At 48.8% G+C, this 119,850-nt stretch overlaps 9 protein-coding genes and 1 long non-coding RNA gene across 26 annotated transcripts; 3 read left to right on the forward strand and 7 right to left on the reverse strand.

Annotated features, from left to right (window-relative positions):
- Positions 1–25,783: 25,783 nt before the first annotated feature.
- Acap3 (ArfGAP with coiled-coil, ankyrin repeat and PH domains 3) lies at positions 25,784–40,023 on the reverse strand. Its single transcript, XM_021161630.3, has 24 exons — positions 39,860–40,023; positions 36,139–36,196; positions 35,606–35,725; positions 35,356–35,409; positions 34,233–34,291; positions 33,555–33,738; positions 33,310–33,354; positions 33,129–33,224; positions 32,951–33,025; positions 32,298–32,309; positions 31,536–31,648; positions 31,396–31,447; positions 31,090–31,190; positions 30,906–31,017; positions 30,456–30,664; positions 30,293–30,362; positions 30,090–30,184; positions 29,810–30,012; positions 29,467–29,574; positions 28,129–28,227; positions 27,807–28,042; positions 27,521–27,630; positions 27,322–27,432; positions 25,784–27,227 (listed from the first exon to the last, which is right to left on the reverse strand). Exons 1-24 carry the CDS (start codon positions 39,904–39,906, stop codon positions 27,080–27,082), a joined length of 2,517 nt encoding a protein of 838 aa, XP_021017289.1. The 5' UTR covers positions 39,907–40,023; the 3' UTR covers positions 25,784–27,079.
- Positions 40,024–40,570: 547 nt separating this feature from the next.
- Pusl1 (pseudouridine synthase like 1) lies at positions 40,571–43,384 on the forward strand. Of its 4 annotated transcripts, none has more exons than XM_021161634.3 (8): positions 40,571–40,709; positions 40,939–40,996; positions 41,115–41,302; positions 41,481–41,630; positions 41,711–41,881; positions 42,655–42,709; positions 42,780–42,942; positions 43,214–43,384. In XM_021161634.3, exons 1-8 carry the CDS (start codon positions 40,633–40,635, stop codon positions 43,225–43,227), a joined length of 876 nt encoding a protein of 291 aa, XP_021017293.1. In that variant the 5' UTR covers positions 40,571–40,632; the 3' UTR covers positions 43,228–43,384. The 4 variants fall into 4 exon arrangements, with proteins under 4 accessions (XP_021017293.1, XP_029331844.1, XP_085694635.1 ...); XM_029475984.2 differs by having other exon boundaries at positions 42,780–42,873; positions 43,214–43,300; XM_085838509.1 differs by lacking the exon at positions 43,214–43,384 and having other exon boundaries at positions 42,780–43,165.
- Positions 43,289–62,330, reverse strand: Ints11 (integrator complex subunit 11). 2 transcript variants are annotated; one of them, XM_021161631.3, is made up of 17 exons: positions 62,155–62,330; positions 59,690–59,787; positions 59,007–59,080; positions 56,685–56,913; positions 47,155–47,253; positions 47,040–47,074; positions 46,646–46,784; positions 46,163–46,227; positions 45,334–45,523; positions 45,122–45,205; positions 44,800–44,889; positions 44,554–44,716; positions 44,359–44,466; positions 44,212–44,273; positions 43,995–44,137; positions 43,796–43,925; positions 43,289–43,696 (listed from the first exon to the last, which is right to left on the reverse strand). In XM_021161631.3, exons 1-17 carry the CDS (start codon positions 62,180–62,182, stop codon positions 43,631–43,633), a joined length of 1,803 nt encoding a protein of 600 aa, XP_021017290.1. In that variant the 5' UTR covers positions 62,183–62,330; the 3' UTR covers positions 43,289–43,630. The 2 variants fall into 2 exon arrangements, with proteins under 2 accessions (XP_021017290.1, XP_021017292.1); XM_021161633.1 differs by lacking the exon at positions 62,155–62,330 and adding an exon at positions 60,665–60,695.
- Positions 62,331–62,412: 82 nt separating this feature from the next.
- On the forward strand, positions 62,413–66,773 carry Cptp (ceramide-1-phosphate transfer protein). The gene is made up of 3 exons (XM_021161491.3): positions 62,413–62,702; positions 64,688–64,912; positions 65,146–66,773. The coding sequence occupies exons 2-3, from the start codon at positions 64,791–64,793 to the stop codon at positions 65,672–65,674; spliced, it is 651 nt and encodes a 216-aa protein (XP_021017150.1). The 5' UTR covers positions 62,413–62,702; positions 64,688–64,790; the 3' UTR covers positions 65,675–66,773.
- A 1,924-nt stretch (positions 66,774–68,697) lies between these two features.
- Positions 68,698–71,865, forward strand: Tas1r3 (taste 1 receptor member 3). The gene is made up of 6 exons (XM_021161109.2): positions 68,698–68,888; positions 69,004–69,304; positions 69,387–70,190; positions 70,313–70,510; positions 70,608–70,728; positions 70,904–71,865. The coding sequence occupies exons 1-6, from the start codon at positions 68,698–68,700 to the stop codon at positions 71,863–71,865; spliced, it is 2,577 nt and encodes an 858-aa protein (XP_021016768.1).
- A 513-nt stretch (positions 71,866–72,378) lies between these two features.
- On the reverse strand, positions 72,379–84,746 carry Dvl1 (dishevelled segment polarity protein 1). 6 transcript variants are annotated; one of them, XM_021159476.3, is made up of 16 exons: positions 84,264–84,745; positions 78,579–78,648; positions 78,308–78,429; positions 77,979–78,082; positions 77,594–77,732; positions 77,389–77,482; positions 77,248–77,317; positions 77,022–77,161; positions 76,867–76,943; positions 76,706–76,773; positions 76,424–76,576; positions 75,780–75,953; positions 75,514–75,681; positions 75,227–75,433; positions 73,743–74,051; positions 72,379–72,705 (listed from the first exon to the last, which is right to left on the reverse strand). In XM_021159476.3, exons 1-16 carry the CDS (start codon positions 84,431–84,433, stop codon positions 72,650–72,652), a joined length of 2,121 nt encoding a protein of 706 aa, XP_021015135.1. In that variant the 5' UTR covers positions 84,434–84,745; the 3' UTR covers positions 72,379–72,649. The 6 variants fall into 6 exon arrangements, with proteins under 6 accessions (XP_021015135.1, XP_029332035.1, XP_021015134.1 ...); XM_029476176.2 differs by lacking the exon at positions 72,379–72,705 and adding an exon at positions 74,505–74,543 and having other exon boundaries at positions 73,954–74,051; positions 84,264–84,746; XM_029476175.2 differs by lacking the exon at positions 72,379–72,705 and having other exon boundaries at positions 72,737–74,051; positions 76,499–76,576.
- Positions 84,747–88,177: 3,431 nt separating this feature from the next.
- Positions 88,178–92,580, reverse strand: Mxra8 (matrix remodeling associated 8). 2 transcript variants are annotated; one of them, XM_021160632.3, is made up of 10 exons: positions 92,362–92,580; positions 91,464–91,484; positions 91,057–91,359; positions 90,719–90,820; positions 90,133–90,603; positions 89,617–89,775; positions 89,500–89,539; positions 89,351–89,427; positions 89,189–89,269; positions 88,178–89,024 (listed from the first exon to the last, which is right to left on the reverse strand). In XM_021160632.3, exons 1-10 carry the CDS (start codon positions 92,408–92,410, stop codon positions 88,999–89,001), a joined length of 1,329 nt encoding a protein of 442 aa, XP_021016291.1. In that variant the 5' UTR covers positions 92,411–92,580; the 3' UTR covers positions 88,178–88,998. The 2 variants fall into 2 exon arrangements, with proteins under 2 accessions (XP_021016291.1, XP_029331669.1); XM_029475809.2 differs by having other exon boundaries at positions 91,057–91,350; positions 92,362–92,563.
- A 7,105-nt stretch (positions 92,581–99,685) lies between these two features.
- Aurkaip1 (aurora kinase A interacting protein 1) lies at positions 99,686–101,156 on the reverse strand. 2 transcript variants are annotated; one of them, XM_021160721.2, is made up of 4 exons: positions 101,093–101,156; positions 100,675–100,762; positions 99,948–100,393; positions 99,686–99,857 (listed from the first exon to the last, which is right to left on the reverse strand). In XM_021160721.2, exons 2-4 carry the CDS (start codon positions 100,727–100,729, stop codon positions 99,756–99,758), a joined length of 603 nt encoding a protein of 200 aa, XP_021016380.1. In that variant the 5' UTR covers positions 100,730–100,762; positions 101,093–101,156; the 3' UTR covers positions 99,686–99,755. The 2 variants fall into 2 exon arrangements, with proteins under 2 accessions (XP_021016380.1, XP_021016379.1); XM_021160720.3 differs by having other exon boundaries at positions 101,029–101,137.
- Positions 101,157–107,351: 6,195 nt separating this feature from the next.
- On the reverse strand, positions 107,352–119,506 carry Ccnl2 (cyclin L2). Of its 6 annotated transcripts, none has more exons than XM_021159708.3 (11): positions 119,107–119,504; positions 118,636–118,710; positions 118,311–118,420; positions 116,786–116,906; positions 113,704–113,768; positions 111,242–111,341; positions 110,792–110,896; positions 110,565–110,706; positions 109,774–109,882; positions 109,596–109,688; positions 107,352–108,353 (listed from the first exon to the last, which is right to left on the reverse strand). In XM_021159708.3, exons 1-11 carry the CDS (start codon positions 119,386–119,388, stop codon positions 107,999–108,001), a joined length of 1,557 nt encoding a protein of 518 aa, XP_021015367.1. In that variant the 5' UTR covers positions 119,389–119,504; the 3' UTR covers positions 107,352–107,998. The 6 variants fall into 6 exon arrangements, 5 of the variants coding, with proteins under 5 accessions (XP_021015367.1, XP_021015366.1, XP_029332172.1 ...); XM_021159707.3 differs by having other exon boundaries at positions 109,774–109,885; XM_029476312.2 differs by lacking the exons at positions 116,786–116,906; positions 118,311–118,420; positions 118,636–118,710; positions 119,107–119,504 and adding an exon at positions 113,020–113,145 and having other exon boundaries at positions 109,774–109,885; positions 113,704–113,770.
- On the reverse strand, positions 114,654–116,779 carry LOC147004046 (uncharacterized). Its single transcript, XR_015047274.1, has 2 exons — positions 116,111–116,779; positions 114,654–116,037 (listed from the first exon to the last, which is right to left on the reverse strand). It is a non-coding gene; the product is annotated as an uncharacterized LOC147004046 (long non-coding RNA).
- Positions 119,507–119,850: the final 344 nt, after the last annotated feature.

A 119,850-nucleotide genomic window follows, 5' to 3' on the forward strand; every position in this document is an offset into this window, starting at 1 on the left:
ATCAGTTCTTGAATACCATCTTTATGCTCGAGGACATTGCTCTAAGACGTGTTTTCCCTCTCCCTCGGCCTCCTTCCTGGCCCTGGGGAGGAGAAGCGGTACAGCGGTCTTTTGGCCAGACTATCTGGCTGGTTCTGAGACAGGAGGCTGCCAGTAGGGATGTTCTGAATACTAGTTTGGGCCCTGACAGCTGGAGAATCTGGGCTGAGGAGGCTGATAGATATCCAGACTTCTCCAGCTCTCCCTGCACACACTCCTGCCTCACTGTTGCATTCCTAGAATTGAATGCTAAAGTTTGTTCTTATGTTGGTGAGATACATCACACACACACACACACCCTATGTCCTTGACCCAGCACCTTCCCTTCATTTGCCTGTGAACTCTGTGTACAGTTCCAGAAAGCCAAGTCAGATGTGGCAGGTGTCAGTGTTCTGGGTTACAACACACTGGAAGAGAGACACTGCAGGGAGAGAGACACTGCAGGGAGAGAGACACTGCAGGGAGAGAGACACTGCAGGAAGAGAGACACTGCAGGGAGAGAGACACTGCAGGGAGAGAGACACTGCAGGGAGAGAGACACTGCAGGGAGAGAGACACTGCAGGAAGAGGAGAGACACTGCAGGAAGAGGAGAGACACTGCAGGAAGAGGAGAGACACTGCAGGAAGAAGAGAGACACTGCAGGGAGAGAGACACTGCAGGGAGAGAGACACTGCAGGAAGAGGAGAGACACTGCAGGGAGAGAGACACTGCAGGGAGAGAGACACTGCAGGAAGAGGAGAGACACTGCAGGGAGAGAGACACTGCAGGGAGAGAGACACTGCAGGGAGAGAGACACTGCAGGGAGAGAGACACTGCAGGATGAATTAAGGTTTCTTAGCAGCAGGGGGCTTAGCCTCTGCACGACTGAACCCAGAATCCACATTGCAAAGCCTATATATTGTTACACAACAGGCATTTTTAGAGCCGGGCCGGTGGTGGCGCAAGCCTTTAATCCCAAGCAGAGGCAGAGGCCGGCGGATTTCTGAGTTCGAGGCCAGCCTGGTCTACAAGTGCTGGTAGCATGTCAATTTGTGCATACAGATTGAAGTAGTCTAAAGGAACTATAGAGAGAATCTCTTGTGAACTTCATGGAAGCATCATCTGTCAATAAAAAAAGCCTATGAAAATGACCTATTTTCTGCGACCTCATCCCACATGAAGAGGACGATCACATGAAACTGAAGGAATGGTTAACTAGCCACATGGCAGGACTTAGACTATTCTAAACAGGATAATTGAATTATGAGCTAGCGGAAACTAGCCAAAGCTATTGGCCTATGCATATATTCATATATAAGAGTCTCAGAGCCCATTATTTGGACTTGGACAGGGGTGGAAAGGCTATGGTCATGAGGAACCATTGCCTAAACAATTCCCAGCCATAAGACATTTCCTGGTTTGCCAGGTATGTCTCCGCACTATGTTATGCAAAGGCTCTGAGCCTTTGGAAGAGCTACCCCATAAACCTCATATAAAAACCACTGACTATTTACAAAAGACTAATTCAAAGCCTAAGTATTCATGCCAGATACAATGGCTCTGCTAAAATTCTGCTACAAGTGGTACTTGGAGTATGCCAGGCTGCTCCAAGGATGCAAGTTTGGGCTGCAAAGCAGAGGCAGTTACAGGGCTGTTTCAGAGACATTACAGTGCCTGGCCAACCAGTATGTAGGGTAGAACTTATGGTCAACTTTAAGTCCTCAACCTTCACCAGGACCCTGACTGCCTTTGAGTATCAGTAGTGGGCTCACTAACTGATCACTGAAAACTGATGACTGAGAGTCAGAAATGACTTCAGCAGTGGTGATTGATTCACAGAGCAGGGGGTAAGCCAGACAGTATCCAGTCCTGGAAGCATTCTGGGGTAGTCAAGCAACCCATCTTAGTTGATCTGAGCTGCTGTAACAGGGCTGGCCTCTGAGCCCTGGGGAGTGAGTATCCTGTCTGTCAGCCCACCATGGCAAATTAGCTCTAGAAGACCAATGGTATCTCTTTCCATTGTCAAACTCAGAAAACAAATCAGCACAGACCTTTTGCCTTCTAATCAGGGTAAATTAAGCTACTTTTAAAGAATGGAAAGTTAGAAGGTGAGGCCACTCTACATAGGAAAATAATTACACTCTCTGGAATATATCTTGTTAGCTAGTTTAATATCAATTTGACAAAAGCTAGTCATTTAAGAGGAGAGAGACTCAATTAAGAAAATGCCTCCATTAATTAGGACTGTAGGCAAAACCTGTAGAATATTTTCTTAATTTGTGATTGATTTGGGAGGGCCCAGCTCATTGTAGGTGGGGTCACCCCTGAGCTGATAGCCCTGGGTTCTATAAGGAAGGAAGCTGATGCAGAACGTGATGGTGCTCACCTTTCATCCCAGAACTCCTTGGCAGGTGGATCTCTGAGTTCCAAGCCAGCCTGGTCTACAGAGTGATGTCCAAGACAGCCAGAATTACACAGAGAACCCTTGTCTCAACAAACAAACAAAGCAGGCTGAGCATGCCATAAGGAACAAACCAGTAACCAGCGCTCCTCCATGGCTTCTACATCAGCTCCTACCTCCAGGTTCCTGTCCTGCTTGAGTTCTTTGACTTCCTTCAATGATAAACAGTGGCGTGGAAGTGTATACCAAATAAACCCTTTTATGGTTGTTAAGGAATAGGTAACTGTTACTTGGCTAGCCTGCCATTTTGTGCTGTTACTGATACTATAAGGAAATTTTCTCATATATTGTTTCTGCTGTTACTAGGTAACTTTCTCATGCCCAAGTTGATTACATATTGTTAGGTTCTGTGTCCTTGGAAACCAGTCACTATAAAAGTCAGTAGAACTGCTTTGTGTAGTTACCCACAATAAGCTTGGGCCCAGCATAAGAGAAACACCTGCACAGATACAAGAAACTATTTAGAATAAGACTCCCATTTTGAGTAGGGGTTGAGCAGTGTTTAAGTTCCCAAGATCTCCCTGGGAACAGACATCCTATTTGGCAGAAAGAGACATGTGTGTGGATGAGTGACATCTTGGTTGGCAAGTTAAGACACTAATGTTAGATAAGGCAAGTTCCCTGCCACAGTTGAATACCCCAACCAATGGGAGCTGGATAAGTGTACAACAAAGACATTTTCCTAAGGAAGTCCCTTACCCCAAAATCCTGATTGGTGGAATAACTTGGCACAGATGTTTGTGGATTTTAGGCTTAAAATCTCTATAGGATCTTAACTCAGTGTCATGGTTCAGCTCCCGAGTCTGGACTGTGGCCTTGATTGATCACTCCTGGAACACATGCTCAATAACCTATCCCTGTCTGACTGAGATCCCTGCTCCTGTGGTTTGTGGGGCGACTCCCAGACCCTAACAATGGTGGTTTAAGTAAGAATAGCCCCATAGGCTCAGGTGTGTCCTTGTTGGGGATGGGGTGGGTGTGGCTTTGTTGGAGGAAGTGTGTTACTGAGGTTTGGGTTTTCAAATGCTCAGGCCAGGCCCAGTGTCTTTCTCTCTCCCTGCTGCCTGCCACCATGTCTGCTTACATACCACCATTGCTATGGTCATGATGTCTCATCACAGCAATAAAAACCTTAAGTAAGATACTTCCCCACCAAATTGCTTTTGGTCACGATGTTTCGTCATAATAATAGTAACCCCAAGAGAATACAAATGCAAACAGCAGCCAACACTTGGGCCACAACCATTCTCTGAACTGCTCGTTCTTGTGTAAAATGAAGCACTACCATACCCAGCAGGGTAGCATGAGCACCTAAACCATCATGATGGAGAAGATGCAGAGAGGTGCCAGCTTAGAGTCCCCCAGACCCTGAGCATACCTGCACCATACCCGAAGGGACAAGATTTGGGGATATATAGGGATAGATATAGCCAGCACAGTCTGCCAGAACCAGAGACTTCACCTTACCATACACATCTTCAACTTATGGTTAACAGGACTCAGGCTGCCCTGCTCTTTCTATACAAAGCTGATGACCTTAAGAGTTAAGAAGGAGGGCCGGGCAGTGGTGGTGCATGCCTTTAATCCCAGCACTTGGGAGGCAGAGGCAGGTAGATTTCTGAGTTCGAGGCCAGCCTGGTCTACAGAGTGAGTTCCAGGACAGCCAGGGCTATACAGAGAAACCCTGTTTTGAAAAACCAAAAAAAAAAAAAAAAAGTTAAGAAGGGGTGCCTAGGTAGACTAGCAGCTGGAGGGTGACTGGAACCTCCTGAACTCCAGTAACAACCAGTAACAAACTCCTCTAAGAGTAGGCTTCATCTTTCTGCAATGGGAGCACCTAGGGATTGCCTCCAGGATGTATCTACAACCAGCCAGTTATATGGGTTGCTGAGTTGTAGGGAAGAAACAGCTGACCACTACTCAGTATTTTGAGTACTTTCATCAGTGTCTTATAACAGCTTCCAAAAGACCAGAATAGGATGGAATTTAAAACAAACAAACAAACCAAACTCTCCAAGAGCTAGCAAGATGGTACATGCCACAAAGCCTGATGACCCAAGTTCAAGCACCAGGATCCACATGCTAAAAGAACTTTGAGCCCCCACCATTGTCCTCTGATTGCAGCATCTGTGCTGTGACACCCCCCCCCCCACAGAAATACATGTAAATGTTTACAAAATATTTTTAGTTGTGTGTGTTCTCACATAGGTATGTGCACATGAGTATGATACAGAGTCCAGAGGAATCAGATCCTGAAAGACTCCAAAACTCCCAAAGGGAGGCACTTACTCAAGCCTCGGGTCAGCCGCGCACCCAAGAAGACACTGAGACCGGTCTTAAGATGTATAGAGAGTAAGATTTAATACAGCAACAGCAACGACAAGAAAGCATACAAAAAGCACATATACCAGATATCTGGGGTCGGATCTCATGCAGCCTGCAAGGTGCAGAGGAGATTCGGCAATTAGCCCAAACTTTTCACAAGCTTTTATAGGAAATAGCCAGGTAAAAAGTACAAGTTTTACGTCACCAAGGTGTTCTGCCAAGGGGCTTTACATAACCAAGGGGTCGTGTCCTATATTTTGGCAATGTACTCGATCTATTGGAACATTACCAGGAGGCCCCTATCTCAAAAATGTTCTTGGCATAGTCTTCAGTTGGGAGGGGTAGGACTAGGTTTTTTCCAGGAGACCCCTTATCTAAAAAATGTTCCTGGAGCAGTTTCCAATTGGGAGGGGGTACCTTGGGGTAAAAAGTTCAGGAGTGCTCCGGGAACTATCTCTGGATGGGAGGGGTAAGAGAACTCTGAGCTGAAGAGTTCATGGAGAGTTCAGGTGTCCAGTAATTAACTCTTTCATTCCCCCCTTCTTTTAGGGACAAGCTCTAATCTTAGAGCTGGGTACCGGCTTCCTGAAAGACCCGATATTGTTGCCTTAATACCATAACCTGCACTGCATTTATTCTTTCTCTGATAAAAGCCACTAACTTATTAAGAATGCAGGGGCCAAAAATAAGCAAAAGCATAAGTATAATTAAGGGTCCTGCTATGGAGGAGAGGAGAGTGGTAAGCCAAGGGGACTTATTAAACCAGCTTTCGAACCATCCTTGTTGGCTTTCTCTCTCTCTTTTACGCATATCTAGGCGTTCTCTAAGTCTGGCCATAGAGTCTTTGATTACTCCTGAATGATCAACATAAAAACAACATTCTTCTTTTAGGGCAGCACAAAGTCCTCCTTCTTTAAGGAACAATAAGTCTAATCCCCTCCTATTTTGCAGCACTACTTCAGACAGGGAAGTTAAAGATTCTTCTAATTTAGTTATAGACTGTTCTATAGTTCTAATATCAATGTCCATAGCTGTACGTAATTCTTCATAGTATTGGGGGGTCTGAATTAAGGCAGCGGTCCCTGTACCTACTCCCGCTGCTACTCCCAATCCCAAAAGTACTGCCAGGGTTAAGGTAATGGGCTCTCTTCTCCAACGGACCCGATGATCAAACTTATTTAAAAAGGAGTTATCATCATGATACAGGAGTCTAGGAATAAGCTGAACTAAAATGCAGAAGTCTTTGGAACTATTAAAAACAGATAGAGATACACAAGGAGTGAGACCGGTATTGCAAGCCCATACTGTGTCTATGGGAGGCACCAGATACTGACCACTTTTGCTAGGCTGGATGTTCTGGGTCTGATTACAAAGGTGCCGTTTATCCTGAGGTGCCTGGCCTAAACAGAGTCCACTTCCTGAAACTGCTTCCAGAGTCAGCTTTCTGTTTTCTCCCCAAAGGCATTGAGAATGATCTGAAGTAGTATTATAAGTCCTGATCTGAGCAATTCCTTCATAATAAGGGGGCCTAGAGTCATAGCATAACCAACATGATTGAGTCATATTAGGATTAGTCCTATTCAACACTAAAAAAGCTCCTTGAACTAGGCTGACCAGACGGCTTTTTGTATCTAGGGGCGGTGGGGAAACTAAGGTCGATAGGGAAGGTCTCACTGTTCTGGGCTGTGGAGTTGGTGGAGCTGGTACGGCCGGGACTTGTGGGGGAGCTGGTACTATTGGGGGACCCTGTTCTGTCACAGTCAGCCTGATTGTAAAAATGAACCCAGGGTCTCTCGGTGGACTGGATACACGCCAACCCCACTTATTTCCTTTAAGCCAACTTAAACGATTTTGTTTTCCTTTTTCAGTGAATTTTATAAGTAGGGGGTTGCAGTATTTACCTTTGCATGGTCCTGGGGGGCTGTTTTCAGTAGCACACCCATAAGCTCCTATGGCGGCCTCATCTGGATGGAGGTCGCCATAGTTTGGATATTTATGGGGATCTCTTTCTCCTTGATATGGCTTATCATAACCACTACCTCGTTTTACCGTGATTAGATCCCAGTCAGAGGAAGGCTTCCAGTAGGCATCCCCTGTCGTTTCACATGTCCATTTGCCACAGAAATAATCTGATGCCCCCCCACATTTTTGTTGAAGCTCTTTGTTTTGACCCTGACCAGGGCAAACATAAAACTGTGCAGCTCTAAGATTAGCTCGGTAGAACTGCCCTGAACACCCATACATGTTCCCTATTCCACCTGGAACACACCGCTGTTCAGGGGGTGGGTTACTAAGATCAGTATGGTCAGGGAGGTCCCAATTGGGAGATCCTGCTACTAACTTACAAATGTCAGGTGTGAGGTCAGGCCACCAAGTCCAAGGGGGATGTGCTGCAGTGATTGCCCATACAATGTTTCCCTCCCCATTAAGCACTTCCCATGACTGTTGAATCGGGGCAAGAGGGTTGTCGTTCCCTAGGCTTAGGGTGGCCCCCACGACACAAACGAAGTTTAAGAGGATTGTCAGTAGTTGCCACCGTCCAGTTGTCTTCATGGTTGCCTCTACCCTGGCTAGGAGCCTTCTTGACGTGGGAGGCGTGGAGTTGTTAACAGTATCAGATATGGTCCTTTCCACCGAGGCTCAAGAGTGCCGGTGCGATGTCATCTGACAAGGACCGAACTGCTGTAGTCTCAGGTGCATGAGCTTCTTTGATCTGGTCCCAGATCTGTGTTCTGACAACCTCCAAGGCCTTTAAATGGGTAAACAGAGCAGAGGGTGAGAAAGAGTCAACACAGGGATCCAATATCCTGCCAGACTCAGTCAAAGAAGTAAAACGTCCAGGTGTGTTTCGGACTCTGAGAAGCACAAAGGGAAGGAGGGTCACCCAGTCTTTACCGCCAGTCTCAATAACTAATTTAGTTAGGGTCTGGGCATGACGCAGGTGCACGTAGATCAGATCTCTGGCTGGAACTGGTGAGATGTCTTTGGGATATCCAGCTCGTTCACTGTAACCAGTTGTGACCAGACTTTTTTTCTGTACCACCTGCAAGCCCTTTTAACTTAGCATACAGAGCATTATTAACAACATAGGTTTAAACACATCATTTGAGACTATGATGGGCATAGGAGTTTCATAAAGGATCTTAAACAGAGTAAAACTGAATCAAGAGATAGGACATAGGGAAGGAACACCAAGTCCATGCCAGTCTCCACGATTAATTTTGTCAAGGTCCGTCTTAGAGTTTTAAACTAATTTTTATCTATCCTGAGCTCTGAGGTCTATACACACAATGTAATTTTTTATTTGACCTCTAAATGCTTGGCCACACCCTGACTTACCTGGGCAACTATTGCTTTTGGCACTCTGAACCTTGGAAAAAAATTTTCTTTAATAGTCTTCTTGATGACTATGTGAGCAGTATCATTTATCCATATTGAGAACGTCTTTTTCTGCAGATGTCAACAGCTTTCTTTGTCTGCATATTGTTCCATACAGTGGCAAAAGCATACCCGCTGTCAGTGTCATTTATAAAGCTTGTATCAAAACCACAAGTTCAGCTTTTTGGGCTGAAGTCTCTTTAGGGAAGCTGCTGGCCTAGATCACCTGCTTTTTGTCCACTGCTGCACTGCTGTCCCCGTCTTCCGCTTACCTTTAACCATGAGGCTACTGCCATCCGTGTAGGGTAAAAGGCTTAGTCAGATCTGGCAAAGCCAGAGCGGGGGCTGCAAGCAAGGCTGCCTTTATGCTGTCAAAGGCTTTTTGGTGTTCCTCAGTCCAGGTGAATGGGACTTTTTCTTTAGTCCAGAATCTGCAAAAGCCCACCGTTCCCAGAAACTCACGTGGCGCGGGGTGGTGGGGGTTGGGATCAGCATCACAGCCTTTTCCTTGGCTTCGGTGAGCCACCGCTTTCCGTCGTCGGCACCTCGGTACGACATAGCTGAGCTTTCTTAGCCGATACCCGATATCCCAACTCACCCAGTTCATTCAGGAGCTTCTAGGAGGGCCAGAATTTTTTCTTTGTCTTTGATGTCTCTGCCTTCAGCCAACCGCAGGGCTTGGGTTAGCGCCAGGAGTTCAGCCTTCTGAGCCAAAGTTCCTTCTGCCAGAATGTCAGAGTGATGAGTAGGTCTTATTCTGTCAACAAAAAGCTCTAATAATGTGTCCATCAGCCAGGGAAACAATTGAATCATGTGTCTCTGACCAGAAGCCACTATGTACAGACAAGCAGGCCATCCCTCAGTCACCAGGTCTAATTTTTCAAGTGCCACTGGTCTTTTTCAGGGTCCCAACTTCTGAGTAAGAACCTCTTTGGCAATACTTTTGTTCTCAGTCACATTTAGGAGTCCCAAAGTTGGGGACAACATTAGGGCAGTCTCAATAGCATCTAAGGCCATCCAAGGTTGTTCTTTATTTCTTATACGAGGGGCTGTTTATCTTTTTAATGCAGCAAAACCTGGAATCCACAGTTCGCAAAGACCTGTAGCGTCCAGGAACCTTTTAAACTTGCTTTGCATTGGTTAGTGGAGGAATATGAAAACACAGTCTCTTTTTAGTTGCATCAACAGGTAGACCACCGGTCTCTTTTAAGGACTCAGCTTCTGTGTTAGCACCCCTTCTTCTATCTCTTTATTTTTAGCCACGAACAGGTGAAGGGTTTTGTCTTGAGGAGGGGGGGGGCTCCTCTTCTTTTTGTTAGGACAGTCTCTCACCCAGTGTTCTTCTTTTTCAACAGCAAACACTCTGATCTTTAGCCAAAAGCTTTCTTTTTTTGTTGCCAGGTACTAAGTTTTCTAGTCTCCCTGACTTTTGTGACCAGCAGTTCATTTCTCTTATCTTTTTTGAAAATTTTCTGGCTCCCTATTTCTTACAGATCATCTCTAAGTGCTAGTATTATTAGCAGGTATCACTGTGCTAAGTTCTAATCTTTGTCATTTATCTCTCTTTGCTCCTGTTTCTTAACTGCAATGGATCTAATTATTACATCTATATTCTGTCACTTAACTTTTTCATAGTTTACCTCTTTTTACTGTTAACCTATTTCTTTTGAGTCTGCTGAAGCTTTGCTCTCAATTCTTCTTTGCAGACCTCTATCTTTCTCTTAACTTTTGTAACTTTTCATAACCTAGGTCAGATTGATGGGACATTTTCTAGTCCCACAGACATGAGACCCTCATCAGAGCCTGGCAGTCAGGTGCTCCTTACCTTGTATGTCTCCCTCACCGGAGCTTAGAACAAACTCACACAGCTCAGGGCAGTGCCTGAGAAGAGAAAACACATGGGGCAGAGAAGGGAGTGTAGCTCTTACATCTGGCTGCACACTGATATCTCAAAATGAACACAATTTTTTCTGTTTACAAGGGACAGGATACAGGGGGCAGGAGAATGAGCCTTTCTCCCACCCAAGAGGCAGGCAAAGGCTGAAAACAAACCCTTTGATGCGAAGAGCCCAGAGCAGAGTCTCCGCTGCGCGCCGGAATGCGGTGTAAACTCCTGGGAGTGGCAAACAAACGCTGGCAGGCAGGCAGAGGCAGCAATTTAACTATTTAACTACCTGATAGACGCCCTGTGCTCTCTGCACTGTCTTTGGGGAGGGAGCACGCAGCCAGGCAGGCACAAGGGAGTGCGGGCAGACTCTGGGGGGGCCAAAGGAGGGACGGCGGCTGTAGTCGGCCCCTCCCCAGCTGTGGCAGGCTTCACGGCCACTCCGGGACCGGCAGGCGGGGGCCGGCAGGCCACTGCACTCACTATCAGCATTTCACAACTCGGGGCACAGACAGCCTCTGCTTCTGCCGTGCCTGCAGAAGCCAGAACCTCAGCACCACTGCTGCTATCAAAGCCCTAACTGCGCCACCAAAGCCGGAAATCTTTAGCCCAGCTCTGCATTTCAGAGCTCTTTTGAGCAGCCTGGGGCTCCCCAGCCGAGTGCGGACCGTGTGCTGCCCCTGTCGGCCGGTGGCAGCTGGTCTTGCCCCACGATGGCCCCGCAGCCAGGCTGGCCGGCGCTGCCCACCCGCTGCGAGCCGCTGGCACTGCCTCGCCGAGAGCGCGGTGGGCAAGACCGGCCTGATGGTTCTTTTTTCTCTTTTTTTCCTTTTTTAAAACCATTGCTGACAAATTTTGTCCTGACGTCAGTCCAAGTCTACAGTCGACAAAGGGTTAACACACACACACACACAGTCTTGTCATGTGGCCACAAACAAGCACACTCGTCCACGCCTGGACTTACACAACCAGCCAAACACTTTTTTCTGACGGGGTCGGATTTCACATTGACTCTTTTTCCTGATAGGGGTGGGATTCTACATCCACTCCTGCTCTGGCAGAGAGAACATTCTCTCTCTTTTTCACTCTGCCAGGCAACAGCCAGGTCTTTTTGACTGTTCTGTACCCTGGGCACTCCTTCCAGGGTCTCCCTTGGAACATCTCTTTTGGGGTGCGGACCTTGAGGCCATAGACAGTCGTCCTCTCACAGCCACTGCCAGAATAAACCCACAATCTCAGAATACACAAATGCAGCAGTTCCACACCTACACACCCAGCAGATTGTCCCATTTCTAGAATAATAGCAGACACGAGAGCAGACACGAGACTCAGACAAAAAGAAACCAAAAACAGCGGCGACTTCCCGTCGCCCACAGGCAACTCACAGATTCAGATGGCCTTTCCAAGGCCGGCCGGCTTAGACCTTCCACCAAAGTGATGGTCTCTCGGCCTTCAGAGGGGTCCGCCAAGCGTCCTTGACCCTCCCCTTGTCTTCCTGGGGCGTCCCCCAGGGCGATCGGACGGTGGGCACCAGACACGTCTATCCTACCCACCCCGTGCTCTCTATTGAGACCTGCTTGGTCTCCAGTCAGATGGCCTCTCCCAGGCCCACAGTCCCGGAGCACGGTCTCTGGTGCTCGTACTGAGCACAGAGCGTCACGCAAACCCAAAACAGCGATCGCACCAGATACAGATTCAGATGGCCTCTCCCAGGCCCACAGTAAACAGAACACAGACACTAGACCAAAGCAGAACAGTAAATCCTACTTCTGAGCGGGTCCAGGACTTCTGGGTAAACGCGCTGATTCCCGGCCAACGCACCAAATGAAAGACTCCAAAACTCCCAAAGGGAGGCACTTACTCAAGCCTCGGGTCAGCCGCGCACCCAAGAAGACACTGAGACCGGTCTTAAGATGTATAGAGAGTAAGATTTAATACAGCAACAGCAACGACAAGAAAGCATACAAAAAGCACATATACCAGATATCTGGGGTCGGATCTCATGCAGCCTGCAAGGTGCAGAGGAGATTCGGCAATTAGCCCAAACTTTTCACAAGCTTTTATAGGAAATAGCCAGGTAAAAAGTACAAGTTTTACGTCACCAAGGTGTTCTGCCAAGGGGCTTTACATAACCAAGGGGTCGTGTCCTATATTTTGGCAATGTACTCGATCTATTGGAACATTACCAGGAGGCCCCTATCTCAAAAATGTTCTTGGCATAGTCTTCAGTTGGGAGGGGTAGGACTAGGTTTTTTCCAGGAGACCCCTTATCTAAAAAATGTTCCTGGAGCAGTTTCCAATTGGGAGGGGGTACCTTGGGGTAAAAAGTTCAGGAGTGCTCCGGGAACTATCTCTGGATGGGAGGGGTAAGAGAACTCTGAGCTGAAGAGTTCATGGAGAGTTCAGGTGTCCAGTAATTAACTCTTTCAATCCCTTGGAGCTAAAATTACAGATGATTGTAAGCTACATTAAGTGGTGCTATGCGAATAAAACCGGGTACTCTGGAAAAGCAGCAAGTGCTTTTAACCACTGAACCTTCTACAGTCTGCCAGACTTATAAGTGCATTTTTTTTCTTTCAGACAGTATCACAGGATATTTGAAACTATTTCTAGTCAGGGTGTGGCTCAGCCCTTAGCACACACCTTTAATTCCTCTAGCTGGCATACAGACCCGACCTTAGTACTCACCTCTAATCCCAAACAATGAAGGTGAAGTTAGTTTGTGGAAGGAAGCACCCATGTTTAAAATCGATGTCTAATGGAGTGGCAGAAAAAGTGATGAATCAGACAAAGATTTGAAATTTAAAAAAGATTGCTAGAGTTAGTTTGAGGCCAAGCAGAGAAATTCAGGAGAAATCAAGAAGGAGAAGCAAGCTGGAACCAATTAGTGTGGTGAGAAGTTTTGAGTCATGACAACAATTACTACAGGCAAACATATATATATTTATATATGTGTGTGAGGGCTGAACTGGAATGCACAGTGTAGACCAAGCTGACTTCAAACTCAAGGATTCTCCTTCTTTGACTCTGTCTTCCATGTCCTGGGATTAAAGCTGTGCTCAGCCATGCCTGTCTAATAAACTTAAAAATAAGTTATTAAAAATAATCTTATTACAGGGTAGACTACAAGGCCTTGGTCCCATGTGACCAGTAGAGACAGTCTGGCCAGAGCTTGAAGGAGAGCCCCAAAGAGCTGGAGGTGACCCAGAAGAACATCCTTAACCCCCCGACTTCCAGTAGGTAGTGCATCAGACTAGCAGGTGTATCCCATGTCAGTGTATAAGGCACCTGTTCTGTGGTGGCCCAATATCCTGGTCTTGCCATTGCAGCCAATGCATAGTCTCTCTGCAGAAACACCAAAAAAGATCCCTCAGTCTAGGTCCAGGAACCTCAAATAAGCCAGCCCTCAGCCCAGAGAGGGTGCCTCAACCTCCCCTACTAGGAATCGTGTGTGTTTCACATGAGTTGCATAAGACTTTCACAGTGTGCCCTCTGAGTTGCACCCAGGTATGAAGAACCCCAGGGGAAGAACTGAACCTGGAGTCCTATGAAATGCCAGGTCTCTATAGTACCAAGGCAACTCTGTCTTTGGTGCACACTGCCTATTCCTGGTTCCTGGTTATTCTTGTGTCTAGATACCCATAAGACCCAGGGTGGAAGTAAGTGCTCTAATGTCCTTTCTGGAAGGGCAGAGGGCCTGTACTAAGAGGGGCCAGGAACATCTATTTGTCCTTCATCCCCCTCCCATTCACCACAATTAAAAACCAATCGTATATGCATATTTTACCTGAAACACCCATATATCTTAATGTCTGTGTACCACATGCATGCCCTGTGTCCATGGGGCTAGAAAAGGGCACTGCATAGCCTGGAACTGGAGCTGCAAATGCTTGTGAAACACTGTGTAGATGCCGGGTCCTATTATTAAAGAATAACCAGTGCTCTTAGTACCAAATCATCTCTCCAGCTCCTTTTCCTTATCTTTCAACATGTAGTGAATAATGACCACAGGGGACTCTCATGGATCGATAACTGGGGACAGCCTTATGTTACTACAGCTTGCCTCCTCTTCACAGAACCAGGGCAGCTGGGGAAGCAGGTGTGAGACAGACCAGGAAGAGGAGATACTTCCTCTGGGGCCCAGATGAAGTGTAAGACATGAAGCTGAACCTCACTGTGCCTTCCCTGCACCTTAGTTGTCTCTTCGGGGTTTCCCAGAAAGAAGTGAGGAGGGCTGAATTATGGGCCAATGTTGTGCCTTTTCTCTTTCTTGTTCTCTCTCTCTCTCTCTCTCTCTCCCTCTCCTCTCCTCTCCTCTTCTTTCTTCCTTCCTTCCTTCCCCCCCCCCATCCTTTTCCAGCCCCAGCAGTACTGGGAGTGTTGAGTTGTCCTAATGCACACAACTTAGCCCAGGCTCTTCCTCTTCTGCTGCTGGATGTCAACAAGTCCATTCCCATCCTCCAAAGGACCAGAGCTTACATGTGAAAGAAAAGACACCGTAGGCCCTGTGCTGAGTCTGGGAGTCCCTCACCAGTCATATTAACTAGTACCCCTTCTGAACCTCAGGGTTGAAGAGTGCCTTAGTCACATTTTACACTTCAGGAAATGGGCTCAGAGAGGTTGAATAATCTGGACAAATCTAAAAAGCTAGTCAGTGACAAGCTGTGATTCCCAACTAACCAGCTAAGTCCCGAACTTCCCTCTCCTGGGAGGTCATCTTGGCTGCTGCCTGCTTCCGGAACTAAGAGGCTGACCACTTTTGTCAGTCAAATTAAATCGATGCAATGGGAGTAGACACTCGCCCCTTTAGTCCAACCTAGGTCCTTAAAAGTGATTAGTCAAGAAGGCAGAATCTGTCCCTAGGTGAAGGATGGTAAGACTTGTGCTTATAACTGGTCTTTTGGCTACTTTATGGGTTTCTTTTTCTGAGGGGAATTGCAGGCTGGTCTCCAGTCAAGCTGAAATCTAAACCCCGATGGTGATAATTCACCTACACGACACTGTAGGTGTTCCCTCATGCTCCTGGAACTCTGGCCCCTGCCTAAGGTACCACCTCCCACAGTCCCCACAAGAGAAGCATGGTCAGTAGTCACATAAGCAATGGCCCAAGCTTCTGACCTTCAGGCTAAACTCCTCCCCAGTTATCTAGCAACAGTGAAGACCATAAAAGGGGCTGTTAGGCCCCCATCTTGCTCTCTCACTCCTTTATCCTCTTACTTCTCTCTCCTCTTCCCTTTCTCTTTGTCTCCCCCCTTTCTCTTTCTCTCTCTTCTACCATCTCTCTTTCCCCCTGCATTTCTATAATAAAGCTCTTAAACCATTGACCCGCTGCACACTCTGGTCAGTGTTGGGAACTTCTTCCCCTATTCCCTCTCTCCTATAACCCCGGGGCTACAGGGTGTGGCCTCGGGGTCCCAGGTCGGGGGCTGCCCCTTCTCCACACACACCCCCCGACGCGAGTGGGGTCAGCCTTAGATGCTCACCCGGAGTCAGAGCCGCGTGGAAAGCGCTGGCAGCTCTGCCTGCGTCCACCTGCCCAGAGCACAGGAACTCTGGCCAGATGTGGGGCCCTTTTCCTTCCCTTCTTCCCCAGGGTCTCCTCAGGGCCCCCCTTATTTTTGTTCCCTACATTTTTCTACTACCCTTCTCCACTCCCATTCCACCCTTCCCAGGAGAGGAAGAAAGCTAGTGAGGAAGGGGGGTGCTGACATCATCAGGCTACTTCCTACTGACTAGCAGCATCGAGTTCCTTGGGGCAAGTTTGGTCTTCACCATCAGGATATCTAATTTCTACTTCTCATCTCTTAACAACAACTTGACAAAACACAACCACCAGCCAGTAGCAGCAGCAGGAACAGCATCCCCTCTTGGGGCTCTAGCATTTATGTACCCTTTCAAGAATCCCCAGAATTCCAAATATCAAACACTTGCAGAAACTATCTGCAGCTGGCAAAATCATCGCCAGCTGCTGTGGACAATCTAAAGCGGCCCCATATCCCGCATCTGAGATTAAAACAAAAAGATATTCCTATAACATTTCTGTGGTTTAAAAGAAAACCCAGAATTCTCAATACATGCGCTCAACCCACAACCAGGCTGGGAAGTATGGTAAGACCAGTGGGTCATTCTGAGACCTGTAAGGTTCCTCAGATGAGACAGGAATAGTTAAAAGCTCCTGGGGTTGTGGCATCTGACTAGCCTGCCTTTAGTTTCACACACCTACTATATGATTTGGTCTCTAAGTGTGAAGTGGGGTCTTGTATGTGTGGCTTTCATGTGTGTTGTTAGCATGTCCCACTGGATAATATGGCTGAGGCATTGGAGAGGGTGAATCTCCACCCACTCAGGACACCTGGTACCATGTGCACAGCCAGGCCCAAGGTTGTTCCTACAAATAGTTCCCATCCCAGTAACTAGTCTCAAGGAATACCTGTGTGCTGGGAGTGGTGGGCTCCAGTCAGAGTCATTCAACCACAAACACCTGCGGTTAGTGCTGGAAACTCTTAGAGTCAAGCAGATTCCCTTTTAGCCTGGTGGGAACCCAACTCTGGGCTCCAGGAGTCTTTCCTATAGCCACAAGCTTTTCTACCCAGCTGTTTTGTTCCCAGAATAATGACTCTGATAATCATTTATGAATAAATGCCTAGACCTTAAGCTTTGGCTCATTCTCTGAACAGCTCGTAACTTATATAACCCGTTTATTTTAGTGTATATCTGCAACGTGGATGGTTACCTCTCTTCAGTTTCATAAGTCCGTCTCTTCCAAGTCTGGGTTGAAATCATCTTGCCTCTCACTAACTCCCAGAGTTCCTATCTCTCTACCAGAACTCCCACTTATTTTCTGCCTTTTTGTAGAAGGCCATCTGCTTTTTATTAACAAGCAATGCTTCCATACAGTACACAAGAGATTCTTTCTGGGGGGCTGGTGAGATGGCTCAGTGGGTAAGAGCACCCGACTGCTCTTCCGAAGGTCCAGAGTTCAAATCCCAGCAACCACATGGTGGCTCACAACCATCCGCAACGAGATCTGGCGCCCTCTTCTGGAGTGTCTGAAGACAGCTACAGTGTACTTACATATAATAAATAAATAAATCTTTAAAAAAAAAAAAAAAGAGATTCTTTCTGTACTTTCCCATCCAGAACCTGCTGCCCTATCACCAAAACTAGGGTAAGGAGCCTAAGTCTCTTCTGCCAGGCTCAGGGTGAAAAAGATTCAACTGGCAGAGAACCCTGCATCTATGCCTCCCCAAGAATTCCCCTTCTAAGCCCAAAGCAGGTGTGGCTCTGGGTCCCTCCCTTGACACCCAGCCTGTCCCAGTGGCCTCTTATAAAGAAAAGGTTTTCAGCCAGCCTCAGGCCACCTCTTGCTTTATGACCTGCTGGAACTGTCCATCTCAGTTGTCTACCACACTCTCAGGGCAAGACTGGAGGCACCTGAACAAGAGCCCATCTTCAAAGTACTAAGAGTGCACGACCTCTGCTTTCTGTGCTGACTCCTGGGGTTGAATGGGGATCCTTTCTTGATAATCAGGGCAGGTCATTTTTTAGATCTGTTGTACCAAGGTGGTAACTAGCCTGTCTCCCCTTGTGGTGGTTTGAATATGCTTGTCCAAGGGAGTGGCACTGCTTGGGTGTGTGGCACTGCTTGAGGGTGTGGCCTTGTAGGAGTGGGTGTGGTCTTGTTGGAATAGTTGTGTCATTTTGTGTGTGAGCTTTAAGCCTCCTACTAGCTACCTAGAAGTCAGTCTTCTGCTAGCTGCCTTAGGAACAAGAAGTGGAACTCTCAGCTCCTCCAGCCCCACCTCTGTAGACTGACCTTGAACTCAGAGAGCTGCACCGCTGTCTCCTTAAAGCTGGGATTAAAAGTGTGTACTACCATGCCTGAACTTAAGCTTTTCTTCACCTAGAACTTGCTTTATCCCAAGATGGCCTTGAACTCAGAGATCTACGCAGCTTTGTCCTCTGGAATTAAATAAAGGTGTGTACCATCAGGCCTGCATCAGGCCTGGGCCTAAGTTTTTCATGGCCACTCTACCTCAAGAGCTGAATCAAAAGCCTGTGTCTCCCAGCCTCAAGATCTGGATCACAAGTGTGCCCTCCATTTCTGGATTGTAGTCATTCCAGATTAAAAGTCTGAACTATTCCTTGTTTTCAACTGCAAACACAAACAGTAGGTTTAGCGGTGTGTGTGTGTGTGTGTGTGTGTGTGTGTGTGTGTGTGTGTGAGGGGTGAGGGGTGGTGGGGGTGATCTTGTCCTGAGATCACCACTCCCTTCATCCCTTTATCTCCTTGAACACAAGATTCAGCTCTATTTCATTTCCTGGTGTTCCTTTATTGCTTGAATCATACATTTTATATTTTTCCTTTCTAAGCTTGGTATGCTTGTTCAAAATGCTCTTCATGAGACTTAACCAGAGAACAAAGTCTCTTTTGGGCTTTTTTTTTTTTTGAGACTTCCTTTGTCAATAAAATTAATATAAATCTCTTTAGTTTTGGTAGACTCAGGTAAACTCTTCTTCAGACCAAAAGCAGCCACATTCTTCACCAAAATACCACAAGGACAGTCTCTCGGCCACATATTAAAATTCTTCTCCTCCAAAACCCCTAGAACCAGGCTTCCACAGTTCAAGTAATCCTCACCAACAAGGCCTTTCATATTTCATATTTCATATTCCTACTAGGATGACCTGTTAAGCCCCACTTAAAGCACTCTACTGCTTTTCAAATCCACATTTTTCCAAACAAAGGCATGGTCAGGCCTATCACAGCAATACCCCAGTCCCCAGTACCGGCTTCTGTTTTAGTTAGGGTTTTACTGCTGCTGTGAACAGAAACCATGACCAAGGCAACTCTTATAAGGATGACATTTAATTGGGGCTGGCTTACAGGTTCAGAGGTTCAGTTCATTATCATCAAGGCAGGAGCATGGCAGCATCCAGGCAGAGGTGGGGCTGGAGGAGCTGAGAGTTCCACCTCTTGTTCCTAAGGCAGCTAGCAGAAGATTGGCTTCAAGGCAGCTAGGAGGAGGGGTTTAAAGCTCACACCCAAAGTGACACACCTATACCAACAAGACCACACCCACTCCAACAAGGCCACACCCCCAGATAGTGCCACTCACTTGGCCAAGTATATTTAAACCACTACACCCTTACTGGGATACAGTATATGTTGAATTGAACCTCAAAAACTATTTCAGATGAGCTGGAGATACATCTCAGTGGTTAAGAATATGTATCATTCTTGCAGAAGACTCAGGTTCAACTCCTAACACCCACATCAGGCAACTTGTAACTGCTTGTATAGTCCAGCTTCAAGGGATGCCCCTAATCTTAGGCACATGTACATATACAGACATACACACATGTACATGTAAATAAATAATAATAAAATATTTTTAAAAAAAAAATCAGGCCGGGCGTGGTGGCGCACGCCTTTAATCCTAGCACTCGGGAGGCAGAGGCAGGCGGATTTCTGAGTTCGAGGCCAGCCTGGTCTACAAAGTGAGCTCCAGGACAGCCAGAGCTATAAAGAGAAACCCTGTCTCGAAAAACCAAAAAAAAAAAAAAAAATCAGGCCATCCCAGGGAGACTTCCATTCTCTCACTGCCTCTCCTGAACCATATAGACAGGACCATGTTGTCCTCTGAGAGGCTCTACCTAGCAGCTGACTCAGACAGATATAGATACCCACAGCCAAACAGTGGATGGAGCTTGGGGACCTTTATGGAAGAATAGGAGGAAGAGTTATGGGCTCCAAAGGGGACAGGAACTCCTCAGAAAGACCAAGAGAGTCAACTAACCTGGACCCTTAGGGCTCTCAGAGTCTGAACCATCAACCAAAGAACATACAGAGGCTGAACCTAGGCCTCTCAGGTCCATATGTAGCAGAAGTGCTTGACCTTCATGTGTGTCCTGAACAACTGGAACAGGGGCTATCTCAAAAGCTGTTGCCTATATGTGAATTATGTTCTACTAGCTGGGCTGCCTCAGTGGGAGAGCAAGCACCTAGCATCACAGAGACTTTACATGCCGGGGGGGGCGGATATCCAGGGGAGGCCCCACCCGCTCAGAGGAAAAGGGAAGGGAGAAGGATCTGTGGGAGGGGTGACCAGGAGGAGGGCAATGAGCAAAATGTAAAGTGAATAAGTAAAAAATTAATATTAAATAAAATAAGAAAAAAGAAAGAAAGAAGGTGTGAAAAGAATCTATTTCTAATGAATGAAACTACACGTGGGATTTATGTTCTTCATTACTGTTTAGGTAGTTAGGTTATTAATTGATTGTACTGGCTGGTTTTGTGTGTTAATTTGACACAGGCTGGAGTTATCACAGAGAAATGAGCCTCCCTTGAGGAAATGCTTCCATGAGATCCAGCTGTAATGTATTTTCTCAATTAGTGATCAAACAGGGAGGGCCCATTGTGGGTGGTGCCATCCCTGGGATGGTGGTCCTGGGTTCTATAAGAAAGCAGGTTAAGCAAGCCATGGGAAGCAAGCCGGTAAGCAGCACCCCTCCGTGGCTGCTGCATCAGCTCCTGCCTCCTGACCTGTTTGAGTTCCAGTCCTGACTTCCTTTGATTATGAACAGCAGTGTGGAAGTGTAAGCTGAATAAACCCTTGCATCTTGGTTATGATGTTTTGTGCAGGAATAGAAACCCTGATTAAGACAGTAATAAATGCTTATTTTTCTACAATAAAAATGTTTTTATTTTCATGAAAAAAAAACCATTCCAGATAATGTGTGGGGTACTCCCCAGGGTGGGTTGACACCAGTATTCCTCAGGTGCCACTAACCATGCAGGATGTCCACATGTGAACTATGCATATTGACCACACCACAAACACAAGGAACTAGGCAAGAAAGAAGCCAGCACAAACATGCCGCTCACATGGAACAGGATTCTGGCTTCGCTTCTTTTCTATTCTATACTTATTGACTATAGAAAGAATGAATCTCCTATGCACGGTGCAGAAGCATTCACTATCAACAAAAATCTGAAGGTCAGTGAGCTGAGGCAGGACTGGAAGGTGGGACATCTGGCAGAGAGGTAGGAATTCTGGGAAGGAGTCCAGAGTGGGACATTCACCCCAAATTCTGAAAACATTGGATGCATAAACTGAGGAGAGGTAACCAGTCATGTGGCAAACATAGACTCGAATAGGTTATATAAGTTACAAACTAGTCGAGGAAATAAAGCTTATGGCCTAGGCATTTATTCATAAATAAGAGTCTCAGAATCGCTACTCTGGGAACAAAGAGGCTGGGTAGCAAAGCTTGTGGCTACAGTTGACTGAGAGATAAGTATACATTGGACATGCCTCTCAGTGTGTGTGAGCGCACACATGTATATGCATAGTTGTGTATAACTTCACATGCATGCCAGGCATTTCAGCTCCTGCCATGTCTAGAAACTCAAATCTATATTCAGATCTGCCCCATGGCTCTCAAGATTGTACTTCTTCATTTTCTTCTGTGCAAATGCCACCATCCACAGCACTATCTGCCTTGTCTGCTGCCATTAGAACCAGTTTAAGACAGAGTCCCCGGGGGTGGGGGGTGCTGCTCCTGGATGCCTCAGGGGTGCTGTACTGGCAGCTTGTGCTTCTATTAAAGCAGTGTTGGGGCTACCCATTCATCATGGCATTATCCCCACACTCTGAGTGCAAATCCTTCCCATCTATCATTCCATGTGATGTAAACCCACATCAGTAAGGATCTGAGAGTTGTCAGCCTTGGGTATGGGTTCCCCAACACGTATATCAGCCTGGAATATATCCCCGGGTGTGGTCTCAGATGAGACCTCGTGATCCTATTTCTCCCAACTCCTGTACCTAATTGGGACTTCTCAGATCTTTGTGTCACTCCTAAAGGAACTCCTAGACACTGCTAGGACCCCAGGGTTATTAGGTAAAGGGGAACTTTATAGGTCAGTCTGAACTGGGTTGCAATTGTAAGGCACCTCAGGAAGAAAGACCAAGTAGGACTCCAGGTAAAGAGTGTATATTCGCCTGCCAAGAGGGCATGTGGCCCTGGAAATGGCCAGGCTGGAGACCTGATCTCAACTCTGAAATCATGAGTGTATAGGCCCAGCTCCTAATCCAAAGCTCTCTTGGCTTGAGAGAGGGATGGACTGCTTGTTTTCATTGGACACACAGGGACACTGAAGCCACATAGTGCTGGATCACCCTGCTCTGTACCATAGGGAAACCCACAAGACTCTCCACAGGAACACTGGCCATGCCTACAGGCCAGACCTCATTTGCCAACATCTGGAAGTACTTGATTCTTTTGCCTGGGAAAACATCAATGCTCTCTACAAGTTCAACTTTAGTGAAAGATGGGACACCCCCTTTGCTGAAGTCCCCAGCCATAAACTCCACTTTCGGCTGGACCATGGGATTCATCTGCAGCATCTGAGTTGTCTGGGCAGTCAGTACAAAGTGGGCTTCAGACTGATGAGCTCTGGGACTCAAGGAGGTAAGCATGTTATATGCTGCTGTCCCTAAGAAGGCTTTTCTGGCAGGGACAGATGATGGTCTGTGGTTGACCTAACCCTGCCTCTTCTCTGTGTAATAGAAAGGTGGCAACTGTTTCTACTGTGCCTACTCCTCAGGTATGCCATCTGCTCAGGAATTATATTGCTTCTGTTACATGGACATTTTGCCCCCCCTGCCTGGGAAGACAGTCACCAAAGTCATGGTGATCTTGTCCTGTCACTATGACAGGATTGCCAGAACGGGTAGTAAATAGGGCAATATTGTTGGGCTGCTCCCTTCTATCTCACTAGCAGAGTTGTTTTATCATGGAGTCCAGCTAGTAAAAGCTAGGAGTTAGCTGCCCAAGGCTGGCTATGAATAACTCCCTGCACAACAGATAGGCCATGGCCCCTCAGGGCATACATGATGGGGTTGAGGGTGACAAGTACCTAAGCATTGCCTTAGGTTTCAGGCACTTCCCGAAGTTCCACCACCAGATCTATGGTAACTACTATACCTTTAAGGGTGACTGAGCTGCACAATTCTCTGGCATCATGGATGGTTAGTGTTAATCCCTGTCAGGCATGACTGTAAAGGGGTTGGGCAGGAGTCTTCATATCTCTTTCTTGATTTCCCCAGAGATCAGCCCGGTCCTCAAGGCTCCCTCTTTTGTCCTTGGAGGCTGGAATCAAGGTCATGGTTCGTAGCTACAACAGCACGCTGTTCTGGGGCACAGTGGCTTCATACTCACATTGGAGTCATACTACCATTGGAGTTCAAGAGGTAAGCAGGGTTATTGGACTTCCTGACAAACTGAGGTAGGGCAGGTCCTCAAGATGGAGTGAACAAAGTTGAAGCACCTTTCCCCCATGACAAGGTGCATTGGCTTGGAAGTCCCTGTTGCCTCTGCACTGGTGGTGCTAAGATCATGGATGTGGGACTGCTGTATAATACCTCAAACACTATGCAGGTGAGTGGGTGGCAAGGAGGCTCCCTGAATCAAGTGTAGGCAGGACCCTCAGCTTAAGTCCTTGCTGTCTCCTCAGGCCTGGTGTCCTGCTTCCAGCAGCTGACGGTGGAGATCTGCTCCAGCAAGATCGCAGTTCTACAGCCATAAACAACATCTAGCCTAGGGTAAACCTGTCATCTCCTTTGAGGTTGCTGGGGGTCTCCAAGTCAGTCACTCCTAATGGGCTCCCTCAACAACTCCTCAAGTCATTGCTTCTACCGACTCTACCAGGATCTGGAACCCCTGCAGCTTCCTAGTATCTCCCGCTGCCCCAGACCTTGAAGGCAAGAGGGGACAATGATGTTGGGAGTCTGGTATCAGTTCCTCGGAGAGCACTGCAGGATGACTGATGGTGCTGTCTCTCCCATAATTTCTTTGTATAAAATCTTTGCAGGGACTTCCAGGTGGCTTTCAGCCAAACCTACTGTGAGTTTTACAGGGTATGGTGGGAGTGAGCCAGCCAATGTCCCTTGTGCTCCTCATATCCCATTGTGGTATTGGAGTGGTGAGCGTGTGGCCATGCAAGCCTTCTCCATGCAGGACTGGATCCTAACTGTGCTTAGAGCAAGACTAGTGGAGCTCAACCTGGAGCAAGAACCAGAGGTGGGTATTATCTCCAGGGACCCATCCTGTCTTTCCTCTGTCCCATCCAAGAGGCAGTGTGACCAAGGTGAACATTCTCTGTCAGGGGCTTAAATACCATGTTGTGGATGAGGCAACGATAGATACACTCTGTGAATGGTTGGAGAGATCCAGGGCTAGGGTTGGGAACAAGGCCTGTGTGGTTAACCACTCTCACCTTTCCTGAGGTGGTTGAATAGAAGAGGCAGTTCCACACAGTCCTGCTCATAGGTGGCGTCGAGTAGGCCCCGATGGACTAACTACCTGTCGTTCCACAGGAGCACTACGCCATGGGCAGCCTCTGGAAACTAGTTTGGCTCATCTGTCCTCTGTGCTGGAGTTGGGTGTCACCGTCCTGGCCCTTTGTTTCCACTGGCTCTGCTGTGAGGAAATTGTCCTGGCTGGGAGTCAGTACGGCTTCAGGGAAGCCCACGTTTCCATCTAGGCCAGCCCAAGACCTCCACCCCAAGGTTCAGTGGGAGACGTTGAAGGTCATCAGGAGATAAGCTTACACAGACGCTCCCAGGATCCTTGGAGGACCTGTTTCAGTGTAAGAACTGAACTAAACTCCAGGCTCTTGAGATTTTTGTTCATTTTTTGAGATGGTTTCTCTGTGTGGTGCGGGAACCAGACTGGCTCCAACCTTAGATATTCTTATTCCTATGCCTCCCAAGTACTGGGATTAAAGGTTTATACCACCATCCCCAGAGCTAACAACTGAACTAACCCAGTAGTGCCATCCATTCCCTCAGCATAATTTTGGGAGCTGTAGCAGCAGTGGGCTCCCTAGTTTCCCTGAGTGAGCCGGACTAGCAATTTGAGGGCCCAGAAAGCAGTAACATCTGACCCATGCAGAAACTAAGTATATCCAACATGCCAGGGACGCTATTTACCCACCTGTCCTACCAGGTGATGGTCCCTAGGGTTGAGGGGAATCCCAAGAAAGGGCTGTGAAGTTTCCCGTCTCTATACTTGAAATTTCTGGATATGAGCATGTATCCATTCATGTTCATTTGTGTGAAGAGGTACTTCTACACAGGGGAGTCTGTTTGATATCACATTTGTCTGTATATGTTGCACACACACACACACAATCAAACAGAGCCTGAATTGGTTTTGAGGCAGGAATAAAAAAGTAAAGCCAGGCCAAGACATCTGCTGACCTTGGGCTGCTCTGCGATATAATCAGTCATTTTCGACTGATGTCTCGCACATACAGCCACCTATATCAGGGTAAGCTACAAACCTCAGAATGTACCTCAGTGACACCTTGGATCAGAGCTCAGCAGATACACTGCCGGTAAGGGACAGTGGGTCAGAGCAGGGAATGTGAGCCCCAGCTATTCTTGCTGAGTGCGTTCCTCCTGATCCCTTTCAGCGGATAGAGTCGAATTCAGGGAAAGGCAGAGAGAGAGGAGAAAACAGAGAACAGGAGCGGAGAATGTCAGTTGTCAGTTTTTCTCAAAGGGCCAGGCCCCTGTTCGCTTGTCTGGGTTTTATCCTCTTGGGAAGGGACAACGTCGGGACTCTGCTTCAGGCTGTGCCCAGACAAACATTCAGCTGAGACAGAGCCAAGCGAGGCTTGGTACGGCAATGAGCAGGCAGCGGGCGCAAGCGGCAGAGATTTATTAAGTGAGTGTGATCAGAGCAGGAAGGAGTGGGGTCCTGCCAGCCCAAAGGTGGCAGGGTAGGTGGTGGGCAGAGCTCAAGCAGGAGGAAGAAGCTGATTCTGCTCTTTAGGGCCACAGCCATCAAGCAAGGGAGTCAGAGGCCCTGATCCAGTGCCTACATTACTGTCCATGGATGCTCCCAGGGCAGTGTTTGCATAGTGACCAGCTGAGTGCCCTTGACCTAGCCAAGGGCCCCATAGTATGCAGAGGGGCCCAGCCTCTGTCCTGGGACTCCTCCAGAAAGAAAGAAATTGAAGGCATTGGTGGGCCCCCCACATAAGGGACCACTGGACCTATCAGAGGCCCAGCCCAAGGAGTGAAGCTTGGGGGCAGGGCAGGGGGGAAATCTATGTGGGCCTCCCCAGCAGCAGGCAGAGCTGGGATCAGGATGGTCCTTGAGCGTCCACAGAAAAAAGACGCAGACAAAGTCAGAATGAGGTTGTTGTAGAAAATCCTCTCAGTCAGTAACAAAGAACACTGGGCACAGGGTGGAGAGTACCAGCTGCTTTAGGCATGGGCGCTGGCCCAGGTAAACCAGACAGTGCCTCTGGAGGAGGCAGGGGTGGACTTGAGCCCTCAGGCACAAGGACCCAAGTGGCCAGCCACGTGGCTTTGGGACGCCTGCGTCCAGGCTGGGTGGAAGACCTGGGCCAAAGCTCCACCTCCCAGCACCATCAAAGCCCAACCCAGATGCTGGGGTCACTGAGCAAGGTACTCAGGGTGAGTCCCTGGGTGGGCTGCCAATCCTGCCAGGGAAGGTGCTGGTGGCCAGCCACCAGCCCTAGGCTGGAGGAAGGACCTAGCTAGCAGGCCAGGGTTTGGGGGCAGTAAACATAGGGGCACAAGTTGAAACAGGCCCTGAGGGCAGTGGGGCACAGGGTGACATCATGGACAGCCCAGGCCCCCGAAGGAAGGACCACCTGAAGACAGGTTCCCCCAGGTGAAATGAGGGGCACCAGACGAGATGCAGCACCCACAAGTGTGAGGCTTCAAAAGATGTAGTGCTTGGGTTCCTGTCTTCTGGCTGAGCATCAGAGCAGCCGGAAGGAGGGAAAAGCAGGAGAGTGAGGACTCCAGGAAGACCAGGGTCCTGGGCTGTTGGGATGAGCCCACAGTTGTCACAGGCAGGGCTGTGGCTAGATGAGGGGCTAGGGTCTTCAGGGACATGCAAGATTTCTGGGCCGGGTAGGCTGGGGTCAGGGTAGGGATCCCGCAGCTGCCCGGCCTTTCAGGTCCTAGCTTTCCTCCAAGTGGAGGCCAATGAACTCCTGGATGCACCGGCGGTACTGCAGCTCTGTAGGACTGCTGCCTGGCAGGGGTCCTGGCTGACCAGGGGGCGCCTCAGCTTCTCTCATCTCCTCAGCCATGCGGGCCAGGCGAAGCCTGGGGTTGGGGAACAGTGTAAGGTGATTCTATCCCCACACAGTCTCTGTCTCTTTTCAAGCGACTGTGCCCCCCAGGACCCTGCCAGACTCACAATGTGACAATGTCAGCATTCGCTGCTTGAACTGCGATGGTCAGTGGGTCCTGCTGCTCCTGGTCCAGGGCATGCTGGTCAGCCCCCCGCTTCAGGAACAGACAGACCTGGCTGGGGTGGGGTGGGGTGGGGTAGAGGAGCTTATTGGAATGGGTTGGAGGTGAGGGACAGTAACACAAGAGAGACCCAAAAAACTCACCCAGTACGGCCCAAGAGTGTAGCATGGTGCAAGGGGGCCCGGCCAAGGCTGTCTCTTTGGTTCACATCAGCTCCGTTTTGCAGAAGGAACTCACAGACAATCAAGGAGCCCTGGAGAGCCAGGGAAATTAGACTGAACTAAGAAAGGACACTGGTAGGGCCTATGAACCCTGACCTCCTGCCATGAGCACCCCCAAACAGGAACAATCCTGATCTCTATCTAGAACAATAAAATGCACACGTAGGTATGCAGTCTTGTTCTTCATACAAGCCCTGCCTGTGCTCACCCCTAGCACAGCCTGCACCAATGGGGTCTTGCCCTCATCTGCTGCATCAGCCCAGTTGACTTCAGCTCCATGGGCCAGCGCTGCAGCCAGTGCTGGGAGGTCACGGGTACGAGCTGCTTGATGTGCCAGCAGCCCAGGATGCAGCAGCCCAGGATGCAGCTCACGCACATCTGCCAAGCTCCAGGCCTCTGCTTCTCCATCGACCTCACTGCTGGACTCCTCGGACTCGGCACCCTCTGTGGGAGGGTGAAGGACAGGGAACTGAAACCCTCAAGGGTGTTGGCATGGTGGGCTATATGGAGGCAGAGAGGCACACACCCACCTTCCTCGGTGACACTGTCCACCACTGAGCCTGTGCCGAAGGCAAGAACATCTGAACTGCCATCAGAGCTGCCTCCTAGACCACTGTCACTGCTTAGACCTGTAGGACCACAAGAAAGGGAACCCTTAGCGTTGGGGGTGGTGGTGTCCCAGAACAGTGGAGAAAAAGCTGAAGCCCCACCCACCCTTTACTGGAATCTCCCCTTCAGGGACTAGCCCTTACTGCAAATACCTGCCTAGGCTGAAAGGAAAGTAGAGAAAACCAAGCAATAACTCAGAGGGGCAGGAGAAGCCCACCCTGCCCAGTGTAACCCAGAATGTGGCCTCCCAGCCCTCTGGGTTTTTTTTTTGTTTTTTTTTGTTTTTTTTTTTTTTTTGTGGTTTTTCGAGACAGGGTTTCTCTGTGTAGCTCTGGTCCTGGAACTCACTTTATAGACCAGGCTGGCCTCGAACTCAGAAATCCGCCTGCCTCTGCCTCCCGAGTGCTGGGATTAAAGGTGTGCGCCACCACGCCCGGCTGCCCTCTGGGTTTTAAAGCCAGGTCTACACTCAGGCAGCAGGAGAAGCTATAGGGCCTGACTTAGGGTTGGTACTACAGCGCCCTCTGCTGCCAATCCCATTAGTGCAGGCACATGCAATTGCTCCTTACACACAAACACACACACACACACACACACACACACATACACACACACACACACACACACACACACACGTCACACTTCACACTTTTTTTTTTCCTGAGAGATGACCTTACAAATGTACCCAGGATGGCCTCAGATTCACTATTTAGCACAGGACGGCCTTGAATCCATTACAATCCCCCTGTCTCAGCCTCTGAGTGTTGAGTTATAGGTGTAAATGCATCATGCCTGGCTTCCACAAATTATTGACAATTGTGTGCTCAACCCCAAATTGGTGATCAAGGTAACTCTACCCCAGTGATTCTCAACATTCCTAATGCTGAAGCCCTTTAATACAGTTCCTCGTGTTGTGGTGACTGACCTCTCCTACCTATAAAATTATTTCATTGCTATTTTATAACTATAATTTTGCTAGTTATGAATCATGATGTAAATATCTGATACTCAAGATATCTGATGTGTGAACCCAAAGGAGTAGAGACCCAAAAGGTGAGAACTTTTTCTTTTTCCCTTTGGGTGTTTTTCCAGTCTTGACCCTCTGTGGCATCACCACCCTGTCCTGTCTCATCAAGTTCTTGAATGTCATCTACAGTTGTAGAGGAGCCCGGTCATTTCTCTCATGTTACTTGGCTGAGGGTGGGATATGGCCCTTGGGGGACACAGAGCATGGGAAGGGACTCGCTCACAGCACTCACTGCGTGGACCAGCCCCAGCAGCCCCTGCATCAAAGTAGGAGAAGAGGGAGTCCAGCTCATCAGGGCAGAAGAGGGAGTCTCGGCGGAACTTGCGCTCCATAGTAGCAGCTGCAGGGATAGGGCACACGTTCAGATGGAGAAACTGAGGCTAGGATTGGGGAAATACCTCAGGTTGTGCTGAGACAGGCAGAGCTCCAAGGTGCCCCTGTGAAGCCCTGCTTCCAGCCTACCCAGCCCCACCGTAACATTGAGGGTTGGTGGCTCTTTCCAGGGCTGCACTGAGCCTATCCCCAAACCTGCCCAGGTACATGAGCTCAGGTGCAGCTTCTGGCAGCCCTCCCACCTGAGGACAAAGCAGCGACGGAGGGCAGGACGGGCTCAAGCCGGACCTTGCGGCGGGTAGTGGGGGCGTGGGGGGAGCTGTGAGGGCGCTGGCACTTCTGTGCCCTCCAGCGTCTTGGAGGTTCCCGGGCTGGTGCAGAAGTCAACTTCCGTAGAAACTTCTTTTCAACATATTTGTCCTTGATCCATGCCTCTTTGTCCTGCCTGGACCAGAGGTGAACATGAGACTGCATCCACAGGCTTGGGACTCCCAAAGCCAAGCTGGCTGCCCTCAACCTCACCTGGAACTACTGGCTGTGGGTTTCCTAACGCCTGGGCCCTCACACTGGGCTTCATAGATCTGGTTCATGGTGCTGTTTCCAAGCTCACACATCAGCTGTGGGGCACAGTGTATGTGGATGTTAGTCCAAGTTCAAAGACCTAAATCCTACCCATGACTCCTTGGGGCTCCAGCAGGCTTCATCTTCAAGAGCCTTTCACACACCTTTAGTAGCTCTGGCTCCCAGGAATCCAGTGTCAGGGATCGTACCTTAGAGCAGTGGACACCCAAGCTCCTAGACAGAAAGAGGAGAGAAATGGACCAAAGTGTGGCTCTATCCAGAACCTCAGCCAGCCCTGTCCAGTCAGAGTCAAGAAGGACTGACTACCTGTGGATGCCTGAGCACTCAATACAGAGCAGCACACCCAAGTTGATGCTGGCCCAGCGGGGATCTGGCTGGCCACAGTCGCCACACTGGCTGTTGCCAGCCACACTCTGCACACGCTGCAGCACGCTCTCGCCCTTGACTCCACGCTCCCGAGAGTCCGTGGTGGAATCAATGCTACTTGTTGATGGCGATGCTGTACGGTCCAGCCTCTGGTGGATGGTGTGAAGAGCCACTCAGCCCTTCAGGAGCTTGTCTCAACTCCCCAGAAGACCCCCAGTTAGAAGGGTCAGCACAGGCTAGGGCCCCTCAAACACAAATCTGCATGCATGTATACACATGCAAACACTGCACATACACACATGCACAAATTGCCTGCACAAGCATGAATGTAGCCTACAAGAGCTGTCTCTGAGGTACATATACACATGTGGAAGCAGAGAAGCAGTGCACCTCACTGTAGCAGCTATCTGGACTTTCCCGGTAGGCAGAGGCGATGCTAGCCTGCACAGCTTGAACCCAAGCCTGTCGCAGCTTCTCGGAGTCAGCCTGCAGCATACAGCTCCTGTAGGGAGGAGCTGGTCAGCCTGGGTAAGCAAGGCTTTCCCCAACCCTTCCTGGGGCTGGGCCTCCTCACTTGGTAGGTGACACAACTTCAAAGCAGAACCTCCGTTCAATGTCCTCACATGGTTTCACAGAGCATAGGCGTAGGTCATCTACCACCACAGTCAGTGCATCCTGTGGGCAGTACAAGCTTGTCACTCTCATACCCATTTTTTCCTTTATCTTAGACTCAAGCAATGTGTCTCAAACTCCCTGCCCCCCTGACCTTTTGGACTCAGTGCCTGTTTGTATCCTCAGCCCTGTGCCAATTATCTACTAAGCAGCCTGGCCCATAGTCTGGATGGGGTCTGCCCAAAAGTGACCCTGTCCCCCAGAATACCTTGAGTTTCTTCTGGTAGACCAGCTGGCTGTTTTGAATGGAGAACCACCGTCTGAGTGAGGAGGATGGGAGACGGGAGGTCAGGCAGAGCTGGCTCCACATCCAGTCTGCCCTCAGCCCTGTCTGAGGAAGGCCCTTACCGGTTCCATGTCTTGAAGGCATTGCTGGCTCTCTTGAAGAGATAGCCCTCCATTACCACACCACTTGGTGCATCCACATCAAACTCCACTTTGGGTTCATCATAGGAAAAATCCTAAGGAAGACAGAGCTGGCCCTTGGGGAGCGCCCATCCTTGAGGACCCATCTCCTCCCAAGCCCACCCCAAACAAAAAGCTAAAGTGAGGCACATGCTCAGGGAAGCTCTGTCCACCACAACAATTTCCTGACCAAGCAAGGCCCTTTGTCCAAAGACACTATGGGAAGATCCCTTGTGTTCACAGCTGGTCCTGAGTACTCCATCCCCCACTACTAAGCTTGTAGGAACAAGCAGGCTATGATCAGGAAGGAAGCTGCATTCCCTGCCCCCCGCCCGCCATTCTAAGTGTTTCATGCATTTTGCCAGCTGGACCTTCTCCAGCTGCCTGACAGAGCTCCATTCAGAAGCCAGAGAGCCTTGGGTGTCCTGTGTGTCCTGTTGTCTGGCAGGCCAGGCCAGTAGAAGGAAGACCTTATCACCTGCTCTCAGCCCGAGCAGGGGAAGGAAGACACAGCTGCCACCATTTCTGTAGGGGGACTGGCTAGATTTATCTTGCTGGTGCCAGCAAGGAGCTGGACTACAGGTTCCTCCCAAAATGCAGCAGGAACACTGAGGTAGGGAGGTGTCCTCGGTGCTGAAACACCCCAGAAAGGGGGGGGAGGGCTGAATAGCCCCATGTGTATAACCCAGAGTTCAGTTCTCTTACCTGCAGGAGTGTCTGAAACCCAAGCAAGCGGGAGGAAAAAGAGAAAGAGAGAATCAGTGAATGATGACCCTACTTCCAAACACTGTTAGGTTCTTTTATCCCACTGCAGCCAATCTCTGCTCTGTGGGGAGGGTAGTTGGGACCACTGTCCAGCAGTTGAGCAAAGGCCCCAGAAAAAGCCAACAACTAATCTCAACCTGTGGGTCATGACCTCTTTGGGAGTCACATATCAGATATCTTGTATATCAGATGTCTATATTATAATTTACATTACATTTAAATTACAATCCATAACAAAATTACAGTAGCAATGAAATAATGTTATGGCTGGGGGTCACCACAACATGAGGAACTGTATTAAAGGATTACAGCATTAGGAAGGCTAAGAACCACTGCTCTAAGGAGTGAGGTTCCAGGTCCCAGCTCCAGCCCCTCCATCTATCAGGCTCACTATATTGATGCCCTTAAAGACAGAGCCCCTCCCTCTGCTGCAGTAGAGCAGATTCAGCTGGCAGTTGCTACAAGGCCTAATAGGTAGCAAGTGGCTAGTCTTGGGAATAAGGGTAGAGTTTGTGGGCCTGTCTCCTGGTGCCCCAGATCAGAGGTGTGAAGTAATGGCCTTTAATGACGTTCTCCCATAGTTAGGGCCTCACCCGTTGCTGGATGGCAGCATGCTTGCGCTCCATCTCTCGCTTTTCCACTGCAGAGTCGATCACAAGCTGGTCCAACTGTGGGGAGAGCATCACAGGGGGGCAGTAGACCCCTTCCTAAGACCTCAACCAGGAGCCCCCCACCAAAGGCTCAGTCACTGAGCCACTCCTGTAGACTCACCTCAGTTGCCAGCTTCTTCATGTAGGGGTCCAGCTGATGTAGAAGGCTATATCCCTGCTGGAAGAAGCTGTACTGGGCATGCATGAAAGACAGCATCTGCGAGTGAGAGTAGAGCCCAAGTAAGACCGAGCTTCCACTGCTCAAACAATGCCCATGGGCATCCCCCAACACAAGCACTCACAGAATCTAAGATTTCAAACTTCTTCTTGGCCTGGAGGACATTGATCTGCCAGAGGAAGAGCAAACATAGCAGGTGTCAGGGCCCAGAAGCCTATGGCCTGTACATTTCCAGAACCCACCTGGACCGCTTATAGTTCTAAAACCCTCAAAGCCTCTGCCCCCTACTGACTACCCTACCTCCAGGCTTTGCTGGGTTATCATCCCTACCCATTGGACAAGTCACATCTCTGCTGCCCCACAGCTAACCTGGAGCACATAGTCCAGTGCCAAGTGGCGGAAGCACTTCCGGGTGAGAGTGAGGGCACCTGTGGCCTCCTCTACTTCATGGGGCCGGTGCCTTGGGGCTTGGGCATTCCTCACCAAGGACAACTCCATGTCCTCTCGCACTTTGTCAAACTGCTTCTTTGTCTCTTTGAACTTCCGCACATCCCTGGGTGCCAGCCAATATAGATGCCAAGAATCAGAGGTCAGAAAAGGAGTGCATAGTATGTTTTAGATATTCTGGGCTCTCTCTCTTTCTCTCTTACCACATATCCCCCAGTGGCTCCTGAGCAGGGTCATTTTCCTTATCCCCCTCTCCTGGATTCTACCAAACATTTTCTTCCCTCTTCCCTGCTCTAGGATTCGCCAGCCCCCTCACCAGCCTGTCTACTCTAGACTCCAGTTCATGTGCCAAATGTCAGTCAACCTGCATCTCCTCTAGGGTATGGGGATAAACTACAATTCCACCCTCGCCTGTCCATCCCATCTCCCTGTCTTTGCCCCTGTTGGTTGAACCTCCTGTCAGAGGGCAAAGGCCCCTGACAGCTTGAATCCTTGGCCAAGGACCTGCTGCCCTTCTTATCCTGAAGATGGAATATGGAATTCAACTTTCACCATGGCACTTGGCTATGGGGCTGGGGGCTTCTGATTCTGGTCACTTACTCTTTGACAAAGTTGTGGAGCTGCTGCCGCACCGATCTCTGTGCCTGGTCAAACAGGATCTGGGATAAAGGCAGAGTGAAGGTTAGTAGGGTCACTACCAACAGGGCCCCGAAGACAAAGTCCCATCACCTACCAGGTGAGAATTGGGATCCCTGCCCATCTCTTCCTGGGCCCCAGCTCTCTACAGAAAACACTAGGTAGAGCCTGCCATGTACCAGGGTGGCCTCTTGGGGGCCAGAGGTAACAGCTGTAGCCACTTGCTCATCTTCCCACCTGGCTCTTAGCCAGTCTGGAGACCAATGTGATGGCAGGCAGGCTTCTAAACTCCACCTTCGATATCTGCATGGGTGGCCTCAAGGCTGATTACCAGCAACAAGAAGAACTCAGAGCAGAGAGTTCCCATAGGGCCTAGCTTGGGGAAGGTAGTAGTTGACTGGAACCACTGATGAACTAACATGATTTCCTATCAGCCCACACACATATTCCTGACCCACAATGACACATGGAGGAAGGCTGAGCCAGATCAGGGGTAGAAAGACAGACTGGTAGCTGCCAGGATGAACTATCCCAAGCTGTTTAATTTCTGAGATTCCCCTGGTCTGGCCAAATGAAGACTCCTTGTTTAGTCTGGGATGCTAGTTCCCAGGCCATGGTCTACCCCTACTGCACTGAGACTTGGCATGTTGTATGTGTCTACTCACATCAACACTGGGGCCTTATGAGGTTACCACACCCTGCCTGGATAGCAGTGAGGCTGACATGCAGAAATAAGTTGTCCTGGGATGGAAAGCTCTGCCCAACTTGGGGTAAAGAAGAAACTTCCAAGGCTCTACCACACCCCGCTAATTTCAGGTCAAAGTTGTGTACTGCCTCTTCTGCCTTAGGACATAGTCTGGTCACAGCTGGGGACATGGTAGTCCCCCTGCAAAACATCCCTCACACTGATTTATAGACTTGGGGTTGCTACCATGACTATAGGTTAAAGAGCAGAACATGGCTTTTCTCACTCATGGCCATGCTACCTAAGAACCAGTCAGCTTTACTCTTGTCTAGGCAGAGCCTTTGAGATACATAGCATATTTTCAGATAGAAGTGGAAACCTCACGTTCCCCATGGGGCTCACCGTGTGATAGTTGACCATCTCCTGTAGGCTGTCTCCAAACCTCTGCAGACATTCCTTAAGAAAAGTAAGGGGAAGTTCACAATGGGGTGACCATGTAGGTAGTATCTCCTTCAAGTCCCTAAAGACTTTCTCTGCCCACAGGTTAGGGTTAGATGTACTGAAGAAGAGCGCAGACCACCCAATGCTCATGATCTAGACACCCCTTAGGGGGCTTTCTCCCTTCCCCCACCACACCATACTGGTGCCTCACCGAGATGACGGTGTCACCCTGGCACTGCTGAGACAGGTCTCGGACGCCGCTCACAAAGAGCCTGTTGGTGGTGACATAGGCTTTGCCGGCTTCGATCATGCCACTGCACAGTTTGACCAGCTACAAGTGGGACAGAATGGGCAAAATGAGGGCCTGACAGTTTCTCCAAGCTGGTAACTCAGATCTGCCACAAGGCCAGGCCAGAGAGGATACACTTTCAGCCAGGAACAGCCAGAATTTAACTCAGGCCCATTAACATCCAGACATAGCTGCCCCTCTTCAGTTCAGGGCTAGGGACAGACTCTATCATCTACATGGTATTCAGAGGATCATCTAGAAGGAGAGATTGGTGTTCCCCTCCCCATCACACTAGGCACAGCAAACACAGCAGCTGTTTTCCAACCAATAGGCATCTCAGACACAGGCAGCTATACCTGGAGTCATCCCATAGTCATCCCATAGTCATCCAGGCTGGGCTTGGAGTGTGCACAGTAGTGTTGGGCACTCTATGTACCACCAGCTCTGTCTCTTACCTTGTCCAGTTTAGCCTCAATCTCAACCACATCTGTTTCTACCTCATCGATAGTTGCCCTGCAACAAGAATTGGGTGGTTAGATCAGTTGGAGTTTAATTTTCTGTTGCATCCCCCCAGGGGTTTTGTTGCCAGAATGGGGCTCCAGGAAACTGAGGCTGAGAGCGGTAAACACCTTTCCTGCCCGATGGACATAACTGGGACCCAGGTCCAGCACTTTGGAGCTACCCAGAGCAGGCTGAAGCCACCCGCTCTTGCCACATGGGCTACCACATGATATCACATACACACACACTACAGTATAACTATGCCCCATGAGCCAAGGGTTAACATGTCCATATTTCCTAAGCACAATAATGCTGAAGTCTCATGATGTGGTGTTGGTGCCCATGATAGTCCTCTCTGGGGCTCAGAGTTGAGCTTTGACTCCATCTGGACAGCCCCTTCTCACTGAAAAGAGCCTGGTCCCTTACTTCTTTGCTTCAACTGCAGGCCAATTTGGCCTGCAGCTAGATGACCCTAAAACAGTTGGTTATGAACCATCAGCCAAGAGACCTCAAACTCCATCTCTCTCAACCTCAAGACTCCATACAGCTCAGCTCAGTCTAGTCAGAAGAAGAGATGGATCATCAGGTCTCCTTAGAGCTCATTCTCACCAATCCAGCCTGATAAAGAAGATGCCCTGGGGAGGGAGGAGTTAATGATGACATCACCAAGAGAAGCCTGGGAGAATCCCCGGAAGCCAAAGGCAGATGGATCAGGCACGTGACTGCACCCCCCCCTAACTCCAACTTGGGAACAGGAAATAAGGAAATAAGGGCAGGCTCCCAGCAGTCCCCCACCTCATACAACCAGCTCAGCTGGTGAGCTAGGCCCATCTGGCCTGCAAGGGAAGAGGTACCTTGGGAACAAAATAGGCCGAAGGTTTAGACAGACCTCTAGGAACAAGACTTCCACGGGCTGGGGGTTGGGTGTCAGAGGGGAAACCAATTAGTTCTAGCAGCTCCTTACCCCTTTCTGCCCGACTCTTTAGAAAGGAAAGGAGAAAGACCTGTTCTAGAGTTTCTCCTGGGTAAAGGGCGTGAGAAGCATAGTGGCTGAAACACAGTTTCATTTAGAACCTGGGGCTGAAATGGCCAGGCTGCCCTAGCCACGAACCCTCGAAGGTCCTGGCCATCGGCCTCATCCCTTCTTAAGGGCTTAGGCACCGTGAATCCTAAAGCACAGAAGGGACAGGAACAGAGCTGCAGCATCGGAGTGAACCGTGCTGCACAGCCTGTCCGGCTTGGGGGGGGGGGGGGGGAGAGGGAACGTCCTTTATCTAAGCCTAACACAGGCTACCACAGGAGGCTCTGTTCCAGGATTCTGGCTACTATGAGAGCCAGAAGTTCCAGAACACAGATGTAACTATCTGCCTAGGAGAGACCAATTCAGGGCTTCCCCAAGCAGGCCTGACAGCCCAGACAGCTGCATGGAGAGCTGCAGCTGGCCAGGGAGCCAGAAACTGGGAGGGGCTGCAGCAGGAGCTGGCATTTGTATTCACAGGGACAGGGGAACATAGTGGGCAGTTAGTACAAGCTCAAGGGGGACAGCATTCTGTCCTAGGAGTCTCTCAGCACTCCCTTCCTCAGCCAAGGACCTGAGGCATCCCCTCCTGCCCTATGCCTATTTTTTGCCAGCCAGGGACTTCCTCAGCAGCTTGAAGGTTGGGGAGGAGCCCCCTCACCAAAGCCATGACTCAGCGCTTGAAGCCCCACCCAGGGAAGGGCTTGCAGCCAAGGCTGGGCTGGCTTCTCTTCCGGGGCTCCCCTGCACCCCCACCCACAGCTTCAGGGACTATGAGACATTCCTAAGGCTGTCACAAGCCCTTATTCTAGGCCAAGAGTCCCAAAGCAAAACTACCAACGTTTCCAGGTTTGGGTCTAGGCTCCACCTCACTTCCACATCCTTCAGACAGCCCCACCCTGCCTCACCTAAAGGTTCTTGGCCAGAAAGATCAAGTTATAACTTCAGTAACAGCTTAGAGTAGACAAGGTACCCTTCAAACTCATCCAATCACAGCCCACCCCAAACCACCAAGCCAGGTTCCATCACCCCAAGACCAATGTCCAGAGAATCATCCCCAGCATTCCCCTCCTCCACCAGAAGAAATGATGTTAAGCCTAGGCAGCTAGCTGCCACACCTACTGCAGCCCCACAAGTCCAACTGGCTGGCTGTGGCAAAGAAGGGCTAGAGGTGAGTGGATTTCTGCTTAGGCCCAAACCCCTGTACAATGCAGGGTAGAGCCAAGGCTTTGCAGAAAGGGGTAAGGGCAAAAATGAGAGTGCTTCAACTGGGGCCCAGTTCCATGCACTGAGACCTTGGCTAAGATTCCTACCAAGCATGGATGCAGAACTGTGGGGTATCAGAGGCTCTCAGACTACTCCTCTCAATAGAAAACAGGAAAGCATAGTCGACTGCTTTAAGCCCCCTATAGTCAGTGGACACTCTTGGCAAACTCTAACGCTCCAAGGTGTTTCTGGCTGACTATCTTGCAAGGTGGTTTTGCAAAGAGCTGGACTGCTGAGGTAGGCCTTCAGAAGCCCAGCACTCATGTACATATTCGGTCAAGCTCACACGTGCAAAGGCATGAAACATGCTTATACATAAACATGCATACATGTATTAGCACAGGGCATGCAGACATGTGTTCCAGGGATACAGTGCACACTAAAACACACACCTTCATACATTAACATGTGTCTAGTAGTAGCATGGCAAACACGGCTCATGAATCCACAGAGATGTACACACGTGTCCATCCACACTAGGCTATGTGCATGCATCAAGCACACCAACTCCGTATCACAGCTCACCCACACATTCATGTGCACCAAAGGAGGAGCAGAGTGGCAGAACATGCTCCCCCCCCCCGTGTGTGTGTGTGTGTGTGTGTGTGTATGCACATACAGAGGTGGGACACCTCATGAAGGTCTGCAATTTCAAATGACACATAGGATGTACACCATTACTGTCTGCCAAATGCCACTCAATGAAACAGATGTATATCTGTGTGGCCATGTGGTTCACACAGATGTGCATGAGTGTATTCCAGGAAAAATAAAAGAAACAAACCCATAGGTGAATAAGGCCCATACCTAAAGGCCTGGAAACCTAAACACGACTTCCTCATCCCTACAGCCTCTACCCCTTCAGGCTCCTGGGTCACTCATACATCCGTTAACTCTCCCCAAGGTGTCTATCTCAGGCCTTGATGGCTCCAGCTGGTTGCACCCATACACTTCTCTGGACATACGGATCAAGATAGAGACCAAGCAGGGTGCCAGACAATCCTAGCCAGAACTGGACTACAGGGCCAAGGAGGAGCCCAGTACTTGTGGCACACCAGAGCATACACACAAAGAAGGGTGGACAGTTCTAGAGATGGCACTGGACGCAAATGCCCAGTGACACACAGCTGCCCAAGGCAGTCTGAACACTCACCCCCGCGCGCGAGGTGATCAGTACAGGGGAGTCTTTTGTTCCGGTCCCCCGAGGCCGGAGGCGGAGCTGCGCAGCTAGGGGACCGCGACTCCGGCTCCCGCCGGTTTGTTCGTGCCAGGTCTTCTGCTCCGTCCAGGTGGACTTGGAGCGGTCACCATGCTGGACACCCCTTGCCCGCCTCCGGCACAAAGGCGGCTCCCCATCCCCGCCCGCGCCCTACCCCAGGCCCGCAGCACACCTGAAGCGCGGCGAGTCCTTGATGCATTCCTCGAACTCTACCGTCATGGCTGCGGTGAGCGGTGCTCACTGTACCGAGGACCAAGGCGCGTCGAGCGGCATCCCCGGCCCGTAGACCGTACGTTGCGCCCGCGCTGAGCTGCGCTCCGCGCCCGCCCGCCTGCCCGCCTCGGTATGAGGCCGGCGCGCCGCGGCCCCGCCCCGCCTGTCACCGCTGGGGAGCGTCGCCAAAGTCAGCCTCTGCCTGCACCACCCGCTGTCACCTCCGGGGAGCGTCGCTAAAAGCGCCGCTGCATCCCCTTGCATGTCACTGCCCTCTGTCCTCAGCCACCGGGGTCTGGGAGCTGGGCCGGCCTCGGCAGTTGGGCTTCGGAGTGGTTTGGCTCGGTCGCGGGAAAGGGAAGGGCACGGCTCTCCCACTTCAGGCATCACTGCGGTGGTGAACCTCAGAGAGTTTACAAAAACTACATTTGGGAACACTCGGCTGGAATGCTGCAGACGGACACATTCCGGGACGGCGGCGGGGAGATCAGGAGTGAACGAATTAAGGTCACTTGTGCGGAAGCAACCCATCATCTCGCCCCTGTGAGGCCTGAGGACAGTAAATATAGTCGGGTCTAGAGGACAGCACTTCGCATCCGCTCCCTAAGCTTGGTTCCGCCTCCGTTTCTCCATTCAGGCGGGGTGGACCGAGTAAGTGCGCAGGCGCCGTCACAGCTGGGCAGGGTCGACCGCCGGCCACGTGCAACCGCCCCGCCCGCCAGCCGCTCAAATATGGGCTCCTGCGGGGCGGTGGGCTCTGTGCGTGCGCGCTACCTTGTGTTCTTCCAGTACTTGGGCACTGACTTCAAGTACGTTTTCCCGCTGTTACCCCCGCTTTCTCCACTCAGCCTCGCGGGAAATCCGCGAGGTGACCAGGAGGGGTATGATCGGCAGCCTGGGCGTTCGGTCTCGGGATGCGGAATTTTAGGAGCCTAGGAACACTGGCCTGCACCGAACGAACGCGCCTGGGGGCCGAGATCCCTGGCGGGACAGCTTCCACAGACACTACAGATAATTCCTTCCTGTTTCTCTCCGCAGTGGAGTTGCGGCCTTGAGGGGTAATCCACGCGCTGTTGGGGTGCTGAACTTCCTGGAGGTAAGGACCGGTTTGGGGAGGAAGAAGCAGTGGCAGCTCCAACCCCTACCCACACTCCTTCTTCTATTCCACGGGCTTTGGCCATTGGTGTGGCAGCCCGCCTGTACGGTTCCCGCAGGAGGCTGCCAAGCGGCTGAACTCTGTCGACCCGGTCAGGTTCACCATCTCTAGCCGCACTGATGCCGGAGTGCATGCCCTGAGCAACGCGGCGCACCTGGACATCCAGCGCCGCCCAGGTCAGTCGCCTTTCTCCCCGGAGGTCGTGACCAAGGCCCTCAACACCCACCTGAAGCACCCGGCCATTCGGTGAGCCCGGGGTTTTTGTATGGTTCTGGGTTTTTTGTTTTTGTCTTTTACCATTGCACCCCACTGTGGTGGGAGGCTGAGATTTCCATAGTGCCAGTGGGAGGCTGAGATTTCCATAGTGCTATGTGGACAGTTGGGCATACTCATTCCTGGGATGAGCCAGATCTACTTGCCACAGTGTACTGAAGGCCTTCCGAGTGCCCAACGACTTCCACGCTCGACACGCAGCCACCTCCAGGACCTACCTATATCGTCTGGCCACAGGCTGCTCCTGGCCTAATCAACTGCCTGTGTTTGAACAAAATGTATGCTGGGCTCTGCAGACAGAGTGAGTGAGCTAAGAATGGGAAGAAAATAGCTCACCATCCATCTGGCTGGGCCTTCCTCAATGCTCGTTTGGCTCTGCAGGTACCTGGATACGGCAGCCATGCAGGAGGCTGCCCAGCACCTCCTCGGGACACATGACTTTAGTGCCTTCCAGTCTGCTGGCAGCCCAGTCACAAATACTGTACGCACACTTCAAAGAGTCTCAGTGTCACCTGGTCCAGCCAGCCCATTTGTCCTCCCCCAGGGGAGCAGGTGAGAAGACTAGCCTTTCACTATGCCAGGACTAGAGGCCACCAGGGTAAATTACTCATAATACCTCAATAAAAATGAGATGATGCTAAATAGTATATAGCACATCCATTGGGCCTAGAGGGTGTAAGAAGGTGAGCCAGAAACTTGTGTCTTCTTCCTGTTGGGTGGGGTCTCTGCCAGCTGGGGAGCACAGGGTGGAAAATGTTGCCTTTCTGAGGGCCCTGCCAGATCCATAGCTCTTTATAGCAGGTAAGTTCTGGCAGTCTCTGAAAAGATTCCACTGGAGCTAATAGTTCCATTCCACTTTGACAGACTATGTTAAGTTCTCTGCTTCAAACACCAGGAATCAGCCGCTCACCTTGAGAACATAACATCTGGAACCAGCTCCAAGGGGTAAAGTGGCTTTGGTGTGACCAGGCACAAGAGCACATGGCCTAGGTTCCATCTTGATAGGTGGGCTGGCTATATCTTGCTTCAGCACAAATACTGTAGCCCCAAAACATGAAGGCTCAAAGCAATCGATATTTCCTGTGCACAAACTAACCAATGCTCTGTTATATAATTGTTTCCTTTTATGGTATATGTAGAGTCCAGTAAGTCATGCAAAACTCGCTCACCCTCTGGAACTGGTGGTCAACTAGGCAAGAACCCACCCTGGATGGATAAGCCTTTAAACCAGCATATAAATCGTTGTCTTGTCTGAAGCCACATGGTGAGCTAGGTTGGCTGAAGCTGCCCTGTAGCTTGGACCTCAAAGCTGTCTGTGTTCCTAGGAGGCTGCAGTTCTGGACCTTGGAGTTTGAAAGCCAGTCTTTCCTTTATAGACAGGTAGGCTGCCTTAACCCTTACAGGATGGGCTCAGGTAGACACACCTGTGACAATGAGCTCTCTGCTGCAGGTGCGGAGGATGACAGCTGTGTTGGTGGCTGTGGGGCTAGGGATCCTGGCACCCACACAAGTGAAAGTGATTTTGGAGAGTCAAGATCCCTTGGGCAAGTATCAGGCTCGAGTTGCTCCAGCCCGTGGCCTGTTCTTGAAGTCAGTGCTATATAACAACTTTGGTAAGAGGGGATGGGATTGGAAAGAGTCTTTCCCAAAGCTGGGTCCTCACTCAAGGGAGGGGACTTTTGGATCCAGTCAAACCCCACATTGTACTAGATGAGTATCCAAGCACCTTGCGGGGAAGCCAATGACAGTGGGAGGGAGGACTTCAGTTAGGGATCGAATCAGTGATTCCTCAGGGTGCATGGAGTAAGTGGTCCACTGGGTCAGATTTTAGGGATAAGTGGGGTCTCTGTAAGAGTTCTATTTTGACCTAGAGTCTATCCATAGGTCCTACATCCTGAACCCTATGGTGTCCACAGTGTGGAAACCAGATGACGGTACACAGTGGAGATGAAGCCACAATAATTGTCCAACATTTATTGTGCTCGGCAGAGATTAATCTACAGCTATGTAGGGCTCTGACAGTCCTGCCTACCTTCCAGCAGCTACCACTTCCCCAGGCTCTCTGTTTTCCCAGGAACCCTGTTTTCTTGGGGCAGAGAGTAGGAATAAAAGACACAGAGAACAAAATGGCTAGTTTATTACTTTAGCCAGCCTATGATTCTGATCTTATCCCTAGGACAGGGTCTGTGATCCAGTCATGGTCTCCATTTACTCAGGGCACCTGCCTCTCAGCCGAAGCCCTGGTCCTCCTGCTGGGAGAACAGCAAGAGACAAGAGCAGTGGATTACTGGTGGATACGTGTCAGCTGGGAGCCTGGGGAAGGCCATTTTTGAGCAATGTTGTGAGAAAGCTTCCCAGCTCTTCATCCTGTAAGAAAGGGAACCACAGTTAAACACTACAAACAACACAACACAATACCAAGGAAGTGAGGTCTCCAGGAATAATAGTGATGCCTGTACTCCTTACCTGATAAGTCCAGGAGACCAATAGCACCTTGGTACCAGGGTCCTCTGAATGGGCGGCAGCCTGGATTAGAATGGACTCCACAGTCACAGAGCCATCGGGGAGATGCTGTACACAGTGGTCCTTGAGGGTGCTAAGGAGAGGCATAGTTAGACCCCTGCCTCACCCTGCTTGTTGAGGGTAGGAAAAGGCCAGGACGCACCTCTTGAGATGGCTGTACACACGTAAAGCTGTTTCTTGTTCTTTGCGTGTGTCCTGCAGGTGCACACGGCAGGTAAAGCGCAGTTGGTGCTCTGCCAGGCCCAACTCCTTGAGGGCTTGCTCTGAGGATACCAGCCGGAAATTCTGTGGGGCAAAGGCAAACAGGTCACAGAAAGTAATGAACACAATACCCACCCTACCACTGTTTGTACACTTACACTGTCTTTCATAATTAGGGTGCCATGTAAAAGCCTAGGTTTTTTGGCTTCAGGCAACAGTCCTGTGAGGAACAGAATAATGCAATCAACACAAGCCACCAGTTACCTGCCTCCCTCGGCCCATGCCCCAGAGTTTGCCCTTCATACCCTGCACCATCTCCCGCTTCAGCAATCCCAGGGAGATGCCCACAGGGATGCTAGGGCTTGTGGGCAGCGTCACTGTCTCACCATTGGCTGGCATGTAGCAGCTGACCCCTGAGGAAAGCAGTACAGAGCCTCAGTCTCAGCCACCAGCTGTGTCTGCACCGCCCCACCGGACTTCCCTGCCCACCAGCTGCCTACGGAATTCCTGCTCAATCTTCTGCCTCAGGAACTCCATCTTCTTGGCTTCGCCATGCACCAACAGCACACTCTCCGGCTCTGCTTGTCCTACCAGTTGCATGATGCCCTTGGCATCAGCATGGGCACTGAATGACATGTATTCCACTTGCATCTTTACCTCCAGCTGTGGCATCACAAGATGTAGGCAGAGTTAGCAGCAGCAAGAGCCTGAAAGGCCTGCTGAACCCAGGACAGGGAGGCACTCACCATCTGGCGCCCTTCCATTTCCAGTTTACGTTGCCCACTAAGGATCTTGTGGCCCACAGTGCCTTGCACACAATAACCAGGCATGATGACCTGCAAGCAGAGGTGAGGTTCAACTGTTTAGCATGATAGACACTGCCTCCTGGAACAACCCCTGGAGTGAATTCTCAGGGAACCAACCACTGTGGCAGTTGCTCAGTCTGGGCTGCTGGCGGCATCATAGGGTCAGGATACAAAGTTCAAGGGCCAGTTCTTCTGTACTCCAGGTTCCCTAAAGCTATAAGGAGCCCCCTAGCCACCCTGGGAACTGGTCCCAAACCCTCACCATGTTCTTCTCATTTCCTGCCCATTTTCGGAAGATTTGCAGGGATTGGCCAGCATGCAGCATCCCAGGTGTGGCAAACACAACCTGCAGGGTTGACAAGGGTCAGAAGAGTAGACCTTACCTAGGGCTATAATAAGCACCAGACCTTTGATCAGCAGTCTTTCCCAGAGCCCCACTGGGAGATGTGGAGAAGCTGATTGCCAGGGTCTTACCATGGGACCTGGGTTGTCAGCAAATGTCCGGTCAAAGGCTTTGATGTGCTTAAACTCAAACATGTTCCTCTGGACAAATGTCTTCCGGATCTTCTGGTTGGTCCAGGTGATGAAGAGCTTGTAGTAGTGGTTGGCTTTCTCTGTCAGGCCCGTAGAGAAGTATATGGGCACCTTCAGGTTCATGCGCTCCCTGTGTGTCCACCAACCCAGTCAGTATGTGGAGGCCAGAGTTAGCTTGCAACATGTACCCTATGTGTCCTCTACTGCACAGCTTAGTAGCTATGGCCAAGGCTGAGCCCAATGTACCTTGAACTGAACCCTGTGTTGTCTCTACCCTGATGACCACCAGGCCAGACCTTTTAGCGTGTGACCCATGAAACATGGGAGTGATAGGGGTATGTGAGGAGGCTCAGTATTCATGTGGTGAGCCACATGAACCATATGTTGGTCAATACAGCCAACAGACGATGGCTCAAGTGAGATGTCCCAACAGATGCATAGCTCCATCCAAGACAGCAGGGCCAGTGGTACTGTATCCTAGACATAGAGTATTTCTTTGTTTTGTTTTTGTTTTTTTACAGACAGGGTTTCTCTGTATAGCCCTGGCTATCCTGGAACTCACTTTGTAGACCAGGCTGGCCTTGAACTCAGAAATCCGCCTGCCTCTGCCTCCCGAGTGCTAGGATTAAAGGCATGCGCCACCATGCCCGGCTATAGAGTACTTCTTAACAGTTCTATTGTGCCTGGTAGTATGAGAGACTTACTCTCCTACATGGAGGCTGTTCCATCCTTTTCTGCCTACCAGTGGAATTTTCCTGTTTGCACCTACCAGAACGTCTCCAGCAGGATGCAGAGTTCTTGTGCTCGGCCCAGCGCAAACACAGGGATCAGCACCTGGGAGTAGGTGAAGCTGGTTCAGGTAGGAGCTACTGGCCACACTACTGTTCCCTGATCACATCAGATAGCAAGATACTCATTGCACTCTAGGTAATAAGTTAAATGATGACTTAGTGCAGAGGAATAACCAGACATCTGGGAACCACAGATTTGGATGTACCCCAGCTACATGTAGAGACAGCAGGAACTGTGGGAGTCTCACGATCAGCCCTTCATCGGATGCAAGAATGAGGGAATGGAAGATTCTCTGGAATCTATCTTCTTAGTGCCAAACAAACAATAACCCCCCCCCCCCACACACACACACACACACACCCGGGGACCCTGACCAAAGGTACAACAGCAAAGCCCGCTAGGAGGCCTATAGAATGTAGCCAAAGTGGACACACACCCAAAGCCTGCCTACAGTCAATACCTTTCCTCCACGCTCCACAGTTTCATGAACTTTCTTTAGGAAATCTCGCTCTCTGCAGCGTTTGGAATCTCGGATGGTTGTAGCATATGTGGATTCTGTGATGAGCAAGTTGGGGCGACACTTGTCAATCCATGCAGCCCTAGAACAGAGGTAGGAATGGGGATGATGGGTGACTCATGACTACAGAATTAGCCCCCAGCATAAGCTCCTCTATATGGCCTGTCAAACATCATGGGAGCATACTAGGAGGAGACTACAGGGACGATGAGCCTGTAGCCCAGACTTCCAAAAGTACTTCCACACTGCATGGGAATACTTAGGTGACCACCATGATGCCTCTCAGAGCTACCAAGTCCCAGGAAGCCTCCACAGAGCGAGATACAGCCCTACTTACCCCAAATGCCGGTCTGGGGTCATGTTATAATCACCCTGGCAAAAAAAAAAAATTCCAATAAGGAAGTTGTCTTTCTACCCCTAGCAATTCACTCAAACCAAATATTTCCACTGACCGTGTAGACCACAGACTCCGAGCCCACTTTAATCTGGAACATGGCTGCCCCCAGCACATGGCCTGCATAGTATGCCTTGATTTCCAGCTCATCATCCACCTGCAGAAGAAAGAATGCTCTTAGGCCTGCAGGGCAGGAAGGCAGCAGGAAGTAGGTGATTACCTTAACCCTGTCCAGCCAATTCCTGTTTCTCAGAAGAAGTCTAGGGCTTAAGGGTTGTCAGCATAGTAAAAACAAAACCGGGTTAAGGATCTAAGGATCTAGAAGAGTACAGATAAACCCCACACACTACAAAAAAAGAAATTTTAGAACTAGGAGCTACAGGAACCCAATTTAAGAATTCAATAGATGGTGGTGGTGCACGCCTTTAATCCCAGCACTTGGGAGGCAGAGGCAGGCGGATTTCTGAGTTCAAGGCCAGCCTGGTCTACAAAGTGAGTGCCAGTGACAGCCAGGGCTACACAGAGAAACCCTATCTCAAAAAAACAAAACAAAAAAAAGAATTCAATAGATGAAGCTGGGTATGGTTGTACAAGCCTGTAATCCCAGTACTCTGGAAGCTAGGCAGGGGGATCACTATGAGTTCAAGGCCAGCCTGAGGTACATGGTAAAGTCCTATCTCAAAAAAGAAAGAAAGAAAAAAAAATGAGTAGAATTGACCATAGTGAATTAAGTCAAGAGAAGGAATGCAGGATTAAAATGCTGAAGCAGGGCTGGTGAGATGGCTCAGTGGGTAAGAGCACCCGACTGCTCTTCCAAAGGTCCAGAGTTCAAATCCCAGCAACCACATGGTGGCTCACAACCATCTGTAACGAGATCTGGCGCCCTCTTCTGGAGTGTCTGAAGACAGCTACAGTGTACTTACACATAATAAATAAATCTTAAAAAAATAAAAATAAATAAAATAAAATGCTGAAGCACTGCACATGTCAACATTTAACTATTATCTCAGTTCTTGAATTCTTGGAATGTTGAAGCAGGACCAGAGTGTTTGAGGTCAACCTGGGCTGTGCTACCTCAAGAGAAAAAAAAAAAAAAAGATCCAGTATGAACTATAACAAAATGGAAGGCCTATAGTGAAAAGATCTAATGTTAAGCCACTCAGAGCCCCAGGAACATAGGCAGGAAGAATTAAAGATCTCAAACTCTAAAGGGAAAGCAGCCTAAATAAAAGGAGCAGACAGTATTCCAAATGCTATGGATAAGATAACTATCATTCTGGAATTGTGCCTCTCATGATAAGTGACCATGGAAGAGCTTCAAGGAAGACAAGTCCACAGGAAGCAAAGGAAGGGGCCATGTTGTAGGCATGTTTTTTGGAATTGAGAAATTGCCTCCAAATTGAAACATCTGCCCCAAGAAGGATAGGGAGGCCCAGAGCCTTGTGGGTAAATAGGAGGTAAATGAAAGAGCATACACTGGAAGTCCTGAGAGTCCCCACAGACAGTATAAAAGGTAATAGTTGCCGGTTAGGTACTCTATAACCAGCCAAATTGTGGGAAGAAATCAGAGGTAAGAAATGATCTGGCTGGAGTGTTGAGAGCCAGACAGATTCAAGGCTTTATCAGAGGCCCTGATGAGAAAAACAAAAGAGACTAGTTCTGTGTCCTTGCATAGGGACAGACTGGGTAAGGCCCAGTCTGAGGCTGGGATGTGAGGCCTCAAAGAAGTTCTTGGGAACTTGGTTTTTCCCCCTTGAAGAGAGGATGCAGTGTGTTTAGTCTACAATGCTTTTGTGTTCTTTGGTCAGAGTACTGGATTAGCTTCCTGCTGACTTCCTGCACTTGTATGATAATTTCTGCTAACTCTATCCTGGAAATAGTATAAGATGCTATTCTTCTGGATAAGTTTGGTTGGCATAAAACAGCTTATGGAAGACCTCCACAGCCCAAACTTTCCTATCTCCTTATCTTCTGATTTCCTGATAATCTCGCCCAGGATCTTGTCACTGAAGAATGGCCTGCTGGTCCAAATTGGTGGAGCTGCCTCCAAGCCAGATAGAAATCTCCAAGGAAGTTTCACATGTGTTCTGGTGATGTTGCTATTTTTGAGTTTTCCCTGTTCCTTGCAAGTAACCCCTCACCCATACCCTGTTAGTAACCACAATAAAAAATTCTCATTGGATCAATAAATTGGACATTTGTGCATTGTTGTTTTATTGTGGCCTCTTTTCTAGGGTGTGTTAGATGTAGTAGGAATTTTAATAGAATTATCATAGTTAGGGTAAACATTAGAATGAACAGTTAGTTTCTAGAAGTACTCAGACCTTGAAGAAATCTCCGTGGAAAACACTGACTTTTTTTCTGAAGGAGCTTTACAGCCTTTGCATGACTTTGGTCGCAAGGCCATCCTGGCACACCAGGAACACCACACGTTATTGGGTCCTGCAAACAGTGACAAGGACTAGGGTTGCAGGGTGTGAGGTTTTCCTTCAAGAGCTTTGATATGAGGACCTTGTTTTACTCAAAAAAACGACTTTTGTTTAACAATCAATAAATATGCTTTTGTGTGGTGGTTTGAACATTTAGGCCACAGGCTGGCTCTCCCTGAATTTAGGCTAGCAAGTCCTAAATTCATTCTTGAGTGGCCCTCTTTCTTTGATCATGCTGAGCAACTCAGAACACTGAATCAGACCTGTGTGTTGTATTTCTCCAGGAATGTCTGCCACACAAAGACTGGTAAGAGGAATGTCTCCCAGAGCCTGTGAGATTCCTGCACATTGTAACATGGAGTCTTCTATAGGCAAAGCACATGGGTATAACTAGTCTTTGCAACTTTGTGGGTTCTTCTTTTTCCTACCCTTTATCTTCCTGATTTCACCCCCATCATTAGATAGAGAAAGAAGGAGAAGAGTGGGAGAGAAGTAGAGAGAGAGGGAAAGGGGGGAAAAGAAGGGGAGGAATATAAGTTCTTTCTTCTTGTTTCGTCTTTGAGCACAACTACTAACAAACCACAACCAACCCCCTTGAATGACCACTAACCACCAACACTGCCTCTGAACTTAACTCCTTGAACTTCTGAGAAATTCCCAGAATTACAAATGTCATTACGGGGCTGGCGAGATGGCTCAGCAGGTAAGGGCACTGACTGCTCTTCCAAAGGTCCTGAGTTCAAATCCCAGCAACCACAAAACTTTCATTAGCTTCCATTCTGTTGTCAACACATCCTTATAGTATACAGCATGATTTATTTCTAGTTATTTTTATAGCCTAGTGTCTCTCAGCTGCTGTTGTTCCTTTCTCAGTAACATTCAGAATATTTAAGGTTACCGGAGCACGATTTAGTCTATCCTGAAGGACTTTATTGTTCTTTTTTGTTTTATAAGCATTTAAGGTGTGATTAGATTGTTCTACAAGTGCTTGTCCTGTAGGATTGTGTGATATACTTGTAATGGGCACACAAAGAATTGTTTCATCTTACTGATGACATAGTTGCAGGCACTGTACTGGTATCTCCATAATTGCCATTACTTCTAGGAAATGTGTAATTAAAGAAGCAGCCTTTTCAGATTCAAAGCAGCTGCCCACTGAAACCCTGAATACGGATCAATGGTATGGTGTATAAACTTTAGTTTTTCCAATTATGCAAAATGAAACACATCCATCTGCCAGATTTCATTTCTTTTGGTACCCCTAGGTACCAAAGTACCAAGTGCCAAAGTAACTTCCTGTAGGTAATGGAATTTTGTTGTTCAAAGAACAAGTAAGACATTTTCTTATAAGTTTTTTGACTTGTTTCTAGGTGATAATTTTTTTTTTCTTTAAACCTTTACTGGGACTGGAGAGATGGCTCAGCAGTTAAGAGCACTGAGTGCTCTCCTGAAGGTCCTGAGTTCAAATCCCAGCAACCACATGGTGGCTTACAATCATCTGTAATGAGATCTGACGCCCTCTTCTGGTGTCTCCGAGGAGACAGCTTAGATATATTAATAAATCTTTAGGATGGAGAGAGCAGGGCTAACCGGAGAGAGCAACCTTCATTCCCAGCAACCACATAATGGTTCACAACTATCAGTACAGCTACAGTGTACTCATATACATAAAAACAAACAAACAAACAAACAAACAAAGCTTAAAAACAACAACAACAACAAAAACTTTACTGTTAACTGTTGGGGTAAATTGTGTGAAAGTACACCTCTGTATATTCAGTTGTTAATTCTTTACTGGCAGAGAGCTAAATACCAGAAGGATCAGACATTGTTACTTCTATGGCCCATCGCCTGTCTCATATTGTGCAAATAATTGTTCCTTCCTCACCTGCATAAGGCAATCTAGAGTTGTATCTGACTGGCTTTAATAAAGAGCTGACAGTCAATAGCTGGGCAGGAAGTAGAAGGCAGAACTTTGAGACAGAGGGGCTCAGGGAGAAACACTGAAACACAGATTTGCCAGAAGACTTGGAGGTGGACAGATGGACCAGAGTGGGGCAGAGAGGTACACCTGGCCACATGGTGGGACATAGGCCAGGATTTGTAGGAAAAGAGTAGTCAGGAGACTGCTCAACTAAGCCTAAGCTTTAGAACAATAAGGCTCTGTGTCATTATTTATATTGCCAGTGGGTCTGAGAAAGTCCCATTATAGTTAACATGGTATTTTTCATAAAATTTTGAGGCGTCTAACACATTTCCTATTAAAAACTGGTCATTTCTTCATTTTCTTATGCCCATGGACCTGGAGAGCCTGTATGAGACCAAATATGGGCAATAAATACTGGGTAGCTTCTATTTCTGATAGTCTGTTGCCAATAACAAACTTAGTTCTGAATTATCTGGAATCAATTCAGCAGTTTCTATATGCAGAACAACTCTTTCTGCATACTGAGAGTTAGTAATTATATTAAAAGAATCAGAAAATCTAATACCATAAGAACTGCACACGGCTCTGATTTTTAAGTAAAGTATATGGGCTTTGAATTACTTTGCTCATTTTGTCTGACTTATAGCCTGCCATTCCTTACATACTTATTTGGATCAGCATAGAATGTAGGTGCTTTAGGAATTGGTATTCCTTTTACAATATGTGGGAGAACTGAATTAGTTCCTTCTAGAAACTGAAGGTTCTTTTAGAATATCTGCCATTAATTTTTCCCAAATAGTTGCTACGAGCTCTTTGCCAGTCTTCAATGATCACCCATAATGACATAATCTCAACATTAGTAAAAGGTACTACGATTTCTGCCAGGTATATTCCTGACAACTGATGTAGCCTTATTCTACCATTTATGATTAAATCAGAAACTTTTTTTTTCTATGTAACACTTTAATTTTTTTACTTTGTCTATATACTAAGAAAATCCATTCCATAATACCATCTTTCCTATGGATAATGATCCCAGAAGAAGACGAGTTGAAGACAAAATAACCAAAAATATAATCCACATATGCACCTTATAATCTCTGTTCTACTAGATTTAACTCTCTCTGCTTCAGCTGTTAACCATCTTGGTCTACAAATCTCCGTGTAACGTTTGAAACGAATTACGTAGTCTAGAGTAGTTAATCCAATGGTAGGCCACAGCCAATTAACATCTACCATTTTTGGAAATCATTAAGAGTTTATATATGATTTCTTCTGATCTATATCTTTCATTATTGAATTTTTGTTTACTTATTTTATAACCCAAATGGAATCTCCTCTCTAATTTTTCAGGAGCAGTCTATAACCCCGACCCCCAACGTGGCAAAATTCTTTGTGTTTCTTTAAGTTTATTTTCTCTAAAGTATCTATGTCAGAATTAGCCAATAAAATACCATCCACATAATGATAAATAATGGATTGAGGAAATTGCCTACAAATTACTTCTAATGTTACACAAAAAGGCTGAAATGGACAAATTGAATTACTCTATTCACTGCCATTAAATGTTAGTTAGCACATTAAATGAGCTGGGGATTAAAGGCATGCGTAGATCCAGGGATTGTTTTTGATGACACACATCAATACCTTCTTCCCCAGGGGCATCACCATTTTACCCCTTATTTCATCGTGGGCGGTCTCTGAGATTACACTGCCTCTTGGGGACCTAAAAGTTCCCAGAATTCTAAATGTCACACAATCACAAAAACTATCTGCAGCTTGCAAGCTGACAAAACCATGCCTCTGCAAATCATAGTCAGCTGCTTCAGACAGTTCAGAGCAGCCCCAGATCCCCACCCTGGGATTAAAATGAAAACATTTTACTTCTGTGCTTTTTAAAGAAACCAAAATTCCAGAATTCTCACTACACACAGGTATCCCCCAATACCTGACCAGGCCTCACTTTCCGCATTTAAAATGGACTCTTCAGAATATAGATATTTCCCCCCCAAGACTCAAAAAAGAAACCCCAGATGCATGAAAGAACAGAATCCAGTTTCTAAAATCCCAGCTGGCCAGCCTTTCCAAACGTAAAACTCCCTGATCCTTAGCACCGTGCAGATAGCTAACTTCCAAACCGTCTTAGCTCTCATAAGGTCAGCAACAGGGACCTAGGCATCACCAGGAGGTCAAGACTTGGGGCAGTGGTTAGACTATATGCTTCTGGAAGGGATAACTCTAAAGAATGATGGGATTGGGACCAGTTCCTGGTCTGTGCACCCCAGTAAAATCTCTGTCCTTACCAGACTCCCAGGAAAACATCCTGGCAGTAGATCAGAAAATCAATGTATGTACCTTTGGTCACTTTCTCTAGGACTGTCAGAGGAATCTTTAGGTAATAAGGTAACATAGACCACAGTGTTTCAGTAGGCAGATTAGAATTAGAGTCAACCTGGCATGACAGACACCTGCAGTACTAATGCCCATGAGACTATAATGCAGGAAACAACATCACACATTTGAGACTAAACTCAACAACATGTCTGAAAAAGCCAATATGACTTGTGCACGTGGGCACACACACACACACACATGCACAAACCCACCCTCTCTTCCCCTACCTTCCTTCCCTCTCCCCATAAACAGAATCAACATACATACATGTGCAACATACATGCACAGAGAAATAATAAAGAGTAAAGAGCCAGGCATGGTGGTCTATGCCTTTAATCCCAGCACAAGGGAGATGGAGGCAGGAAGATCATTATGAGGTCAAAGCCAACCTGCTCTACATAGCAAGTTCTATGCTAGCCAGGCTACATAAATAAGACCCTGTCTCAAAAATAAATAATTAGCCAGGAAAGCTGTAAATTTTAAGATGCTCTAAGATTTTTGTGTTGTCCTGGAAAAAAAAGTTCCAAGTAATTTTAATTGTAAGAGTATATAGTCGTCACTAAGGAAAGGAAAAGAAAGGAATTTTAAGGAACAATGAAAAAAAAAGGCAAGACAAATAATACAAGAGTATATACAAATACACAGTGATCTTAGTTAACCAAGTTAAGTTCAAAACAAACAAAATAAAGCCATATACTTCCTAAGACCCATATTTCAAAATACTATGTGTGGCTGAGCAGGGTGGCACATGCCTTCAATCTCGGCACGCAGGAGGCAGAGGCAGGCAGATCTGAGTGTGAGGCCAGCCTGGTCTACAAAGCTAGCTCCAGGTCACCCAGAGCTATCGCACAGAGAAACCCAGTACCGGAAAAACAAGCAAACAAAGGCATGTGTGGGCTGAAGAGAGGGTTCAGCAGTTAAGAGCACTTACTGCTCTTCCAAAGGATCCAGGTTCAGTTCCCAGCACCCTGTGGCAGCTCAAAAATGTCTGTAACTCCACTTCCAAAGGATTCAACAGCCTTTCACACACTCACACTCTCACACACACATACACACACACACACACACACACACACACACACATACATTCAGGCCCACACACATACACATAAGTAATTTTTTTTTGAGACAGGACCCCATCTATGTAAATGCCTCAAGTCATCCAAGTGCTAGGATTAATGGCCTATACCACCATGCCTAACAATTAAAAAAAAAAAAAAAAGTACTATGTGGGCTGAGTAAGAGAGTCGGCTAGGAGTAAGTGATTATGAATGCTCATGCTTAAATGAGACAGCTGTATCACATTCCCTCCTCAAGGCTCAGAGAATACTGAAGAAGGGAAGAGCATAAGAGCCACGGACGGGGAAGAACACCGTGAAATGTGTTTCTGAGATGCCATGGTTGCTGCACTCATGAACTCACAGCAACACTGATAAACTGCACAGGATGTGGACTTGACAACCAAAATTCCAACATGGGTTAGGGAAAGGCTCACAGGCCTCACTGTAAGCCGAGGATCTATAGTTGCTGGGGGAAAGAGGGTCAATTTTTCTTTGAAGGTGTGGCTACTAGTAAGTTATCATGTTCTAGTTAATGGCTCCAACTCCATGGACATACTAATTGAACTCACTGGGGGTTTTAACATAAAGTTGGAATTGGGGTGTATTTAGGAGGGCTTGGGAAAAAGTATAATCAAACACATTGTAAACATGTATGAAATTCTCTAATAATAATAATAAATACACACACATATGTGTACATATAAATATAGTTAAGGTCAACTTAAAACATAAAAGTAGGCCAGGCGTGGTGGTGCATGCCTTTAATCCCAGCACTTGGGAGGCAGAGGTAGGCAGATTTCTGATTTCGAAGCCAGCCTGGTCTACAAAGTGAGTTCCAGGACAGCCAAAGCTATACAGAGAAACCCTGTTTTGAAAAGAAAAAACAAACAAACAAACAAAAACCCCATAAAAGTAATAGTATCAAGTAAAAAAGGTTTGAAATTAAAAAAAAAAAAAAAGGACACACCATTACAATTTTGTGGTTGGAGAGAGGGCTCAATCTTCCAAAGGTCTTGAGTTCAATTCCCAGCACTCACAGGGCAGGTTACAATTGTCTGCTGGTGTGTAGATGTACATGCAAAGTACCCATATATATAAAATACATACATAAATAAATCTTTTTTTAAAGTTTAAAACTTAGCCAGATAGTGCACACCTTTAGTCCCAGCACTTGGGATGCAGAGGCAGGTGGATCTATGTGATATGTGAGTTCAAGGCTAGTCTACAGAGAGAGTCCCAGGACAGCCAGAGTTACACTGGGAATCTGTCTCAAAATCAAACAAAATGGATGTGGATGGTGGTGGTAACATATGAAGCACAACGAAGACTCTAATGGGAAACAGACAATTTCTGGGGAACTCTGTTAAATTTAACCAGTCACTTGGCTATTTAAAATCCTTCATTCCTCTCTTGACCCATATATTATCACAGCCTGGTACTAGGTACTCACCCAGACTGGTCCATCCTGTTGTCTGGTCTCTGCCTCCTTACCAAATAACAGACCCAGCAAGTTGCATATACCTCAGATCTCTCCCTTGGGAGGGAAGAAGGTGGCCTGGATTATGGAATACTGCTTGGGCAGAGCCAGTTGGAAAACAGCCTTGATTGCATACAGACATACCACATATATTCTCCCAAGTTAAATGCCAAATGTGACTGGACACTATTGTTTTTTGTGACTCCACAGTGCTAGACATGAGAGTAAAATGAGGTGCCTAAGACCAAGACACTCCCAGGGACTCCCAGACTACGTGTAGAGTCGGGCAGGGATCCTGACCTGAACTGTCTGGTGCAGGTGAACAGCCACCACCTTCTTCATACAGTCTTTGATCATCTGAGAAGTGAAGAAATTGGCCTCGCCCTTCTTGTCCACTGCAATCTTGCGGTAGTCTTCCAACAGGATGGGGCAGATGGCCTGGGTAGGATGGGTCATATAGATGGGTCCATCGTAGCCCACCATTTCACTGAAGTAGGGGAGTGCCCCACAATGGTCCAGGTGGAAGTGGCTGGGGGAATGTGACACTAGTCAGCCTGGGACCACCCTCTTCCAGCCACCCCACTCAGCCCCGTGCTCAGGGTCCACTCATTTACCGAGGCCTATGTGGGTCACTGTCATAGGTACTACAGAATCAAAAGTCTTCCCAAATGAACAGCCTAGATGCCTAACAATATGCAATTAATAATTAAACCTGAATTAGAACAGACAATGGTGGCACATACATGTAATTCAAACACCTGGGAGGTAGAGACAGAAGGATGAGGAGTTTAAGCCAGCCAGTACTACATGAGACTCTATCTACAAAAAAGGAAGAAGGAAACAGGGGGTAGAGAGCACTCATTCTCTTGGGTAGAGGGTCCTGCTTCAGTTCACGAGTTCAGTTCCCATCACCTACATGATGATCTATGGGGATCCAAAGCCTTGGGCCTCCATGGGCACATACCCACACACAAACACACATACATTAATTAAAAAAAAAAAAAAGGGCTAGAGAGATGGCTCAGAAGTTTGTAACACTGACTGCTCTTCAAGAGGACCTTGGTTCAATTGTCAGTACCCACATGGCCCCTCACAATCATTTTACTCTTGCTCCAAACAGATCTGATGCCCTCTCTTCTGGCCTCTGGGGCACTGAATGCAAGTGGTGCACAGAAATACATGCAGGCAAAACACCCATACACATAAAATAAAAATAAATAAATAAATCTTTTTAAAAATCTTCAATAGCTTAGGCATAGTGAAGCAGACCTTTAATCCCAGCACTTGGGAGGCAGAAGCAAGGTAGATCTCTGTGAGTTGGAGACCAGCCTGGTCTACAGAGTGAGTTCCAAGACAGGACAGACAAGGTTATATAAAGAAATCCTGTCTTAGAGGAAAACAAACAAACAAACAAACAAACAAACCATAAGCCACAAAGGGAATGATGACTAAAGAGGAATAGCCCTGAGGTTGTCTATGGTCTCCTACAAATACATACAATCACACACCATCTGAGTCAGCTCTGAATCAGACAGTGACAAGTCAGTGAGGAAATCTAAGGCAGGCCACGGAACACACCATACCAGGTAGTCATTAAGTCTTTCTGGTAGAGCCAAGAGAGAACTGAGACAGCTCAATCAAGGCATGGGAAAATACCCTCAGCAGAAAGAATGGGAACAGTGAAACCACAGCAGGCAGGGAGTGGGAGATCCATGTCCAGAATGGACCAAAATTCCAAAGCCTGAGCTACTAGTACAGCGCTTATCCAGATAAGCTTCAGGCCCCCAGGACCACTCTAGATGACAGCAGCAGGGGAGGTGCTGAAGGGAAGTGCTACAGACAGAGTGGGTGTCAGCAGGGACTATGGAAGGGTTTGGGCAGCCTGTCTGGATAGGACATAAGAATGGGAGCCGAGCCGGGTGTGGTGGCGTATGCCTTTAATCCCAGCACTTGGGAGGCAGAGGCAGGTGAATTTCTGAGTTCAAGACCAGCCTGGTCTACAGAGTGAGTTCCAGCACAGAGAAACCCTGTCTCGAAAAAAACAAACAACCAAGAAAACAACAACAACAAAAAGAGAATGGGAGCTGAAGAAAAAACAAAATGTTTCCCCTCACTCAGCTCTACCAATCCGTAGTGGTAGCAGTTGGAGGCTAGACCATGAACTGACTCAAGTATCAGCAATGGCCAATGTGAGCGGCAGGGCTTAGCACTCTTGAGACAGCAAAGGAATAGGAAAACTGAGGCTTGGTTAGAAGAGGAAGTACAAGCAGAGAGACCCAGACATACTTAGCTAGTAAAATGGGAAGAACTGGTGAGGGTGCAGTCACAGTTGCTAGGTGCTAGTGGGAAAGGGTCTCAGGGAGTCATCTAGGCTGGAGAGGGACCCACACTTGGAACATCTTGGTACTAGGTACCTTGGCCAGGTCTCTACTTCCTGGGGTACCTGTTAAGCATGAGACTTGAGAGCATAGTCAATAGGTATAGCCATCTTCCTGGCTCTGAGTGGATAATGACCATCCTTAAGAGTGACCCACAATGTAGCTTGGGTAGCACACATGGCCTTTGGCATCCATAATAGGGTATGGGTACAAGGAAGGACCACCAAAAACATGACAAACCTACCTGATGATTACACAGTCCAGAAAGTCAGTCAGGCGGCCACTCTGGGTGATGTAAGAAAAGTCAGGAAAGCGCCTCTGATGAGAAGACAAGAGAAAAGTTGGACTGCTTCAGGCTACCCAGGGTCTCCTGAAAGCAAGACTGGTGTACCCCAGGGAGTGGCCCCAGCAAAGGATCAGAGGACCCCTACATTGGTGGGTGGCATCTAGGCCACCTCATGGAAAGGTCATGTTACTAACTGACCTCACAAACTACGATCTGAGCAAGTCCCTAAGCTGAAAGGGTCCAATCATGACCAAACTCAAGAATCCTTACGAGAGCTGGACATTGGTGGTGCACACCTTTAATCCCAGAACTTGGGAAGCAGAGGTAGGCAGATTTTGAGTTCAAGGCCAGTCTGGTCTACAGAATAAGTTCTAGGACAGCCAGGGCTACACAGAGAAACCCTGTCTGGACCCCCTGCCCCCCCAAAAAAAAAATCCTTAAGAGGCCTATCTATCTTTAAGTTCTGTGTTCAGGGCCACCCACCCCATGCTGCAAGGGTATAACTGTCCATGCTTCTGCTGCCCACTTGCCCCATTTATCCCCTAAGGCCCCAGGACTCACATGGCTAGATAGAAAGAACATGATTAGAAAGTAAGTTGTGGCCCTTGCTGCGCTCTGGACCGCTCATGCACAGTACTCACGTCATCATTGTAGCCCATGTGCATCCCACAGTCCAACATGACATTCTTCCCCGAAATGGAGACCAAGATGCAGCTTCGGCCTACATCCTGGCCAGCCCCTACTCAAAGAGAAGGACAAGTGAAAGATAAGGCCATGGTTCCTCCCTCTTTCCCCCAAGTTTCCTTCCCTCACTACTGCACGGGCTGACCGACACTGAACCACTTACTACCTTCACACGAAGGTTAAGGAAATGCACAACAGTGAGACAAGGTGCTGTGCTAGGGGCTCCTGCCCTCCCTCACCATGCTTTCCCGCACATCTCAAAGGTGTAACGAATTGTTAGCAGAGCACTGAACAAACACAAGCCAGTGCTCTGTAAACATCACTGCTGTTCCCCAAACCTAACTCAAATTATCTACCCTTGACCCTCTATGGGGCTGCAAACCAGTGAGGCTTTCTTCCCTGAAATGTCTTCCTGAAGAGGCTGAGGCCTGGATCCTGAGTTCTAGTGTTGAATGGTGCCATATGGCCTTAGGCTAACTACAAATAAACATGACTGACTGCAAAACTTTGGTCAGTGGGCAGCACAGGCCCCATACCCCTAGCTCAGCCTCAATGGGAGTTCCTCTGATGCTCCGGATGACTAAGCAGTCATCCCAGCCCAAGATACTGACCACATAGGACACATTTAACTAACTGTTACCTCTCCTGGGATCTGGATCCATAAGGAGAGAGATGTGGTCCAAGTCTCAACAGCAACCTGAAAACAACCAACAGCCCTGCTGCCATCTTGGATCCTATGGTTTCCACTGCCAACTGGAGGCATCAACAACTATCAGCATCACAAATATCATGGTGACCAGCCATGGCTTTCCTTACGTAGCCATCCACAATGACGCTGAGGAGTCGTCAAGCTCAGATTTTTCTGCAGGCCTGCTGCTGTCCCCTCTAGATGTGTGTTCCCTGAAAGCTTTTAGCATCCTTCCCCATAGTACCTTTAGCCCTGAAGCTGTGCCAGGCCTTGCTGCCCTTAAAGCACTTATAGAAGGGGAATGGCTGCAAGTTTACAAGAGTTACCTGACATCACAGGTACCTATTATTACATGACTACCAAGAAAGGTGCCAAAGTATACATTTTTAAATTACAAAGCCCAGTTCTTGGGCACTGGCAAACGTTCTTCCCAAAGAGATTTACAATTCCAGGGGAAAAGGATGAGAAAACAAAACTGACAAAAAAGTAAGGAATACTACCTTGACCACACATCCCTGAATAGAGCAAAATTACACGGTAGGGGGATGAGGCAGTGAGTCACTGAGTACATTACATGGAGATTAAATAGCTGTTCCAAAAATTTCAGAACTGTGGCAGAAAACAAAACTTTCCCAGTGGTGGTAGGGGGCGTTGGGGAGCCAGGTCAATGAATATGCTTCATCGTGTAAGCTAATTAGTATTTAGTCAGTATGAGATGTTTCAGGCTGGGCGGTGGTGGCACGCGCCTTTAATTCCAGCACTCGGGAGGCAGAGGCAGGTGGATTTATGAGTTCGAGGCCAGCCTGGTCTACAGAGTGAGTTCCAGGACAGCTAGGGCTACACAGAGAAACCCTGTCTCAAAAAACAAAACAAACAAACAAGACAAAAAAAAAACAAAAAAAACCAAAAACCAAAACCAAAACCAAAAAGCAGTATGAGAAGTTGCTTCTGCTAAGGCCCTTGAAACCCCAGTTTTTTGTTTTTTGGGTTTTTTATTTTGTTTTGTTTTTTCGAGACAGGGTTTCTCTGTATAGCCCTGGCTGTCCTGGAACTCACTTTGTAGACCAGGCTGGCCTCGAACTCAGAAATCCGCCTGCCTCTGCCTCCCAAGTGCTGGGATTAAAGGCGTGTGCCACCACCGCCCGGCGAAACCCCAGATTTCAAACGGTTGTTTTCTCTTTCACAACCATACTATGCTATTGGTGATCTTAGAGGTCTAGATTTATGTTTTCTACGATGAACAAATACACTTTTAAAAATTCGGGATAGACCAGACACAACGACTGATTACTGATCTGAAGGATAGCAAGCAACCTGAACATGAGAAGCGCTGGGGGGGCGGGGGGAAGAAGAATGGTGAGCAGAAGTGAGAAAGAAGGGGTTTTGAAACAACCGTCCAAATACAAGACCGGAAAGTCGCCAGGACGATCTCTGCTGGATTCAACACCACTGACAGGCGACACCTGCCCCAAGACTCATTTCACCTCACAACGATCTTAAGCAGCCCAGGTACAGAAGCTGGCCCTCCGTAACTCATATCGAGCTCTAGGACCAGGAATCAAACCCAAATCTCTTCGACCCCCCGTGCCAGACAGAGAAAAGGAAGCACTCGCTCTGAAATTTTCTACTCCGGCTTCCGCCCCTTGGGACGAACAGATGATAAACGGCTATGGAGATGAAGGGACCCGCCCGACTCTCCGGACGCCGCATTAGATGCTTAGGACTCGGACTCACCCAAGGGAGTGACCCTAATCTCCGGCATCGTCAGGGAGGTAGTCTCGAACCACGGTTCCACAGCTCGCGTGCACCGCCCGCAGGAGAGCCTTAGTCAGACCTCGCGCGCGGTTAGATCAGACGCCCAGCCATCACGACTCCTACACGCTGCGCGCAGGCGCAACCGCCAAGACGCCCCCTTCCTGTCCTCGCGCCGGAAACGCAGGCGGATATATCGAGTTCTAATTGGATGACCAGCAACCAATTGGGGATGGCGTGGCAGCGGAGGGCGGGGCAGAGGCTGGACTTTGGGTTGCAGCTCAAGGTTTCTGCTCAACCGCAGGCTCCGAGCTTGAGGGAAAGCATGGGGATGGGGACCCTTACCTGACGTGAACCAGGCAGCAGAGCCACGTCTCTGTAGACCACCGGAGCGGACTGGCAAAGAATCGTCTCTCACAGCAGCCTAATTGTAGCTTTGATCAACCCTCCCCATCGCTGGCCTCTGCTGCACCCTTTGCCCTCCGCCGGAGTAGAGACCACCACTCCCCCACCATCGGAACCCGTCTCAGGTGAGATTTGTAGACTTCTCTGCACCACCCTGGCTCACTGCTACGCCTAAGTGTATACTGGGTGCCAGCTTGTGGGCCTTTGGCCGGCTGTCCATCCTGTTTAGCTTGATCTTCAGAAGGAGCTTGATCACCTTCCGGGAGCTGGTGAGCTGCTCTCCCTTCCTGTTCTTTCCGGTTTACCGCGGACAGTTCTAAGAGGCTACTTGGCTCAGGCTCTGGGCGGGAAGGCCTGGCCGCAGGATTGTTAGGTGGCCAAAAAAGAACTGGGGGGTGGGGCGGCATAGAAACTATTGACCCACGGGACAGCAAACAGGCCGAGGGTGTATCGCAAGATTCTGGGCGTCGCCAACTTTGAGGCCCAGGCAGGGCTGTCCCTGACACCTAAACACAAGGTGAGCTCATCTCCTAAGTCTGGAACTTGCGACAGGCATACAGTCCAACCCATGGGGCCCTGTCACCATTTACATGGACCGGGGAGACATGCAGACCACATTCCCAGAGCTGAAGGACTTGAGACCTAGGACTGTGTAAAGGAAAGAAAAAACTTGCACACAGATGTGTTGCACACTGGATAGGGGTGGGTTTTTGAAGGCCTGATGGTATAGAGGTTAAGGCAGGAATCCACAAGAATCTCCAGGATTGGTGGTAATGTAATGCAGCCACATCCCACAGACTTGGTCCTGGACATCAAGGCAAGGCTGTTAAGATAGCAGGAAAGGTAGGGACTGGATGCTTAGAGTGATCCATCCAACATGTGAACACAAAAGGAGCCTAGTGGCACAAACTTGTAGTTCTAGCTACTCAGGAAGCAGAAAGATTGAAAGTAAAAGGCCTAGTTTGACATGGTGGCACACACCTTTAATCCCAGCACTTTAATCCCAGGCAGGCTGATCTGAGTTCAAGGCCAGCCTGATTTACAGAGTAAGCTCCAGGACAGCCAGGGTTACACAGAGAAATCTTGTCTTGAAAAACCAAATTAAAAAAGAAAGTGAAAGGCCTGCCTAGGTTATTACCTGTCCAGCATACAAGAGGTCCTTAGGTTCAGTCCCCATAACTGTAAATAAATAAATAAGCAAATAAGTGTGGAGACTAAGTTTGTGGAGTGACTGTAAAAATGCTTACAGAAGCCGGGCGTGGTGGCACACGCCTTTAGTCCCAGCACTCGGGAGGCAGAGGCAGGCGGATTTCTGAGTTCGAGGCCAGCCTGGTCTACAAAGTGAGTGCCAGGACAGCCAGGGCTACACAGAGAAACCCTGTCTCGAAAAAACCAAAAAAAAAAAAAAAAAAAAAAAAATGCTTACAGAATATAGAGCCCAGCCTTACCTTAAGGCCTTTATCCTAGACCACTTCCAGAATGTTCTCTAGAGCTAGTGGGAGAACTTGTAGCAATCCTTTGTATGTGGTATGACCTTTGGTCCAGCTACCCTGGTTTTGGGGGATACATACCATTTCAACAACAGGAGTATCCATCTGTCTGTCTAGCAGATGCCAACCCACAGCCTCTGCTTTAGTTTGGGGGGATACACCCCAGATAAAGGAAGGGAAAGCCTCACATCTTCTCCTTGTGTGAGGACCACTTATTTTATTTAAAGTCCCTGTTTTTGTTTTAGTGCAACTTCCCATCAGAATGCTGGCCTAATACAGTGAGGTCCAGGTATGGCTAGGATCCAGGGCTATGCCTACCTTTTAGGAAAATTTCCCTAATGCACGAAACATGCTCTAAGGAAGAGGAAAAAATGAAACTGTAAGAAGCAACAGCAGATGCCATCAGTGCAGCCGTGGAGTCTCAGGTCAGGAACAGATTACTAGCCTGAAGGACAAGGAGCAGCTATGGCAAGGTCTGTGGGTACAGGATTAAAGGGCACAGCAGGGTCAAACTGGCTTGTGGAAAAGCTTGTGGTTCCTGGTGAAGGTACTCAGGTAAAGGGATAGAACTTCACCATGATTCTCAGAAAACAGTTTTAGCACTGCACTATTTCTTTCAGATCTTCTTCCCAATCTCTTCCTGAGAAAATGAACCACAGAATGAGCTAATCCACCATGATGACTACACGTTCTGTGTGAAACTATTTCAGCTTGTGTTGGAAGATGGATGACTCAGAGAAAGATTTCAACCTTAAAGTCGTCCTGGTCAGCTTCAAGCAGTGTCTCACTGACAAGGGAGAGGTGCTGCTGGACCACTATATTGCCAGCTGGAAGGGACTTGTCAGGTGCGTTTATTGGGGTTGCTCAAGGTAGCAGCTTTGCCAGCCAGAGTCCACATGGGACATCTGCATCCCACATGGCATAGGAGGATGGGACCAGCTAGCAGACTGTTTCCATCTGTCTTTCCTGCCCTTGCCACCAGACAGACAAGTGCTCCAGCAGGCTCAAGGTATCTTCCCTGTACTACAGGATTGCTGCCAGTATGAGTAGAGCTTCAAATTTATACTTCCTTTCACAGGTTTCTGAACAGCCTGGGGGCTGTCTTCTCATTCATTTCCAAGGATGTGGTCTCAAAACTGCAGATAATGGAGCGTCTGAGAAGCAGCCCACAGTCTGAACACTACACTAGCTTGCAGTCCATGGTAGCCTACGAAGTGAGCAACAAGTTGGTGGACATGGATCACCGTTCCCATCCCCGACACCCTCACTCAGGCTGCCGGACTGTGCTGCGCCTACATCGTGCTCTGCACTGGCTACAGCTGTTCCTGGATGGCCTGCGCACCAGCTCTGAGGATGCTCGTACCTCCACACTCTGCAGTGAGGCCTACAATGCCACGCTGGCTAACTATCACTCCTGGATAGTACGTCAAGCTGTCACTGTGGCCTTCTGTGCCTTACCCTCACGCAAGGTCTTCCTTGAGGCCATGAATATGGAGTCCTCTGAGCAAGCAGTGGAGATGCTGGGGGAGGCCCTGCCCTTCATTGAGCATGTGTATGACATCTCCCAGAAGCTCTATGCTGAGCATTCCCTGCTAGACCTGCCCTAGGAGTGGACTTACCCTGCTCAGAACTGGGTTTAGGCAACCTGGGACTACTTCCACAGCAGTGCTTTCTGGATACTACTATCACCCCTGAAAGCTGAGCTTGTTGAGAGCCACAGTCTGTGATAGGAAAGGTGTTAGGCAGCTGAACCAAGAAAGGTGGGTGCTGGTCATCCTCTCAGTCCGGGATGAGACAATTGTACTCCAGTTTTGCCCTCCACTTCAGTTTATGTGTATGTTCAGTCAGTCTTGATGGAAGTGCAGATGGCAAATGGAGAAGATGGGGGCTGGGGGTGTCATGTATCTGCAACAACCCAAGGTTGCTCTACCTCTTGTGTAGAATCTGAAATGGTCTAAGGACACAGGACCCTGGAGCTGTCTTCCCCACAGCCAACATGCCCAGCCAATATGTATCCTCCTGAGCTCATCTTGAGCCTCAGACACGGCACTGGTGCCAGGCAAACAGTCCTGGGCCTACGTGCCTGGGGCCTCTTCATATTCCACAAGCTGTCTTTGGGTAAGATGAAGTTCCTCTGGCAGTGGAATGAGTACTGAAGGCTCTTTTCCTGCCCTTTACCTGCTTTCTTGATAGTCTTTCTGCATACCAAACAGGCCCTTGTCTCCTTGGAAATGGAAACTATGAAATCAATAGCTGAGGCTTCTCTAGGAAAGCCTGCCCTGGTCAGGACAACCTGTTTCACAGCTTCTGTAGTATAGTTCCATCAGCCTTTTGAAGATGGCCTCTTAGAGCACATGCACCCCCCAAATTCTAAGATGTCAATACTAACTGGCCAAACCATACCTCTCTCTAGCCAGCCCTGCTGCTCCTGTTGTCTTGGTACCCAGGTGACTTAGGACATGACTGGTGGAAGGAAACTAGGCCCCTTTGTCTGACAGATGGCTATACCCAGCATGGCTGATGCCCAGTGTATAAGACCGTATGCTTTTCCACTGGTCTTAATGTTAAACCCTAGGACAGTGTCCTCAGCATAGCTGGTGTGTGTAAATGCAAACTTTGGGGCATATCTCTTTCCTTAAGAACTGTGATATATGTAGTATTTCCAACAAATAAATTATACCTACATGATTGGGTATAGCATTCTGGGATGGGTCACAGGTGTGTCAGGTGCCTAATTATGTGGGGGAAGAACATAGAAATATATAGGTGGGGAGGGAGCTAACCCTAGGGATAAGGCATGTGTCTCCAATCCTGAAGACTCAAAGGGCAATGTGAATCATGAAACATGTTCAGGACTGAAGGAGTTGCCATGTATCTGTCCTTGATGTATCTTAATCATACATACACTATGAGATCTGTGTTACCTCCATTTTGCAGGTGAGAAAAGAAACACCTGAATGACCGACCTATCTTAAAGGGCTAAGTGGGAAAATAGGTCTGAAGATAACCCAGGCACTGTGTGACAAAGTGGGAAGAAAACTAGAGATGCTTTCTTCATGGCAACAACCTAGAGGGTACATTATGAGTGGTTTCTTCTTGGTACTCCATTGTATACACCCCATCTGCTTGGGCTGTACATTGTCTGGCCATGCTTATACCAAAGGTCACATACTACTAGCCAAGACAGAACTTCGAGCGACTGGCCAGAAAGTAAGGATACAATAGCTGATATGTGTGCCACACACAGATCCATGTATACATGTGTATTAATTATGTGAACGTGCTTTGTGGACATCCTCACAAAGCAGCAGGGAAATGCAAAGGTCATTTCCATAACACCTGCTGGACACCACATGACATTGAGATTACCGAGGTGCCCATTCCAACAAGAGTTAATAGCTCCCCCGTGTTTGGGTGCCAGAAACCTGTTTTGTTAGCAATAGCTCCTTCACATCCAGATTAAGAGGGGGATGGCTTAGCTAGGGTTACTATGATGAAACTATGACAAAAGCAACTTGGGGGTAAAAGGGTATATTTGGCTTACACTTCCATATCACTTCATCAAAGTGAGGACAGGAACTCAAATAGAGTAGGAATTTGGTGACAAGAGCTGATGTAGAGGTAATGTAGTGGTGCTGCTTAGTGGCTTGCTCAGTCTGCTTCCTTTCTTAATAGAATGCAAGACCACCAGCCCATGGATGGCACCACAATGGGACTGGGCCCTTCCCCATCAATCACTAAGAAAATGCCCTACAGCCAGATCTTATGGAGGCATTTTCTCAATTGAGGCTCACTCCTTTCAGATAACTCTAGATTATATCAAATTGACATAAACCAGACCAGAGGAAGAGGCTAAGAAGGAAACTGCCAATTGCATACATGCACACACCTGGCCCTAACAGCTGCAGGAAGCTATTTGTTTATGACCTTTTCTCATTTTCATGGACCAGCATGAGCACTCTGCAGAGATGCCTGCATGTCTGCCAAGGCAGGAGTGCTTACACTGAAGATCAACAGGATGGCAGAAGGGCTGCAGAGCTTCCAGCTGTTAGAACCCCAGCAGAAGAGCTGAAACCCTTGCCCAAGGACTCAGGCGGGTTGGGAAGGCCAGGAAATTCAGCCAGAGCTCTTCTTTAGATGGGGTACCATATGAAGGTTAGGCCTGGCTAGCCAGCTGTTATTGAGGGACCACCTCTGCAGCCCCTACCTTTGGAAGATAAAAAGTGTCTCTGTGACAAGTATGGCCCTTGTGCCCCCTTACTCCACAGTCAAGAGAAACCCTGGAATCCTGAACACTTCTACAGCTTCTTTTTTACAGTCTGCCAGGTTGCTCTAGGAATGAAGGGTGCCGAGAGGCTTGGGCATAGGCAGATGACAAGACCACAGTCAGTGGTCACAGCTGGCTTACTGGATCACTCTTGGACAGAGTTTGTTAGATATGGAGTGGAGTATACACAAGGCATCAGGCCTGGGATATTGAATGTATCACCGGAGGTCCTTGGGGCTTGGCAGCCAAGCACAGTAGTGGTTTTGCTAAACAAATCCAATGTTCCCTCCCCTTGACTCAGTACATCTGTGGCTCCAGCCTCACACACCCATCTATTGTCAGTGCTGGAAACTTCTAACTACCATGCCAGGTTTGGCTATCATAGGTCTCAGCCTGGCTGCTTTCGTGGAGCTTGGGATGGGAGCCTCTTTGTGTCTGTCACAGCAATTCAAGGCACAAGGGGACTACATACTGGGTGGGCTATTTCCCCTGGGCTCAACTGAGGAGGCCACTCTCAACCAGAGAACACAACCCAACGGCATCCTGTGTAACAGGTATGGAGGCTAGTAGCTGGGGTGGGAGTGAACCGAAGGTTGGCAGCTTTGGCTCTGTGGTACTACCAATCTGGGGAAGAGGTGGTGATCACCTGCAGTTTCCATGTGGCCTCAGGTTCTCATCCCTTGGTTTGTTCCTGGCCATGGCTATGAAAATGGCTGTGGAGGAGATCAACAATGGATCTGCCTTGCTCCCTGGGCTGCGGCTAGGCTATGACTTATTTGACACATGCTCCGAGCCAGTGGTCACCATGAAATCCAGTCTCATGTTCCTGGCCAAGGTGGGCAGTCAAAGCATTGCTGCCTACTGCAACTACACACAGTACCAACCCCGTGTGCTGGCTGTCATTGGCCCCCACTCATCAGAGCTTGCCCTCATTACAGGCAAGTTCTTCAGCTTCTTCCTCATGCCACAGGTGAGCCGACTTCCTTTGTGTTCTCTCAACCAATTGCACCCATTGAGCTCTCATATCAGAAAGTGCTTCTTGATCACCACAGGTCAGCTATAGTGCCAGCATGGATCGGCTAAGTGACCGGGAAACATTTCCATCCTTCTTCCGCACAGTGCCCAGTGACCGGGTGCAGCTGCAGGCAGTTGTGACTCTGTTGCAGAATTTCAGCTGGAACTGGGTGGCTGCCTTAGGTAGTGATGATGACTATGGCCGGGAAGGTCTGAGCATCTTTTCTAGTCTGGCCAATGCACGAGGTATCTGCATCGCACATGAGGGCCTGGTGCCACAACATGACACTAGTGGCCAACAGTTGGGCAAGGTGCTGGATGTGCTACGCCAAGTGAACCAAAGTAAAGTACAAGTGGTGGTGCTGTTTGCCTCTGCCCGTGCTGTCTACTCCCTTTTTAGTTACAGCATCCATCATGGCCTCTCACCCAAGGTATGGGTGGCCAGTGAGTCTTGGCTGACATCTGACCTGGTCATGACACTTCCCAATATTGCCCGTGTGGGCACCGTGCTTGGGTTTTTGCAGCGGGGTGCCCTACTGCCTGAATTTTCCCATTATGTGGAGACTCACCTTGCCCTGGCCGCTGACCCAGCATTCTGTGCCTCACTGAATGCGGAGTTGGATCTGGAGGAACATGTGATGGGGCAACGCTGTCCACAGTGTGACTACATCATGCTGCAGAACCTATCATCTGGGCTGTTGCAGAACCTATCAGCTGGGCAGTTGCACCACCAAATATTTGCAACCTATGCAGCTGTGTACAGTGTGGCTCAAGCCCTTCACAACACCCTACAGTGCAATGTCTCACATTGCCACACATCAGAACATGTTCTACCCTGGCAGGTAAGGGTAGGGTTTTTGCTGGGTTTTGCCTGCTCCTGCAGGAACACTGAACCAGGCAGAGCCAAATCTTGTTTTGATTGGAGAGGCTCATGGGTCAGCCTTACCCTGACTCCACTCCACAGCTCCTGGAGAACATGTACAATATGAGTTTCCATGCCCGAGACTTGACACTACAGTTTGATGCTGAAGGGAATGTAGACATGGAATATGACCTGAAGATGTGGGTGTGGCAGAGCCCTACACCTGTATTACATACTGTGGGCACCTTCAACGGCACCCTTCAGCTGCAGCAGTCTAAAATGTATTGGCCAGGCAACCAGGTAAGGACAAGATAGGCAAAAAGGATGGTGAGTAGAAGCTTGTAGGTCTTGGGCCAGTGCTAGCCAAGGGGAGCCTAACCCAAGGCTCCATGTCCAGGTGCCAGTCTCCCAGTGTTCCCGCCAGTGCAAAGATGGCCAGGTACGTCGAGTAAAGGGCTTTCATTCCTGCTGCTATGACTGTGTGGACTGCAAGGCGGGCAGCTACCGGAAGCATCCAGGTGAACCATTTTCCCTAGATAGTCTGCACAGCTGGGCTAGGGGACAGAAGCATACAAGTCTGGCAAGCCCCCTCCCCCAGGGCTAATGTGGAGACAATTACTGTGGGGGCTGGCTGGGGAGGTCTGTCTCCCATCACCAGACCCCACATTACTTTTCTTTCTTTCACCACTACAGATGACTTCACCTGTACTCCATGTAACCAGGACCAATGGTCCCCAGAGAAAAGCACAGCCTGCTTACCTCGCAGGCCCAAGTTTCTGGCTTGGGGGGAGCCAGTTGTGCTGTCACTACTCCTGCTGCTTTGCCTGGTGCTGGGTCTAGCACTGGCTGCTCTGGGGCTCTTTGTCCACCACTGGGACAGCCCTCTTGTCCAGGCCTCAGGTGGGTCACTGTTCTGCTTTGGCCTGATCTGCCTAGGCCTCTTCTGCCTCAGTGTCCTTCTGTTCCCAGGACGGCCAAGCTCTGCCAGCTGCCTTGCACAACAACCAATGGCTCACCTCCCTCTCACAGGCTGCCTGAGCACACTCTTCCTGCAAGCAGCTGAGACCTTTGTGGAGTCTGAGCTGCCACTGAGTTGGGCAAACTGGCTATGCAGCTACCTTCGGGGACTCTGGGCCTGGCTGGTGGTACTGTTGGCCACTTTTGTGGAGGCAGCACTATGTGCCTGGTATTTGATAGCTTTCCCACCAGAGGTGGTGACAGATTGGTCAGTGCTGCCCACAGAGGTACTGGAGCACTGCCGCATGCGTTCCTGGGTCAGCCTGGGCTTGGTGCACATCACCAATGCAATGTTGGCTTTCCTCTGCTTTCTGGGCACTTTCCTGGTACAGAGCCAGCCTGGCCGCTACAACCGTGCCCGTGGTCTCACCTTCGCCATGCTAGCTTATTTCATCACCTGGGTTTCTTTTGTGCCCCTCCTGGCCAATGTGCAGGTGACCTACCAGCCAGCTGTGCAGATGGGTGCTATCCTATTATGTGCCCTGGGCATCCTGGTCACTTTCCACCTGCCCAAGTGCTATGTGCTTCTGTGGCTGCCCAAGCTCAACAACCAGGAGTTCTTCCTGGGAAGGAACCCCAAGAAAGCAGCAGATGAGAACAGTGGTAGTGGTGAGGCAACTCAGGAACAGAATGAATGACCACTGACCCATGACCTTACCTTTAGTGAACCTAGCCCTACCAGAAATCTCCTAAGCCAACAAACCCCAAATAGTACCTCAACCTGAGACTCGAGACACTTAACTATAGACTCGGACTCCACTGACCTTAGCCTCACAGTTGACCCCTTCCCCCCACCCCCAAGGCCTGCAGTGTACAAGATGGACCCTATGAACCCACCTATCCTTCCAAAGCAAGATTATCCTTGATCCTATTATGCCCACCTAAGGCCTGCCCAGGTGACCAGGCTCTCTTATCTTAGAAAATGACCCACAAAAGGTTCTTTGGGACTCCAAAGCCATACTTCGAATTCAGGAATTCCCCAGTCAGACCATGGGAGACCAGAAGGTACTGCTTGCCTGAACATGTCCAGCCTTGGGCCCTCACTCAGCACCCTGTCCAGGCATCCCAGGAATAGAAGGCTGGGCATGTATGTATGTATGTGTGTATGTATGTATCAGGACAGAACAAGAAAGACATCAGGCAGAGAACACTCAGGAGGTAGGCAACATCCAGCCTTCTCCATTCCTAGCTGAGCCCTAGGCTGTAGGAGAGAACCAGGTCACCACCAGCACCTTGGACAGAGCATACACAGGGGTACAGGTCAGCACCACGGCCAGCGCCAGCCACGCGGGACCCCTGGAATCAGCTTCTAGTACCAAGGACAGAAAAGTTGCCTGCAAGGCCCCTTACTGGCCAGCACCAGGGACAGAGCCACATGACTAAGCGGCAAGGGACAAGAGCATCTTCCATCTCCAGGCAGGATCAGACCTGGGTCAGTTCTGGACTGGCCCCCACACCTGAATCCGGAAGCAGCTTAGCTGGAGAAAAGAGAAACAAGCCACACATCAGTCCCATAAAATTAAACGCTTTTTTAGTGTTTAAAATAGCATTTACACAGAAGCAGCATTTACACAGAAGCAGCTCTATGTCAACTACCCAGTCGCTCAGACTTTGACACAGTGTCTAGTGTAGATGTGTGGGGCTGCTGTGCCGGGATGGCAGTGGCACATGATGATGGGCAGCCACCAGAACAGTGACAGGACAGGGGCCCACCTCTGCAGCTCTTGTATTCACTATCACCCACCATTGAGACTGAGACAGTGGCTAGGTGCCGGGTCTCTCTCCTGTCTCTCCTACTAGCCACCCTTCACATACCTTCAGTACAAACTGTGTTGTCATGTGCCAAGTAGCAGGTGGGAAGAGGGGCATGCAAACTGCCCCCACTGGGTAACCAGCTGCCACCCTTAGAGCAGGCAGGCTAGCAATAAATAAATAAGTTAGACCCCACCTGGGCAGCCAGAGAGGTTTGAGGGCTCTGTCTAACCCCTCAAGAATCCCACCTTGGCCTGACAGGTGAGGCCCATGAACTTAGCGACAGTCAGCCTGTGCCCCTGTGCACAGTTCTGTGAGACTTTGGGGCAAGGGGTACCAAGAGCCCAAGAGAGCCTTTCTTGTTCTAAATGGAGGTCACTTCCAAAAAAGGGAACCAGGAGGTGGTCCCTGAGACTTGTGCTGAGGACTTAAAGTCAGAGATGTCTCCTTACAAGACTCTATAGATACTTGAGCTGTACCACCATCAGCAGCCCCAAGAGCAGACAAAATGTCAAGCCAATATCCTGGTGGTATGGCTGCCCTCAGCCCCTCCTCTGTAGCCTGCTCCCTCTGCCCTGGCCCAGACCCCACAGCTGATCTATCCTGGCTGGCCACCACTACGGCAAGCCCATAGAGCTCCTGGCACAGCAGGAGCACAGACTCTTGCCACAGGCAGCACTGAAGACATTGGTTGATCATCACATGATGTCCACAAAGAACTCACAGGGGTTTCCCATGGCCTTTTGGAAGGATTGGCGGCTACCTGTAAGTTCTGGAGGAACAGCAGCCAGCTCCCGGACAGGTGGCCCTCCAGGTGGCCCACCCACTACTGCATAGGCCTTTGTAAGGGGGTGCAGTGGAGGGAGCCCTGGGGCAACAGCTGAAGCCTGACTTCGAGGACTACTGCCACGGCTAAGCTGGCTGACAGGCCGCTCCCACCAGCCGGTGCTACCAGACCCACTTGGTACTGTGTGGTCTGATTCACTGCCACTACCCCCAGTTCCAGTTGCCCGGCGCTCCTCTCGGCCTGGGGTCCGATGGCTGCTCCTTGTGGACCCACTGCTCTTGCTCCCTAGGAGAAGGGAAGGGGCAACAAAGTCAGCACTAGGCCTGGCCACTTCCAGGGCCACCAGCTGCTCCCAGACAGCCAGGGCAGGACCTGGTGAGCCTGGAGATGGTAGGGGAATGGCAGCCATGCAGATACCAGGAACAGCTGAGAGGCGAGAAGCTAGGGGCAGTGGCAGACAGCAGGGACAACAGGGACCAGCCTGGCACCCCACACCTAACCCCAATGCTTGACCAAGGGCTAATGTTACAGCTGAGAAACTAAGAAACCAGCGAAGGCCCTGTGTGCCCAGCATTCCCATTAGCCATCCTGGGTTCACCACCCAAAGACCCACTGTCCACCCAACCCCAGGACCCTGGTCAGCTAATTTGCTTAGCCCCTGTCCTGAAAGTAGTGGGAACCTGAAAACACGTGCTGGCTGGGGACATGCTGAGAGGGACACAGGGGGACCTGGCTTACCGGCCCGAGAGTCCACTCTGCTAGTCCTTCAGTCTAAGGCTTGCTCAGCACAAAGCAAGGGATAGCACAAGTCACACACCAGTCCAGTGCTCACCAATGGCTAATAGGACGATTTTGGGCCAAGCTGAGCCTGGGTACATGCAAGGGCCTGTCCATGGTCAGTATTCACTTGATAGCTTCCCCTTGGGCTTTGCCACCCTCTGGCCTAACCTCTCCTGAGTCTTTCTCTGGACCTTGTAGCATAACTGTGCCCCACTCTGCCTAAGACCTCCACATCAGTCCATCTCCTCCTCAGGGACACCCACCCTTCAAGGTCTTCAATATCCCTGGGATATGCTTTAACGGTGTTCTTATCTGGCACTCTGTTGGGATGCAGGCACCATAACTGATAAAACCCATTCTTCCCCTAACTTGGGGCCTAGAGAGTGCCCCTACTTGATATCAGTGGTTACTTTCATAATCATAGTGGGGCCATATCATCTCCTGGTCTCTGCCACCTAGCACACCAGGCCTGTTCCCACCAGGCTGTCTTCCTATTCTCTAAAGGCTTCTACCCAAAGAACCACACTGAGTACCCACATCAGCCCCTCCCTGTCCCACACACTGACTCTTGAGATGGGACCCACCAGGACTCAAACACACAGCAGGAGCACAGAGGGAAGCATCAGGGCCAGGCAGAGCCAAGGAGTGGGAGTGGGAGGAGGGGTTGGCATGCCTCTCACCTTCACTCTGCTGGCTCCCAGCACTGCCACTGCCATAGCTGAAGCCAGGGTCCTGGTAAGCAGGTGGGAAGCAGGGTGGGGGTCCTGGGTACTGGTAGGGGTAGCCTTGACCCAAGGGCCAGGGTACTGATGGGTGGGGCAGTGGGGCCAGTGTGTCCTGATCTGAGGCTCCACTGGAGCCACTGTTGAGGTTCAGGGATGCGAGGTCTGGCAGGAAGGGAGGGGAGGGTAAGTGAAGGCAAATGGATGAGCCCCACAACAATCCCTACCCAATAACCCCTACTCACTACTGCACAGGTCACCAAAGACATAGTAGCATTGCTCAGAGAAGGTGATCTTGTTCACGGTGTGCCTCAGGAAACCATGCTTCAGCATACTGCTGGCATACTTCCTTGCCTCCCTTCGCTCCTTGAAGCCCTCCACGTGTGTGTACAGCCAGTCCACCACATCCGCCCCTGGCCACAGGTCCATGAAAGTCAGGGTAGCTGAGCCCTGGGAAGCTACACCAGAATGAGGAACAGGCTGGGCCCTTCCCACACAGCCAGGGACTCACCAATGACAGCATTAGCAATGGTGATCTTAAGCCACATGCGGTCCCGGATCTCCAGTCCTGAGTCTGGCAACTGCATGACGCGGACAATGGCACTCATGTCACTCTTCACAGTCAGCGGTGCCTCCTCAAGCTCTGCAGAGCACACTTCTCTGAGCCCAGGCTCACAGCGTGAACCTCCATGGAGTTGAGAGCAGGGGGCAGGATCAAACCTCTATCTCCTATTCTTGGGAGATATCCCTCATCGAAACTTGAGCTAAGACTGGGCTATTCTTCCCAGTCCCACAGTCCAAGTACACATAAGCAAGCCAGCCCCCTCCCCTCCCTGGAGAGCTCAAGCTGTTAGTTATGTTAGGTAGCAGAAAAGCAAAGCAGAGGCCACCATGTCCTCCCAATTCCCCCCTCCGCACAGGCCTGGCAGGACCCTCAATTCATGCAGATGACCAGTATGGCCAGGCTTGGAGGGATATGTACATGTATCTTTGTGTACACATTTGTGAAGGTGTTGGAAGCAAACCAAAACCTTCATATATAATGGGCCCCTGTAATAGTTCTGATGAGTACCAAAGCTCAAAGCTAGAATTGACCCTTGTCCTTCAGCCTCAGTTTCCTTAGGGGGGAGGGAGGTCTTGTGAGCTGCCACTTACGTGGGGCGCCAGGCACTGAGCTGGTTAGTGAGGAAGAGCTGGTGCGTGTGATGGCGCTGGAGCAGGGACTCGTACCATAGCGGGGCAGAGCACCCGTCAGTGCTGCTGTGTGGGACAGCCAGGCAGCCGGGTCGATGGGTCGCACTGGGTCAGCTGCATAGTTTCCACATGGCAACAGATTACAGGTGATAAGTAAGGGGACAGCACAGAGGCAGACAAGAAAGACCCCCAGACTGAACATAGGAACCCTACCTTACCCCACCTTTCCATGGGGTAACTCACCCCTTGGGATGGTGAAGTAGCTCCGAGGGGTTGGGTCCCAGCACTTGGCCACTGTGAGACTGATGGGCCTACAGAGTTGAGCAGACCATGTTATAAGTGAGGCCCGCACAGCCCCTCCCATCCTGTGCCACTCCCACCCCCACTTGGCTTCCCCCGCTCACCCTGTCTGGGATACGATCTCCCGAAGCACCCGTACAGCATCATCATTGCTCATGTTCTCAAAGTTGACATCATTCACCTATGGGGTTTGTGGGGTCAGGGATTGGTGGTGGGATGTGGGTGCATCTTGTCCCCACAGACCCCACATGGCTCCCACCTGCAGCAACATGTCGCCCGGCTCAATGCGGCCATCAGCAGCCACGGCCCCGCCCTTCATGATGGATCCAATGTAGATGCCGCCATCACCCCGGTCGTTGCTCTGGCCCACGATGCTGATGCCCAGGAAGTGGTGCCTCTCTGCAGGAGGGGCCATGAGCAGGCCCCCAAAGCTCCCAAGGCTGTACCCACCCCCCAGCAAGCACCCACAGCCCACAAGGCCTCACCCATGTTGAGAGTGACGGTGATGATGTTCAGGGACATGGTGGAGTCTGTGATGCTGCTGAAGGAGGATGCCTGTGGAGGGACCCAATGAGGGGTTGTGTGGGCACCATTCAGAGCAGACACCCCACCCACCTGCTGCCTACCCGGTCTGTCTGCCTCAAGCGCTGCTTCCGACGCCGGCATTTGTGCTTACGAATTAGCCGAGAGGAGGTGCTCTGCTCTGTGGAGCTGCTCAGCCTGAGGCAGGAGACCAGAGGCAGGAGTCAGAAAAGCACAAATATGTATAACCAGCTAGTATTCTCAACCACAAATCTCCAGCACGTACTGACATGTGCACACGTCACCCACCGGCTTGTATTGTCCTCCTCATCTGAGTCAATAAAGCTGCTAGATTCAAGCTCACTGCTCAGTACAGTGGATGCACTGTCTGGAGGTAGCCCCAGGTCCCGCCGCCGATCCCCTCTCGGGTGCCCATTGGTCCGGGCAGCTGTGGGGACAGTAGGGTGGGTACGATTGTGGGACTTCAGTGGTAACAGAATGCGGGTGGCCTGTGCATTTCAAAGTTTATGCAGTAACTCTGGGGCCACAGGGGCTAGGAGTACCAGGTTGGGACCTCTACCCAAGGATCACTGCTTGAAAGAATATGTGGAATATTTCCAGGGCTTGGAGTATACCAAAGGGATACCAAGGGAAGCCTGGACTCCAGATATCTGGGCAGACACAGCCATAGTACCCTCATCGCGGTTTCGACGTCTGGCTCGCTCCCGCCGGTGACTGACCATAGACTCTGTGCCTGTCTCATTGTCCATTCCGTCCCGGCTACTGGCAACATTAGGACTGCATAGATAAGAAGCAGGTGGAATTGGGCAGACCAGGTTGCTGACAGCCATTACCTCAAATGATTCCAAGTCCCCAAACCCCCCAGGCAGGACCCTAGTTCTAGAAGGTGCCTCCCACACAACTGTAGGCCCCTGCTGTGTTGTCAGCTTCACTCTTCCCAGGTGGGTCTTGGGTAGCAAGTATCCAGCAATGGCAGAGCTCTGCCCCCACAAGGGGCCTTACTGGAAGGAGGGGGGCCTGGAGTCCCCAATGCCGCCTGTCCTCTCAAGGGGTGGGGGCAGGTCCGTGTGGCTGTCAGTGCCCTGGGACCCTGCATCCGAGTGAGCGCCCTCAGCCAGGACCAGCTGTGAAGGAAGAGTGAGGCCTTGGATGGCCATCTGCGTCAAGACCACCCCCACAGGCACCCTACTGCTGCCTACCTTTGTCCAGTCACTTTACTTCTCCCAGGAAGATCCCACCTGCATCATTCTAGTGGGGCCACCCATAGACTCACCCAGGAAACCACCCGGCCATTGAAGCAGGGCAACTTGGCATTGTCATCGAAGATCTCCTCCTTCACCACCCTGTGGTCAAACAAAGCCCTGATGTCATCTCACCTGGATCCATGAAGGACACTAAGAGACATTTCCCACTCTTGGACATAGCAATGGAGCACCTCCTAGGCTGCAGATGTTATCACTGAGGGTTTACCTAACACATTCTCTTCTTAGGGACTCTGCTGCTCTCCACCGATCCCAAACCCCTGGCACTGGGGTAGATAAATGTAGAGGGTTCATGGATGGACATCCTAGAACTCTTGTTCACTTCCAGAGTCAGCCTCTAGCCCTTGGTGAGTCAGACAAGATTAAGGGTTCCTGGGAAAGTCCCCAGTTCTTCAGCTTCCTTGGCCCTGGGATTTATATCAGAACTGTCTCTAGCTTTGTATGCCTCCTCATGGGGATCCAAAAGCTCCCTCACCACAACATACGACACTTGGGGCTCCTTTGGGAACTCTTCTCAGCCTTCAAATTTTAGGGAGTGCAGCTCTACCTAGCCAGGTGCTTGGGACAGCCTATGACTCTTCTCTGCCCCTCACCCCAAATCCCACCATGTACCACAAAAGCTCCAATTCCAATTCGTTCCAGAAGGGAGGGCCTCCTAACCCTGCATTCAGATTGGGCGGCACAGGAACAGCATTTTGTGCACTCTGCTTACATCAGGCCCACTGCCTCCTGTCCTTATCTTCCCAGCACACACCCTCTGTGCCTCTCTGGAGCACTCATGGGCGCTAGTTAATATGATGTGCATTTCACGGTACTCCAAGCCCTTGGGCCCCTGAAGTTCCCCCAGCCCAGAGACAGCTGGACTTCCTGGTACATGGACTACCAACCCCTTCTATAGATGTGAGAGGGCCAGAAGGATACCAGCTCTTGTTGCCCTCAAAACCATCTACCCAGCTAGAAAGATAAAGTGGATCTCATGCACAAGATCAGTCCCAACTATCAGGGAGTTTGGTTGGCTTCTATCTGAGAACCTGGAAGGGCATTTAGGGACAGAGCTAGCCAAGCCTTGGCTGTACCTATTGACCACAGCCATCTCTGTTTTGTCTTCATGTTGCTTATCTGGTCAGATGGGCTAGAAAGGAGCCAAGCTCACCCAAGCAAGATACAAAAGGTCAGGGAATGAGAACTGGGAAGGAAGCCAGAGCCTGGGGTCAGTGTTCACAAGGCATGGACAGCAGTCAGGACAGGTTTGAAGGGGCAGCTGGGAATAGGGTTCCACCTATCTCCTCAGGCCCTAGATTCTCCACTCCCTCACCTTCACCCTAGCTCTTAGCTCCGCCTAGCATAGTGGGATTTTCCATATCTAAAACTTGAATTGAGTGGAGCTGGAAAACCAGGCTGGTCCTGGAAGTGCACCTGGCAGGAAGCAGGCTTGTGGCTTAATGGGCCCAATGCCAGGGGCAGGGCCACCTCTGCTTGCTGCTCCAGAACCACTGGGCAACAGTAAGTTGCAGGAAGCTCTAGCAGGGCAACATCCCATCCTCTCTAGGGAATAAGGCCTTTGTCCACCCACTTGCTAGAGACCTGGGGCTGAGGTAGTGGCAGCCTGAAAGTGAAAGTGTTCCAGCCACTTTCCTGACCTTACTGCTGTGTCCATGTGCCCATGGGACCCCAACAGCACACAGAATCACTTCTCAGGACTCCCTTAATATCTATTTCTCCCAATTACAAGTTACAGCTCTGTGGCTTGCTCCATTTACAAGCCTGGCCCAAGGTAGCCAACAAGAGAGGCTGTCATCACAGGAAGACCTGAGGCTGCTCCATGTTGGGATAAAGTTTCTCTTGAGGATGACAGAGCTCTGCCTGTGGCAGCTGGTACACCAGGGTCCACAAAAAGCCTGCTATCTCTGAGTAATCTAACAGCAACAGAAACCCAGATAAGAATCCTCACCTTAGCCCCAGCCTCGACCCCAAGTGGACTCACCAAAAGCCTTTCCCATTGGCACACCCAAGCTCCAACCCTCCCTGACTCACCCATGGAGAAACATATGAGCAATTCCTAGCACCCACAATAGGGCCTGCCTGGCTCCTCAAACAGGCACTGTGTCCCATCCACAGCAGCCAGAGTCTACTCAGTCAGACCCTTAAGGTAATATGGCCAGCTTGCGGTCTTTGTGCCTCCCAAACCCTAGAAAGACACACCTCTATGGTTCAAAGGCCCTGCTTCTTAGACCTCCCAGCCAGAGCAACACAAGTCCTGCTTTCTACCTAGGGGTCAGAGCAAGAAGACAGGCCAAAGGGAAAGGATAGTACTGAGAGGATGGTGTTTGTCCCAGATCCTAGGGCTAACCCTGGTCCTTCCCCACCATTGGCTATGCAAAGGGCAAATATCACAATACCCATAGTGGAAGCAGGAATGGGGGCCACAGGTATGTGATGCTACCCACAGCTGCTGGGCACTCTATAACAAGAACAGAATGGGGCACAACCAAACATCCCTACCACCTGAGCCTTGCAGGTCTATCCTCTCTAGAAGAAAGCTGACCTCAATGTGTCTCCACTGACTCTGCACAGTGACTCAGGGCACTCCTGTGAGCATTTTGCCCCAACCTTAGAATTCCTGGAGAGATTCTTGTGGCCATTGGACTCTACCAGCCACCCCCAGTGATCCACCTCAAGGAAAAATCTGCTCTAAAGTAAGGCCTTTGGAGCCCTGCATAGCTTAGCCTAAAAGGACCCAGGGTTTCAGGAGATTACACACAGACTACCTTTCTAGTGGCCCAGCCCTAAGATAGCCTCATTCCCATACACACAGAGCCAGAGACTAGCAGAGCAAGTAGGCACAGGTCATGGAGATATCTTGAGCTTCAAGGGGCTTCTGTATGCTCCCAGGAGTGAGCATCCAATTCCTACCAAGCATTGTTGTGGACTGGGCTCTTAGCCTAAGGAGTTTTACTACCCATGATCTTGAACTGGCAGGTGTGCATAGACCCCAGACCATAGCTGGCCACTCTTCTACCAAATCACCCCATGGGGCATTGAGCTCCAGAACATAGAGTCCTTCGCCACAGCTCAGGGAATGCATGATAATTACATAGACTCTCATAATAAATACTAGGGAGGCACAGAGAGGCTAAGTCACTGACTCCAGGCAGCTCGACCAGGGCACAGGGAGCCCTCAGAACATTTGCCAATGTGCAGAGGACCCCAGATTCCAGGGCCCCTAGCCCTTACCCTTGCCTGCTTCCCTCTAGCTCACGTATCTCTTTCTCAAGAGATGGGGCTGGAGCAACTGCCAGATAAACTCAGTATCACATCAGGCAGGCTGATATCAGCAGTATATTCCTAGTAGCAGGGACCAAATGCCAAATGTACTCAGTCCTCTACCATAGACTAGACCCTCCATTGTCACCAGACCAAATACCATACACCTCCATGGAGCCCACCAGAATACAGAAGTCCTGCTGCTACTAAGCCTTGGGGTCCAGGGTCAGAACAACCACAAGCTCCCGGTAAGTGGGAACAGAATAGACCTTTACCTTGTTGGCTAGAGATACACACTGGGAACTGAGCCCAGTCCAGGGCAAACTTTGCTATTTACAAAGTAGGCAGCCTTGGTTTGGAGCTAGACTCACTAAGATATGCCTCACAGACTGTAGTCTGCGGCCACCCCTGAGGCCACTTGTCCAGCTCAGCCAAACTAGCTCTCAACCAAACTCCCTTCTCCCAACATTAAGCTACTTTCTCTTGGTATCCTTGGAGCTCTGTAGGTAGAACTCAGGTAAGAAAAGGAAGGATGCAGTTAAGACAGGGCAGGGCTCCTTGTCTAGGCTCCCAAGTCCACTAGACCATCAGGGTCATGGTGAGACCTACTGACAAGTCTTTCTGTGTCATCCCAACTCTATCTCTAAGCTTCTCTGTCCCCTAATTCTTCTACACCCCCAGAACACCCAACTTGTACCTCTAAGCTCTCTGCTAGCTCCAGACTCCATGTCCCAGCCACTTCAAACCCACCCAAAGGAACTACTCCTGCTTCAAGACCCATATCTGCTACCTTATCTCCTTAGCTAGGACACCTGCAGGTCCTCCAAACCTGCCACAAGCACAGACAGTGAGGAACCTATATGAGCTGATGCTATCTACCCAACATGAATATCAGAGTAAAGGGACAGGTACCCTTAGGAGACACCCAGAGTGTATAGCAGAAAGCAAACCAGGTCTGCTCCTTACAACTTACACCCTAGGGTGAAACAAGTTTGTGAGGACATTTGTGACTTTGGTAACAAAAAAACAAAACGTACCAATATTTGGATCCAGAGATACGCTGTCCCTCAGATTAGAGACCACAGAGGTGGCCCAGTCAGGAGAATCAGGGAAGACCAACCTCTAGAGCAAGGCCCTCTAGTCTCCTGGCAAATGGGGAGCACCAGCCTTCCAGCTATGAGGGACACACTCTCCTTTGCTTTTTCCTAGTGGTTGGGGCACAAGGACTGAGTAGGCAAGAGAGTTTAGTCATCCAAACCAGGTTCAGTCCTGCCTAGACGCCCAGGGTCAGGAAGAAGTCCAAGCTTGACCTGACCAATGGGCTGCCCAGGGACCCTGCAACCATGGAATCCAGGAAATCGCCTCAATGTCAAAGCCCTGAGATGGAGCCACACACAAGGGCACCAAGCACACCTGCTCCACCCACAGGGCCTGAGCATGCTACCCTGCCTCCCCACCCCCCAAACACTGCCAAGCCATGGACTCAAGTTTCTGTGGCTATGCCCTGTCAGGCCTCTGTTGCACTGCCAGTCCCTGGCTCAGTGTCTCAGAGGCCCAGCTTAACTCAAATAGGAAGTCCCTTCTCCTGAGACCACCACAGCCATTCAGCTAGGAAAAACACTACATTAGAAGTTGACTCAAGTCAGGAGATGAACTGAGCACCTCCCAGGAATGCAAATGTTGTGTGGTTCAGAAAGGTCAGAGGCACAGGAGCCAGGAACCAAGGGGGCAGGGTACACCGAATGAAGCTTCTTGGTTTCCAGTGACCCTTGACCTCTGCCTTGCCACAGGGACTCTAGAGGGACCTGGAAGAGTCTGTTTTCAGGCTTCAAAACTTTTCTAAGCTCCAGAAAACAGGTGGGTGCCTATGAGCCACCGATTTCACATTATCCCATCTCAAGTGGAGGATCCACTGGGTGCTAGGAGCCACAAACCCCCAATCCTTCTCCTTGATCCTACCCCGGCATAAACTGCACACCCTCCAGGGCAGTCCTGAGCCCCGGGTTTCCATCCACAGAGGAGGAATGCATCAGGCTCTGTGCTTAACCAGAGAGAAGGGAGTTGGCTTTAAGAGTGGCCTTCGGCACCCAACATGGACCAGCTGGGCACAGGAGCACCACTAGATGGTGGTCAGAAAGCCTGGGCCCTCGCCTGTCCATCAGAAAGAACTGTCTGGCCTACCTAGAGGGTAGTCAAGGGCTCGGAACCCCAGCTTGCCACACACAGGGTCACTAGGCGCAGAAATTCTACCTACACCTGCTGTAGATGCGCAGCAGGGTTGCCGGCGACGGGGGCGCTCTCTGACGTCCCCAGACCCGAAAGCCCAGGCGGCTCAGACAGGTGCCAGCTCGTGCCCGCGCGGGGGCCCGGCAGCCACCACACACGCGCGGGAGAGGGCCAGCACCCCTGCCCAGGCCGCGCGGCCCACTGACCCGAAGTCCTGGTCCATAGACTTGAAGAAGAATTTGTAGGCGTGCACCGGCCGGTTGCTGAGCACGTTCTTGAAGTCTGCCAGCGTGACGCGCTCGGGAGCTACGGGCAGCTTGACCAGGTACGGCGTCTCCTCCTCGTCCATGTGGTAGATGATTTTAGTCTCCGCCATGGCGCGTCAGGGGCGACGCGGAACCCGCGCGGCGTCAGGGCCCGGCTCACCTCTCGGACGCGGGGCGCCCTCCCAAACCGCCGGCCCGCGCCCCGCCCGGCCGCCCCGCGGCCCCTTTGCGTGTCCGCCCCTCCCGGTCCCGGCTCGCACCCGTTCCCCGCCTGTTGCCCCGCGGCCCGCGGCCGCCCATCCGCCGCGGCCCCGGAGCCGGCGCCAGGGAAAGCAGCTCAGAGGGCTACTGCGGCCCGCCGCCCCCTCGGGCTGTTCAAGAACCGCCTGGTGGGGTTGAGCGCACCGCCGCCGGAGGGCGCTTCAGGGCCGGTGACGTCACTAATCGCCTGCAGCGCGGGCGGGGCGGGACTGCGCACGCGCAGAGCAGGTCCGGCGGGGCTGAGCTACGGCTTGCGCACGGGCGGGGCAACCGGGATGGGACTGGGCGGGCTCAGAAGGTCTGGCCAGTTGGGTCTCTCCGAGCGCTGTCTTCGGGTGGAGCCCAGATTCCCAACTGGCTGCAATCCTTGAGGCATTTGGGTCTGAGATTTGTGGGCAGGTGGGCACGCTGGACCCCAGAAAGACAGAGAAACCCTGGAAAGATCGCTTCCCTTGAGCCAATAAGATCTGCCAGGGAGCAGAGGAGTGTCGTTAGGCTAGGCCGGTCCTGATTCTCCTTCTAGGTCCACTCGGGCGGCTTTAGGCGCCCTATAAAAATTTGAAGATACCTATACCTAGCCCAAACAGCGAGAGTCTCACTGTGCCCCCCACGCTAATCCTAAGCTCAGTTCTTTTTTTTTTTTTTTTTTAAAGATTTTATTTATTATATGTAAGTACACTGTAGCTGTCTTCAGACATTCCAGAAGAGGGCGCCAGATCTCGTTGCGGATGGTTGTGAGCCACCATATGGTTGCTGGGATTTGAACTCTGGACCTTCGGAAGAGCAGTCGGGTGCTCTTACCCACTGAGCCATCTCACCAGCCCCTAAGCTCAGTTCTTATGCCCACTGCCTTGTCCCATCGGATCTCCAAGAAACTCAAGTAGGTATACACACAGATGTCCAGGCAAGGCCCAGGCTGCAATTGAAGCCAAAGGAATTTTCGCCCTGGACACTGTAGATCGAACCATCCAGGTGTCTTCCGCAGACCAAAGAAGACCAGGTCCGCCCCTCAGTCCAGGATGGCCTAAGACCATTAGAAGGAGTAATTCACTGACCAGTAAGAAGAATGGGGGAAGGCATGGGATATTGATCAGTGATGGAGAAAAGGGGTGCCTGTTGTGACCTTGGACCCTCCCCAGACACGAAGCCGGCACAAGGAAAGATCCCACCACTGCCTGGAGGACTCAGAGGTAGGCATTGAATGCACACTAAGGCCGCTGAAGTCAACCTAAGCAGAGTTCTCCCCTTTACTTCCATTGCTATCCTGGAATATCCTGGAAACCTATTCTTCCTTTGCCAGTAGCTGGCCTTCCTTGAATCTCTACAAAAGTAACCTGAAGGAACCAGGCAGCAGGGCAGTGGTGGCGCACGCCTTTAATCCCAGCACTCGGGAGGCAGAGGAAGGCAGATTTCTGAGTTCGAGGCCAGCCTGGTCTACAGAGTGAGTTCCAGGGCTATACAGAGAAAAACCCTGTCTCGAAAAATCAAAAAAAAAAAAAAAAAAAAAAAAGAAGAAGAACAAGAAATCAGCAAGATGGCCTCAGAGGGTCTGCCCAAAGGAGAAGGAAGACAGACCCTTTTCTGAGTGCCCCTCAACACAAGCTACAACTGGTCTATGGGTCAAAAGCACTCAAATAAAGGGGTCCCCATAACCCAGATGCCCTTGATTCCCAGCTGACATGCCCAATTATAGAAGGAGTTAGAAGCCAGGCTTGGTAGGATCATGGTACTGGCGCTGATGGGACAGTTTTCTACTGTAGAAGAGATGGATGTGATGCCAGAACCTGTTCCTTTCCAGAAGTAGCCTTGTCCAGTAGCAGTGTGATCTCTGATGGGACCAGAGGCCACACCTCAAAGATCACTGAGGTCCTGTGACTAACTGTCATCCTTTTTCTTTTTTTTTTTTTTTTTTTTTTTTGGTTTTTCGAGACAGGGTTTCTCTGTATAGCCCTGGCTGTCCTGGAACTCACTTTGTAGACCAGGCTGGCCTCGAACTCAGAAATCCGCCTGCCTCTGCCTCCCGAGTGCTGGGATTAAAGGCGTGCGCCACCACGCCCGGCTACTGTCATCCTTTTTCAACCTCACTATTCTTGGACCAGTGAGAAGGTGTCTGCTGCCATGTCTGATAATATGAGTTTGAACCCCAGGACCCAAATAGTGCAGGCTGAAGGCTACTGGAGGAAGTTGCCACCTGACCCCCACATCCATGCCATTCATTTATCTATATGCACACACTGTTAATGAAAAAAATTAATTATTAATGTGATGACATGTGCCTTAATCCAATCCTAGGATGGACAGAGGTGAGTGGATCCCTGTGAGTTCTAAGCCTAGCCAAGGCTATCTAGTAAGACCTTGCCTCAAAACAAAAATAAATAAATGAATGAATAAATAAATAAATAAATACTGTCTTTTGAAAAAAAGGGGGGGGGTCAGTAAAGGTGTTTGTTTCCTGGTAGCCCATATCTTTTAAGGAGAAAATCAACTCCCAAACATTTTTTTTTCCTTCGTTTTTTTCAAGACAGGGTTTCTCTGTGTAGCTTTGGCTGTCCTGGAACTCACTCTGTAGACCAGGCTGGCCTTGAACCTTCATAATACTGTGATGGGCATGTTCAGAAAGACACACATAAATAATTAATAAATACTTAAAAGGTGGGGGGGGGGTTGAGGGTTAAAAAAGAGATGAGTCAGTGGTTAAGAACACTGGCTTCTCTTCCAGAGGATCCAGGTTCAATTCTCAGCACACATATGGCTGCTCACACCTGTCTGTAACTCCAAATCTAGGAAATTCAAAGCCTTCTTCTGTCTTCTAGGGGCACTGCACACATGAGGTACATAGACATACAGGCAGACAGAAATAGTCATATACGAAAATGATAAAATTTTAAAGGCGTTTTCTATACTTGGTTTATTTTTATTTCATGTGCACTGGTGTTTAGCTTACATGAGTGTCTGTGTGAGGGTGTTGGATGTAACTCCTTGGACAGGAGTTACAGTTGTGAGTTGCCCTGTGGGCACTGGGAATTGAACCTGGGTCCTCTGGAAGAGCAGCCAGTACTCTTAACTGCTGAGCCATCTCTCCAGTCCCAGTTTTTTTTTTTTGTTTTTTTTTTTTAAGAGAGCGTGAGGAGAGAGACTTTTGCCCTCTCTTAGCTGTTTTTTCCCAAAACTCTGAGTCTGCTGAAGTCACATAGCCAGTGCCTAGTTTTAACTATCCCCAGGGGAACAGTACCCGAAAACCAACACCTGATCCTATTGACCAAGTCTTGCCTCTTGGGACTCTTTCTGCCCAAATCTCTTCAGATTTGTATCCTTGGGGAACATGCCTGCCAATCTTTGCTTTTTCCTTTTACTTTATCTCAGCATTTGCTTCTCAAAGAATTGGGCTAACAGCATTTCCTTCTATGGCCAACCTCCCTCCCACCATTGTATCCACCCCCTCCTTACACACACACAGGTTCCTGTGTCATAGGACATCTGACCCTAGAAGGACATAAACATAGACCTTCCACTCAAGGGGACAGGTAATGGGAGCATCTGGGGGTTCCCAAGATCCAGACTTGTCCTCCTGAACAGAAGGAGAGCAGTAAGTCTAAGACTAAAAATCAGATGTATCTTTTATTATCACACGAAAACTTCCCAAGTAGGAGTAAATGATAGCTGTTTGATGTGACAACACAGGCCACTCAGCCAAATCTTCACTCCATCTTCAGCCAAAACAGAGGATAAATGGGGCCCCAATCCCAGACTCCAGCCTAGGGAGGGATGTCAAGGCCAAGAGTCATATGGTACCCAGTAACTGCTGGTGTAGCTCTTGGGAGGCATTCGGCAGAAAGGAATCAGAAGCAGAGAAAGGGCCCTGGGCTAGCCTCAAGTTGCCCAAAGCAGCAAGGCGGGTCCATGAGTCAGAACCTATACCAGCAGGGCTCTGAGCAATACACAGGAGAGCATATAACAGCAGGGCTCTGAGCAGTACACAGGCACAATGCAGCTCAGGAAGACCCCCCAAGACAATGGCTAATGTGTTTAACTGGTGGCTAGGGAGTCTTAACTGAATTTTTAAGTGTCTTCCTGACCCTAGCAGTCAGAGGCCATGAGGGACTTTGCATTTGGTGGATATTAACAAGGGATCTTTGTTGTGTTTAAGTTGGGGGTACAACCATCAGTGGGCACAGGTGATTGAAGGGCAACAATCATACTATACCAGAGTCCCTAGGAAACCCACAGTTGCTCACCAAGATGAGGGGTGGCGATTCTAGGAAGGGCAAAGTACAGGCAGCTGCTCTGCCAAGTTTAGGCCAAGTTTCTAGGTAAGTCGGACCAGCCGCTGAGAAGAGCCAGGAATACCGCAGGAGGGTCAGGGAGATGTCCTTTGATACAGAGCTGCTGGCCCAGCCAGAAGCTCAGGGTCCATTTATTTGCAGTACTCCTTCCTGAACTCTGGAAGCCAAGAAAATGGCTAATGTCTGCTCTCTGTCCCTTAGTCCCAGTGGGAAGTCAATGGAGATATTTGGCATGACTTCCCAAGGCCTTCTCAGGAAAATGGCAGGGAGTCCCTGGAATGGGTAGAGTCTCATATGGGATGAGGAGGTAAAAATGCTCACCTTTATCCAGATCCACATCCTTGGCAGGCAGAGGACTGTGGGCCATCTCAGCCCTCTCCTTCAGGATGTTGTTTTTGTAATCTGATTGGGGAAAAAAAAATAAATAAATAAGTGCCACTCCAAAACGTACTTCCCCTGGACCCTTGTGGCCCTCACCCCTACCTAGCTGGATGTCCTCAGTCCTATATGGAGCCTGATCCCTTGTGGCTACAGCAAACTCCACCATGTTCACATCCTTCCTAAAGGGAGATAGCAGTTTAGGAGATCAGGGCAGGACAGGTCTGGGAGGAGAGTTGGGCAGGCAAACTCACCCCTTTGACTTCCCAGCTCTTTTGTCCGACGTCTTGCATCCTGTGAAGAGAGTTATTGGGTTGGTCTCACTGTTCTCGGTTAATCTGGGCCCCTCTGTTCCAAGGGCCCAGCCTCACCTCCACTGTGACGATGCCGTGTAGCCAAGACTACAGTGATGAGCAGCAAGATGAAGAGCAGCAGCGTGGCCAACACATAGCCCAGTTGCTGGAAGAAATGTGTGTGGTCCTCTGGGACAATGACATTGATGATGCTGTGGCCTCGGGCTAGGGTGGGATCTAGATGTAAGTAGCAAGCATCAGAAAACCTCTGCAAGCCGGGTAATGGTGGTACACGCCTTTAATTTCATCACTCAGGAGGCAGAGGCAAGCAGATCTTGGTGAGTTTGAGCCCAGCCTGGTCTACAGAGCTGGTTCCAGGACAGCCTAGAAGAAACCCTGTCTCAAAAACAAAAGCCAAAAAAAAAAAAAAAAAAGGAGGAGAAGGACGGAGGAAGAGGAAGAGGTGGAGGAAAAGGAGAAGAAGGAAGGAAGGAAGGAAGGAAGGAAGGAAGGAAGGAAGCCAGCCTTCACAATACCTCTAGCAATCTAGGTCACAACAGGACCCCTTCTCAGGCCGGCAGGCTACACACACACCTGGGCTAGGAGCACTGTTGTGACCAGACCCATTGCCAGGAGAAGCACGAGCTGGTGGCTCAAAGGCAGGCTCCGTGACCTGTAGGTGGAAGACTCGGCGCTCGTGGAGGCCACAGTAGTGATGGTGCAGGTGGCAGGAATAGATGCCCTCATCAGCTCGCTCCAGCTCATCGATGCGTAGGGAGAAGTCACCGCGTGCAAAAGCGTTGGTGTTCACTGACACACGATCACGCAGGAAGGGTGGCCCATAGGCGCGGCGCTCGCCAGATGCATACAGGTCAAGCAAGCGGTCGGCGCGGTCGTGTGGCACCCCAGGTAGCTGTCGGTCCCAATGGACCACCTGCTGCGCCTCCTCTAAATGGTGGTCAGTCCACACGTGCGCACGGTTGACGCAGGTCATCAGTGCGGGCGCGCCATGGGCCACCACCAACACTTCCTTCTCACCGTCCCAGTATGCACGACTTAATAAGGCTGCGGATGCATTGAGAAAGGCAGTCAGATCAACTCACAGAGGTGAGGAGAGAGAAGACTGGGGGTAAGGAGGATAGGGATGGAAATAGCAAAGGAGAGGAAGGGGCACACTCACGATCGTCTGTAACCTCGAGGCGCACAGCCAGGCTCTCATCGAGGTGGCAGTAGTGATGGTGCAGGTTGCAGGTGTACACCCCTTCATCACCTCTCTCCACAGCTGCTTGGCAGAAGATAGCCTTAGATTGAGGGAACGGGTCCTCTCTATGGCCCCTCCCCTAAAATCGGCCAATCCCCTCTAGGGCCCCGCCCATCCAAGGCTCCAACCTTACTAAGGCCTCTCAGCTCCCTCCAGCTACCCACCACACCTACCCACTCCTCCACCCCACCCTCACCCCTGCTGCCAAGGTTTCAATTTCTGCCAAAGTTTCAGCCCACCACGGTTCTATAGTATACCGCGAATGAGCAGCGAGAAGTTGCCGTCGTGGAAAGCAGAAGACGACAGCAGGAGGCGGTCGCGATCGCGCGGCTCGTACACGCGCTGTTCACCCGCCGAATACATATCCACAAGTCGGCGCCGTTGGCTTCCCGGGCCACCGCTGAGGTCCCAGTGGACCACGCGCTGGCGATCATGCAGCCGGTCTTGGGTCCACACCATGCGGGGGCTCTGGCAGCGTAGCACAGCCTGGGTTCCGGCTGCCAAGCTCACCACAGATTCAGACACCAGAGAGTTGCTGGCTGCTGCGGTCCCTGAAGGCCCTTGTCGGGAAGGGGGAGTCAGTGGCAGAAGTCAAGAGAGGAGGCAGGATTAGGAGAGTGGACTCTGAAGGGGTCTGGTCCACAGCTGGATAGGGGATACTAACCTGAGGACAGGACTGCAGAGCCTGGAAGAAGAGGAGGAATAAAGCTGTAGGTATTTTTCACCTTTGCACCCCAGGACCACTTGGGGCCTCCTGCAGACATGGCAGTTTGTTGCCATGTTACCCACTTAACAAGTTCTGGGAGAGTGAGTGGGAAACCAGACATCTGGCAGCGAGAAGTAGGAAAGGATGTGACTCTTTGCAGGCTTGTTCTAAAGTGTGAACTGCCATGGCTACATTGCAGCAACAAGTCCACCAGAGCTGTTCTAGCATGACACTGAGACAAACAAAGTTGTATGTGCATCTGTGCTGAGCTTTTAGGAACTTTCAGACCTCAGGCATTCATAGCCCTGTCCTACCCTCCCCCATCCCCACCCCTCCACACACACACACCCTAGGTGCAGTATGTTCCCCTGCTAGCCTTCCTCAAGAGCAGAGACCCAGCAGATGACACAGGGAGTCAATCCTAATCTGACACCACTGGCCCAAGGTACCGCTGTGCAGAAGTGGCTGAGGGCCCAGGCTTTTAAGAAAAAAATGTGCCTGTTCCGCAGGCCAGAGTGGACAGGCCTGGGGGCTCTGAAAAAGGGGCTGGAAAGACTCTACTAGCCCCTTAGTTGTCAGCCCCAGTTCACTTCCCTCCCCACATCAAGGAGGAATGTATCCTGAGCAGTTGACCCTGGAGCCACACAGAATGTGGGTACAGAAGGCACCCTTGGCCACATCCTCCCCACTTAAGCCCTCTGGGATTTCTTTTTGAGTACCTGAAGGCTTCGTGAATTGCTCTAAGCGAATTGCTATTTTGAGCACCCAGCCAAGTCCTTTTCTCCACCCCTCCCAACCTAAACCCAGACAGTTCATCCACTCGTTGCCCCACACCCAGTCCCACTCTCACACTCACTCTGAAGAAGCACCAGTTTCCACAGCAGGACACAGGATAGCAGTTCCATGGCGCCTGCGGGGGACGTGCTTTGTCTTACTCAGCTCTAACTCTCCAGAAAAACAGCCGACCCCCTCTCCCTGCCAGCACCCGCTGACATCACGGAGCCCTGGGCCGGGTCTGGGCCCCGCCCACTGCGCTGCTCGACTGCTTGGCCTCCCCCATCTTGACTGGCCTATAATGCTGCAAACACCCTGTCCGGGCCCAGTTGGTGGGAGGGTCTGAGTAGAGGCTCGGCCAGTCACTGGTCAGTCTTGGGGAGGAGCAGTAGCTCAGTCCTGGGACAGAAGTCCTGGATGTGAAGATTTCTGAGGCCAAGTGGGTGCCAAGCATCTGGTAAACTTCCTGAGCTTCAACAGAACTGGTGTTTGAGCGTGAATGATCTGTATCCCCTGTGCTGACATTCTCCTATGTGATCAGCCAGTCCAGAGAACCTGGACTGCTTCCCTGTTATTCTCCCTGCCAGATCCGGTGTCTTCTGATTTCACTTTGACTGAGGGTGATTTTACTATGCCCTTCTCTGGGACCATAGTGGGCTCCCTGGGGACAACATGATGTCAATGTGGTCCAGTTATCTTTAGGAGTGGGAACAGCCAATCATCCAGTCAGGCATGTTGGCCCACACCATTAATTCAGCACTTGGGAGACAGAGGAGGGTGAATCGCTGAGTTTGAGGCAAACCTGATCTTCATAGTGAGTTTCAGACCAGCCGCAACTACACATGATGTTACCTTTCTCAAACAGAACAGACAACAGACAACCAGGGGAGTGAGCAATAGCAACTCTGGGCATGGAGGACAGAGTGTGAGTGTGGTCAGACTTTCCTTCACGACCTGATGGCTGGTGCTGTCCACCTTCTTAAGGCAAACCCTGGAGTCCTGAAGCTAGGACTGGATTACTGTGATCTGGGAAACCTCCACTTGGAGGAGAAGGGAGTGGAACTCTCTCAACAGAAAGCACAAATTTGAAGCCCTGGGAAAACAGAGTCATATAAACAAATGGGAAATAACAGAGTAGCACTGTGTACCAGCCTGCTCCTACTAGTTAAACAAACCTCAGAACAAGAAAGGAAAAGAATCCAAGAAAACCACAGAAGCCCTTAACTAGTCTAGGCCTCCTCTTTGGATATAATCAGTACAGGCCCTATCCCTGTGGGTTGGGGTGGGGTCCCCAAGTCCTCAGCCAAGCCAGAACCTCAGCCTAGCTGGCTCTTGGGGGGTGGGGAGGAGACAACAGGGAGGACCAGCTGTGAGGCTTTAGGAAGCCCCTCCGGACTTAAGGGAGCCATCTCCTCTCCAGGATCTGGGCCAGGCAGAGCATGAACTTGGCCCCCAGCTCTTCCCTGGGACTTTTATTCTGGGAAAAAAAACAAAACAAAACAACAACAACAACAAAAACAAGTTCTACCCAGCAGGCCATTCCCCAGTCCCTCTCTGGCTTTCCCTTATGTTTCTCTAAATGGTGTTGCCTGATTTGCTACAGTGTCTGCCTCTGCCCCACACTCCCATGGTTGTCCCAGGCTGTCATTTATCCTGTTTCTTATCATGGTGGGAAAGTATTCAGAAAGTGATAGATGGACACAGAGGTGGTTCAGGCTGGATCCTAAATATGAGAGGGAGATATTTCCACGAAGAGGCCTGAGGAAGAGGCACCTCTGCTACGGTCTTCTCTTTGCAGACTCCTTGATCTCAGGGCTCCACTTGAGGGTTGAGGGGCGCTCAGAAACTGTGAATCCCAGTAACCTACTTTCAGGTTACAGGCCAGATGCTAATATAACTGTGGGCGAAGCCCCAGACACACCTATGTGGATCCTTGCCCAACACCTTACCCTCATCCTATTCTCTGCTTCAGATCAGAGTCGTCACGATGGATAGCAGAAGTCTTCCCTCCTCCAACTACCCCTCCACCCCCCTTCACCACATCCTTAAGCAGGAAATAGCCACAGATGAAAACTGGAGCCAAGCAGGCAGCCTGGGCTGCTAACCAAGCCACCTGCCCCTCCCATAGTTAAGGGCATGAGCTACTCCGGCTCCTTCCCTATCTACGCTGTGGAACCCCTGGCTCCCTTTCCCTTGTCCCTTGCTTTCCAGACCCACCTAGAATCTTTGTCCCTTTAGGAAGAAAACAGATTAGGACAAAGCAAAACCACTGACCTCATGTCCAAGTCTCAGCCAATCCAGAGCCCTAGACCTAGTGCTTCGGGGTGTGGCCAGACAAGGGGTATCAGCCAACCCACTAGGCACAAGGACTAAGAATCTGATGTTGGCTCCTATTTCTGGTGTTTTGGACATTCCAGGCAGCCCGGCTCATTGGGGCAAAAAACCACAGGACCGGAGATTCAGTCAAGCCCAACTCCCCCACCACAGGCTTCTTAAAAGAAGGCCAAAGGAATATAATCAGATCAGACACAGGCACAAACTGAGTTGCTTATGTTACTCATCCATCCATAAAGATCCACATTGGTCTTTATTTTTCCAGCATTTACCAAACACCCACTGTATACTAAGCAATCAAGATTTAATGCTAAACTAGACAGATGTACCAGTCCCTACCCTATTGATAGACCAGCATACTTATCTTTTATAATCGATGTATGTATGTATGTATGTATGTATGTATGTATTGAGAAAGGGTCTTTCTACATAGCCTTGAGGGCTATGGAATTCACCATGTTTTCACAATGTAGACCAGACTGGACTCCAATTTACTGAGATCCACCTGCCTCTACTTACCAAGTACTAGGATTAAGGTCAGACATCACTACACCTGGCTTATGATCATTTAAAAAATATTTATGGTGTGTGTGTGTCACCTGCATGTATGTTTCTGTACTATGTGAAGTGCACTCAGAGGCCAGAAGAGGGCATCAGATTCTCTGGAACTAGAGCTACCTGTAGTTGTTAGCCACCTTTTGGTACTGGGAACCAAACCCGGGTCCTCTGGAAGAGCAACAAACACTAGACCACCTCTTATGATCATTTCTAAATAACAGAAGTGGGATGGGCATGGTGGCACATTCTTGTTACCCCAGCATTCAAGAGGCTGAGGCAGGAGAGCACCATTTGTAAGAAGAACCTGTCTTAAAATGAGGCAGGCGAATTTCTGAGTTCAAGGTCAACCTGGTCTACAGAGTGAGTTCCAGGACAGCCAGGACTACACAGAGAAACCCTGTCTCGAACAACCAAAATAAATAAAATAAAATAAAATAAATAAATAAAAATAAAAAATAAATGCCACAAGAATAGGTCTGGGCTGCCTGGCTAGAGATTGGTCTGATGGCACATAAAAATATTGAGATTGGGCTGGAGAGATGGCTCAGCGGTTAAGAGCACTGACTGCTATTGCAGAGGTCCTGAGTTCAATTCCCAGCAGAGAGATGAGCATAATTTAAAAAGTACTAGATATGATGGCACAAACCTTTAATAACAGTGCTTGGGAGGCAGATCTCTGTGAGTTCAGGCCAGCCTGGGCTAAAATACTGTATCCAAAAAAAAAAAAAAAAAAAAAAAAGCCAGGCGTGGTGGCATACACCTTTAATCCCAGCACTCGGGAGGCAGAGGCAGGCAGATTTTTGAGTTCGAGGCCAGCCTGGTCTACAAAGTGAGTTCCAGAACAGCCAGGGATATACGGAAAAACCCTGTCTCGAGAAAAAAAAAAAAAAAGACAGGGTCCCTTCTAAGCCTGCTTTGTTCTTGAACTCACTATATAGCCAAGGATAACCTTGAACTTTTGTTTATAGTCAGGCTTTCTCTGTGTGTCCCTAGCTGTGCTAGAACTCACTCTATAGACTAGGCTGACCTCAAATTCAAGAGATCAGCCTGCCTCTGCCTCCCACACCTGGCAATCATAAATTTCTAATCTATCCTTTGAATGCTGAGTCTTAGATTCAGGGTTTTGTGTATGCTTGGCAAACACCTACCAACTGAGTTTACAGCTTCAGCCTGTACTAGAGTTTACAGTGCTAGGAATCAGTACTGCTCCTCCAAACCCCAAGCTGCGTTTATGGGGACCCAACCCTCCCTAGGCTTCTTCATCTGGGATTCTGTAGTCCTACACTTAGGACTTCTCAGTTCTCCTAGTAAAAGCAAGTTGGAGAAAGAAAGCCTACGCAGCAACGTCAGTCCTAGACAGAAATATTTTCCCAACTCCAGTCCTAACCCTAGTCCATGTCCTTGCCAGGACTAATTCAAGGGGACCATCCTCCTCCTAGATTCTGCCCTATATAGGACACATTCTCCTTGCCAGCCACATACTTCCCCAACAGTAGGAAATAAGACCCACTGGAGGATCAGGCTTGCTTCATACAGCTGTACACACGTACAGTGCCCTGGCCAAAGTTCCTCAGCAGAGCTAAGAATTCGTGTATGTGGAGACCCTGAACATTTACTGGTTAAGAGATATACTAGGTAATTAAATATGCTGGCTGAGCAGGCATGTGGTGGGGGATAAGCTCTCAAAAGACCATACTGAGATAGTTATTAGCTTTTAGTCTTGGCATAAGAGTTGGTGTACCCAACATGGTTTGAAGATCACTCTTACCAATCCTGGCCTGGCAGGAATCTGAACTCTGACATTGCTAGGAGGATGAGCAGTTGGAAGCAGAACCAAATCACAAGCCTCCCTTCATAGCATTTTCCTAGATCAGGGAGAAAGCAAGGGGCTGTGTGTCCCACAAGGTAGAAGGCAGGACAGAGGTCCTATAGGAAAGAACGGATAGCTACTTGTGACCTGGGAGGAGGTGCAAAGATAAAAAAAATATAATCCTCAAATTGTCTGCTGAGATCTTGGTTGGGTAGGGGATTAAGAATCTCATCCTCAAGCCGGGCGGTGGTGGCACACGCCTTTAATCCCAGCACTTGGGAGGCAGAGGCAGGCGGATTTCTGAGTTCGAGGCCAGCCTGGTCTACAAAGTGAGTTCCAGGACAGCCAGGGCTACAGAGAAACCCTGTCTTGAAAAAACAAAAAAACAAAAAACAAACAAACAAACAAAAAAAGAATCTCATCCTCAGGACTGACTCTGTGGTAGTCACAAGTTCCTGTCCTGAAGGAATCCAGCAAAATCTGTTGTTTCAGATACCCACAACAACTAAAAAAGTCTCTAGAAGATTCAGGCCATGTTAAGAACCACTGCCCATGGGCAGACAGGATGGTGCTTGACTTTAATCCTAGCACTTGGGAGGCAGAGGCATGATGATCTGAGGTTGAAGCTAGCCTAGTCTACATAGTTCTAGGGCATCCAGGACTACATAAAGACCCTGTTTCATAAAACAAAACAGGACTGGAGAGATGGCTCAGTGGTTAAGAGCACTGACTGCCCTTCCAGAGGTACCGAGTTCAAATCCCAGCAACCACATGGTGGCTCACAACCATCTGTAATGAGATCTGATGCCCTCTTCTGGTGTGTCTAAGACAGCTACAGTGTACTTATGAATAATAAATAAATCTTAAATAAAATTAAAAAAAACCAAAACCAAAACCAAACCTGTCTATTATTCTGTATGAACTATGAGGTGAAGTAGCCCAGAGCCTTTTCTTTTCCAGCTGGCACACTGGGTGGAAGCCAGCATGGTAGCTGAAGCACCCGGGCCTGGGCCACTCAGGCCACTCTACCATCAGTATTCACATTGAAGCCCACCTCCCTGGAGCTGTTCACAGTGGTTCCAGAGCACTCTCTTCTAACATCTGGGTGCTTAGCTCCAGACAGGAGAATTAAAATCCCATTTTTCCTCTAAAAGGAAGTGTGGGGTGAGCCACAGGGCAGCTCCTGGGCAGGGCTGGAAGGAAATACCAGGAGCAGCTGTGGACAGCCAAAAGTGCCAGCAGAATGCAGGGAGCTACAGGGTTAGACTTGGCCAGAACTGGATCAGAGAATGCTCCACTTCAACAAGGCTCCATCTTTGAGGCCCTGGCCCTAGGACCCTTGTTCCACTCACCCCAGGAGACCCAGACTCAGGAAGAGTACCACAGCTGGGGAGCCCTGACAGGAGCTTTCAGCCAGCTGCTCTGGTCTTCTGCCAGGGACTATGGGATGCCAAGAGCCTGGTTGCTGCCCCCTTATGGTCACTAGTAAAAGCACAACTATCTTAGAGGTTTTTAGCTTTTGAGCTCTATCCAATCAGCTTCAATTTTTCAGCAGAGAGCATAAGGCCCTTATCAGACCCTGCCTTTAGAAACCTGCTCACTGATTCACATTCATTGGTCAGGGGCACAGTTGGATCCCAAGGGACATCTGGTTATCAATATCATCTACACCAGCCAGTCTAGATTTGTTAATTCAGGTGATCGTATCGGAGAGCAGGGTTCATGAGGGCCCCCGTGGCCTAACAGATGCACTGTTCAGTTTCCCAAGCTTATTCCTAGCTCCCTCATAACTTGGTATACAAGGCCAGGGTCCTTCCAGGTCCTCAACTATTCATAGCATACACTCCTCTTGATGCAGGGATACTGGAATCATGAAGGTCTCTTCCCCAAGCTAGACTCTAAAACAGCATCTTCCGTAGTAAGATGTCAACACTGAACCTAGCAAAATATACCATCCAGGTAACCTTCCTGATTAATGCTCCCACCCACACTGGGGACTCCAGAACACAGCTGGCTGAGGAGCCAAGCAGAAGCTGGGACATCTGGGAGCGCTGGCGACCCACGCCAATACACTGTCCCTGTCCCTGTGGCAAGACGAAACCATCCCAGCCAACAGGGCAACTTAAATGGCTCATCAACTATAGAGGACCACGTGCCATCTCTTGAGACATTTGAGCTTCCCTTTTCTTTTTTTTTTTTTAAGATTTATTTATTTATTTATTATATGTAAGTACACTGTAGCTGTCCTCAGACACTCCAGAAGAGGGCGCCAGATCTCGTTGCGGATGGTTGTGAGCCACCATGTGGTTGCTGGGATTTGAACTCTGGACCTCTGGAAGAGCAGTCGGGTGCTCTTACCCACTGAGCCATCTCACCAGCCCGAGCTTCCCTTTTCTGCTTCCCTCCTTGAGTCCTCACAGATCATCTCTTACCCCATAATCTAATCAGCACTCCCCTTAACCTAGGTACCCCTCAGCTCCAGGACACCCAGGCCACTCTACCACCAGTATTCAAATTGAAGTCCACCTCCCTGGAGCTGTTCACAGTGGCCCCAGAGCACACATCTCTAAATGAGGTAGATTAGTCAGGTTGGAGGTCAAGGACCATTAGGCACACTTGGGCCCTGGGTTCCTATGACAGAGTCTGTTTTTACCCGAAGAGATCTCACACCAAGCCAAAGAAACTCTAGGCTGGCCTAGAATAATTGAGTCCTTCCAATGTTTATTATAATGGGTCAGAAGCAGCAAGAGAGCCAGAGGGACAGGAACCCAGACTTATTTGTTCTTCAGGTAGATCTTTGGGGTCTGCCAGTTCTCAGGGGCTTCCTTCAGGCCTGCCTTAAGCCAGATGCGCTTCAAGTCTTTCTCAAATTTGATCTGCAAGGGCAGAGGAGACCACCAACTTATAATGAGCAAAGCCACTCTTAACCACTGTCAGTCTAGGTCCAAGGGAGTGCCCATATTCACCTGCTTCTTCTTCAAACGTCCTTCCCGGACTTTCCGTCGTAGAAACCGTGTCCTTTTGACCAGTTTACGGTACTTGTGGTGGTTCATCTTTCGCCTTCGGATCTTCAGCACATTTTTGCACTGCACTGGAGTGGCATCCCAGACTTCCCTGACTCCCTGCTGGGCTTCCTCCTCCCCCTGCCTAGGTGGACATTCGTAGAATTGGGAGGGAGCCGGAGTCACTGGGACCTCAACATTCAGTTTGGGCAATAAGTATTGAACAGTCAGCCAGCTTTCTAGAGGACTGATGGCCATCTTCCTGGGGACCAGGAACTCCTCAAGCTCTAACTGGGCCCTCTTACCAGGGAGGGAGGCAGCCCGACTTGGGCTTGCAGGCTGCAAACTGTAAAGGGGTCGAAAAGCATAGCTGCCAATCACCCCGGAGCCAGGGCAGGAACGACTGAAACCTGGGGAAACAACACAGTTGCTACTAGTGAGATCACACCAGATCAGAACACCACTACTACCCAGGCTATGGCAACACGTACACCCAAATGGTAAGACCTGCACCTTATCCTTCGGTCTGGAGTTGTGATGTACTCCTACATACTACATGGAAGTTCGCAGGAAAAGGTTTGTGCCCAGGCTCTTACTTCCAGTAGCGACATGAGACTACTGAAGGCGAGCTGGGTCGCTATGATTCCCACCCCCAACTTAGGTGTGGATTCCGCGTCCAAGGGCGTCTTACCTGCCCAGGGAACAACAGTCCTGACCAGCTGTGAAGTCAGGCGCGCCAGGAACATGGTGAGCTGTTGGTCCGGCGGCAGTGCTCAAAGCTAGAATACAGGTACCAGTTGAGGTCACGCAGCGGCGACGGGCAGTGCTCTCAGCCGTCGCCGACTGGCCAGGCCGCATGCCTCACATATCCCATCACCCTGGGTCCCCCTGACCAGCAATAAGGAGACATCTTCAAAAGTCGCTCTTAACTCAAATCCTGTCCCTACTTATCTCCACCAGCGTGGTCCCTGTAAGCCGTCCACCCACTGTTTCTGCTCAGGCACCAAAACCCACAGCGCAGGACAATATTGATGCTCGCACGCACCAAACAGACGCAGGACAAGCGAGCTCCGCTGCCTCTCATCATTTAAGCTCCCCAACAGGCCTACCGAATTCCGGAAGTTAGGACTGATCATGTCTCCTCTGACCTAGACCACTTCCGGTCCCTGATCCTACGCAGCGCCCTCTGGTGCCCCCTGAAGGCGATCGTTTCCGGTTATAGGGAACGCTCCCCCAGCCGCTGTTGTCCAGCAGCACCAAAATTCCGGGTAAAAATTACCCAAACCCTACATCCACCCACAATCCCGGATAGTGCTCTCTGCGTACACGTGGACTTTAACAGTATTTTTTCATCTCTCCCAAGCCAGTTAGCCTCCGGGTACCGCCATGGACCGTAGGACTGCGGAAGAGACATGTGGCGCTCCTGTTAGGGCAGCAGGTCCTTTAATAGTCCCGTGGGATAGGCTGGTTGCAGAATAGGGCTCTCTGCTTCTTGAGGCCTCAGGAACCCCGCCCTGTTCCTGCTCCGCGGTCCCACCCTTTTCACTGACAACCACTTCTCGCCGCTAATCTCAAGTGAAAAAAGTTCTAAATTCTTTAGTGTGCCTTGAGGAAAAATTTAAATATCCTCACACACACGTTAATTTTTATCCAAAAACTTAAAAGCAGCTTCTTCAGAATATGGCTGCTGCTTCCCTTGGCAAGAGCCTAGCAATCCACTGCACCTCAGTGTGGACCAGAAAGTCCTGCTGGCTCCGATGGACAGGGGTGCAAGACTAGGGTTCTCCTTCATTTGAGAAACTACGAATGCCTTGCATGAGGGATTTCTGTGGATTCTTAACACAAAGTGGCCAAATATCTCATTCCCAGGCATTAACCTAGCTAAAGTTACATAAGCCAGTAAGAGGGCAGAAATTGCAGGCTGTAGTCCCAGCCGTGTAACTGAGGTCACAAAGTGATGTTGCGTGCACCCGACCTTCGAGAGGGGATGCTGGAGATATTTGTCTTTTCTAATGATGTTTCGAGAGGGGAGGCACAATGTGCACGTGCATATGCCACAGCACACATGGAGTCATTTCTCTTCTTCCACATTTAAGGAAGTGAATTCCAGGAATCTCATTCAAGTTGTTGGGTTTATGTGGCAAGCACTTAGCCATTGCACTAGCCCAAACAGGAAGGTTTATGTACATTAGTCTCTGTCTTTAGTTCAGACTCTCACCCTGGGTTTAGCCACAAAAGGCAAATGGTGTTCTCTAGATTCCAGCCTTCACCTTGGTGCTCCCAGTCCTCAACATGGCTAGCTTTTATTTGATGTTTTTCTCCTTGGATTACCTAACTAAAGGTTCAAGGAGATGAATAAAAGTAAATAAATCCATCAGAGAAATGATCATGTTCACAACAACCCATATCAGGACAGGGCTTTGTAGAGTCAGGGACAATAAGAGAAAGGGCAACGGAAACAGTTTTGGAAACAGATCAACCAAAGCTTCCTCCTTACACAAGAGCTAGCAAGTTTCTAATCTTTCAGGAGGTGAGTAAAGCCAACCTTGTTAAGATCCCTATACTTTCCTGGGTGGTGGTGGCCCACACCTTTAATCCCAGCACTTGGGAGACAGAGGCAGATGGATCTCTTTTGAGTTGGAAGGACCACCTGGTCTACAGATTGAATTCTAGGACAGCCAGGGCTACACAGAGAAATACTGTCTCAAAAATCCAAAAGACCCCTATCTCAACAGGCTCCAGGCCAAAACAGAAGGTGCCCAACCAGGGCAGGGTAGCTGCTTGGCCATGGTGGCATTGTCCATTTCATTTTTAATTTTTTATTGTTTTTAAAATTAATAGGTCTATTCATCGTAATGTATGTACATCAAGTTCATGGCTGGTGTCAATGAACTTGGCGTACATACATACAATGAATATGGCCTGAAAAGGGCATTGGATCCTCTGGAGTTGTGAGCCATACAGTGTGGCTGTGAGCCTTACAGCATGGGTGCTAGGAACTAAACTTAGATCCTCTGGAAGAGAGAGCAAGCCTTCTCTCCAGTCATTATTTTACATTATAAGGTTGTTTTTTTTTTTTTTTTTTCCACCATACCTAGCTTATGCAGTACTGGGGATCAAGCCCAGGGCTTTGTACTAGTTAAGCAAGCTTGCACCTATAGCTGAATTTTTGTTTGTTTGTTTTTCAGGGCAGGGTTTCTCTGTATAGTCCTGGCTGTCCTGAAACTCACTTTGTAGACCAGGCTGTCCTCGAACTCAGAAATCTGCCTGCCTCTGCCTCCCAAGTGCTGGAATTAAAAGCGTGTGCCACTACTGCCCCGCTATAGTTGAAAATTTAATAAAGCCATTGTACCTGACATAAAATGGCATACCTATACTTTGAAGTACTCTTTTATAATTAATCAGTGATTGTTACCCGAGATTTATGGAGTTGCTTTTCCCATAGAAGATTCAAAACCTTTGCATGACTTCAGTAGCAAGACATTTCTGGCAAATCTTGGCTGATAATTGTTTAATGTGCTCCTTCAGACAACTCCCAGATCAGATCAAAGGATCTAGTATTGACTTGTTAAAGATACCTTTTGTGTAACAATCAATAAAAACACTTCTGCAGAGGCTGTTCCAGGGTTCAGTCCACAGAGGCTGACCGCCTTGCTCCTTCAAGGCTTCATTACATACTTTTCTTTTCTCTCTTTAATCATCCCATGTTAAACAATTTACCAGTATCTGGTGCCCAGTGTGTGGGGTTTGAAGAAATGAGGGGACCAGAATACTCCAGGACTAGAGGTAAAGGGCACTTACAGGTAAGCAAGACTCCAGGATTTGGTAGAAACATGGGGGGAACTTCCCGTCTCAGGAGTGGCGCCATGTCCAGTGGCTAAAATGCTTGTTAAAAGGAAATGGAGAGGGCCGGAGAGATGGCACAGTAGTTAAGAGCACCAACTGCTCTTCTGAAGGTTCTGAGTTCAAATCCCAGCAACCACACTCTTTGCTTTGGAGCAGAGTGAAGAGTCAGAGAAGGTTCTATTAGATGTGGAACAGGGAAATAAGGATATTCTGGTCAGGAATTGTCAGTCAGCAGAGAAGAATGTTGTCTAGAGGAAGATAAAAATGTTTCAGGGCTGGAGAGATGGCTCAGCTGTTAAGATCAGTGTCTGCTCTTCCAGGAGTTCTGAGTTCAATTGTACACTGGTAGCTCTACTGGACTCTGATGCCCTCCCTAACCCTGGCATGCAGGTGTACATGCAGATGGAACTCTCATATTACATCAAAACAAAACAAAGTCTAGGAGGAAGACACATGAAGATGGTCCAAAAGCTAGAGATGAATCTCCTCCTTTGTTACACAAACACAGACTTAGAAAAGGGAAAAATTGGGGCTGGAGAGATGGCTCAGTGGTTAAGAGTACTGACTGCTCTTCCAGAGGTTCAATTCCCAGCAACCACATGGTGGCTCACAACCATATGTAATGGGATCCGATGCCCTCTTCTGGTGTGTCTGAAGACAGCTACAGTGTACTCATATAAATAAAATAAATCTTTAAAAAAAAAAAAAGGGAAAAATTGAAACTGCACAATTGCAAAAATTACAGATGCAGGTAGAAAGGCTCCAGAGACTAGAATTAAAGAAGGAAAGTGGATCTTCCTGGTAGAATTTTTAAATCAGGGACCTATAGAGGCTCCTTATGAACTGAGGAATAGTTTCAAGGTTATGTTCAGGTTAGTTGGAAACGTACAGAAATAACAGATCTGAGGTGATTTAAGAAAGCATCAGTGGCATATGGAAGGCATTCATCCTATGTAAGAGATTTGTAACAAAGATTGGAAGGAAGGAAGGGAGGGAGGGAGGGAGGGAGGGAGGGAGGGAGGGAGGGAGGGAGGGAGGGCAGGGCAGCTGGACCTCAAGGCTCTCTGTGAGCTGCCTGTCAAGCCCTTTCTGCCCAGAGCCCACCATTGCAGAGCATAAAGTTCCAAGTTATGACAGGAGAGTCTCCACTGCTGCAGCATGACTTACTAACACAGCTAGACGAAAATTTAAAATTTTCTTGTTTGATTTTTGTTTAATTTTTTAAAAAATTTTTCTCTCATAGAAGGAATAACTAAAAACTCACTATCAATGATCCCTTCAAAGGAAAACAAACAATATAGAAAGAATCAAAACCAGGGCATAGTATTAATCCTACACTTAAAATTTCCACAGGTATTACATGATGGTTGTCTAATTAAAACTTAATTGAATGTTTAATTTTCATAGTAAATAAACTGAAAGCAAACTTTGTAATTTTTAACTATATAAACTTACCTGTTTATACACTGAGGATTTGTCTCAGGTCTTTGGGTTGTTTTCTGGAAACTCTTGGTTAAATTCTATAAAAATGTAACACCTGGGATAGAACAGTCTAGCACCTTATTAAATAACATGACTGTTAAGATGATAGCTCATAGAAATAATCTTTTACTGATAAAAAGCCTACAATGGGGCTGGAGAGATGGCTCAGAGGTTAAGAGCACTGACTGTTCTTCCAAAGGTCCTGAGTTCAATTCCCAGCAACCACATGGTGGCTCACAACCATCTGTAATGGGGAGCCGATGCCCTCTTCTGGTGTGTCTGAAGACGGCCACTCACATACATGGAAAAAAAAAAAACCTACACTGATCTTTTACAAAGATTTCTTCAAAGCCTAGGTGCACCATCACTTAGGGTTAGAGTTAGAGAATTTATGCCAGGTTACAATGGCTCTATTAAATTTCCCACTACACTCAACTAAGCTACATTCCTCAACCACACTTTTTATGTATTTGAGACAGGGTCTATGTACTAGGCTGGAACTCACTATAGAGACCAGGTCGGCCTTGAAGTGCCTTAGTCTCTTGAGTACTGGGATTACAGGCTTGTCTCCCTCACAGTTAGCAATTCATTTTTTTTTTAAAGTATGTGAGCATGCCACTTGAATTCAGATTTTTTTTTTTAAAGATTTATTATATGTAAATACATTGTAGCTGTCCTCAGACACTCCAGAAGAGGGCATCAGATTTTGTTAACAGATGGTTGTGAGCCACCATGTGGTTGCTGGGATTTGAACTCGGGACCTTCGGAAGAGCAGTCGGCGCTCTTAACCACTGAGCCATCTCGCCAGCCCGCAATTCTTTTTTAAAAATTTTATAGTTAAGGGAAATGCTGTTTAATATTTTCTATGTTCTCAAAGTTATTAGAGTACTGTACACAATGAAGAAAAAGCTATAGACTTCCCCCTGCATCAAATAAAAGTGACCAGTGAACAACGGTCTCACTGTGCCTGAATCATGGGGCTCTTGATGCAGAGTCTATGGACAAGGCAAAACATCAGATGGCTTCTGCACCCCATGCTACACGGATCCCCTCAGAGCAGTGGTTCATAACCTTCTTAAAGCTGTGACCCTCTAACACATAAAATTATGTTCATTGCTACTTCATAACTTTAATTTTGCTAGTTATGAGCTATAACTTAAATATCTGTTTCCTGAAGATCTTCTGCGACCCTTATGAAAATGCCTTTCAACCAAAAAGTTAAAAACTACTGTCTTAGAGGGAAGGAAAGGTTGATCATACCACCCTAAGACAGGAGCTACCAGGATAAACTGTTTTCTCTCACCAGGGCCCACAAATGATATGTATTGGTCTCAGTGGTTCGCATGACCTGGGAACCACTGCAGTTGAGCTGACTCACCTCTTACCCCTTTGTGTAGGGACAGGGAACCATAAAGTTGGTCTGAGCAGGATTTGACTAGCCCAAGTATTGTTGCTCAGACAAAATATACGCAGGCTACATGTATGCCTTGGCTACTGAGGCTGCAGTGGGGTAGGGGAATGGGCCTATACTTGTCTCTAGATGCTGGTCTAAGGAAGTGACCAACCCCTGGCAAAAGAGCCAGTCCCTTCTGACAGGAAATATCCATTCAAAGAATAAGCTTACTCAACTCATCTATTCTACTGTCCACAGGGTTCAGATCATAGTTCTGAACCTAGGAACCCTATTCTTGGCTATCCCTGTGTCTAAACAAAACTGTGAATTATAATAATAAAGCCAATAAAAATAATAAAGGGTTAGAGCCCTTTAGCTGCACATTGATAACGTATCTTCCTTCCTTTCATCTCTAAGGACAGATGGTTTCAGGATGGCACAGAGCTCAGTACAAAATCCAACACTTTAATGACAACAGGGAGCAAGGACCAGGGCATATACAGCTCATACAGCCCCTGGAATAGCTAAGCTGGCAGTGCATAGCTGCACACAAATATTCCCACCAGGCCTGAGTCCCACAGCCAAATTCCAGGCATACACTCAAAGAAACAACCAGAATGACAGCCCACAAAGTCTTACATAACAAGTGTCCTGAGAATTGTTTATTCAACCACGTAAAATTTCTCTCGAGCTGGTGGCCCGCACTCAGCATTGCACAGATAAAAATATATGACTTTCAACACAGACCTAAATACCTTCACATTTAAAAAATCTCAATTTTCTATACAAGTGTTAAGCTAACAGAATCAAAATTCTGAGTTCTCATATATAGCTTTTACTTGTATTAAACATGTTTATTTACAACGTGAATAGAGAACAAGGGGGCTATTAAGGCCATTTTCTCATTGTGAACCACTGCAAAATATGTACACAAGTACAACCTAATATAGGCAAAGATTTGAAAAATCATCTTTCTTGGCTTAACGTAATTGAGTATCAGTTTAGGAGTGAAGAGACAGCTTGTCAATAGCACCAAGCCACGCCAATGGGGACGTGTGCCTTTGCTGTTCCATCCAGCTACCTGAAGGTCTGCAGTTGAGGTGGACCATTAACCGGGACAGATGTACAGCACTCCCCAGGCCAGCCTGAAGGGCACCTTGTCCACTGTCTCATCAATCAAATTCACCTCAAGGTCCAATTAAAAACACTTTCAAAAAACTTCATGCTACAAGGCCACTGAAGCCAAGGTGTGCCCAACAGGGAGGGACCAAGGGCAGCCACCAGGGATCCTATCTCACCTCCGATGCCTGCTGTGTCCAGGGTGGTCCCTCTCATAGCGATGGCCTGTGCGCTCATATGACCTTGAGCGCTCACGTCTTTGATCTCTATAGTAATGACTTTTCTTCTTGTATTTTCCAGAATTGTCTGTCCGCTCTCGTGACCGGCTCCGGGAACGAGAGGAGCTCCGGCTACGAGACTTGTGTGGCTTCTGGGTGAGGTACTTGCAGTCCTTTGATTTCCGGGAGCCCCTCACTTCTGAGCCTTTGTAGGGAGCACCACGGTGTACTTGCCTTGGAGGAGAGTCACTTCGGCTCCGAGAACGACTCTGTGACTTGGACCCACCTGAGGTAGAGCCACTATCACTTTTCCTGTGGAGAGGAAAACAATCTTGTGGCCAAAACTAGGGCCACCTGTACTAGCCAAGCCCTAACAAAGCAGAGAGGCAAGGATTTCCCCTGCCCCCCCCCCTTTTTTTTTTTTTTTGAGACAGGTCTTCTCTGTGTAGCCCTGGCTGTCCTGGAACGCAGAAATCCGCCTGCCTCAAATGCTGGGATTAAAGGTATGCGCCACCACCGCCCAGCTAGGAGCTCCCCTTTTAAAGAAATATATAAATACACAAACACAAACCCTGTTTTTCTAAACAGGATTTATCTGTGTAGTCCTGGTCATCCTGGAATTCATTCTGTAGACCAGGCTGGCCTCAAACTCAAAACTCTGACTGCTTCTTTTTCCTAAGTACTGGGACTAAATGTGTGTGCCACTACCAGCAGACAGCAAAGACTCTTAAGTTCAAAGAATGAAGAACCAATCAGGTTAAGAGCCATCAACCCCCTGGGTGTGGTAGTGCACATCTTTAATCCAAACACATTGGAGACAAAGGGAGGTAGATCTCTGAGTTTGAGGCCAGTCTGCTCTACAGAATGAGTTCTGAGAACAGCCAGGACTAGACTACAGAAAAGAAACCCTGTCTCAAAAAACAAAGGGAAGAACATAAAATTTAAAAACCCAGGGCTAGGGGTGGAGAGATGGCTCAGCGGTTAAGAACACTGGATGCTCTTCCTGAGGTCCTGAGTTCAGTTACCAGCAACCACATGGTGGCTCACAACCATCTATAATGGGATCACATGCCCTCTTCTGGTGTATCTGAAGACAGCTACAGTGTACTCATATACATAAATTAAAAAAAAAAAAAACAAAAACCTTAAACAAACAAAAAAAAACCAAACCCAGGGTTATAGAGATAGCTCAGTGGCTAAAAGCACTGACTGGTCTATCAAAGGACCCAGGTTCAATTCCCAGCGCCTACATGGCAGCTCAAAACTATCTTGTAACTCCTGTTCCAGGAAATCTGACACCCTCACAGATGTACATACAGGTAAAACACCAATACACATAAAATAAAAATAAATTATTAAACAAAGAGATAAAGGATTCAGGGTCAGGCTGGTCTAGGAAACCCAGGGCTACACAGAGAAACCCTGTCTCTCAAAACAGTCAAACAAACAAGCAAGAGCCAATGTTTCTACTATGCCAAGAGACATCTATGTCCTCTCCTATTACCCTGAGAAAACACCAGGTTAGGGTCTTATGGGTCAATTCCAGACACAGACCTTCTCTTTGGAGAAGCAGACCGTGATGGGGACCTTGAGTAGCTCTGCTCACGACTCCTGCTTTGACTTCGACTCTCCTGCCCTTTCAGCAAGCTGCAAACAGGAAAAGAATTGTTACAGACCTGGAGCATCTTCAGCTTCCAATGTCTATCTAGGCAACCAACAATAAGCACCTTACCCATTTATAGGGCTGTCACCCTTGGCTTTCTTTGGGCCTTCCATTTTCCGTTTGGCATTCTTTACAGAGAGTGGGGAAGACTTGCTTCCTTTACCTTCTTTTGGGGATTCTACTGAATCAAGTAATAAATTAAAAGTCATAATCAGACATTTCTTCAATACAAAACACACTAGCAACGTAAGACAAGACCCTGGGACAAGAATCAATCAACATGCAAGACTAAGACAGGTATTCTGTTAAGACCAATTTTCCTCAGAGCCCAGTGAGTTAAGTGTCATATTCTGTGTTCTAACAATATAATCCTGGCGTGTGAGATTAAAAACTTAAATCAGTTGACAAGTCAACTTGGTAAATGTGATGAAAAAAAAGGAAATAAAGCCGGGTGTGGTGGCACAAGCCTTTAATCCCAGCACTCGGGAAGCAGAGGCAGGTGGATTTCTGAGTTCGAGGCCAGCCTGGTCTACAAAGTGAGTTCCAGGACAGCCAGGGCTACACAGAGAAACCCTGTCTCAAACAAAACAAAACAAAACAAAAACAAACAAACAAAAAAAAGGAAATAAACCAGCATTTTAGAATGGCTGTCCATATTAATATAAAAACAAAACCTTTAGGGCCTCCCTGACTTATTTTAAGAATTACCAATCTCTGATTGCTAGAGATTCGAGTAACAGCATACTATTGAGGTAAGCTTCAGGCTCAACTCCAAGAAAGTTGAAGCACATATCCCCAAACCAAAGTTAGAAGGTCACAAGCTGCTATCCCTTTGTGGGGAATAAACTCTGGACACTCACCCAGCTTGGGAGCAGGCGAGAACCCTGCTGCACTGTCCAGGCCTGGCGCACTCCCTGGGAGCAGGCCCTTTGCTCGGGCCTTTGCTTCTTCAATGGCATGCTTTCTCTTCTCCACTTCACTCTCCAGATGTGTCAAATCAACCTGAGAAACCAGAATCACCCATTCAGAACCAAATGCTTCTATCCAAACACAAGTACAGAACAAACACAAAAACATACAGAGGAACCTTTTTCCGTGTATAAAGCTGCAAGATTTTAAAGCAAATTTCTTGAATTTCTTCTTCAGTTGCTCCAAACAAAAGAAACCAATGTGGACGATTGGGTAAAGGGATCTGGAACACAAAATATTCTCATGTTACTTTCCTTAAAAACTTCAAGGCCTGGTATAGTGGTGCAAACCTTATAATCTTGGCACTCAGAAAACAGAAGCAGGTGGATCTTTCTGAGTCTGAGTACAGTCAGAGCTACATAATGGAGACCTTTTCTCGAAAAAATACTACCACCACCACCAAAGCACTTCAAGGCCAATAAGATTCTTAGGGAAACACCTGAAAATGGCCTGCCAGTTACAAAGAATCTCTGTTGCAAATGAATCTAGTTTGATAAATATTAACACTTCCTACAGGCTGGGAAAATGTCTACAATCTAGACTAAAACCCAGGCAGCCACATACTTACCTCCAGTGTCCGGGCAGCAAGGTAGATACAGGCACAAGCAATGCTTTCAGGCTGGAACCGCACAAAGACATCTGTGCGAAGGCTGTCATTCATGTAGTTCCTGAAACCAAAACCAGGAAGACTGTAATGCCATGGGCAATTATGCCACCATGTGTCATCAAAGGTAGTTATTCCTAAGGGTTCTGCACTAGGACTGTGCTGGGTACTCTGGGCATCCCCATAGGTAACAGGGGACATTCTGAATACAGGAAAGAAATAAATCACTGGGGGGAAAAGCTGGCTGAATGTCAGACAATGTTGCTATGAACGAGAACCGACTTTAACTTTACTTTTCCTTCTCTATGACCTGCTATCATGCAAAGCACAATGCTTAGAAAGAAAATGCTACTTAGTAGTTAAAATGTAGTTGATTAAAGAAATCTAAATGTTCAAAATCCATAGTGCAGAGAAACATGCAAACTCAAATGAGAAGGCTGAGCATGAAGCCTCCCAACTGTCAGACAAGCTGTCCTCCTGTGTTCCTTTTCTTCAGGCAGCATTTGTCGCCCGGTCCTTCTCCAGATGACTGAGCCACAGCTCCAGGGAGGGAGTCCACTTGGAAAAGGGAAAGGCCCTTGGGTGCAGTTCAGATGCATGGGCACATCATGCAGAGGAGGTCAACACCCAAGGGAATCCTCTTCTCGGGCTTATCAAAGAACGAAACTGTCCCATTTCAACAAGGAGTCTTAAAATGAACATTCATAAAAATCAGACAAAAGCAACAAAACACTAAAAGTGGCATCAAACTAAGTACACTTAAAAATGCTATAATACTTTAGATGATATGTAAGTACAAAACTTCACATTTTTAGAAAAGTTAAAGGTCATTTAAAATTGACTACATCTTTAATATTTTCTTTATATATTTAAAATGTATAGGCTAAGGCCAAAGGGTATGCTAGCTTTATCAACAATGCAAAAACAATTCATGAGAAAACACGTCATGAGGTTATACACTGCCCAACATATCCACTGGTACTGTGCATACCCTAATGTCAGGTTGTACCACATATGAGAGATGTAACTGCTCCCACCCAGTATCTATGCCTGAAAACCTTAAAGAAAGTAACATTCACTCTGACATTCTAAATAATACATTCTACAGATGCCTATAAGAGGCAGCTGGCCTGGGAAGCAACACCTCTACACTTAGAAGGGAAGCCAAGAATAGTAGGGGCATCTACCCATCTCCCAGAAGCCATTCTGTAGCTGAACAGTTTAAACATTCACAATAGAAATACAACCATCAATAACTTTACGACTAGTAAGGAAATTTTAGTATTCAAATATATTAATTCATTAACTTTGTTCTTAAAACAAGTGAAATCCTTCAAAGGTATAGTTAAACTTAATGCTACATTTGAAATAAATTACAGTATTTTAACTTAAAGATGCACACCTTTACTGGAGTGAGTCCCGCTTAAGCTGCTGAAAAGAGCAACCTTAGGGCTTGGAAGAAAAGATGATAGGATCCAGTAACAGCCTGAATTTCCACCATGCCAATTTTGTCACTTCAGTTTTTATAGCTTTCTATACAATTTTTTTTTTTAAAAAAAAAAAAGAAAGGTATTGCATCTTTATTGCACAGGTACAGCAGTTTTAAAAGAACAAAATTCAAGTCAAGACAGTTATCAATTCTAATCGATACAATTACCAAGCATGACAGGATTAACAAGAAGCACAATCGTCAGAGAACCACAGCAGCAGTCGGCCATGACTATACTATCGGGTGCGCATACCACCAGTCTAGAGCCAGCCTTCGGTGGAGAGCCTGCACTGGATTGGCTGAAGACGGCCGCTGTCCCTGCACCAAAGCACTTGGACAGCAGAGGAGAAGTCTTAGTCACTTACCCTCAGAGGCTACCCTTTGATTGAAAGAGTACAGAAAAGAAAAGTCAAAACAGGTTCTCTATAAAGCATGTCATAGCACCAGACAATTCAGTCAGCAATATGACCCCTACAGACTTAACTCTGTGGGGAAAATATACCCCAATACCAAATTTTTACTTCAGGCTTCATTCTAGCATATGCCTGCTAAAACCAACCCAGGACTGCAGCAAATTCCCATCTCCCTTCCCTCAAGGGATACATCCCCTGGAAAACAATACCACTGACTCTGTGGCTTGAACTACCACCTGTAACATTTTTATGCCCAGCTGACAAACCCCAGAGGGGAGCCCAGTGACTACTCTCTTAGGGTGGGAGAGTTGGAAATATAGGGGCAGGGGTAGGCCACCTACCGTTAAGCCTGTCCCTGTCAATTTGGGGGAGGCTGATAGTAATCATAGGGCAGATCACTAGGCACTGGGACAACTCCAGCCCATAACCAAGTCATGGGATGACAACCCACTGCCCAAGTGCCTCAAATAATTTATTCCTCAACTGCCCTTGCTGGTCTCATGAAACAAGGAAAATCAACTCACCATGCAGTCTGGACCAGGTGTTGATTACGCTCACATTCTAACACCTGAAGGTACATAACGATTATCTGGAAGATATGGGTCAGGCAGTTATTACCAAAGACTTCAGGAGCAAGGATTCAGATCTTGGTGTCCATGCAGCAAAAGAACTTCAAGCTATACCCCAGGGAGTTCCTGGTGACATCCGGCAGACAGCTCAACTTTTGTGATGTGCTCGCTACCTGCTTTTATAGTCGGGCAAAGTGCAACTAATTGAAAACTAAGCCACACCCCATGGCATTGAAGGCCTTGTTCCTCACATGGCTCATTTTCATTCTTGTTGACAACACCTTTTCCACCAATGAGATTAGCCTGCCCTATACATCCCTGTACCCCAGTAGTCAAGTTGTACAAAATATGAAAATAGCATTCAACAAATTAAGAAAAGCATGTAAAATATTTAGTGGACAATTTACATGAATTTAATCACAGAAACTCAAATATGCAAGAAAAGATGGCAAGGCTACAGAAGTAAACATGAACATTTGCTGGGTTTGGTCTGTTGAGGCAGGGTCTGCTGGCCTAGAGTTCAAAATGGAGACCAGGTTGGTTTCAAACTCAGATCTGCTTTCCTTTTGCCACCAAAGTACTAGGATTACTAGTAGTACTAGTACCACCTCACCCAGCTATGCCTGAAGTTTTAAAGAAGTTTTTAGTTTAGCTAAACTAGATGAGACACCCATGAAATAGTACAATAAACTCACTTGGACTCAGCATGTGCTTAGACTTTTTGGTTTATTTTAAGATAAAAGAATTCAGAATTCTTCCTGTTCTACCACAGAACATATCAAAGCCGTTACTAAAGTAAGAGTCAAGCGTTGGACTAAGTTCTTAGGGGCTCAGTCAGTAAAGTGCCTGCCTCGTATTAAAATCCCCAGAATCCATATTAAGATGCTGGATGTGGCAGCTCACACTTTGTTTTGATTTTTTTTTTTTTTTTTGGTTTTTCGAGACAGGGTTTCTCTGTGTAGGCTTGGCTGTCCTGGAACTCACACTGTAGACCAGGCTGGCCTCAAACTCAGAAATCCGCCTACCTCTGCCTCCCGAGTGCTGGGATTAAAGGCGTGCGCCACCACGCCCGGCTTTGATTGGTTTTTTAAGACATGATGTCTCTGTGTAACAGAGCCCTGGCTGGCCTAGACTTTTTCTTTGTAGGCAAGGCTAGCCTCAAACTCACAGTGATCCACCTGCTTCTGTCTTCCAAGTGCTGGGATTAAAGTTGAGTGTCACAACACCTAGCAGTGACTCACTGTTGTTGTTTTCTAATTTATTGTTATTTTATGTACATTGGTATTTTGCCTGTATGCTAGTGTGAGGGTGTGAGATTCCCTGGCATTGGAGTTACAGACAGTTGTGAGCTGACATGTGGGTGCTGGAAACTGAACCCCGATCCGCTGAAAGAGCACCAGTCCTCTTCACAGCTGAGCCATCTCTCCAGCCCCAAGTGACTCACATTTTTAATCCCACAACTGGGGAAGGAGAGGGGCTCATTGGCCAGCCAGTCTAACCTAATTGGTGAGGTCCAGGCCAAAGAGAGCAGCTGTCTCATGAGCAAGTATCCCTGGAAGTTTTCCTCTGGACTCCAAAATGTACTTCCACAAACATGCACTTAAAATTTTTACTGTTGGGCTGGAGAGATGGCTCAGCGGGTAAGAGTACTGACTGCTCTTGCAAAGGTCCCGAGTTCAAATCCCAGCAACCACATGGTGGCTCACAACCACCTGTAATTAGATCTGATGCCCTCTTCTGGTGCATCTGAAGCCAGCTACAGTGTACTTACATATAATAATAAATAAATTAAAAAAAAAAAAGAAAAAAAAATTTTACTGTTAAGAAAAATGTAGATGGAGCTAGAGATAACTCAATGGTTAAGAGCAAGTATCAGCAATTCCACAGGTCCTGAGTTTTATTCCCAGCAACCACACTGTAGCTCACAACCATGGGATCCGATTCCCTATTCTGGTGGGCATGAAGAGTATCCATATACTTAAAATACATAAATAAATCTAAAAAAAGAAAGAGAGAGAGAGAGAGAAAGAGAGAGAGAGAGAAAAGTAGGCTTAAAAACAATTGTTCTTTTTTTGTTTGTTTTTTTGTTTTTGGTTTTTCGAGACAGGGCTTCTCTGTGTAGCCCTGGCTGTCCTGGAACTCACTCTGTAGACCAGGCTAGCCTTCAACTCTCTGCCTCCCGAGTGCTGGGATTAAAGGTGTGGGCCACCATGGCCCAGTGTTGCTCTGTTTTTAATCAATCTATCTATCTATCTATCTATCTATCTATCTATCTATCTATCTATCTACCTAATCTATCTGAGACAGAGAGTTCCACTACATAGACTTGTTGATCTATCTATCTATCTATCTATCTATCTACCTAATCTATCTGAGACAGAGAGTTCCACTACATAGACTTGTTGGCCCTGGAACTCACCATGTAGTCCAGGCTGGCCTTGAACTCAGAGCTTCCTGCCTCAACCTCCCAAGTGCTAGGGATTAAACCACTCAAGGCTGAGCCCTGTGTATTTTTGAGATGAGGTCTCATGTAGTGAAGGCTGGCTTCCTACTTGAAATGTAGCTGAAAACTTCCAAGCCAGGCAAGAAAAATATATGTTTATGAATTACACTTCAAATTTTACCACTGATTTTGAAAGCTGAAATCTAAAAGACACCATTTCAAACACTCTTTTTTTTTTTTTTTTTTTTTTTTTGGTTTTTTGAGACAGGGTTTCTCTGTATAGCCCTGGCTGTCCTGGAACACACTTTGTAGACCAGGCTGGCCTGGAACTCAGAAATCCGCCTGCCTCTGCCTCCCGAGTGCTGGGATTAAAGGCGTGCGCCACCACGCCCGGCCTTCAAACACTCTTATACTGCTAAAAATCACAATTATAAAAAGTTGATAAATATAGGACTAATTTTAAGTTCTAGACATAAGCAAGAAAACCAAGAGGGGGAACCGTTCAGTACTTTACAAGGCCTTCACTCCTCCTGCACAAAGTAGAAGTCAGCTCAAGTGTGACTTGGGTGGCTGCAGGTGCCAGGCCAAACCCACCTTGTGAGGGTGCTTCACATGGACACAAAAGCCCAATTCCTTGAGAACCCGTCTCTCTGCCTTTATAATCTGGTTCTTTAGGTTAACATACTCTTGATCCAGCACCAGAGGCACGGGCTTCCTGCAGAGAAGACAAAGAATATGCTCTGTACCAGGATTAATCAAAACCTTTTAGATTCCACAATTATTTCCAAGTGATAAATACCACAGTACCAGAAAGCTACAAATGACATCTCCTTTAACAAAATTTTAGAAGAGTCCTCAAACCTACATACTTATTACCAACCTGCCCCCCACCTTGACTTTACACATAAACAATATGAGTCTGAGGATCTCTGCACAGTGCTAAAACACCATGTCAGAATTCAAGGCAAAAAGAGCACCCTTTTCATGAGTTGTAAACTACAGAACCAATACAGCACAATAAAGTCATCCCTTGGTATACACTGGTGCTGGGTTAATGACAATTTTCACCTAATACTAATACCCATGAATGTTTAAGTTCCTCACACAAAGTGGTGGAATATCCCCATAGCCTCTTCACACTTCATATCATAATTGGAAAACTTTATACCTAGTACACTGTAAATGTTGTTTAAGAGATACTGACAAGAAAGTCTAAACATGTTCAATACAAAAATTATTCCACCTCATACTCTCCCAGTCTCTCACCCCCAACACTAATATTTTCAAGAGTTAGTTGAACTCTTGAATGAGAAACCTGCAGATAGACTACAAAAAGAGAGACATGGTCAAGTTTCAAAGGGTTTGTTAAGCTGGGCATGGTAGTACAGTCCCCTAAGCCCAGCATTCTGGAGCCAGACAAGACCATCTGTATGAGTGAGACCAGCCTGGTCTACATAAGGCTCAAAGACTGTTAAGGCTTCATAGTCAAGACTGTTTCAGAATAAAACAAACACCAAAGGGCTTCTGTGAAGGAGCAGAAAGTCTGTGACAAGGTCTAGGTGCACTGGTCTATTATTAGGGATATTTGTTTTCTGGTTCTGTTGGTCTGTGTGGATGTTTTAGATGGGGGCTGCTATAGTCTCCTTCTACTTCTACAATGTGGGACTTCAGTATAAAATCCAGGAGCTCAGGCTTGACAGCAAGTTCCTTTACCCACTAAGCCATTTCATCAACCCAGTGTGTTTGTTCTTTAAATTTTGTATAACATTTGTTTGGTATGTGGGTTGTGCCTGTAGAGGTCAGAGGACAACTTGTTGGAGTCAATTCTCCTCCTACCATGTTGATCCTAAAACCTAACAGTGCTGAGGGTGAGAACCAGGGACCTGGCGCTCAGAGGTTCTCAGCAGAACCATGGAACAAACAGGACAATAGGGTAGTGAGCTGATGTGGTCATACAGGAATTGTTTCAGCAGCGTTAGGACAGCCAGCTATCCTGGTTATTGTACTCCCCTACCAACTGCCCCAAGACAGCATCTAGGGCACATGCAAACAATCTACTGTAAATTCACAGGTTGGTATAACAATGACAGACATTATGACAGCTCTGGAAAGGACTCACTTTTTCTCTCTCAGATGCCGAAGGCGATGGAATACATTGATGACATCCCTGATTCGTCTCGGAGCCTCTTCTATTTTGGAAGCCAGGTGAACACAAGCCATGGATACATGCTGAAATGTACATTGGGACACGGGTGTTTTTCCCCCAACTTGGGAACCTTCCAAGGCATTAAAACTATTAGAAACAACCAGAAGATACAGAGACAGGCCTCTCGGGAAAGAGCTGTGTAGACTTTGCAGGACAGAATTCAGCTGACTAAGTACTGGGCAGAACAGGCCAGGTTTCATCCCAATTCATTTCTCTGATAAAACAGAAAGAAGCCTACCTCCATGGAATGTTTCACGAAGGACTTAGTGTAAAAGAACCGCTGGAACAACACCTGCCCTGTAGCCATGGCCACCTAGGGACAGAGAAGGTTCCATCACGTTTGAATGCAGGATTCAAGCTTGTCCCAGCTAAAATGTCTTGTGTGATTTCCCCCCAGGACAAATAGCCACGACAGTTTCCATTTCCCCAAAGGATTTGGGTCTCGCGAGGCTTTCTTGGGGGTAAAAGGGCTTTCGCTCTGGAGGAGGGGGGAAGGGGTGGCGAGCGCGGGCGCTGCTCCAAGCCGATCAGCGGTCGCGTAGAAGCACGGGCGCAGGCGGGTTATTTCAAGGCTGCAGAGCGGCACAGGCTCCGACCTCGTCAGTCTAGGTCTGGTGAGTTCCGGGACGTGGGCCAGGACGACAACAAAGGCCCGCCACTCGGCCGGCCGGCGAACGGCTACCTACAAAGCTCGCGGCCGGGCACTTACCTGCGGCAGGCGGAGCAGGATGCCGGCTGCCTGGATGAGCTCGCAGCCCACGACGCGGAGTCCGGTCTCTGTATCAATGTCGAGACCGCTCGACATGGATGGCGTGAAGCGGAGCTTGTCGTCGGGCAGCAAGCAGTTTTCCAAGGTGATGAGCACGCCCGAGTAGAGCCTGTCACCGATCAGCACCCCCTGAGACCCTGGGGCTGCTCCCCCCGAGCCGGAAGAGCAGGCCGCCAACGCTGGAGCCATCAACCCCGGAGCCCCGGCCGCCGCCGCCGCCATTTTGTGCCGCCGACTCTTTTCGGGCCCTTCCCGTCAGGGCGGCTGCTCGAGACGATCATGGCCGCCCCGCCCCAACCCCTTCCATTGGCTGAACGTCACCGCTGTCTCGACGCCGTTGGCCGTACGACCAGTCCTTCAGTATCGCGTCAGGCACTGACGCCGGAAGTACCCAAGGGTGGGGCTGCTCGTTACCCACTTGGCTCTGCGGCCTGGCCCGAACCGGAACTCCTGCCTGGCAAATAGGGGTTCTAGAAGGGAGCCTTTCTTTGGGGGTTGGGACAGAACAACTTTTCTCCCATAGTCCCATGTGCACAACGTTACACAGCGACTTAGTTCAGAGCCTTTAGTTCTCAACCCTCTCTTCTGTCCCCTGGCTCTAGAACAGCTGTGGAGTGGATCTGCCAGCATTAAAAGGGCAGATGGAAACTGCGCGGTTTGTTTGTGGTTTTGGTTTTTTGAGAC

The sequence above is a fragment of the Mus caroli genome, unplaced genomic scaffold (assembly GCF_978045245.1).
Source record: "Mus caroli unplaced genomic scaffold, Mus_caroli_1 scaffold_6, whole genome shotgun sequence".
Lineage (NCBI taxonomy): Eukaryota > Metazoa > Chordata > Mammalia > Rodentia > Muridae > Mus > Mus caroli.

Coding starts and splice junctions, on each gene's coding strand:
- Acap3 (XM_021161630.3), bottom strand. CDS start 39,906: ATGACGGTAGAGTTCGAGGAATGCATCAAGGACTCGCCGCGCTTCAG. Junction 36,197..39,859: donor AAGGACTCGCCGCGCTTCAG/GTGTGCTGCGGG, acceptor TTCTTGTTGCAG/GGCAACTATCGATGAGGTAG. Junction 31,191..31,395: donor TCTACCAGAAGAAACTCAAG/GTATTCTGGGGG, acceptor TACTGCCCACAG/GATGCACTGACTGTGGTGGT.
- Pusl1 (XM_085838509.1), top strand. CDS start 40,633: ATGGGCTCCTGCGGGGCGGTGGGCTCTGTGCGTGCGCGCTACCTTGTG. Junction 40,997..41,114: donor GGGTGCTGAACTTCCTGGAG/GTAAGGACCGGT, acceptor CGGTTCCCGCAG/GAGGCTGCCAAGCGGCTGAA. Junction 41,631..41,710: donor TGCTGGGCTCTGCAGACAGA/GTGAGTGAGCTA, acceptor TTGGCTCTGCAG/GTACCTGGATACGGCAGCCA.
- Ints11 (XM_021161631.3), bottom strand. CDS start 62,182: ATGCCGGAGATTAGGGTCACTCCCTTGG. Junction 44,717..44,799: donor AAATGGAAGGGCGCCAGATG/GTGAGTGCCTCC, acceptor GTGATGCCACAG/CTGGAGGTAAAGATGCAAGT. Junction 44,274..44,358: donor GAAGCGGGAGATGGTGCAGG/GTATGAAGGGCA, acceptor TGTTCCTCACAG/GACTGTTGCCTGAAGCCAAA.
- Cptp (XM_021161491.3), top strand. CDS start 64,791: ATGGATGACTCAGAGAAAGATTTCAACCTTAAAGTCGTCCTGGTCAGC. Junction 64,913..65,145: donor AGCTGGAAGGGACTTGTCAG/GTGCGTTTATTG, acceptor TTCCTTTCACAG/GTTTCTGAACAGCCTGGGGG.
- Tas1r3 (XM_021161109.2), top strand. CDS start 68,698: ATGCCAGGTTTGGCTATCATAGGTCTCAGCCTGGCTGCTTTCGTGGAG. Junction 69,305..69,386: donor GCTTCTTCCTCATGCCACAG/GTGAGCCGACTT, acceptor TGATCACCACAG/GTCAGCTATAGTGCCAGCAT. Junction 70,191..70,312: donor AACATGTTCTACCCTGGCAG/GTAAGGGTAGGG, acceptor TCCACTCCACAG/CTCCTGGAGAACATGTACAA.
- Dvl1 (XM_021159475.3), bottom strand. CDS start 84,433: ATGGCGGAGACTAAAATCATCTACCACATGGACGAGGAGGAGACGCCG. Junction 76,577..76,705: donor CTACTTCACCATCCCAAGGG/GTGAGTTACCCC, acceptor GAAACTATGCAG/CTGACCCAGTGCGACCCATC. Junction 74,052..75,226: donor TGGGAGCCAGCAGAGTGAAG/GTGAGAGGCATG, acceptor CCCTTCTCCTAG/GGAGCAAGAGCAGTGGGTCC.
- Mxra8 (XM_021160632.3), bottom strand. CDS start 92,410: ATGGAACTGCTATCCTGTGTCCTGCTGTGGAAACTGGTGCTTCTTCAG. Junction 91,485..92,361: donor GAAACTGGTGCTTCTTCAGA/GTGAGTGTGAGA, acceptor CTCTTCTTCCAG/GCTCTGCAGTCCTGTCCTCA. Junction 89,776..90,132: donor CAACAGTGCTCCTAGCCCAG/GTGTGTGTGTAG, acceptor ACTTACATCTAG/ATCCCACCCTAGCCCGAGGC.
- Aurkaip1 (XM_021160721.2), bottom strand. CDS start 100,729: ATGTTCCTGGCGCGCCTGACTTCACAGCTGGTCAGGACTGTTGTTCCC. Junction 100,394..100,674: donor GACTGTTGTTCCCTGGGCAG/GTAAGACGCCCT, acceptor TTGTTTCCCCAG/GTTTCAGTCGTTCCTGCCCT. Junction 99,858..99,947: donor GACGTTTGAAGAAGAAGCAG/GTGAATATGGGC, acceptor CTGCCCTTGCAG/ATCAAATTTGAGAAAGACTT.
- Ccnl2 (XM_021159707.3), bottom strand. CDS start 119,388: ATGGCGGCGGCGGCGGCCGGGGCTCCGGGGTTGATGGCTCCAGCGTTG. Junction 118,711..119,106: donor TCCTGCTCCGCCTGCCGCAG/GTAAGTGCCCGG, acceptor CTCTGTCCCTAG/GTGGCCATGGCTACAGGGCA. Junction 118,421..118,635: donor TCGTGAAACATTCCATGGAG/GTAGGCTTCTTT, acceptor TGTACATTTCAG/CATGTATCCATGGCTTGTGT.